At 51.2% G+C, this 141,030-nt stretch overlaps 2 protein-coding genes and 1 long non-coding RNA gene across 11 annotated transcripts; 1 reads left to right on the top strand and 2 right to left on the bottom strand.

The window, feature by feature from the left end:
- Window positions 1-1,886: 1,886 nt before the first annotated feature.
- On the bottom strand, window positions 1,887-67,041 carry Ahdc1 (AT-hook DNA binding motif containing 1). 7 transcript variants are annotated; one of them, XM_063235872.1, is made up of 8 exons: window positions 66,566-66,971; window positions 66,232-66,326; window positions 54,330-54,436; window positions 23,823-24,000; window positions 18,036-18,146; window positions 17,846-17,883; window positions 12,516-17,444; window positions 1,887-2,313 (listed from the first exon to the last, which is right to left on the bottom strand). In XM_063235872.1, exon 7 carries the CDS (start codon window positions 17,368-17,370, stop codon window positions 12,559-12,561), a length of 4,812 nt encoding a protein of 1,603 aa, XP_063091942.1. In that variant the 5' UTR covers window positions 17,371-17,444; window positions 17,846-17,883; window positions 18,036-18,146; window positions 23,823-24,000; window positions 54,330-54,436; window positions 66,232-66,326; window positions 66,566-66,971; the 3' UTR covers window positions 1,887-2,313; window positions 12,516-12,558. The 7 variants fall into 7 exon arrangements, with proteins under 7 accessions (XP_063091942.1, XP_063091941.1, XP_063091939.1 ...); XM_063235871.1 differs by having other exon boundaries at window positions 66,232-66,329; XM_063235869.1 differs by lacking the exons at window positions 54,330-54,436; window positions 66,566-66,971 and adding an exon at window positions 67,007-67,041 and having other exon boundaries at window positions 66,232-66,329.
- An 8,695-nt stretch (window positions 67,042-75,736) lies between these two features.
- Fgr (FGR proto-oncogene, Src family tyrosine kinase) lies at window positions 75,737-97,166 on the bottom strand. 3 transcript variants are annotated; one of them, XM_013154126.3, is made up of 13 exons: window positions 97,073-97,166; window positions 88,323-88,385; window positions 86,708-86,940; window positions 86,106-86,208; window positions 84,494-84,592; window positions 80,187-80,290; window positions 79,817-79,966; window positions 78,761-78,916; window positions 78,490-78,669; window positions 78,003-78,079; window positions 77,631-77,784; window positions 76,615-76,746; window positions 75,737-76,517 (listed from the first exon to the last, which is right to left on the bottom strand). In XM_013154126.3, exons 3-13 carry the CDS (start codon window positions 86,925-86,927, stop codon window positions 76,309-76,311), a joined length of 1,584 nt encoding a protein of 527 aa, XP_013009580.1. In that variant the 5' UTR covers window positions 86,928-86,940; window positions 88,323-88,385; window positions 97,073-97,166; the 3' UTR covers window positions 75,737-76,308. The 3 variants fall into 3 exon arrangements, with proteins under 3 accessions (XP_013009580.1, XP_013009581.1, XP_003471151.1); XM_013154127.2 differs by lacking the exon at window positions 97,073-97,166 and adding an exon at window positions 96,608-96,805 and having other exon boundaries at window positions 86,708-86,937; XM_003471103.4 differs by lacking the exon at window positions 97,073-97,166 and adding an exon at window positions 96,608-96,805.
- Window positions 97,167-119,971: 22,805 nt separating this feature from the next.
- LOC134472832 (uncharacterized) lies at window positions 119,972-121,763 on the top strand. The gene is made up of 3 exons (XR_010042808.1): window positions 119,972-120,701; window positions 120,853-121,204; window positions 121,412-121,763. It is a non-coding gene; the product is annotated as an uncharacterized LOC134472832 (long non-coding RNA).
- The last annotated feature ends 19,267 nt before the right edge of the window (window positions 121,764-141,030 follow it).

The following is a 141,030-nucleotide window of genomic DNA, read 5'->3' on the forward strand; positions in this document are numbered from 1 at the left end:
CTAATATCCTAGGCTACCTTCTCTGAAAGCTTTTTCCTCTGGGAAGCCACTCTTCTAGGCCCTCGGAGACATTATAGTTCCTGTCCCCACCTCTTGCTCCACAGGACACTGACAACTTGAGTGTGTTGTTGTCTCCCCCTCAGCAGACAGGAAGGGTAGGCATTTTATCTTAGGGAAGTGTGGAGGGGGCTGGGTGGGCAGATGGGCCTTTATTTGTTTGTTTTTTGGTATCAGGGATGAACTCATGACCTCTTGCTTGCCAGGCAGGCCCTTATGCCACTGAGCTAAATCCCCAGTCCCCTAGGTGGGCCTTTACATCTAGCACGGAAGCTACAGTTTTCTGGGACTGTGACCTGTGTCCTCCAACTTCACTAAGACAGTGGTATCCAGGAGATAGGGTGCATTTTTCCCTTAGACCAAGGGTCCCTCCAACTCTTCCAAGGCCTGGGCCTTGTTGGTTAGGTCAGTAAAAGTAGGCATGTGGAGCCATCTTTGGGTGTCTCCTGAGCTTCACTGGAGAGAGGTACAGAGAAGCCACACTCAGAGAACTTTAATATAAAATGGTGAGTCATAGGAAAAGCTGCTCCTAAAGACAAGGAGGCCAAAGGGACACTGACTGGGAAAGAACAGTCAAGAGCTCCCAATGACAGGCAGTGGGAACAGCTCAGCTCTTCCAGGCCCAGCAGAAAAAGGAGCTGGGTTAGAAGTTCTCCTTTTTCAGGTTACCAAAGCTGAAAGGAAACACACACCCAGCATTTGGGATTCAGCATGGAAAGGAGAATATGGAGAAACACTGGGCGACTAGCCTGGTCATACTTCGAGTTCTGTATAAGCGGTTACAGGTGTGTTTGAATAAATGGGAGCCTAGAGGTAGATGAAATCCAAGACCTGAGGCAAATGCGAGGCACGCAACAGGGCTTACTCCAGTCACGGGGTCAAGTGGATTAGCACATGGGTTCTTTGATTCAGGAATGAGTGTCTCAGATAATGTCCATGAACTGTGGGGCTTAATGGCCAGGGCGACAGAACAAATGAAGGAACTAGACAGGGACAGAGCCTTGGAACCTGGGATGGAATAGGGCAGTCCTGAAGAAGACCCGAGCCTAAGCCATAATGGAGACTTCTCAGGAAGAAGAAACTATTATTTTTGAACATAAAAAAGAGTCTAGAGAAAGGGAATTCTGGGGCTCGAGAAAGAATAGGTCTCAAGAGTCAAGGAGCTCCAAGACTTTAAGCAAAATGAAGGCCAGGAGGCAGAAGCCTTCAACCCGGGGCAGCAGGCATGGATAAGAGGCAAAGAAGTCCTAGGGTACAGAATGTGGGGTGCAGAGAAGGAAAGACCCAGGGCCTGGGGTGGAAGGAGGGGTCAGGAGCAGGCAAGGGAGATCTAGAGCCTGTAGAAAATCTGGATGTAGGGGGCTGGAGATTTAATTCAGCAGCATAAGCACTTGTCTGGCAAGTGCAAGGTTGTGAGTTCGATCCCCAGTACAGAAGAAAAAAAGAAAAAAAATCTGGATGCAAAGGTGACCCAGAATTCAGGCAGAAGGGAGAAATTAAGGGTAGGGAACACATGTAGGCAGTTAACTTTTCTGTGGAATCTAGCCCCAGCTGTGTCTCTTCCCCTTTGCCCTCCCTCCCTTAGCCCCTTTCACAAGACACAAAGGTTTTTTTTTTTTTTTTTTTTTTTTTTGCTTTTTTTCATTTCTTTTTAATACAAACTTGGATCTTTGGGTGTGTCCTGCCAACAGAAAACAACAACAATAACAGAAGAGAAACCCAAAAGAGTGAAAAATAAGAAAGAAAGAAAAAAAAAAAAGAGCTCCCGCAAGAGATTCTTCACCCTCCCCCCCACCATGCGAATTTGCACACCACGGGACCACAGCAGGTTTACAGAATGCAATATACAATCCACGATTTATAATAAAACAGTATATACAATAAATAGGATATTGTTCATTTTTGTCAAACAACCTGTAGATAAATTTCTCAGTGCATACTTGCGGGGACTCTGGACACCTGGAGGCCCCGCTCGCAACCTCTTGCACACGCTCGCTCTCTCGCTCTTTTTTTTTTTTTGTCTTTTTCTAAAACTGTGTTTTGTTTTTAAGTTTTGTACATTTTTAAAAAGTATTTACAGTTGCTGGTTTTGTGCAGAAAGGGCTCACCTTCGGCTTCTGCGTGGAGGAGATGGGTGGGTGGGTGGGTGGGGAGTGGGAGATGGGGCTGCAGGGGGTGTGGGAGGCAGAGGGGCAGGCGCTCCTGCCAGAGGACATGTGGATGCTGGGAGGGGTCTCGGCGTTGGTTTTCTGAAAGCTGCAAAGAAACACAAGAGAAGTGGCAGAATCAGTGGCAGGTATAGACACTGACTTGTATACCAACGAGGCTAAGTGTGGGGCCCATTCAGTTCCTAACTAGATTTTGGAAAAAAGCTGAGTGTATTATTTCTTTTCCCATAAACTCACTGACCATGTGACTTTGGGACCCCTTCCAGCCCACTAAGAGCTCAGTCTCCCCATCCGTGAAACAGCAGTGCCTAGGCCCCACATTAAGAGGTAAAAGACATGCTGGGTAAGGAGTCTGGGTCCCAAGCAGCAGCATTTGTTAGTTTGGGCTCTGGAGTTTGGCACAAGTTCAGACACTAGTAACTGACATTTAATAGCTCCATGGCCTTGGATAAGACCTACTTCTGTAAGCCTCAGTTTACCTATCAGTAAAAAGGGGATATTAAAACTACCCTCTAGATTTGTTGGCAAGATTCAGTAGTTTTAGGCAGAGGAAGCCGGGTACATAAGTGCATAATAAAGTAAACTAATTACTACTTATTATTTTTCTGAGGCCAGTTGGGTTCTTTAAACCTGTTTCCTAAAGTCCTCTAACCCTGGCTGTGCTGAGGAAGGACACAGAGGACAGGGTCTCAACACAGGATAGGTTTCAATTTCTTCTAAATCCAACCCTTTCGTGTGTTGGTGGTATAGTGGTGAGCATAGCTGTCTTCTAAATCCAACCCTCTTCCTAGTCCCAGCAAGGCCATTTTATTTCTTAAAGAGTTGAGGTGATGGGGAAGTCTCTCTGAAGGCAGAAAGAAACTGCCCAACACAATACAATCTGTGTTTGGCAAAATGCTGCTTTCCTGAAGCTCAGAAGTCTCCCAAGTCCTCAGAATCACTAAATGCTTTAGGTTGGGCATATACCCCTTTCCTAGGCAATCCGAAGGCCTGTAGTTCCAACTTCCCTATCTGGACCCTCTGGATTTCCAGCTCTGCTTAGGTGAGTAACAGGTGCCTAGGACAGGTCTCTGTTATTCTCAAGGCCTCTAGCCATTAGCCCGCCCTCTTCTCAGAGCCCTGAGCCTCATACTTCCCACCCCCAGTGTGTGACTATTCCCTCCAGAATTGAGGGCAGGGGTGGGGGTGCTAAAACTGTTTCCTAAGCCTCCTCCATGAGCCACCCAGCCTCCCCCACACCAGCAGGAGCCAGGCGGGCGACAGAAAGCCTCTCCTCCCTTGTACTTTCTTGGCTTCTCTTTCCAACAGGGCCACATTGACATTCTGCTCAGCCTCAGCTGCTGTCTGCTGGGCAGTCAGCCCCAGGGACAACTTTTGTCCTGAGGCTGGACTTGCCAGGATGCCCCCAAGGGCCAGGGGACCAGGTGGGCTCCTGCAGAGCAGGGGCAACAGCCATTCTGGTGATGAGACCAGGCTGTGAGTGGAGTCCTGAGGGAGGACAAGGGCTGTGTGTGGCAAGTGTGCAGGGGGGGGGGGAGCCATGTGATAGGGTGGCAGCTGTATTGCAATCAGGGTGGTAGGCAGAAAATCAGCTCTTGGGGATAGGAAGTGCTGTGGGGATGCATGTCAGCTCTTCACATTTAAGGTGACAAGAGGGACCAGCTGCAGAGATTAGGGGGCAGGACTGCAGTATCTGGGGTGCTAGCTTTAGCTGAGGGCTGGGGGCCTCTATCCAGAGGTTGGCTTTATTGCAGCTGAAGGACAGCTGCCAAGCTGAAGAACCTCTGTTGGGTGACAAGTGAGGGGAGACTTCAGGTGGCCTGTTCTAAACCACTTAGTATACCAGTAATGCTGAACCCTGATATTGCTGGCTCCCTGCAAGGGCCGGGGGCAAGCTGGGAGCCTTTGCACAAATCTCTACCGCCCCAGCCCCCACCAGTCCTTAGCCACTGCCAGTGACCCTCTCCAAGCCAGGTCTCCATGGTGATCTCAGCCCAGCAGGCAGCTTCTGCCAGAACCTTCCCGCGGTGCCCGAGGCCAGGCAGCAGGAAGCTTTCTCACCCTCTGCTAAGCCGCCCAACGCGTCTCACCTTCCTCCTCCCACCACCCTCCCAGCTTGCAGGACTTGGCCAGCAGAGATTCTGGCAGGATCTGGGGGGATGGGGAGGGAATCAAAGCCTGGGGTTCTTGGTGGAGAGGGAGAAAGCTGTGGCTGTGTAGGACCCAGAGCTCACTAGGCTCAATTCTCCACAAAACAGAACCAAATGCCAAGGTGCCAAGCAGCACAGGGCCAGGTACTGGGGACAAGGCAAAGAACAACACAGCTCTGCTCTTGTGTTTGGCAGGCTCACGGAACAGAGGCAGAACAAATAGGCCCTAAACCAAGCATTTTCCATGCAGGCAGATGCAGGAGGTGCAAAAGGAAACCCTGGGGGGTTCAGGGAGAAATGGGGGACACATCTAGAGCCTTAGTCTTGGCAGGAGGAACCGTGGCTCTCCACTCTGCTAATTACAGTGCCCAGCACATGCTGGGGTCACAAAATGTGTGTGGACTGAGTGACAGTTATGACTGATCTAAGGCTGGTCATTGTGTCAAGGTCCAGCTCAGTTCTTGCACACCTCCAGGGTGCCTCCTTAGGCCACCCTGTTACCATAGCTACCAGTGTACTTGTCATTTTCTACCCTGCTCCTCCAGGACAGAGACTTGTGTGGTAGCTCTTTACCCTCCGTGCCAGCATGCACCTGGCCCCAGGACACCAACCACTGTTCCTAAGACTTAACCTTTTACTGCCTCTGTAAGAAACCTCAGAGACATATTCTGCTGAGTTCTTATGCTCCAGCAGTTTTAGCATCTGAGGTGCCAGGGCATTAAGTGCTCTCTGCCTGGCAGTGGGGGAGGGCAGAAGCAACATTGAGGGGTAGCTGAATGGAAATGCAAAGTCCTGCAGATGATGTATAAATCAGGTTGTTCAGAGAGAGCAGCCTCCCCCCAAAGGGACACACATTTGTGCATTCACTGAAGCAATCAGGAAACATGAATTCACACTCCCATCAACTACCAGGTGTGGGTTAAGGGTTAGCCTCCAATCTCTGGTCTCTGCCCTCCAGAAGGAGGTAGAAGGGAGTCTCAATGTCAAAGACAGCAGGGTAAAAGGCAAAGATGGTGCATGAGAATTTGAAACTGATTTGTTGTGTGATTAGGGCAAGGCCTGTCTCTCCCTGGCCCTGTTTCTTTTCTGTAAAATAAGGGGGTCAAACAGGTAATGAGAGGTCTTTAGGCATTACAACTGGGATGTTACCCAGAAGACTGAGCCAGCTCCCCAGCATTTTCAAGCTATTAGGCTTGTGAGGCACCTAAGGTAGAGAGGATACTGCTTCAGGTGCTTGGAACACACCCGAGGGGCAGGATTATCATCAGGTAGGGCAAGTCTGGACTCCACTGAGGCATCACAAGGCTCCAAGCAGGGGACAGGCATACCTGGGCAGAGGGGTTGGATAGCTTTCTCCGTGCCCCAGGGTTTTTCAAAATCTGTGTCTACTACCCACTAGAGATGCTCCCCAACTCTGACTCTGCCTATCATGCTCCTTAGGGACCTGTGTCCCCCATTGCTTGGCATGGAAAAGCACTCATGGGGGGGGGGCGTTAAGTGGGGGTCATATCCATGGTCACTTACCAAACCTGTGTGCACCTCTCACCTCCCAGAACTTCACATTCCTGACCTGTCCTGACCTCGCCATTGGAGATGCTCTGTGTAACACAGGGGTCACTGATGGTACGTGCTAGACATGCAGCCAAAGCAGAGGCTGAGGAAAGATGAAAATGGTGGAACTGGACCATCTCAAGGGTGTCCCTAGCTCTACTGCTCAGTGCTTCATGATCTGGTGACTGAGGCCTCAGGAGTCCCTCTCCCTGTGCAAACTGGAAGGGGCTAGGCTTAGATACTTAGAAAAGCCCAGTCCGCTCTTACAGCTTGTATTTGTATAGCACTTCTCTGCTCCATTTAAGGAGTGTTTCCTGGCAGTGGGGCTGAAACTATCCCTTATCCATAGCCCAGTGGTCAGTCTTTCCTCTCAGTTCCCTATTCTTCATGTTCTTCTTTGGTTCAAGTTAAAACACACATACACACACCCCTGAAGTGTCCCAGGTACTATGAGACACTGGGGTGAGGGGAGGATGGTGTGCAGAGATGAGTAACCGAACTAAAGGAGGTGATGGCATGGTGAGGACATTTCTAGCAAGGGTTGTCATGGATGCATAAAGATTAATTGGATGCATAGAGATTAATTGTGCCTAGGAAGGATTCTGGAATGCTTCCTGGAGGAGGTGATATCTGAATGAAAGACAGAAACTGACAGCTGGGAGAGCACAATGGGTAGGAGAGGGTAGGCAGGGGAACAGGGAAAGGACAGGGCACATTTGGGAAAGCCCCGTGGGACAGATCCCTCCTGATTCTACATTCTCAGGCAGGTAAGTTAGAGCATGTGTGAGGAAGATAGGGCGCAAAAGGCAGGAGGCCAGGACAGAAGCCTTGAATACCATGCAGGGAAGTTGGGGCCTGTATTTTGTAGGCAAGGAGTCAGGAGAGGGAAGAATGCAATCAAAAGGTGTGAAGCAATGGAGTTGCAGGAGCAGATGTGCTTTAATCAATTCAACCAATAAATATTTTAGGGGCTCCAGACGCTGTGCATCTAAAAGTGCTGAACAACAAGCACTTTGGCGGCCGTAACGGAGAGAATGAACTCGGGTGGGGTTGTTGAGACCCAGGTGGTTGAGCTAGGGCTCAGCCTCTGAAGTCTCCAATTTGTCTAGACCCATTTCCTGCACCCAGAAGGCTCTTGCTGTATGCCTTGCTCACATTGTTGGGCAAGGTGGTCCCTGATGATCCTCCTGGGACAGCTCCAGTCCCTTCCCTGGTGGGTGATGCCTATGTGGAGGTTTTTATATTTTGGTGTGAGGAACTGAATTCAGTGCCTTGTGAATGCTAGCTAAGTGAGCTATCACTGAGCTATACACCCAGTGTTTTAAAATTTTTGTTTTGAGATAAGGTCTCAGGCTGGCCTTGAACTTGCAATCCTTCTGCCTCATAGTCCTGAGGAACTGGGATTACAGCCGTGCACTGGAAATTGGAAGGCTGTTAACATACCACTGTTCTGCCATGTTCAGTGGTATTTTTAGCACTGAATGCAACGCCTGGCTCAGAGCAGGTTGCTAGTTCATGTGTGCTCACACAGAATTAACCTACTTCCTCTACCCTTCGATGAACACAGAACTCTATGGCTGCAAAAGTTGTGATGACAAAGAAGGCAAATCTGCCAGAAGAAAAAATCATGATGTATTAGGAAGGAAATATTTTTCAGATTATTTGTGTTGGGAGAGAAGATGGGTGTGGATAACTAAGGACAGTTTTCCTAGACCCAGGTCAACTTAAGGCTGAGTCTTATTGCCCATTGAGGCTTCAGGTCCCTTGGGATGGACTTACCTTGTCCCTATGTCCTCCACCCCACCCTATCCCACCTCATTCCCCAGGAGGACTTGGTCCAGGTGCTAGGGCAAAGAACTCCTTGGTATTTTGAAGCCTCCCTCCAAAGTTCTCAAACCCACACAGGGCTCTGTGGGCCTAAACAAGAGTCCAGAAGCTAGGGTTGAAGTGTGTGACTCAGATTGGGTCACAGGCCCCAGAACTCAATCTGGGGAAAGGTATCTATCCACCCTCCTACCACCCACTGATTACGTGCTTGCTGTGGGCCAGGACTAGACTATGTGCTTCACATGTAATCTCATTTAATTCTCACAAGAGACGCAGAGAAGTGACGTGACTCACCAGGTGAATGACTCACCAGGTCACCTAGCTGGGAAGGGATGGAACCAGGTTGTGCGCAGAGGCTTGTCTGAAACCGCAGGTGGGCTCCTAGCCATCACCCTCCAGTTGCAGAGCTCTGCTCCGGGATGTGGGGAGCTGAGAGAGGAGGAGCGTGAGAGGGCGTGTTCACAGAGAGATGGCATTTCCAGGGAATGGAGCCTCAGCACAAAAGGGCCAGCCTAAACGTGGTTGCAGGAGTGCCAAGAGACAGGATCGGAGGGAGGATGGGTTCAGGGGAGGAAGAAGAGCTGGAGCCGATAACAGGCACAGCAGGACTAGCTGAGCCCTGACTGGAGGCCTCTTGCTCAAAGCCGGGGGCAAGATCAAGTGACCTTTCAAGGTTTCAAGACACAGAGAGACAAAGCCCAGAGCAGCCGGGCCTGGACATGCCTGCTGACCCCAGCTGGATGGTGGCCTTGGAAACTGCCTCCTGCTCCAGTCAGGCCCCAGCTGGTGTAACCTTGGAGGACCTGTGACATTTCTCTTGGCTTCAGTTCCAGGCCTGAGAGGGAGGAGGGAGGAGGGAAGAGAGAGGGGAGAGGGACTCGAGATTCCTGAACACCTTGGAGGCCCTTTCTACTCTCCCACTCTCATCTCCTGGTCTGCTAGGGCCAATCTTCAGCCCACAGGGTCCCAATGTGGAGCCAGTCTGTCTGGACCAGAGAAGATATCTGCATGGGCCCAACCCCCTCCCCATCTCTGTCCTGTCAGCCATGGCTCTCAGCCCAGTCGTGCCCCACATTCCCCACTCCCTCCTCAGACCTTTCATCTACTCACTCCGAGATGTAACCTGCCTTTGTGTACGGTTCCTACTGCCTGGAATACCCTTTCCTGTTTCCAAATTTTGCTTGTTCTTCAAGTTCAAACTCAAACGCAGTTTCTTCCATAGAACCTCAAAATCCACTTAAAATGTCAGACCCAAAAAGAATCCTAGTGCTCTTCCCCATCTAACTATCTTGCCCCTTATCCTTTTGGGCAGCAGCTTCAAGGTCTGGCCAGCTTGCAACTGAGGAACCAGGGTGTGGGGTAGAAAGGCACAGCTGTGTGGCAAGATTCCCAGGCTGTGGAGGGGCCGGGGTGTGTTCCAAATCCAGCTCCACCATGTACTGTCAGCTCCCTGGGCCAGGTTCCTAGCTGTACCTGTTCCCTCTGCTCTGATGGGGGCAGGAAGAACAGCCACTCCCAGACTGCTATGAAAGGCTCATGGGGACAGAATTACACAAAGGGCCCAGCACAAATGTGTGTCCCTTTTCTCACCAAGTGGGTGGAAGGATGATTTCTGACCATCACTCCCAGCTGCCTGGCATACAGTCTTCATCTGTTCCTGCCTCTGGACACCTGCCACTTCCTACCAGGTGTTTCTAGCTTCTTGCTGTACTTGTTTTAGCTTCCTGGGGTGGATGCTGAACTCAAGGACAGGGCCCATGTCTGCTTTGTCTCCCCGGTGCTTGGCAATGAAGGAGCATGGAGGAGCCCAAGATGTGTGGCCGAGCTGCATTACTGCTTCTCCAGGGCTTCTCCCAGGATCAGTGCTGCTCACTGCCTGTTGGTGAGTGAGCATGTCATTGTCTCCTCTGCTTAAGCCTTCAGTTGACAATGTGACTCCCTCTATTAATTCTCCTTTCTTGCCACTCTCCTCCTTATAACTTCAACCTTTTCTCACTCCAACCACACTTTTAACTGGCCCTGGAGGGTTGCTCTAGATGGAGGAGCTTGTATGCCGAGAAAGAAGGGAGACCTTGTCTGAGGCTACCACCATTGGTTGTCTGGACCAAACCCGATTCAAAGTCTGTGACCTGAGCACTCCAGCTGAGAAGACCCTCTTCTGCAGCTTCCCCCATCTGTCTGGGAATATCCAAGCCCGCCCAGTGCCCCAGTGGATCTGGCCCTACCTGCCTTACTTCCTTATTTAGTTTTCCAGCTTTTCCATTAGCTCCTCAGAGCACAGCCCCTTCTTGCCTCAAGGCTATTCATGCTATGTTCCTTCTGCTCAAAACGCTTTTCTGCATCTTGCTGTCTTGCCCCTTCATCCTTTGGGCAGGAGTTTCAAGGTCTAGGCAGTCTCTTACAGGCTCTCACAGTCTCCTAGTTTTGTTTCTTCTGAACCACTGTTCCCACAGTTGTTAACAATCAAATTCTCAATGTCATTCTGTTTACTGTCTTCCTTTCTAAAGTAGAAGACCCCTGAGGACCAAATGGTGCTGCAATACCTGGCACAGGGGGATTGCTGCACAGATGCCTCTAGAACAACTGCAGGCATTGGTTGGAGGACAGTGTTGTTAACTCCCAGTCCTGGGTGGGGAGCAGGGCCAGAATGTGGGGCTGGATGGTATCCCAGTTCCTTCTGTGTTCAGCCTCACTGGGTGGTTCCATTATGTATTTCACTGAGCTGTGACCTGCCCAAACACCCAGCCCCCACACCCGTTCATTTCCCCAACAAAAGCCTGGAAGAAACAGTTTTTGGATTATTTCACATTTCTGGATTATCCACAAGACATCTCCCTTCCAGAGAAAAGGATCAAGAGTTTGACATTTAAACCCTAAGCAGCTTCGCCCTGGCCTGCTTCAGATCTGTGGTTCTGCTAGTTACGATGAGACGCATGGGGAATGGAAGGCCATTTTAATCTTGGCCTGGCTTCCTTAGGAAGGAAAATATGCCGCCACACACACAAAAAAAGGTTGGTTCATTGTTTCTGCCACGCAGAGCTAAAAAGCCTAAGAGATTACTGAAGTTCCTTGAACAGATGGGGAAACAGAGGCCAGAGAAGAGTAAAAACTTGGTCAAGGGCACATTGCAAGTTGGTGGCCAATTGGAGACTAGTCCTCCCTCAGAGTTTCTGGTTCCCACAGGCTACCCTATGCTACTTTCAGGCATCAGGGCAGATGGGGCCAGGCAGAGAGCGGCTAATAAGATTCCACTGACATCAGTTTAGAATCCAGTCACCCTGGCCATGAATGGCCACCCAGGGGCCTTTGGGGCAGCAGAGGTTAAGAGTGAGGATCTCAGATATGCCAAAACCCACCAGGGCCAATTTTAACAAATCTGTGGCGGTATTCAGGAAGTCTGTTCCTCACAAAAATAGTTCCTTTAACCCTATTCCCTTTGATCATTTTGGGGCATTTTGTCTTTTTTAAAAAAAATCTGTACTGGGGATTACATTCACGGTCTTTGTGCTGGACTACAACTCCGGCTCTCAGCCCTTTTATTATTATTTTTTATTTTGAGACAGGGTCTTGCTAAGTCACTAAGTTCCTTAGGCTGTGCCTGAACTTGCAATTGTCCTGCCTCAGTCTCCTACAGTGCTGACATTACAGGTATGTGACCCCATGCCTACTCTCATTTTCTATTCTCTCTTCTTTTGCTTTCTTCTTCTTTTTTTCTCTTTTCCTCCTTTCTTTCTGGCATTGGGGACTGAACCCAGGGGCACTCTACCACAGAGCTTTTTATTTTGAGAAATGGTCTTAATAAATTGCCCAGTCTAGGCTCAAATCTGCAATGTTCCTGCCTCAGCTTCCTTAGTAGCTGGGAAATATCACAGGCTATGCTTGGCATTTCATTTTCAGTTTTAAAAACACCAAATCTTAAAAAAAAATACTAAATCTGACACCAACTGATGAGGTCACAGTGCCTGATCAAAACAGTATCTAATCTAAATATCTTGCAATATTTAACTAACTCTTAGAAAAGATCCTAGCTTGAGGAAAGGGGATTACTTTTCTAGGGCCAAATATTCCACCTGGGGACAGGTCCACTAGTTGTAGGTTCCCAGGGACAGTGAGATCATAGTGCCCCTTTTCTATGTTTGGATCCCTACCTCATATGCCCCTAAACGTCAGGCCAAAGATGCTGGAAACTGATTTAGGGGTGCTCTGGAAGCCTAAGAGAGGACAATTTAGACCATTTTGTAAAGCACTAGCCAATACTGTAGTCTTAGGCTACGTCATGGAGTCACCAAAGCTCCCAGGAAAATGAGGATGTTTAGCAGGGCTGGAACACTGGGCTGGCCCAGTAGATGGTTGTTTGACCTTTGTCTTCCTACACTGATCTCACGTGGAGTGATGCAAACACCCTCTCTCCTAAGAGCTCACATGGTACCTTCTGCCCAAGGCTTAGTATGAACAAGGGAAACAAACGCTTGATGAGCCAAAATAGATGGCTCTAGAGATTCAGTCTGGTTCTTCTGCTGCTCCAATTCTCAGGATGCCCTGAACATCCTGCTGGGTTCCCCACCCAAGCAATCTGACTCCTCCTGCAAGACTGTAACTTCTGAACTAAATCTCTCCTCCCTGCTCTCAGGTCCCGTCTTGGCTTTAAATCCTACATGCCCCCCATTCATCTCTATACCTTTTCCCTTGGCCCAAGCTTTAATGTCCTCGTTCTTCCCACCGCCCAGACTTCCACCCATTGCACCCACATGCCCAGACTCACCCAGGAACAAAACCTTGCGGTCCAGTCGGCACTTCAGTTGGCACTACAGGGAGGTGACGGTGAATGTGTCCTCAGGGTGAGGTTCCGCCATGGGCCCCAGGAAGCCACTCTTGGGGCCCCCACCCAGGCCAGGATGCGCCTGCGGTATAAAGCCTGGATACCTGTAGGCAGTGTCCTGCAGGGGCAGCAGCGAGTCCCTCGGCACGGGGGACAGGGTCAAGTCACTAAGGAGTGGGCAGCCATAGCCAGCAGCGACTGCAGCAGGGCCACGGGGTGGACCAGGCGGCCGTGCCATCTCTAGTGGCTCCTTGTCAGCCTTGGGCGTGGCCGGTGGGCTGGCCAGGTGTGGGGCACTGAGGCACGTGGCCTCCGTCCTGCCCAGGAAGTCAGCCAGCAGCCCCGTGCCCACCTTGCCTTCATAGGGTGGGCTACGGGCAGCAGAGCCCGGTGGATACCAATAGGCCGTGCCCTTGCAACTGGGGGAATCGTAGTGGGGCTGGCCCAGGGGCAGGTCCCGGCAGCTCAGATGGGCCTGGGCTGCAGCCACATGGCCCAGGCTGGCTCCCTGAAGCCCGTGTTTGAGGGGCTCACAAGCAGCTAGCTTTGTGGGTGGTGGCCGCAGCTCTTCCTTGAAGCCTAGTGTGGGTGAGCACGTGGGTGAGTATGCCTTCTGCAGGCCAGCATCAAACACTGTGGGCGGGTGGGCCAGTGGCGGGAAATGCTTGCCATCAAGGTCGGGAGCACCCAGGCTGGGTGAGTCGCAGTGAAAGCCTTGGCCGAAGGTGCCGTCAGAAGGTGTGGATGGATTCATGGAGTAGGGTCCCATGAAGTCACAGGGGTCTCGCTCTCCCACACTGAAGGCCCTTGACTGAGAGGGCAATGGTGACATGCTACTATCCCCACTGTAGTAGTCCAGGCCAAGGTCTGGGCTGTCCTGGAACAGTGGGTTGACTGGCTGTGGCTTAGGGATGAACTTGGCTTTGGCTGCTGCACCACCTCGCTCCTTCTTAGCTGAGCAGGCCCCACCGCCCCGACCACCCCGTGGCTGCCGGGGCCCAGTGCTCCGTTTGGATGGGTAGCCTGAGGCAGCAGCTGAGGCAGATGTTGAGAAGCCCAGATGTGAGGTCTCAAACAGGTCCACCTTCTTCCGCCGTCCACGGCCAGGCTTGGAACTGCTCTGGAAGAGGACACTCTGGTTCCAGTTGTAGCCGGGGGCAGATGATGCCTCGTTCCAGTCCATCATCAGTTTCTCTAGGCTGGATAGGCTTGACTGGCCCTCACTGCTTGAGGCCTCACTGTTGGCACGGCGAAAACCGCCACCACCGACTGGCTGATTGAATTGGGTGCTGTCAGAGGACGACTCGGAGAAGGTCTCGGACACAGCTGTCTGCTGCTTCACCTTCTGTGGCGTGTAGTTAGAGATGTCCAGGATCACATTGGGCTCGCTGACATGGCAGTCGAAACTGGGGTTATAGAGCTGACTAAAAGCCTCTGAGGCCCAGTCCAGGCCTCCATAGCCCTGCCGGAAAGGCCACTGAGAAGCCCCCGCAAACTGCCGACAGTTCTCAGGTGAGGGCTGAAAGGAAGAGGAGGAGGAGGAAGCGGCAGAGGCTGCAGAGGTGGCAGAAGCTGTGGTGCCCTTGGGTACCATGTAGCCGCCAGGCGAGACAGTGCTGGCCCGGCTATCACAGCGCAGGGGTGTGGGAGCTGAACCAGAGAAAGGGGCCCCCTCAGAGCTGCTGAAGAAAGAGGCCTTATTTGGTGGCAAGCAGGGACCCCCAGTAGGTGGGGGGGCATAGCCAGCACTGTGAGCGCTGCTGGGTGAGGCAGGAAGGCTGTTGCCGCTGCCATAGGCAAAGCTACAGTCCTTGCTGTTAGCACAGTCCTGGCCCGTAAAGGGCTTTGCTGGGGCAAATACACTTTGTCCAGCCCCATACCCACCATACTGGGGTGGGTAGGTGTTGGTGGGTGGGTGGGTAGTTGGAGATCGGGCCACAGCTGAAGGTGGGGGAGCCAGCTTTGGGAAGGTCTCGGCTGCCCGGCAGTCTGAAGTGGCTGGCGTTAGCCCATAGCTTCCTGCCCGTCCTGGTGGGAAGGTCTGGCGAGTGGGCAGAACAGGCTGGAAGGAAGGGTCTGCCCCAGTCCCACTGTTGCCCACTGCCACTGGGCTGGCCTTGGCTCCCCGGCTGGGGAAGGTGGCCAGGCCCCGCTGGGCAGGTAGGGCAGTAGTGGGTGGCCCTGTGTAGGTGCCTGATGCCTTCCGGGACTCTGCACGAGAGGCTGAGAGGGCAAAGTCCAAGAGGTCAGAGGAGTCATCCGAATCAAGCAGCGAGCGAAAATAGCCAGTGAAGAGGTTTTGGCGTTCCTGGCTGAGCTCGGTCTGGCCCGAGGGTGTGCCCGTGCTATAGTAGCTGCCACGGCCTGAAGCCCCACTCTCCAGCCCAGTGGAGGCAAAGGCCCGGGCCTCGGTCCCCTGGAAACCACAGTTTCGGCCAGCTTGCCCACCTGGGTGCCCATGGTGAGGTGCCCAGCCACCACCCTTGTCCCCAGCCCACTCAGCACCAGCCTCCCCAAAGCCGGGGCCACTGGGCACCTGCTCTGGAAACAGAGTTCCATTTTTTCGGGACCGCCTCTTCCGCTTGGGCTTTCCCGTCAAAGCATCCACCTCCCCCCGGCCCCGTTTGCGTGGGTGCCCCAACTCAGTGAGGCCGGGACCTCCAACTTCAGCAGCTGCCACTGCCACCACCTTTTTTTTCTTGCCAATGCCCTCAAAGAAGTCACTGAAGGAGCATCTGGCTGCCTTGGCTGCATGACCCCCACCCCGGCCACCAAAGCCACCAGTCTTGCCCCCACGCCGCCGGAAGCCCTGCACACGATGCAGGAAGTGGGAAATGCTCTGAGTGTCAGGGGCCTGATGCACTGACTCAGGCTCACTGGGTGTCCAGCAGCGGGGTGGTGAGCACCGCCCAGCACACTGGCTCTGGCGGTTCAGGAAGGCCAGTTTGGCGAGGACATCCGAGTACTCAGCCTTACTGTCATTGGCATCTGCTGCATAGGATGGCTGGGGAGATGCCAGTTTCTGCTTTCGCCGCCGTCGTTTCTTTACCTCTGGGATGGCCATGGTGGTTGCTGTTATCGTAGCCGCCTCAGTTGCCACCACTGTTGGCTCCTTGGGCTTGCCTGGACCCAGCAGTAAGTTCTTAGGAGGGCGGCCACGCTTACGCTTGAGAATAATTGGCATCTCACCTGGTGGGAACACTACCACCACATTTCGCCCATTGTTCTTCATTTTCAGCAGCGGGGTGGGTTCTGCTGATACTCGTAGGCCTAGCTCCTTGCCCTCCACGCTCAGGCTGCTGCTCAGAGATGACACTTTGTATGTGGTCTTATTCCGCCGCCCCAGTGATACAGGGATCTTTGCCATCTTCACCACCATGCGCCTCACACCTCGGCATTTGCCTTTGCGGGCAGGGGCCACTGGAGTCTGGGAAGATTCTGGTTCCAGTTCTGGGACTGGGACCGGGCCTGGGCCTGGCAGGGCAGGTGGCGGCGGAGGTGGCGGTGGCGGTGGCTCAGCCAGCACAGCTGCCAGCCCTGTGGGCATAGGCAGGGGTAGCAGGCGGCCCTCAGGTCCAGCATCTGCCTTACGCCCTCTACCAGCTTTCCTCCGGCGACACAGGATCTTTGGCCTATCAGTGCGCCGCAAGGCATACTTGGGGTGGCCCTCAGGCCCAGGGGGGCCGTGGGGTGAGCACAAGTCCAGGCGTAAGGGCTCGGCCAATGGACAGTGCCCCAGGGGCTGTTGGGACTCCAGACGACGACCTGGGACATCCAGCAACTTGGGTAAGGGGTCAAGTGCCTGGGGGTCAAGTAGCTGTGACTCCAAGGAGTCAGGCAAGGTATCCAAGGCCTGTAAAGCCAGGCTTGGCAGCCCCAAAGGGTCAGCAAGAGGTTGCAAGGGAGGCAACTCCAAAGCTTCCCCAAGTGGCTCTAGTGCCTGTGGGTCCAGAAAGCGGGGCTGGGGATCCAGGAGCTGAGGCTCTGGCTCAGGCGATGGTGGCTCGAGGGCCTGGGCCTCTAGCAGCTGGGCCTCAGGGCAAGTCAGGGAGGCTAGCTCACTGAGGATGTCAGCTTCCGCAAGTTCTGAGTAATCAGGGCCATCTGGCTCAGGCTCTGGGGGCAAGCCGGTGGCTGCAGCTGTGGCTCCAGGACTACGGCCTTGGCCAGGCTGGGGACTGTCCCTAGGCTCAGGCTCAGGCTCATAGAGGGGGTGGCTGGGTCTCTCTGACTTGGCATGAGGGGTGGCGCGCTCCTCAGGACTGCGGATGCTGTTGGCCAGGCTGGGTGAAGAGAAGAAGCTGTACTGAAGGTCACCAGGTGGTGGGGCAGGAGGGCGGCTCAACCGCAGCCCACCACAGTCCAGATGTACCCCACTGTGCTGCAGGTCCTGGGAGAGGCGTGTTAGGTCCTTCATGATGTCAATCAGCTGCACCACTGGACGCAGGTTCACCCGCCCGTTGTCCCAGAGGCGGCGGGAGCTGCTGCGGTCTCCGGCTGGTATAGGGCAGCGGGCCTGGGAGACGGGCCGGGCAGCCCTTGGGGGCAGCGGATCGTCCCCCTTAGGAAGGACTGGAGGGCGTCGGGTGCTGGGGTCCCGGCGTGGGGGTGGGCGTGGGTTCTCGGAGAAGGTGTGGGTGGAGAAGGCCTTGTCAGGTGGGCTGGCAGGGGGCCGGGTGGGAAGCAAGGGCCGGGGGGCAGGGGGGCCACCGGGGTAGTACTTGGGCTCCCGGAGGTAGTCAGGAGAGCTGCACACGGCACTGGAAGTCACCACCAGGCCCTGGGGCTTCACACGCATCCTGACCTTGTCCTCCGCGGGCCGCCGGGCGGGGCCGGGGCTGACATGAGGGTGCGAGAAGCCGGGACCAGGACCTGCTTGGCAGGATAGGGAGAAGGTCCCATACTGAGCACACAAGTCTTCTTCAGCTTCCCCCATCACAGGGAGCCCCTAGACTCCTCCCCTAGGTCTTACCACCCTTACCAAGCTCCAGCGTCTGCCCCATGCCTAATTCCTTGGGATTTTCCCCAAACACCCTGTGCACACTGAACCACTCCCAGGCCCCAGTCGCATGTGTGTACAGACAACTGATGCCTTCTACATCCTGGCTATGGGCTCAGGAACAACAGGACCCCTGTCTTGGAGAATGAAGACCATCAGCAGTCTGAGGTTTTCACTCCAGGTCAAACTTAGGAGAGGGCCAGAAAGTCCTATCCCAGATCCGGCCTCACTTCTTCCCCATCCCCAGGTCTCCAGGAGAACCCTGGCCACTCACCCTCGGCTCTGCCGCCTGGGCTGTCACACTGGAGATCTCTGTGGGCAACAAGACAGGCAACAGGAGATCTGAATTCTCCCCGTGATTTGGTGGCCACATTTAACCCTGCCCACCTGCCCATTGGCCCAGCCTCCTCCAGGTGCCACCCCAGCTCCCTCAGGGCTCCCTCCAGTGTGCACACCCGGCTGACCTGGGAGAGAGAGGGCCCCCGTGTCTGGGGGCTCTGCCAATCGCTGGCTGTCAGCTGGGGGGCTGTAGAGCAACTTCGGCCTGAGCCCAGGCCTTGGGGTGTGGACAGCGCCTGGAAAGGACCATTGCAGCTCAGGTTTAGTGAGCACCTACTGCACACAGGGTAATGGGCTGGAAGCTGTCCAGGCATCGCTTCCTTTAATTCTTCATACCAATCCTGTGAGGTAGGGGCTATTAATAACCCCATTTGGCAGATGAAGAAATGGAGGCTTAGAGACAAAATAACATCATTCATTCATACATTCATTATTTATGGAAGGCCTACTTTGCACAATGACTAGGTAGACAGATAATCATTAAGTGATTAGATATATATTACTGAGATAAGAGCTGTAAAATACAAGTGAAGTGTGCCTGAGGTCAGAGGTCTTATGAACCTATCTGTTGGGGACACATTCTGCTACCAAATACTTTATATAGATTATCTTATCCCCTGCAAACCTGAGATCAATATAATTATCCTCCCATTTTTATAGAACCCATCTACTGAGGATGTAAAGCACCATGTGGGCAATGATATCTGTCCTACGCGATGCAGATGTATCTATTTCTCAATACCCAGAACATGTGGCCCACTGGTTCAAAAATATGTTTGCTGGATGGACAGATGAATGAAGCACAGACAGCAATCGGTCCTGCCTTTCCCATGAGACTCTTATTCTCTTTTCTTTTTTTATGGGTACCGGGGATTGAACTCATGACCACGTGCTTGCAAGGCAGGTGCTTATGTCGCTGAGCTAAATCCCCAGCCCCAGAGGCTCTTATTCTCTAGACCCAAAGTGATCCAAGAAGAATGCCTGGACAGAGAAGGAAGGGATAGAGACAATAATGTGGAAAGGGACATTCCCTAACTGGCATTGCTCCCTTCCAACTTCACATTCATCAGAAAGACTCTTTGAGCCAGGTGTGAAGGTGGACAGCTGTAATTCCAGCACTCTGGGAGGTTGAGGCAGGAGGATCACAGGTTTGAGCCCAGCCTGGCCAACTTAGTGACTTGGTGAGATTGTGTCTCCAAATAAAAAATAAAAAGGATGGGAGATATAGTTCAGCATGAAAGCTCTGGGTTAAGTAACAAGTACTAGAAAAAAAGAGAAGAAGAAAAAAAAAAAAAAAAAAGGCAGGCAGAAAAGAAAAGCAAAAAGACTCTTTCTAATGCTCTATCCAGCCATGGTCTGGATTTTGCTATGTACTCTCAAAGCCTTATCTATTTCACCTTCATAGTATTTATCACAACTGTAATCAATTACTTGTGCGACTGTCTGTTTAGTGTGTGTCCCCTGAGAGTGTAGGTTCTTCAGGGGCAGGGATCACATCTGTCTTGTTTACCACTGTATCCTCTGACCCCAGGGCCTGGGCTATGGATGCTACATAAATATTTACCAACTGACTCCCTTAGCTGGTCAGGGCAGAGCTGGGATTTAGATCCCTGTCTGCCTCCCGAGGGAAACTGGGAGCTCAGAGCTGGACCAATCCCCAGGAGGAGGATCTCAGAGAGCTGAACGGGTCCCAGTTACTGGAAGGGTTTTAAAAGAGCAGCATGGGCTCAGTGTGGTGGCACACACCTATAATTCCAGCTACTTGGAAGGTTGAGGCAGAAGCATTGTAAGTCCAAGACCAACCTGGACAACTTACTGAGACCCTGTCTCAAAATAAAAAGGGCTCAGGGCATATAGCTCAGTGCTAGAGTAGCCCTGGAATCAATCCTCAGTACAAGAAAAATAGAAGAAAATGAAATTTAAAAAACAAAAAACAAAACACTGGTACTATCTCTGATTTACTGTTAAATCCCAGAGCCCACCCCTTATGGACATATGCAGACCCCTATCCCTGCCATAATGCCCAGTGTTGTCACCCTAGAAGACTGCAGAACTAAGTTGAGGATAACATGGCATGGAAAAGGACACCTCTGTGCTCCCTTTGGTGGGCAGTGATTTGCTATTTACATGATACCTTCACATATATGATATACTGGATCTTCACAGCAACCCAGGAGACATGCATGGCTTACTAGCCTCATATTACACAGGAAACAGACGCAGAGCCACTGTGAAACTTGCTTGAAGTCACACAGCTGCTCAGAGGTAGCTTTTCTAATTCTGCTCTTCAGGCCAAAGCCTCCTTTCACTCCCAGCTCTTACAACTCTCCTTCAGTCACTTCTGGAAATGCTTCTTGCAGAGCTGTGGTCTAATTTAAGGCTGGGAGGAACCTTAAAATTATCTAAGCCATTGGCTTCCAAACCCTGGGCCTGGGGAAAAGCATAACATTCCAGATACCCAGGCCCTAGTCCAGGGGAGTCTGAGTCACACATGTGAGGGTCAGCTGGGAATCTGTATTTTTAATCAGCTACCTCAGTGGATACTCTGTTCTAGTGCCATTTCATGTCCTCCTACTTCACAGATGAGGAAACAGAGCTGCGAAGAGGAAGAGACTGCTCAAAGCCACACAATGTCACATGAAGGGTGCTTCTGTCACTTTTCAAGGTGGACTGTCCCTTTGGCTACTGCCTTTCCCTCTTTGCAGGTCCCAGGCTTCAGAGCTGCTCCATATTGCCCCACTTCCTGGCTCACGCAGGACTCTGCTCTCTCTCTCCTGCCTGGCTGTGGACCTGGCCCCTCCCAGGTCAAGTTCTCCCTGCTCCTAGAATATGGAGTGTTGCTGCTGCTCTTGAATTGTGGGTAATACCTTCACATGGTGGGGAAGGGGCTCAGATTCTGGAATCCCCAAGCCCAATTTCTAACAGTATGGTTGACCCATGGCTCTTGATGTCCTCTTGAGATGCTTCCCGGAAGCCACTAGCCCTCCTTCATTGCAGGCCAGGATCACCAAGCCTCCCAGATCTGCAGACCTCCCACTTGGGGCCTTAGGGTGTGATCCTGGCAGAAGACACAAACCTCCAACCTCCTCTCTAGTGGTTGCTTCTGTTCCACCCACCCGTGAAGACCTTTGGCCACGTCCTCCTGACTGTCCACTGCTCTTTTCTAAAGCTTTCAGGATCCCAGGGAAGCAGCTGGCTCCCCTCCCCACCACACCCCAGCAGGCGGTCATTCCCCTGGCTCCCCTCCCAAGGGTACCACCTAGCCCTGGTTCATGAACAAAGTCAAAAGGGTCCTTCTGTCTGCCTGCCTGCTTCTGGGTCAGTGTGTCTGTGCTTGCCCACAGGGACACCAGCTGCCTGGGAGGGGGTTGGGGGCCCCAACCTGCTGCACACAGTGCCGGGAAGCACCAGCCCACATCCTTGAGTCCCCAGCTCCACCCTCCCCGCTGTAGCTGTGACCATCCCACCTCTTCCCCAGTCCTCCTCCCCTCCCCCACCCATAGCCTCCCCAGGGGAGCCAGGCTGCCAGCCTCAGCACTCACTTCCGGCCTCATGACCCTCTCTCCAGCCTGCAAGCACTCTCCCTCCCATTTCCCTCCCAGCAGGGTTGAAGACCCAGGGATGTCCTCCCTGCACTGGAAAGCACTGCTGCCCTGAGATTTTTCCTACTGCCTTGCAGGATGAGTCCTACCCTCAACTAAGCATCACCCCTCTCAGGCTCCTGGTCTTCAGTCTCCCACCTGTGCACCCAATTAGGGTGAAGATCATCCAACCTGATTTCAGCCAAAATCTTAACAAATGTCACAATGATGGAAATAATGGTACCTGTCACTTTAAATGTAGGCATGGAGAGGTTAACTCACACACTCTTAAGGACAATCATGTCATTCAATTTTTCTGGAGTGTGGGTTTCGTCTTTGTGGGGTTCTCTAAACCAAACTGCTTGGCTCCCTCCCAGCCTGCCTCTTCCAACTGTCCTAGTCCCTACCACCACTTCTAACAGCTGCCTTCTAGTCTAACCACCTACTAGCTTCCAGTCACCTCCTGCCACCTCGGTCATCCAGATGCACTACCTTCCCTTGCCACTAGGTGTCCCCTCAGAGCCACTGATGCCCCCAAGGGGAGCTGGCCCCGCCCCACCCTGAGGGGGCCATTAGGGCCCCCCCACAGCACAGCACACCCCACCCTACCCTATCCCCAGCCACACAGGGCTCCTTTGTGCAGTCCTCGCCCACCCCCTTCCTGTCCAGAGTGGGGCACCTGGCAAGTAGGTCTGCCCCTGAACCGCCCCTGCCAGCCCCCTGCCCTGAATGCCAGGTGTGTAGGCGCCACTGCCAGTTCTCACTGGACCTGAGGTTCACCCTGCCGGTGGCCCTCCCTTCCTCCCACCGAGGTCACCCAGGGACTGTATTTCCCTCCTGCCCCGCTCCGCCCCCATCCCCTCCTGCCCTTGGCCCTTCCAGACTTCTGTCCTTGTCTTTCCTTCGGTTGGTCTCCCGGAGGACACTCTCCTCCAGTCCCACCAGGCTCTCCCCACAACCTCTCACCCCCACCCACCTCCTTCCTCGGAGAGCAACCCTTTCGGCCCTGCCCCTCCCGCCCAGGTCTGAAGAACTCCTCCTCCTGAAAGTGGCTGCTGGAAAGGAAGTGACTTCAGCAATTTGGCCACAAGGCTGGGCACTGCTGAGCCCAGCTCAGCTAAGGCTTGCCCGGCCCACCTCCAAAGCACAAACAGAACCATGTGCACACATCACCCTCAGTGCACCCAAAACCCAGAGCACACACTAAACCAGCTCATTTGCACATCTTCCTAGTATACACTGTGGCACACACAACACTTCAGTATGCCCACACCTGCCCAGTACTAAGCCTGCATCCTGCACACTCACTACTCCAATGTACTGCACACAAAGCTCTAGAACATTTCGCCAGCCTTGTCCACTTACATAACTCTAGTATATACAAGCCTGTGTACCCGAGCAGTGTTTTACACACACCTGCTTATACACAGGCCCAAGTGCCAGTAAATTTACAGTTGTGTACACCCAGTTTTGTATCCTCCCTCAGCCTACCTCCCCACCCTTCGAATCCCAGGAGGCCCCACCCCAGACCTCAGGCCCCAGGAATGCTCCTCTGGAAATTGGGTGAGGTCCCCAGCAGGCAGGCTGGGCCCTAGGGAGCTTCCTGGAGCCTGAGGCTTCATGTGTCAGTTCAGGGAGTTGCCTCTCTAGGGCAAGACAGGCGCTTCTGACCTCTGTGCTCCAGAGCCGGGAGTGGGCTAACCTAGGCTAGGAAAAGGGAGGCGTGTCTTGTCGCTGCCCCAACACTCTGAGGGCATCCCAGTAAACTTGGACAGCCGAGGCCCACCTGGCAACTCACCAAGACCTCCCAGCTCTGTTTCCACAGACCCCCCTCAACAAATATCCTGGGGGTCAGCTGCACACATCAAACATACTTGTTTCCACTTCTTCCCTGTGTCTTGGTGTTACAATCCCTTTCTCCTCCCAGTTTTCTCAGGTGTAGAGAAGAGTTCTCAGGCTAAGAGGCAGGCCTGGGGGTGGTCACTGTATACCCATGTGCTTCAATTCCTCTTTCTGGTTAATGAGGATTTTGAGTAAGCTGGGTTAATATTGCTCAGTTCTTGATTGATTGATTGAATTTGTCTTTTTAAGGCAAGGTCTCCCCGTGAAATCCATGCTGGTCTTAAATTCACTTTGTGTGCCCAAGCTGGCCTCGAACTCAAGGCAATCCTCCTACTTCAGCTTTTTGAGTGCTGGAATTATAGGTATGCACTACCACATCCAGCTGCTTAGGTTCTTGATTTAAAGGGCACCTTTTTGGCTGAAGTGGGAGTAGATCCCTACTGGACTGGAGATGGCACAGGCGCAGGCTTGGCCTCCTCACACAGTTACCTGAGCAGGCTGTGCAGCAAGGCCAGGCTCAGCAGGAAAGGCCTGTCTCTGTCAGTGTCTCCAGGGTGGTCTCTGCAGAAGTCTGAGCAGTGCCCCTCACCTGCAGCCTTTTGCACACACTCAGCTGGGCAGGCTCTGGGGTCCAGGCTGATGAGTAGACCATCAGGCAAGCTCCCATCTGTGGAGGTAAACACAGCACACCAGGCGTAAACATGGAGCCAGAGGGCAGGGTGCAGAGGGACTTTGAACCAGGAGACTATCTTAGATGGAGCCCAATTCAGCTCCTGCCTCATCCCATCAGGGAGTTGTGAGTCTGTCTCTTAAGAGTTCAAACTCTTGCTAAACAACGTTTCTGTATGTTTAGGTGCTCATGTAAGTATGCATGCATATGCACAAGCACACATCCCACAGAAGAAGGAACCTGGCCTTGAGGAGTCAGATGGTCGTTGGTTCAATTCAAGCAAGTAACCTCCTAAAGTGGAGAGAGTCACATGCATGGAGAGGAACACTAGGGCAACGGCACATACTAAGCTTGTTTGCAATGCAGGTGTGAGGACTGCTGTTCAGTGACAGTGGCACACATTTCCATGAAGGTGCATCTGTAGCCTGTACTTACCAGACTCCATCAGCAACTGGTTATACCTTCTTTTTTCCCTAATAACTATCGCCTTCCTCACCACTCCCAGCCCCCACTGCTTCCTGCCCATTTGTTTGCCTCCTTGAGGTCTGTACTGGAGCCCAGAAGAGATCTGGAAATCAGGACTCATAGACTGCTTAGGTTCTGGTTGCCTGGGAATTTGTGTGCTAGATTCTGCTTGTATAAATGCACCCAGTGTTCAGTTGTCTGGGTGAATATACCTGTACAGGGGTTTCTGGGTCTACTCTATACTCTTCTGTATTTTTCTTTCTTTCCTTCTTTTTTTTGGTACCAGGAATCAAACTCAGGACCTTGTGCTTGCCAGGCAGGCACTTATGCCAACTGAGCTACATTCCTAGCCCCTGCTTGTCTGTATTTCTATACACCTGCATGGGCACACACATGCTGAAGAGGTTACATATGTGGGACTGTGTGTCTGCTCAGTTGTGGTCAACATGTTAACCAGGGTGTGCATGTGCCTGGGGTCAGTGTCTTCAGTTATACACGGGGTATGTGCACGAGTTGGATTTCTATTCTTTGCGTACCTGTGTTTGTATGCCTATGAAGACACAGGTGTAAGTGCCTGTACCTTTGTGTGACAGGTGTGCCCAGCTGCTGAGTATGCCCATATGTGCACATACTATGCCTGGCCCTCTCCATCTTTCTATGTCAGGAGCCAAAACAGCTCTTTCCTGTCTCAGGGCTCTCTGGATGTGTCTGGCAGGGGGCTGGGGGCACGCATAGCTGATCCTCTGCTGTCCCTGCAGGTTTCCAATCTTGAGGTCTGTGACTGGAGGCACAGGTATCACACAGGTCAGAACTGCCTCCCTCCTACTTCTGCTTTTCTCTGGGTTTTCAGGGTCATGATGTGACGGTGTAACTGGTCACGGTGTTCTCTTGAGTCGTTTTAGCATGGGTCACTATGTGCTTGTGGATGTCTCTGTGTGTGTGCATTTGTATGGTCCTATTATTATGTGTTTGTGCACCTATATGTATGTTGGCGGGACCCTGTGCTATGTCACTGTATGACTGTGCCAGATAGCTGTGTTTCAGTGTCAACATATATGAGTTAGTGTGCCACTGTGTGCCTGTCAGCACAATGATGCCTGCCTCAGTGTTTGCATGGTACCTTTGTGTAACTCATGTGCACGCCTGCATGGGAGAGACCCTTTGTGAGATAGTGTGTGTGTCTGTGTCACTGTGTTTGTATGTGCCTGCTTCCCTCCTCCCGCTCACCCTCCCTATCTCCTGCGTTCTTTCTCTCTCTCTCTCTCTCTGTAGGAGCCAGACAACTCCCCAAGCCTGGATTAGGGACAATTTATCCACAGGCAGAGAAGGAGAATTCCAACCTACCAGAGCCTCCCTCCTCTGATCTGTCCCCCCTTCCCTGTGGTTGGGTGGGCACAGAAATGCAGCCCAGCAGCTCCCAAGCCCTCGGGGAGCCCCTACCTCTGCAGCTCCCCAGAGGCCCAGGAAGGCGGAAAAGATGGAAATCTGTGTGGCCCCAGAGCCCTTCAGTGGAGGTGGACTGGCTGCCCCCATCCGGGCCCCCACAGCTAGGCTCATCTTGGCCTTGTTCTCCTACATATGGTGGTGGGGTGGGGGAGTCTGCATGGGGTCTGCCTGGCCCCGGGCTGTAGGGATCTAAGGAGTAGAGCTGTCCATAGCCTCTCCACAATCTGATACTCCCCAACTGATAAATGTCAGCTTCCCCCCATGTGAATGACTAGGGAACTTGCAACTGTGCCCACTCAAGACTGGGGGAGGCACAGGGCAGTGTGGTGGGGGGAATGCGGCAAGGGGGAGCAGGGCTGGGCTGGGACTAAGGCTCCCTTCACGGTGCTCCAGGCGCAAGGCAGAATCACATGTTTCCCATTAGCTGCTCTGGCCTCCTTGTTCAGGGGGTGTTGGCTGGGGGAGATTTGTTCTGGTTGCAGACACCAGCCGAGACCACACAAGAGAGAGAGAGCGCACAAGAGAGCGAGCAAGCAAGAGAGAGCCAGAGGGAGAGAGGAAGACAGAGAGACGCAGGCACAGAGGAGAGAACAGAACCAGAGACAGGAGAGACAGAGACAGAAGCTGTGCGAGACAGACACACACATTCGCAAAAAGAGGGACAGGGAGAGGGAGGTGGAGGTGAGCTGGACTGAGACCTAGAGAGAGGCTGAGGCACTGGGTGGGCCAGGCAGAGATGAAGCTGAGGCCCAGCACAACTGTCAGGGACAAGGAGAGGAGCACAGGGGTATCTCTGCCAATAGAGATGGCAGTGAAAATAAAGGGACAACTGGGGACCAGCTTATTCTTCACCAGGCTGAGAAAGAGATGGCAAGGCAGACAGGGTGGGCTTCAGGAAGGGCCGGGTGAGGACCATGTGGGTAGGGGAGTGGACATGCAGCGGGCGGGAGAAGCCAGCACTGAAGCCTCCTGAGCCTCCCGCCTGCTGACCCTCGAGCCTCAGAGATAACAGGCCCGAATAGTGCTGACTTGCGGTTCAGAAATCCAATATCCTCCGCGGCACACTAATCGACTACCTGAGCTCCTGGCCCGCGCCAAGCTGCCCCGATTAATCCTGCGGCTCCACAGCCTTAATTAGTTTAACAGTTTCAGGGGCAGAAGAGGCAGGGAATAGGGTCCCCAGGTCCATGGGGACACAGCTCCCCTTGCAAACCCTGCCTGGTGCCCCATCTCCACAGTCACACACCTGCCTCAGCCCCAGAGGCCCCTACCCACACTATCTGAAAAACACTGGGTCTTCTCCTCCTGGGGAACAGTCCCAAGGGCTGGCACCTGGGTCACAAGGTAGGTCATGCGGCACTGAAATCCCCCTTACCCCACACTTGTCCTATGCTCAAGGCCTCAAACACTTCCTCTGACCTGCCCTTTGGGGCCCTGTGGTCTGCATGGGGAGGCCCTGCCAACTGCCAGCCTCACACCACCAGGCAACATGTTGTCTCTTTAGGGTGAGACAAGCTCCCAAGTTACTGCCAACTTCCCAACAGCATGAGATAATCACACATGTCACTCCCCACAACAGCACGAGATGGGCACATGGTGACATCTCTCTCACACACACAACAGTCTGAAAGACAGGTGTACGAGTCAGTGACAACCCTCCTAACAGGATGAGCTAAGCATATAAACCTGTCGCTCCCTTGGAAGTGTGAGATGGTCACATCTGACACCCTCAGACAGTATGGGACAGGTATCCAGGTTGTCACCCCTCACCACAGTACAACTACCACATCCTCCTCCATGTCACCCACTCCTCCATGAAATAAGACTTTTTTCAGTGGGACAACTCCTCTGCTGCCCACAGTATGAGGCAGGAACACAATCGTGATCCTTCCCTGAGTTTTCTCTCCAGATGGTGGGACAGTACATGACATGTCACCTCCCTGACTACTTTGGACAGGTGACAGCCCACCCACACCCCTCCCCTCTGTCACCAGCCTAGGTGATGCTGTCCTCTGCCTGCAGAGGCGTCACAGCTCACAGGGCATGAATGTCACCCCGGCACTGCCAGAGCTGGGCACAGCCACACGTTGCCCCAGTGACAAACACCACTGGCCCCAAGAGGAGGTGGAGGCACACAGAGCTCTGGGTGTGACCTTGGTCCCTGGACACCAGGAGGGGAGGTGTTGTGGCCTCCTGGCTGGGTAACCCAGCAGCCAGACAGCCCTGGCTGGGGGAGAGGATTGCTAGAGACCCTCTAGGGAGGATCCTTGGAATGCAATGACCTGGAGAGGCCACTTCCCCAAGCCCCCAACCCACTCCATTTCTCCTGTAATATAGCCATGTGTCTAGGGGGAGCAGGGTAGAATGGTGGCGGAGGTAAGGCTATCACCAAGGCTGTTTCTGTGGGACTGTTTAGAGATCAGTGGGGAGTAGGGGCGTAGGGTTAGGTGTCACCATACAATTCACAGAGATTTTGGTTTGAGACCCCTTGCTGTGAGGGGTGCCTCTCTTCCTTATAAAGGCCCCCTCTCCAAACTGCAGGCCATAGAGCAGGCGACAAGGAGGCCAAAGTCCAGGGGGATGACTCACCCGGGGAACGAGCCCAGCCTGCTGGCCACAGTGTGAGGGAGGCTGGGAGCCAAGAGGCCTGGGTTCAAGTCTGAGCTCCTCCCAGGCCAAACTGGATGACCTTGGGGCAGTCGTTTAGCCTCTTTGGCTTTGGGGAAGGGGAAAGAGGACACTGCTAGGAAAGTGCCAGTGTCACAAAGAAGATGAAATTGTGGGACAGTGGGAAGAACAGGGGAGGACTGGAGCCTTCAGCCCTGGCTCCGAGCTCATGAAGGAGCTCATCTTTCTGTATGCCCCTCATCTGAAGACACAACACCACCACCTCTGTGAAAACATGTAGTATAAAGAGGGCAGGTGCTCAAGAAATGGGAAGCTCCTTACAAAAAGGAGAAAAACAGCCCAAGAGAGGGCAAGAGTGTCCAAGTCAAAGTAAAAGCCATGTCCACTGAACAATCTCTACCGCCTGGCTTCCCACCTGGAGTTGTGCCTTTAAGATTGCTTGGAGGTATGTGTGGGGGAGGAGGATGTGGATATAGTGCAGACCAAACTGCCCTAAGATCAAGGAACCTGACAGGAGTCTGTCATCTTCTCACCTTTACCCTAAACCTCACTTGGCCCACCTTCAAGTCTTGGAGTAGCAACTCAAAAGGGATGGGGGCAGCCCACACACCAACCCTCATGACCTGCCACAGCATCTGATGGTTGGAACGCTAGAGGATCTGGGATGTCAGTGTCCAGTGTTTGCTCTGAACGGGAGCCCAGAGAGGGACAGGCCTAGCCTAAGGTCACACAGCAGGAGAGCCACAGAACTCAAGAGTTCTGGTCAGGGACAGCTTCAGAGCAGAGTCCCTCTAGCCCCTGAGGGTGGCTGGAGCTGGGGGCCCTGGGGGACTGAGCAAAACGTGGCGACAGATGGCCTGCCGAGGCAGCGGCGATCTGGGCGGCTGGCAGGCATGCTCGCTCCCGCGCAGGGAAGCAGCTAATTTTAGCTGAGGCCTCGATGCCAGCTTTGTTCCCCCCACCCACCCGCAGAGGGGGCCCAGCATGCCTTGCGTGCAACCACCTCCCCCAGGCACCCTTACTCCCCTCTTGGTGAGTAGTACCCAGACCCCAGGGTCCTAGAACTGTCTGCAAGATCAGGCCTCACCACACCCGGAGACAAGAGCTGGCCCTAGAGGCCTGGATTCCTACCCCAGGCCTGTTTGCCCATGACTCCAAGCTCATTCCTTGACAAGGGAGGACAGGAGGAAGGCTGGAGGCCACTGCCCAGACTGGGAGGGGTAGACAGCAGGGGCTGCCAGTCTTGAGGGAAGGCGGGCACTGTCCTCCACCCAGCACTTAAGGAGACAGGACTCTTGATTCTACCAGGGCCCTGGTTCTTCTGGGCTGAGTCTTGGTATTGGTGAGCACAAGGGTAGAAGTTACTCAAGTCTTTTTTTGTTCCTCATAACTTTGACTTAGCTCCAGGAAATCCAAGTACTTTAAAGAACTCAGAAAGAGCAAGGGTATGTCACTGGGGGAAACTGAGGCAGAGTGTGAAACACCCATTATTGTAGCAAGGTGGAGGACAAATCTCAGAAATCAGCAAAGCCTAAATATGCTGTTCTCCCAGTCCTTATAGCTAAGGGGTTTCTTGGCGGGTTTAGTCTCTGGGACTACCTCTTACCCTTATGTGGCTGGTAGAAGGTAGACCAGGTGGACAGAGCTCCAACCGCCAAAATCCCACCGAGAGGCTCTTTAACCTTAAACTCTTTCCTATTTCAGCCTGAACAACGCATGGCCATTGGGAGTTTCAGGACATATGGCCCCTAGAAATTTCTGAAGGGCCCTTCTAAACTCCCTAGTCAGTGGTTAAAAGGGGAGTGGCAAACAGAAAGGGAGACCTGAAAGAAATCTTATTTATTTAGAGAGTCAAAGAACCAGAGGGAGAAATCAAGGCAAAGCATTAGGCAGAAAGAGGGAGATCATGGGGGCAAGAGAAACAGGGCAGAATGAGCCTTCAGGAGAAAGAGATGGAGGGAGGGGAAAGGAGAAAGAAGGAGCATGCCAGAGGAAGGATGATGGCAAGAAAAAGACTCAGGAAGAGAGAGAAGGAGGAAGAAAAGACAAAGAGGGAGACAAGCAGGATGATGCAGAGACAAAGACACACACACACATACACATGGAGACAGACACATGGAGGGCAAGAGATGGAGAAGGAGCTTGCTGCGCAGACAGGCCAACAGAACAGCAACCCAGGGAGCTTGAGACAGAGGGACTGACACACCCAGAGACCAACAGAGACAGCTGAGAGGAGAGACACACTCACAGAATGGGGCGGGAACAAGGGGGAGACACTAAGTGATAGATGGAGTGTGGGGGGAACAGCAGGAGTAGGCAGAGGCGAGGAGGGAGGGGGTGTGAGGAGGAGGAGGAGGGAAAGGAGGGGAGATGTCGTAGCCAGAACTATGGGGGACAGAGGACAGAAATGGAATGTGGGTCTGGGCATGAGGCTCACAGATGCATCGGCTCCGGTTTCAGTTGGGGCAGTTGGCTGTTAGGGTGGAGGGGAGGAAGAAACAGAGCTGGCAAGGGAGGGGGGCCCGTTGCCATGGTGGCGGGCACGGCAGGGGCACAGTCTGCTGGCACTTGGAGCTCTGGGCATGGTAGGGGGCTGGCTGAGGGGGAAGGGGGGGGCAATGAAGAAGTCTGGGCCCTGCCCTGGGAGATCTACCAGAAAGAAAGTTTCCAAAGGGTGGCTGGAAGATGCTGGGAGTGGAGGGAGCATGGTTGTGGGAGTTGCCTGATACCACGGAGGCCACCCGAGAGGTTCCCTTCTCCAAGTCACCTGTGCTAGCCCAGGTTCCCACTTGTGCCTCAGGCTGGCCCCTGGGAGACCTTCTCCTCTGTCCCCTCTAGTCTAGCTAAAGATCTGCATGCTACTGCTTTTGCCGTTTCTGCTTGCAGGGGAGCAGCAAGATTGTGAATTCAGGATCTGTAATCCTAACGCAGAGCCCAGGCCTACCGGGCTCCAGTTGCCAAGGCGACGGTGGGTCAGAGGGCAGCGCAGGGCGCCCGCTCCTCCAAGTCAGAATCCCAATTGTTAAAGCCCAAGAATAAACAGCTGAAGCGGCTGGGGGGGGGGGGACAGGCAAGAGGGGGGCTGAGGTCTGCATCGGCTCAGTGTGGTGTTGTCAAGCGAGATGTCACTAATTGTCTGAAGGAACGGGCTGAGGCAGCTCTTAACTGCTTCCATGCCACCGGAGACACCTTGGCTGCCTGGTCTCATCCCTGGGGCCTCCCAGCATTCCACTGGGCCAGCCTGTTGGTGAGGGAAACGCTGGCCCAGCATAATCTCTGGCTCCTTTGCACTGAACCCCCACATACTTTAAGCTCCCAATACTCTTCTTTGCCCAACTTGAAGCCTCCTACCTGCAAGCCAAATCCTTGCATTCTTAGAACCTGTAACCCCAATCACTGGGCACACAATACTCCTTATAGCACAGAACTGCCCTCTGTGGCTTGTAGGCACCCTTCCAGCTCTCCAACTGCCTCTGACCTTCTCTTCCCAAAAGTCAGAGGTTCTGTTACTAGACACGTGGATTGCAAAAGAAGATAAGACTTAGTGCTTTCTGGTCTTTGTGGGGGAGAAGAGACCCTCCAAAGGAAAAAGGGCAGGTCTCTAGCAATTCCCTGTGCAACCTTTTTTTTTTTTTGGTACTAGGAATGGAACTCACGACCTCGTGTTTGCCGAGGCAAACACTTATGCTGGCACTTATGCTGCTGAGCTAAATCCCTGGCCCTAACCACCTACTCTTAAGTCGCATACACTAGACATGGCTCTGAAGGGAACCAGAGACCCTAGTTTCTAGTTTTGATTGTTCTACCTATTTGCTGAGCGACTTTGGACAACCTAGTTTCCCTGTGGGCCTGTTTCCTCTATTACCTGTCCTAAACATTTAGTAGTGTTTTCTGAGCCAGGCCATGTCTGTAACCCCTTCCCAGAGGAACGTCCAGTCCAGTTGATGAGACAGGCGCAAGGTAGAAAGCCAACAAGGGTGCATCTGGTGAGATAGTCCACGAGAAACACAAACCTCTGCACAACCGCTGCCGCCAATGGATGGCAGCTGGTGTGAGCAGCAGTATGGCTACTGCTGTGATTACAGAGGGCCATTAAAAGGGGGAAGTTAAAAAAAAAAAAAGGAATTAAAAACAAAGATGGGGATGTCGATCCTGGGAAGGTTTCTGGCAAAAAGTTGTACTGGCGAAATTTGACAGATGGACAAGAAGGTAGGGCACTCCAGAGGAGAGATCTTGTGAGGTTCTTCAAGGGGAGCTTGATTGAACTGCAAAGTCCCAGCCTCGAGTATATTCCGCCTCTCTGGGAGCAGGAAGGGCGAGGCCTTCAACAGCTCCCCGCCCCACCACTGGCCCCGCCTCCTACTGCACCTCTTGCCGACCCCACCCATTAAACCATCAGAAACCAAGGGAGGGGTAGCTGTGAGGAGGCGGGCCACCTGCAGGCTGCGCTCCCGGGGATTGGCAGTACCTAGAGTGATGTCATGAGGGGTGGGGCAGGACTTGGACCCGCCCCTACCTCAGACTCCCCCCCACTCCCCTTCTCTCTCCAACCGCGCGTCTGGGGTGGGTGGGGGCCTGAGGCAGGCTGAGTTTGGGGCGCTGTCCGTGGGCGGGGAGCTAAGCCCAGAAACAGGGGATCCCCCAGAGAGGGCCCAGCCCAGCCTCGGGCTGGACGCGTACAAAAGGCGACTTGTTCTTTTCTCGGGATGCCTGCTCCTTCTCAAACATACCTACAGCCGCACGCTGCCAGGACAGCTACACCCACACAGCGGCACAAAGCCTGACAGAGTGGAGAGTGAGGGGCTCTCATGGGCCAAGCCTACAGGTCGACAGTAGTAACAACCTTTTGAACCACGCCATGCCCCATAAAACCACTTCACCCTATCCTATCCAAGTCACCTGAATACCGCCACAGCCTCATGGGCAGCCCAGTTCCATTCTCAAAACTTCCTTTCCCTCATATTGTCTATGGTTTATTATTTCCTGCTTAGGGGTTGTACTGCCGGCTGCAAGCCAGGCTCCACACTGTGTGCGACTTTGGCACCCAAAAAGGCTTATAGCGTTAAATTTCCTTTTTTTTTAGCATCACAAGGGTTGAACCCAGAGCCTTGGGCATGCTAGGCAAGTGCCTTACTTCTAGCCTAGCCACCATTATTTTTACTGAGCACCTATTCTGTACAATCTCATAATAATCTTGTAATTATCACAGTAGACCCACGGTGGGCACTACTGTCCTATTTCATGGATAGAGAGCCGATGCTTAGGTTTAACACTTGTCTAAGACACAGGCAAGGTTTTGAAACCCAGGTTAAGCTTGACTACAGAGTGCATGTTGCCAACTTTGCTGCCCAGCACCCGACCAAACTATCAGGCAGTAAAGTCATTTCAGAGTTAAGGTGTAACTTACCCCTAGACACCTTTCAGTGCCAATCTAGTACCAGGTAACTATTCTGACTAATCAGTGCATATGCTGGGAAAAAGCATCTCCTACCTCTGGTCCTCAGAGTCATTTACAAATGGGGCCCAGAACAGGCTATTTCTAAACTTTCCAGCAGGCTCACCTTCCACCTCCCCTGACCCCAAGATGACAAAGCACTGCCATATTGGTTGGGCCACATGGCCTGCAACTCTCCCTGACCCAGTGTGCAGGGACCCTCTTCTAGCCCATAACCCCTGCTGAGAACAAGTCCAAACAAACTCCTTCCTGGGGATGTCAAAGCACCTTTCCTGGGGAGGCAGTGCTGTGATCCCAAAAGCTTGGCTAGGGAGAGAGATCGGATTACTCTTTCCCCAGCTGTGCTCTGACTCCTTGGGGTTGACCTTTCACCTCACCCAGGCCAAGACCCAAAGGGGGCCAGAGTCCAGTCCTCACCTCCTGTTAACCTTCTGCATTCTTCATCTTTTCATTCCTGGGCCCCTGCCAGGGTCTGGCAGGTTTCAGGAAGCCCAGCCGGGCATGCCAACCTTTCCCTAGCCTCCCATCCTAGCGTCCGGTTTCCCAGAGAGCTTTACAGCTCCCTGCCCCCTGCCCATGCTGCCCTACCGGGATCAGATACCTCCGCCCAAGCAGCTGAAAATGACCTGGGCTATTTTCGCTGCAGGATCACATTGCAACTCCCCCTTGAGCTGGTAGCTTCCCACACCTCTCCACACCATCGTCCCCCCACTCGCACTTGGGAGCCACTAACAGGACAGGAGGGCTTTTAGACACCACTGGCCTACAGCCCTAAGACAGGGAGTCTGAGACCAATAAGGAACTAGGCACAGGGTTGGGCTGAAAACCAGGCTCCCTGGGTCCTGCATAGGTCTCTTTCTATTGTCTAGCACAGCTGTTCCATACCCTAGATCTCTGAGTCCGACCCAGTCAACCTTCCCCAAGCCCCAGAAAGTCACCCAGAAGGCTACCCATAAGTCCCTGTGCTGCCCTACATGTCAGAATCTGCCCAAGTCACACTCTTCTTTGTTTAGGATTGGAACCAGGTTTGTACCTGTGCCACAGACAATGTGGACCCCATCTGGAAGGGTTTTTTTTTTGGTCTTTTTCGTTTTTATCGGTACCAGGGATTGAACTCACGACTGCCTGCCTACAAGGCAGGCACTTATGCCGCTGAGCTAAATCCCCAGCTCCCACCTGGAAGGTTTTACAAGGTACAAACTGGGAGGAAAGATAAGGAGTCTGAGGACTTCCCGAGAGAAATGAGAGGTAGACTCAGGCTTTATTCCCAGCTGCCTCTTGCCCCAGCTTTTTGGTCATATCTATCCCCACTCCCACCCTGGGGCTTTCCATGCCTACAAACTCAGGCCCCTCCAGGCCTCTTGGCCCCTGCCTCTGCCCTCAAGCCCTAGCCCTCTTGGACAGGAATGTGACTGGTCAGGTCTGAACTGACCACATGAGTGGCTATAAGGTGACAGACCCCAATTCTCCCATCCCCCCAACCTCACATACCAAGAGGGGGGTAAGAACTACATTAACCCTTTACACCCTGGCTTTTGGGGAGAAAAGGAAGGGTACTCCCCAAAGCCAATCACCTGGGCCACCAGGTGAGGGAGAAGTACAGGCAGAATTTACTTCAGCAGGGGGGTAGGCAGGTCAGGGGTGTCTGCCTGAGTAGTCCCCATTAAGAGATTATCTTATACCACCCTAAATGTTTAAATCTCATCTCCCAGGACATTTGGAAAAACAGTCAGAAGCTGGTGCTGAGGGCAGAGAATGAAAAGTAGCATCATGAACCCCAACCTCTGGAGCCCCTGGTCTGATGGGAGAAACACAACCCTGCCCTAGGGAGTCTGAGGAGCAGGGCAGGCACAGAGGCTGGGACAAAGAGCTAAGAGCAGAGCATGGAGCTGCTACACAAGTGGGAGGAAGCCAGGGCAGGAGAACAAGCCAGGTGGGGTCAGGCCAGGCAGGCTTCCCGGAGGCCCCTGGGCCCACACCCCTCCCCCCAGGCTCTGGAATCTCGGGGGTCAGGGCTGAGGGACAACTCCACCCCCTGCTCCCCTCAGGCTCAGGAATTCCATGGGGTGGGGGGGGGTGCTGCTGCTTCGGACTCAGTCCAAGTTGGCTCCCACTGGACCGGGAACCACAGCTCCTCCTTGCCCCCCCACCCCCACCCAAACCCCTGGGCTGGCCCCCTACCCCCTTCCCTCCCCCTGCCTGGCACGGTGTGTGCCAGCCGTTGGCAGAAAACAAACCCGCCGGGGTGGGTTTGCAGGGAGCGGGGTAACCTTGACACAGTTGCGGCAGTCGCTAATGGCAGACACACACTCCGCCTGTTCTGGGGGGACTGTTGCCGTTGCTAGGAAACCAGCAGCCGCGTGAATGGAAATGGGTCAGTAAACCTGGGGAGAGATAGTGTGACACTCGAACCACTGCAGCTGCTCCAGCCCACACCGAAATCCCTCCTCTTCAATATTTATCACTCCTGCCTGGGCCCTCAGCTCCTGCCAGACCCTGCACCAGCCTGGCCCCCCAAGGGTCGGCCGGGTTGGAGGGAGAAAAGCAATGGAGGGGGTGGCTTATCCACAGTTAAAGGGGTGTCCCGGAGGATGGGACTGGTTCTGGAGGACATTGAACAGGAAACAGAGTCTAATCCCGTGGTGGGGAAGGGGTTAAAAGGTCAATTCACGCCTGTTCCTGATTTAGGCACCGTGGTAAAATTACTGTGAGAGTAAACCGGCTTGCTGCAGCCTGCCTACCTGAGGGACAGACAGGAGGCTTCCCTCCCTCCTCCCTTCATCCTGGGGCCTCCACTGGTGGAGGGAAAGAGGTACCCAAAACAGCCAGAGCTCACTCCCTGCCTCAAAATACCAACTGGCCTGGTGCAATCTGACAGCATCCCCAATGGCCAACATCGCCACACTATTCTTTCAGCACCACATACCCCAGCCACTCACTGTTCAGGAAACCTTGACAACACCCCTACACAGATACCCCCACAACAGAACGTGACAACTGCAATTCGGAACAGAGCTGTTCAGCTCAACCCATAAACAAGCTGACAAACCTAGGCACAGGCGAAACTCTTCCATCACGCCCTATGAGGCTGGAGCCTGCCCAGCAGCTTGCCCTGACCCAAAGCCGGGTTCCCTGGCTCAAGGATGGTTTTTCCTCCCTCCCACTGCCAACCTCCTTGTCTTGCACACACGCTGATACACTGCCTCTGTGATGGCCCTTCTGGACACACCATACCACAAGCTAGCTGCCTCCTGCCCAGCATGCACTCCCCGGAGGCTTCCTGGTCACTGACACACACATTCCCATCCCCTGGAAGCATGCAATCTCACAGCCCTGCCTGACACAAGCTCTTATTCTTAAGCTCAGGCCTCTTTCCAGACAACGGGGATCCTGGGAATCAGCAGTGCCACTCATGTGGGTGATATGCCCCCTCCACCCACCATGATCTCTGCCAGCATCCCTGAAGGGTGTGTCTCAACTCCAGCCTGGGAGGGGGGTACCTTGACAGGGATCTCCCAGCTGACTAGGTTCTCTGTGTCTCTTATCTCCTAGGATACATCAGTCAACACAGGCTTGGAGCCTGTCAGAGCTGGAAGGTGCCTTAGGGAGTCACTAATCTAGCCTCCTCCGCTTAGTAGGAAAAAACAGAGACCCATGGAGGCAAAGCAGCATGCCCAGTAACACAGCCCAAGTGCTGAATCCAGCTTATTTCTCCTTTACATTCCTTTTCTGGGAGTTATCTATCTATCAGTTGGAGAGAAGCTAGGAGTTGGGAAGAGGGAGAAGGTCAACCCAGAAAGGCCTCTGAGGAGTGGAGGTAGGCCACTGACTCAGTAGAGGGGAAGTCTAGTCCCAGAGCACAGATGACGGGAACTGCCCAGCAGTTCAGTCAGAGATGAGGACCTGGTACCCCTGCAATAAGCCATATAAATTTGATCAAATCTAGTTCCTGCCAAAATGATGTACTGGACAATCAACCCTACCCCTGTCCCTATCTCAGTGCAGGACAGCACTGCATCCCCAACCCAAAGGGAAAGTTACTGTTTCCCACACCTGGGTAGCCCTGCCTTCTATTATTTAAACAGATGTCAGCCAGTATGCCTCTGGGAGGCTACAGAGGTATTCTCCTGGGGGTTTGTATTTCATCTCCATTTTGCAGAAAAGCAAACTGAGGCTCACAGAGGCCCAGTAATTTGTTTACACAGATAACAAATGGAACCTTAAGCTCCTTCCAATACAACAGGGTCTTTCCCTGTGGACAGGGAAGGCCAATTAAACAGGAAATGGGGAGAACTAGGAGAGGTGGGGCAGGGAGAGGCTGGGGATAACACAGGCCCAGGCTGACCTCCTGGGCTGAGATGGAGCTTAGACAGAGGCATTTGAATTTGAATCTGGGTATCTGGCAGTGGTGGAGTGAAAGGTCAGCAAGGAGCTGGGAGGGAGAGGAAAGCAGAATTCCACCAGCCTCAAGCCTGCCTGGGCCATACCCCAGGGAGCTAGGCCAAGGCTCTCTGCCAGCCCTCGTGGAACAACAGTGGGAGCATTGTGAGGGGACTGGGCCCCCCTTCCTGGGCCTTGGTTTCCCCATCTGTACTAAGAGCCTGCCTGGCAGGAAGAACTTCCTAGGGCCCTACCAATTTTATTTATTTATTTATTTTGGCAGTGCTGAGGAGTGAATCCCAGTCCCTTGTGCATGCTAGGCAAGCGCTGAATTACTTGTCTTTTTATTTTTTAAGACAGGAACTCAGTGAGTTCTCCAGGCTAGTCTCAAAATTGTTTTCATCTTGCCTCAGCCTCCTATGTAGCTGAAATTACAGGTGTGTGACATGTATGTGCCTTGTCCTTCCTACGTTAGCATATTCTAATCAGTCCTAGTTCTCAACTCTCAGTACCAACTTAGAATTCTCTCTGCTGATGTGAAACTGCCAGTAACAACAGTAAATATGCATTTAATGAGGCACTACTACCTTGGGAAGTCACATTTCACAGGGCTTTGAGAGAAGGCTGTCTATTCCTCTAAGTGGACCAAGTGCTCTATGTACCATCCTTTTTGTGTGCAGACAGTATATTGGTTGTTTCAAACGTGCAACTTTAAGCTCTACAACAAGGCCAAGGCCCACTGTTATCTAGTTTTTCATAATGAAAGGGAAACAGGAGTGAAGGGACTTGCCCAAGGTCACATAGCCAATGAGCAACAAAGAAAGCATGCCAACTAGACCTATCTCCACTGCTTTTCTTTAAAGTGGTCAGGGGACCCTGAATGGGGGAAAGAAATGGAATTAACAGGGGCCATATGGAGGGAGATAAAGGGGCCACCCTAGGCATGGGAGATATACCTGCTGAGTTGCCAAAGGGTTCATCAGTCAGCAGAGTACCAAATGGTGCCCGAAGCAACTAAGTTGTGGGAAAGCATCCCTGACCCTCCCCCCACAAAGGGCGGAACAGGCCTCTTTCCCCTCCTACCCCACAGTGCCAGGTGCGAGCCCTGAGAGGTCACTTACCTATTACCCTGGGCCTCAGAGTTCCAGTAAAAGGAAGCCCCTGCCTCCAAGGGGTCCTTTTCTGGGATCCCCCACTTGCAAGGTGCAGCGCCGCCCCCAAAGAAAGTTGCCTCCGCCATCCGGAAAATTATCCGTATTTCTAGACAAGCACATCCACGCGCCCCTCGGTGGCCCGAAGGTTGTGGGGCAGAGGGGGATTGGAAGAAGGCTGCCTCATTCCCTCCTCTAGAAAGCCCCAGACAGCTTGATTCGAGCCAGAGGTGCCGGTCTACAGGTCCAGCCGGTCTCCAAGAGGTTACAACAGGCAGTCTGCGAGTTTGGTAGCCACCCCACCCCCCCTCCGGCTACCTGGCTGCCCCCTGATCCTTGTCACCCCGCCCCCTCCCAGAGGAGGCTGCAGGGCGTCTGACTCCTGAGGAGGTGACGGGTGAGAGGGAAACCAGGCGGCTGGGGGAGGGGCGTTGCCTGCACCTGGCCCCTCTCTGCCGCCCAGGCCGGGAGAGGCGGGACTGGACCCCCGCCAGACCCGAAAAGGGCGGCGGGTGGCGGGGCTCTTGCCTCGCCTGCAGGCTGGGTGTGGGCAGGGAGCTCTTCCCTAACACCCTTGTCGCGAAGGCGCCCCCTAGGGTCCGACGCCTGGCCGCCCCTTCCCGAGCCGCGCTCGGCCCGCCGCCCCGGCCGGCCGCGCTCCCCAGCTGCAGGAAATTCCAGAAGCTCTCCATCATCCCGGCGCAGCGCGCAGCCGGAGCTGCCAAGGCTCCCCGAAGGAGATTCACATGCCGGCCGGTAGGCCGCGCGGCCAGCCCTCGCCCCCCAACCGTCCAACACGGCCCGGCAGCCACGTCGGGTCGGGCGGGGGCCGGGTCAGCCGCCCCTTCCCGCGACCCGGGGCCAGCGGAATGCGTGGCAGCTCCGGCCGGGGACTATTTTGAGCGGGAGGGGAGCGGCCCAGCCGTGGTGTTTTCGGCTTTTTCCTGGCCCCCGGCCCGTCAGCCTGGGCCCTCGGCCGCCCGCGAAGGGGTGATCACGTGGCAGGGGCGGGGAGGGACTGCCGCGATCCGGCTCCGGCTCCGGCTCTGGCCCGGACCCCGGTCCGGCCCGAGAGGCCCCCAGCCGCGGTGCTGACCTGCGCGCTCAGCCGGGGCCGAGCGGCGGGATTATTAATAGCGCGCCTAGTGGCTGCAGCAGAGGCTCCAGGGTGCCCGCTACCTGCACGCCCCTCCTCTGCTGAGCGCAGACAGCAAAGGCACTCCCTCCCCAGCGGCGGACTCGGGCCTCACTGGATAGCGCCACTGTGCTCCAGTGGCCAATCACCGGCCTCGATTTCCTTACCTGTAAGTTGGGGTTGAGCTACCCGGCTTTACATGGTGGGTACCATATAAAGGCTTTTACTTGTTGCGAGCCTCTCTTTGGGCAAAACATTTTCACGTTTGGGAGCCTTGGTTTTCCCATTTATAAAATGAGAAGGTGCAAGTAGGATTGTTGGGAAGAGGAGGTCCCTTACATTTGAACAATGCATTTTCACTTATGACCCATTTGAGCCTGTTGACTGCCCAATGGTAATGGCCAATGCAGAGCATTTGGCCTGTATTATCAGCATGCATTAACTCACTTGATTAAGGGTCCCATAAAAAAAGTAATATCCCCTTTCTGCTGATGAGGAAACTGAAGCTCAGGAAAGCCCACCAAAGGTCATACAGCAGCATAGCCCAGAGTCAAACTGGTTTCAGAGTCTGGGTTAACCACTGAACTCCTGATACAAGCAGGACAAACATGCTTTTAAGAAAAAAAAAAAAAAAAAAGGTGGAAACTGAGGCTCAAAGTGTGATTTTCACAAAGCTGCCTTTGCCCAATTAGTGGCACAAGTAGGCATCTAACAAAAAAAAATTCAGCTGCTACTCTAGTTCCCCATTGCAGCCCTCTGAATTGTTCAATTCCTGCCAAAGGGTTCCCCAGGACAGAGTTCTAAAAGGTAGGTACCAAACTGTGTCAAGGGGCCTAGGGATCACCCTCTGCTCTTAAGTGTCAATCTGAGACTACCAGTTCTCCAGGATTCACTAGTCCATCAAATTCTAGAACCAACTCAGCCTCACAGCCAAAGGGGTGTAGGGGTAAGAGGAGACGATATACAGGGGGGAACAGCCTGGGATAGGGCCTGGAGCTGCTTCCTGTTCCCCCCACTCCACCCTTTAGCAAGGAAGCACAAAGGCTGGCAGGCCCCCCACTCCGCCCCGGAAACCTGTCGGTTTATTTCTGTCTCTGGGCCCCCTATTTCCACAAAGTCAGTCCAGGAAGGCTGGCAGCAGCTGGCTTGGAGGGGTGGAGCTCTTATTCCCTCAAGGGTCCAGCTGCCACCCTGCCCTCCCCCACCTGCCAGGCCAGACCAGACTCAGAGATGTCACGGGGTAAGGGAAGGAGGGAGGAGAAGGCCAATGCTCAGACACGAAGAAATTCCCCAAGGCCAGTCAGAACTCCAAGAGAGGGAACCACTGCCTAGCCCAGAGCCCAGGTACTCTCCCAAGTCCACCCAGTCTTCACCCAGGTCAAGTCTTAAGGGTGTAACCTCTGACATGTCCAACTCAATTTACTCCAGAACATTCTGTTTCATGACTCCTCTGGATCCCAAAGGAAAGACTGCTTCTAAACCTTGCTGTCTGTACAACAGTCACTAACCACATGTGGCTACTGAGCACTAAGACAGTGGCTAGCCTGAAACAGGATGTGCTTGCTGTAAGTATAAATACACACCAGATTCTGAAGCCTGACCATTAAAAAAAGGTGAAAGATGGCAATAATTTTTACTATTACATGTTGGAATAACAATATTTTTGATATATGGGGTAAGATAAGAAACAACTGAAATTTCACTTTTTAAAAATTTCACTTCTTTTCACAGTTTGTCTAATGTATGAAAAAATTTTAAATTACCTATGTATCTTCCATTGCACTTCTACTGGACAGTGCTAGTCTAGATCATGTGCTCCAGAAGTGGACTAACACTGCTCACTCTGGATCAGTCTGTGTGGCTTTCACTCACCCACTTCCCCATATCCAGACCACAGTCTTACGTGTGGGTCTAGATCTCACTACCCCAAACAACCCATCCCAACTTTCTGTGAGATTTCAACTATCAGCCAGAGATTATAACTGAGTCTGTTTTAAATCATTATCTACTACATTTCTTATTCATCAGTTCTCAATAGTTACATCCCCAGCAAGAGTGTAGCTCTAGATCAGTAGTGGCAAAACTATGGCACTTGTGCAGGCTGTTTGTATCACTGAAAGCTCTAAAAGGTTTGCCATCACTTTAAATCATCTTCCATGTTACCCTGCTATGGATCTAAATTCTAGTCTGACACCCTAAACTTGTTTGCTTGGATCACTGTTTAATAAGGTTTAAATATGCACGCACCCTCAGGAGGAATAAGGCTGTACCTTAGGAAATGGCAAACTATGGGCCAAATCTGACCTGTTGTCTGATTTTATAATTGAAGTCTGATTGGCATACAGCCTGGCTCATTTGTTTTTGCATTGTCTATGACTACTTTCAAGGTATCAGACAGAGCCTGAAGAACCTATAATGCCTAAATTTTTTACTAGGCGGCTCTCTACAGAAAAACCCTGTCAAATGACCAAGTCCAACCCACCATCAATCTGTGCTCTATCTCATCTGAGGTCTAGCTAGTCTAATCTAGATCGCTTTCTGCTGTGCTTGTAGATAGTGCTGCCCTGCCAACCAGAATCTAAGCCAGAGCCTAACATGGGTCTCCTGGTGCTGGGGTTCCAGATTCTATTCTGATCTCAGCAGATGGGACCCAGGATTCCTTTTTGAAATGGAAAGACTATTTCTACTTCTGAACTTCCTCAGAGAGATCAAGGCCCACTGACTCTTCTCAGTGGCCTTGAATGGGGAGGGAGGGTAAATTTTGGAGACAGCACTGGAGTTTGAGTCAAAGAGTCAAGGATAAACCCTTCTCTGTCAAAGGTGGAGCAAACATAATTAGGCCAAGAAGCTAGTATACTGGGCCTCTACATTCAACTCTTTTGCAGCAGGCCCCAGAGCAGGTCACTTAGCTGGGGTATCAGATACCATACCCTCTGGAAACCAGGCCAGGGGGCTCCAAATGCAATTTTTACTGGCCCTCACTTCTAGTTGCACCACATCTCACCTCAGAGCTAAGCTGGCACCTTTACCCTTTCTTTCTTTACCTCTAACTCTGCCTCTCTTTGGCTTTCTTTTAAAAATCCTCTCACATCTGCCTCCTTCCCTACCACTTCTCCCTCCTTGGTCCTAGAATCCTTGGCTGGCCTTAATGGTAAAGATCTTAAGCTTTGCAACTGACAAACCAGGCTTAAATTCTAGCTCTGGCTGAACGATCACTTCACCTCTCTAATCGCCTCAGTTTTCCTATCTGCAAAATGGAATAAATATAATGGTATTTATTTCATAGGGCTATGATACAACTTTTTAAAAAGTAGATCACTCTGCCTGGTAACTGCCCTAGGATGAATTTAATGCTATTAAAAAATACTATTGATTATCTAACTTGGCTCCATGAATGGATTTTGGCAGTTTTGTAATCCTCAAAAAAATGTTAACCAAAACTTTTGTATTTTTCTGGAGAGATGGCCCTGAACTCTCTCATCATCTCAAAAAGGACCCATAGCCTGAAATGTTTAAAAGAAAAAAAAAAAAAAAGATTGGTAACTTTAGTTCAATCCAAATGGGAAAACAGGAGAGGATAGGGAAGGGAGCAGATCCCATTCCCTCAAAATATCTGGGCAGACCCAGGCTAGAGCCCAGAAGCACCATAACCAGGCTTTGCTCCTTTTACCCTGGAAGCTGTCTCTCCATCTGACCTCGTCATTCTCACCTGCTCAACTGTGACAGCCTCCCAGTGGGTTCTCCACCTCCAGCCGCCTCCATGGAATCTCCTCCACCTGGCGCTAGATATGTATATCTACCTCAAATCCCATTCCCATGACACTGAGTCTCTGCCCTGAAACCTTTAATAGCTCTCTACTGCTAAGGACAACATCAAGGCCGAGGTTTCTGGCCTGACATTCAAGGGCCTTCACAGCCAGCTATGGCCCAGCCAACCTCCTTGCTGTTCCCTCTCATCTGGTCAATAGGCTGACTTCTTCCTCTCCTCTCTTTGCTCCCCTCAGTTTCAACACCACCCACACACTCACTCAGTTCTGGACAGACTGTGCCCCTCTGTTCAATCACACAGTGTCTCAGACCTAGCCTGCTGCCCCTGCTCTACCCTTGGGGTTGCTCCTGGCTCCAGCCACTCTCTGAGCTCACCCTGAGGAGAGGCCAGGCCGGGTATGCTGACGACAGCTCTGGTTCCAGGAAGCAGGTCTCTGTCCCTGGACCCTGACCTACCTTTTTTTTTTTGGTGTGTGTGTGTGTGTGTGTGTGTGTGTGTGTGTGTGTGTGTGTGTGTGTGTGTGAGAGAGAGAGAGAGAGAGAGAGAGAGAGGGACAGAGTCTCACTATGTCATTTGGGCTGGCGTTGAACTAAATAGCCCAGGCTGGTCTGGAACTTGCAGCAATCTTCCTGTCTCAGCCTCCCAAGTGCTGGATTACATGTACAACCATGCCCAGCAACACTGACCTACCTTAACACTGCTCCTATCTTCTACAACCCAGCCCCTAACTGTCCTCTACGCTTTTAGGACCTGTACTCTTTTTGTTACAGAGAATCACAGGGATTTGCCCAGGATAGCACTGTCTTCAAAGTTATGACTTGGGTTAGTCTTTTTTTTTTTTTGAGTTTGAGCATCTTGCTCTGTAGGTATGGGGACAGTAGTGTCTGTATCTCACATGATTCTCATGAAAGACAAATAATTGTCTTTTCTATTAAAACCTACAAATAACGCCAGGTGTGGTGGCTCATGCCTGTAATCCCAGCACTTTGGGAGGCTGAGGCAGGAGGATCATTGCAAGTTGGAGACCAGCCTGGGCTACAAAGTGAGCTCAAGGCCAACGTGAACTGCATAGAGAGACCCTGTGTCAAAAAAGGAAAAAAAAAAAAAAAAAAAAAAAACCTACAAATAACAACCATTGTCTCTATTTATATATTTGTTTAAAATCATGCCCCAGTGTTGGGCATGGTGGCACACAACTGTGGTCACAGCTATCTGGGAGCCTGAGGTGAGGGGGGTCACTTGAACTTACACATTTTAAGACCAACCTGGGTAACATAGTGAGATCTCATTTTTTAAAAATTACAAAAATAAATAAAGTTGGGATAACCCTGCAAATCTGATATTCTCTAAGCCCTTTAGTGTTTCATTTTCTTCCTTGGCACCTGTCACCAACTGGCAGGCCACATATTTTACTTGTTTTTGTATGAACTGTTTCACCCTCTAAACGTAAGCGCCTTGAGGGGAGGGATTTTCATCTATTTTGTTCATAGCTCTGTCTCCTAGCAAAGTGCCTGACACCAGGAATGCACTTGATAGCTGAGGAATGAATGAGTGAGTCAAGGGTGGCCTATGTGCAGGAGCTGTGCTAAGCACTTTCCCAGACCATCTTCTCTGAGGAGCCGGGAACTCTGATTACCTCTCATTTTGAAAATGAGACATTAAGTGACCCGCCTGATCAGTGGTGGGAAGCAGCCTGGCTAGGGTTTGTCTCTAGAGCCTGTCCTGTTGATCACTATGTTCTATTTCCTTTCCTGACCATTAGCTAAGTCTCTTGAATCTGTCACCCTCCCTATCTCCCTGAGGCCATCACACTCCCTCATGTCCCCGAGGCCACCAGCCCTCTCAGCTCTCATTCTGCTAGCCATTTTCCATTTCCTCCGTTTTGCAGCCCTAAAACCCTGTTGTTCATTCTCACCTCAGGGCCTTTGCTTGTGCCTTGCCTGGAATGCTCTGGCCTCTCTTTCCTCTCACTGTTTTCTTTCTGTTTCCTTTGCAAGACCAATGCCCCCACCCACATACCACATCTCTTAATCCAGTTTAAAGCTTTGCAATTAGAAACAGCTTTCCAAGTCAGGCATAATGGTACATTCCTATAATCCCAGCATTCTGGGAGGCTGAGGAAAGAGGCTATAGCAAGTGTGAGCCCAGCCTGGGCAATTTAAGAACATGTCTCCAAAAAAAAAAAAAAAAAAAAAAAAAAAGCCAGGGATGTTGCTCATTGCAGAAGCCCTGGGTTCAATTTCTACTACCAGTGGAAAACATAGTTAAATAAATAAATTAATTAACTTTCTAGTAGCAAATTGCAACTCTATTCCCTACCAGTTGGGTTTCTTTGGACTGCCACCATACCTCTCTGAACCTGTTTCTTATCTGTAAAATGGGGATAGTACAAAACCTACACCTCAGGAGTAAAAGTACCTAACACAAAATAAGCACTCAATAAACACCAGCCTGCTATTGTTTCTATGGCTTTTTATTGTGTTGCTCACCTCCACTCTAAGAGCCTCAGCCTCTCATTCCTCCTTCCCAACCAATATCTACCTCTTTCCACATTACAATAATAAATTGCTAATGTGCATTGAATTTTCACTATTTGCTATGATTGGTGGCTTGTTTAGCACTTAGGAGTTGCTTAATATTATTTTGGAACAGATTTAATCTTTACCACACTTTTTGGAATGGGAAGAACTACTATACACTCATTTTACAGATAAGGAAAGCAAGACTGAAAAAAGGAAACCATTTGCCTTGGTTGGGTTTTAAACCCAAGCAGTCTGACTCCAATGCCAGGCCTTTTACCCAGCCATACCGCCCCCACCCTCATCTGCTCAGATGGCAATCCCAAGGGTAGGACAATTCCTTCCTTCCAGGTGTTGCGTCTTAGCATATAGATGGACACTACTGAGCTTTTGCTTTGACATGCAAACCCTACATATTTTATCTCATTTGAGCCTCACAAAGCTGGATGACATCAGTTACTTTCTCTTCACAGATTAGGAGACTGAGGTTTAGAGGAGTCAAGCACCTAAGACACAGGAATGAAAACCTAAACTCTTCACCATTCCCAGACAGGCATACCTTGGTGCTTTGATTTGTTCCCTTTTCCCACTTTTTTTTTTTTTGCCCCTCTCACATAGGGTTAGTGAGGACAGAGCTGGGTCTAGATTGGAGGCTTCTATGTGTCCTGGAAATTCAGGTCTGGGTCTCTTATTTAGGAGAACAAGAGCAGGATAGTATGATGTTTCAGAAGAAAGATTCTGGATATCAGTGTTCTAAGTTCAAAGGAAGGCTCTGTGTGACCTTGGATAAGTCACCTAACTTTCCAAGGCTTCAGTTTGCTAATACAGTAGTCCCCGCTTCATCTGCAGGGGAACGTTCCAATGTCACTGCCTGAAACTGTGGATAATACCAAGCCCTGTAGATACTGGGTCTTTTCTTATACAGACATATCTATGAAAAAGTTTTAACTTATAAATTAGGTACAATAAGATAGTAACAGTAACAGTAATCAAATAGAACAATTACACTACATTAAATGTTATTTGAAACTTATGAACTGTTTATTTCCAAAATCTCCCAGTTAGTATTTCTGGACTGCGGTTGACCGCAGTCAGCTGAAACTGTGGAAAGTGAAACAGAGGACAGGGGGACAAGCATAAGTAAAGTAAGAATGAGGATGCTATGATGATTAAGTGTGTATAAAGTTAGAAAAGTGTCTGGGATGTGGTAAATGCTAAATAAATGTTCGTTAAATAAATAAAAATTGAAGCCAGAGATGGCTCTGTGGCAGAGTTTGTGCTTAGCATGAGTGAGACCCTGGGTTCAGCTCTTAGCACCAAGAAACAAAAATAAAAACTAAACTAAAAAAAAAAATTAATAAATAAAAGTAAGACTCCGCTGTAAGGTATAGAGCAAGTGACAAAGCAAACCCTAATTTCCACATAGATGACTGATGACACACAGGTGAATGAGAAAAAGGCGGCAGAGACTACACCTTTAGAAAGTCCCTTGTAGCAGGGACCCATTTCTCCATCCTCGCATCCTTCAGGGGGCCCCATTTCCTGTCTTCATCAGACTTCTGACATAATCCCCTCATGCTAATCTCTTCCAGGGCCACTTCCCCTGCTCCAAATGTGAACTCTGCATCTCTACATGCATTCAGAGAGGTTATAAGTAGAATCCAGGCAATGCTTCTCGAGCTGCTGTATGACTCTGGGCAAGTCACTTAGTTTCTCTCAGCCCCACCTTTATCTGGCCAAGGGGATACTCTTCCCCCTGCCAAGGTCTGTCTTAGGGATTAACAAGTAATGAATAACTGAAATCACATCCACAGATGTGACCACACTGCTGTGCCACAGGCCAGCCACACAGGTGGCTGTGCTGTTTTGAGCCCTGCAATAGGAAAAGGGGCTGCTAGGAAACACACACATACATACACACACACACACACACACACACACACACACACACGCACACAGATATCCATCTACTTTGACAATTTCCTCTACAGTCCTTAAGCCCCACTGAAGACAAAGGTTCCTGACATTAAAACATTCTTTTTTTGGTACCAGGAATTGAACTCACAATCTCGTGCTTGCCAGGCAGGTGCTATGCTGCTGAGCTATATGCCTGGCCCTAAAATAGTCTTTATTGGGAGCCCGACAGAGGCCTCATGCCAGGCCTCTGTTGGCCATAGAGAAAGCAGAGACAGTGGGGAAGACCTTGGGATTCGAGGGGCAGATGGGAGAGCAGTGTGCCCCAAGGTCCTCCTTCTTCCCATTAGCTAAACCAGCAATCGCCTGGCCTGGCCTTCCGCTCCTCTTAAAAGGAAGTCAGCAGCAGCAAGTTAGGATAGTCGATTACCTCTGTTAATTAATTAAAATAAACAGCAAATTAAATACAGTAAAATTAAAATAGCACAGGAAATTAATTCTCTCCAGCCCCACCTCGCAGGTGAGATGCTTAAAGGGCCCCTCTCAGCCGGCATTCAGGGCAGCTGGGAGGGTCACTAGAATTTGTCTTTCACTACAACCCCAAATGTCAATGGGAGAACCCAGCTACCCACAGACATTCACCTAGATCTGCCATCTATCTGGACCTGACTTCCTGGCTTCTTAACCCTAGGGGATTCCAAGTCCTGGGTCACTTTCCTAAATCCCAAGCCCTGCTTCCTGGTAGGTGGGCAGGGAGGGGCCTGACACCTGTTGGCCAGGGAATGGGCACTGTGTTCTTAGAGGCACACGGCCCACAACTAGTGCCACCTAGGGCAGGCAAGAGGGAAGAGAGATTGAGGCCATCTCTTCTGGGTTCCCTCAGGGCTTGGAGTCAGATCCCAGAAAGATTCTTCCTCTTCTGTGTGAGCTCTGGCCCCTTACTCAGGGTAGCCTCAATCTGCCCCTGGAGGTTCCTACTCTGTTCCTTCCTTTTACTCAGAAAGAAATCACTGCTGAGGCCAGAAACCCAAGCCAGAAGTGCCCCTCCAAGCTGCCCAGATCAAATCCTAGTACACAATGCCAGAGTTCCTTCATCACACAGACGGGGAAACTGAGGCCAGGGAGAGCAACTGGAGGGGCCTGAAGTTGAATCCAAATGGCATGTGCCATGCTACCACAAAACACTGGATTTTGATTTCAGCTCAGCTCTACATTGTCCCTCTTTAGCCTGGCCCTAAAGTCTTACTTCCACAATGCCAACCCCTAAAACTCTGTGGTTCTGTGCCCTACACACAGTAGATGAGACTCAGCCAGTTCTCAAGTCCTGCCCTCTGGCTGTTGATCACAGAGTCTGCTCCCCCTGAAGCACCTTCCCCAACCTGCCTGCCTGAATTCCCAAGACCAACTCAACACCAGCTCCTCTCCATGAACTACTCAGAGAGTCCTAGCAGGGTCTGCCTTCCAGGGGCTTCCTTTAAGTAGGGGCTTCCTTTAAGCTCCCAGATACTTTACGTCTTCTCCTACCCTCTACCCCTACCCTCGCTGCTGCCTCTGGGCCCCAGTACCTGACACAGGTGCTCATCTAATCGCCCCTCCCAGCCAACCCATAACTGATGATAACAGCTATCATGTACTGAGCATCTACTACAGCCCTGTACTGTCCCATCCTCACATGATGTGCCTCACTCTTTCCTGAGGCAACAGAGCACTGGAACTAGAGCTACAATGATCCTTGCCCCTAAATGAGTCTCCTCTCCGCCCTGCTCACCTCTTCCAACATTAGCTCACCATCATCTCCCATCCATTCAAACCTCCTAAGTACCCTTCCTGCCTCCAGTCTGTCCCTACTCTGGTCATGTCACAAAGAACTCCCATGATTCCTTGTGGCACACTGGACAAAACTCAAACCCGAGCATGGCATCCAATCTGTAATACCTATTTTTGCAGTGTATCCTCTGGTCTCTGAACAGCAGCACATCCTTTCAGCACACCACACTGATTGACTTCCAGGCTTTGCATGTGCTGTTCCTTCTTACTAGAACACTTCCTACTTTTTTTTTTGGTACCTGGGATCGAACTCAGGATTGCATGCTTGCAAAGCAGGATGCTGAGCTAAATCCTGACCCCTCCTACACTGTTCTTATGGTGAATTCCTACACATCCTTCAACAGCCAACACCAAGGGTTACCTTCCAGTCTAGTTAGAAGAGAGAAGCAAGCAGGTTGGTCACAAAACAGAGCTTTGTGAGGGAAGGGCTTATGTCTGTCTTGGCCACCAACAGTCTCCCTGGGGCTTATCTCATAAACAATGCCCAATCTCTATTTGTTGAATAAATGAATGTCCCATATATACTTGTTGACTAGATGGAGAAATGACAAAAGAATCCAAGGCCAAGAGGAGAGACTGAGGCTAGGGAGGCCAAGGACAGAGTGAAGCAAAGTGACAAATACCATCACGGCTATCTGCAGCAGAGCCATATTCCTTGGCAGAGTGTTTGTGAGCGACAGAGGAAGGAAAGTGTCAGGAGGCTCTGAGAGTACATGAGGATGTGTACATGAGAGAGGTGAGGCTGTGTGTGGGGGACTGTGTGTGTGTGTGTGTGTGTGTGTGTGTGTGTGTGTATGGTGCACTGTGAATTATCCTATGTGAGAAGGCACGGAAGTATGTGAGGGATTGTGTGTGCCATGAAGGCTATGAGTGTGCAAGTATGTGTGAGTGAGGAAGACTGTGAGTGTGAAGGAGGCTGAACATATCTGCTGGGCGGGTGGAGTGGCTGAGAAAGGCGAGGCAGGCACACAGGGTGTTTGAGTTGAGAGACTATGGGGGCTGCATTTCAAGGACAAACAAGGGAAGCTGGTGTGTCCCTGAGTGCAACCAATGGAAAAGGTAAGAGGTGTCAGGGCTCTATTGAGGGTGTGGTTGATCTGGCCTCGGCCATGGGCCTGGTGCCAGAAGTGGGAGCTGGCCCTGGGCCCAGGGGGGTGGGGGGCTCTCATACTGCAGAAGATTCCTCAGAGTCCTCTCTGGAGCCACAGGCGCCAGATTACCAATGTCCCCAGGCAGGGAGGTCGAGGAGGCGGCCCAGATGTGCATGTGCTTCTACATCTGTCCACAGCAAAACCTCTGGGCATTTATTTGTCTTTGTCTGTGTCCGGGTGTGCACGCCTGTGCTTGTGTGAGCCCCGCCGGCTGTGTGTCTGTGCCTGTCTTTGTCTCTGTATGTATTTGGGCCTTTGTCTCAGAGTGTGTGGCTGTTGGTCTATGCCTGTCTGCATGACTTTGTCTGGTTTTGTGTGTGTCTACGTGTGCCTGTGTCTTTGCGCACTATGTGTCTTTGACTCTGTGCATGTCTACTAAGTATCCAGTACCCCTGGACTGCTTGTTTGTATTGTGGATCTCTGTGGCCTCAGCACGAGTGAGGACACATTGTGCTTTGAGGCTTGGGTCTAGATCTAAGTATGTGTGCTTGTGTCTCTGTGTGAGGCCACGCCATGTGGTATGGTATGGAAATGCTTATCTGTGTGATACGTGTTTGTGACACCAAGTATATGTGTGTGTCTCTTTGCCTCTTGTGTATGTTGGGTGTGAGGGGTTTGTCACAGACTGGTGAGCAAGTTAATCTCAGACTCCGTGACACGTGGAATAAAATCACGCTCCCATAATGGGATCATTTGTCTTCCTGTCCAAGGAGAGAACCAACTCTTCACCCTCCGCCCTGAGGGAGTCAGAGGGGCCAGGGCCAGGCACCAGCCTCCGTCCAGACCCCTTTTGGGCCCCAGCACCCCAATCCAACCCCTCCTCTGCTACACAGGGTTCATTCTGCCTTCAGGGTGCCCCAGTGCCCACTGTGGCCTGGGCAGGGCTCCAGGACATGTGACTGGGCCTTAGAGGCCTGTCCTGGGCCCCCCAGCCCCACCCACAGCTGAGGAGGGCCCAGCCCCAGATGGGAAGGGGGGTACAGGAAGAAATCTTTGGGCCCCTCCTCCTCCCAGAGGGGAGGGATGAGCTGCAGGCCCAGCCGGGATTTTCCATCTCTCAGCAACAAGATTCCTGGTGAGCAGGCTGCGGGGTTTGGCAGGGCGCCTGCTGGAGACCCGCCCTCACCCGCCAGGACGCCTGGGTCCCCAGGGCCAGGCAGCAACCAGTTCCCTGGGGAGCTGGGAGGGCCCCAGAACTCCAGCCTACAGTTGTCTGGGCCTGTGGGAAAGCCAGAACCTTCTAGGCCCCCTGCCGCCCAACTAAAGATGGCTCCCCAGCCCCCCAGGCAAACCACCACCCTTCCTTTGGCCTCCTCTAAACCTCAGCCTTCGTTTTGAGAAAGCCTTCCCAGGCCAGCCACCCACCACCACCCCCGCCTGACCTCAGCACACACCCAGCTGGGTTCTAGACCTCACCTCCGGGCCTGAGGGCTCACAAGGGCAAAGCTGTTGCTTCTCTCAGACTTGAAGGTTCTCAGGACATGGTCCTGTGTCCTACATCTGCTAAAATTCTTGGTCCCAGCTCTCTTTCCTCTCCAGGCTGAGCACCAGGGAGGCACCAGAAAAAGATTTCAAACCAAAGCTGGGAAAACTGAGGTAGTGAAGCCCCTTGCCCTACCTACCATTATAATGAGTCAAGAGGCAAGATTCAGTTTTCTGGTGTTGTCTTAGTCCTGCCAGACAACAGTAGCTGCACCCCTTTCCCATGGTACAATTTCAGGAGCAGGGAGCCTCCATCAGAGGGAAGAGGGGGCTGGGGAAGTGGGCTCCCTCAACCCCAACACCTCAGATGAGCCACTGGAGAGCAAGTTTGATAAGGGATTAGGTTGAGGACAAACAAGATGCTCCAAGATTTATGAGCCTCATTCTTCTCCCTTAAATTTCCTTCCAAGTCCCCCAGCCCCAGACTGGTCCTTTCCAGGGCTATGCTGTGGCCCCTGGCCAATGTCAAGACCCTAACCCATCCATCAGCTGTTGCCAGGGAGTTTCCATCCCAGTGGGTTCCAAAAGGAGGGGCTCAACTGACACTAGGGCCCCAGATCGATGGGAGGGGGCATGGCCCTAAAAGAGTCAGCCAACAACCCTACACCCTAACAGGAGCTGGGGGCTCACAACCTCCAGGGAGAAAACTAGGCTGGTGGGTGAGCCCAGGAAGAGGAGGCCTCCCAACCCTGGCACCACACCCAGCCCCACCCTTTCAAGAGGCTAGGAGACCTGGGATCCCAAGAGGCTGTGCAACTCGCAGGGTGTGTGACCTTGGGCAGCTGCTGTTCTTTCTGAGCCTCAGCTCCCCACCGCACAATGCAGGAAGTGGCTCAGATATCCCAGGTGTCCCCTGCTCAGCTCGGCCCCTCAGCACTAGGCCCCACCCACTCTCAAGCACAGGGGTGTCACCAGAATCTGGGCCAGACAGGGTGAGGTTGCAGCAGCAAACTGGAGGAGTCCCTGAGGTCACCCAGTCAGAGCTGAAGCCCCGTGGAGATTACCTTCTACCACATATCCTTTGCCAGAAGAATGAAATGGAGGCTTTGAGATGGTCAGGGTCTGCACCCACACCCAAGTCTTACTGGTGGTGTAGCTGAGAGGACAAGACCTGGAGGGGAGGACAGATTTGGATTAAAATCCCAGCTGCAGCCTGGTGAAGCAGGGACACACTTGAATCCTAGTACTCGGAAGGCTGAGGCAAATGGATCACTGCAAAATTCAGGCCAGCCTGGACTACATAGTGAATTCAAGACCAGCCCAGACCACATAGTGAGACCGTATCTCAATAAAACAAAAATAAATAAATAAATAAAATAAAGTCTCAGTTGCACCATCCCTTCTCTCAGTCTGAGTTCTCATCTGTAAAATGGGGTAACAGTGCCTTCCTCCTAGAAGCATTGAGTTGAAATGAAAAAATTCACGTAAAGCACTTGGCATCATGCCTGACACACAGTAATAGCTTGAACAATAGTAGTTAGAGTGACTTGGTTAGTATTATATTAACATAAATCAAAGTGGCCAGAGGCAAAGGGAAGGAAGAATCCTGATCTGGCTGGAGGATGAGATCAGACTCGTCCCCCAGCCAGGTCGGGACCCCTAGGACCTCAGCCCAGGAAGGCCAGCCAAATTCCTTGAAGCCCCTCAGATGTCTCCCCTAGTCCTTAAAGGACTCTCATTAGTGAGCCTGGGCACCTGCCCCTCCATGCGTAATAAGCCTCATTAGTATCTTAGCCCCAAGCTCTGAGCCCAGAGTCTATGCGTATGCACATGCAAGAGGGTAGGGGGGCTGCAACAGGCCACCAGCCAGGAAACAGCATCCTCGCCAACCACACCCCCTGCCTGTCATCCGCAGAGCCCGTCACCACCCAGCTTGTCACCTGCCTGCCTCACACCCGCACCACCTGTCACCCACCCAGGCTCATCACCCACCCAGCCCATCACCTGCACCACCTGTCACCCACCCAGCCTGTCACTGGAGCCGCCTGACAGCCACATCTGGGTGGGGGACAGAAGATGGGGAGGAGAAGATCACAGGGGTATGGAGCTGGGGGCCCCAGAGACCCTGTGGGACCCCCACTTCAGCTCGGCATCCTGCAGTATCGCCATGGCAACCTCTCAGCCGCAACCACTTTCCCAAACATCCCCCGCCCCGCCCCCCCCAGGCCTTGCTCTTAGCTGAGCTGAGGTTGAGAAGAGCCTGAGTGACAGCAGAACGGGGCAGGAAGGAGAGGGTTCATCAGCAGGCTGGCCTTGACCATCCTTCCACCTTTGGACTTGGTTACTCCATCTGCAAAATGGAGGGGCCGGAACAGATGAGGCCCTTCCTTGTAGAACAGGCCATCCCAGCCTGGATTGGCTGAGCCAGCTGCCGGTTAACCTGTGAGGGCTGGTAGGTGGGACAAAAGGACAAGGGTTTCTGGGTTCTTCTACTTTTTCTGCCCCTAGCCTAGCTCAGAGAGGCTAAGCCTCTGGCCCAGGCTCACACAGCAGAAGAGGAAGACCAGGCTGGAAGGGAGAGTAACTCTGCCACAGGACTGCCAGCTGGAGGCACCACACTGGGTGACCCAAGATGACGGGGGCTGGCTTGGCCCCTACCTCTGAGATGTATTATTTATCAAACCCAGAGCTCAGAGCTGAGCAATAACTGTGGCACTGGCCCTCTAGGGGACACATGCTAAGGTGGAATGGCAAAGACATCCTCCTCAAGGGAGGTCTCAGAGGCCCTGGCTCCTTTGAGGACTGGATGGACAGGGGGTTGAGGTGGCAAAGGGGCAGCAGCTCTGTCCTCCCCACCCCCTTTCCTCTGCACTCCTCTAGGCAGGCAGAGATAGGATTACTTCTGCATGACTGCCCACTCCACAGGGTTCCAGAGACCCTCCTGCCTGCAGCAATCTTTAAAATTCCTCCAGCCCAACCTCTCTCCCTTTCTCCCCGCAGTGAATGCTCCAGAGTCTACTGCAGTGTGCCTGCTGCTGCCATCCTGCTGCTGCCACCACCACCAGGCAGGTGGGGGTCCAGGTCCTTGGTGCCCATGGGCAAAGACAGACCTGTCCTTGGGATGTAACCACATGTCCCTCAAACTCTCTGGTCCTTGGGGCTACTGACCCAGTCCCACAGACCCCAGCTGGGAGCACAGGGGCTTGAGGGGGCAGCTTTGAAACAGATGTCCAGCTTCACTGTCCAGGAATGAAAGCACGCCAGCTGTACCAAGGCAATGTATATTGTGCACAAACACACCTGACAGGACATGGCATGGTTGCCCATGTCCTCTGCTGCCAGGCCTGGCAGCCCTACCTCTGCTCTGTCCCCCTCTATATCTCACCAATCCTTCCTATACCCTGGGTGGGCAGACAGCTGGGCCAAGTCAGCGACTGTGGCTCCCCAGGGCTCAAAAGGCAGGCAGATCGATCCACTGAATTTTTTAAGGCCCTAATGGAGCCTGTATCCCAGGACTTGCACGGCTGGGACACAGGCAATGTCTTGGGAACCTCTCCTGCAGTACTGCAGTTGCTTCGGCTTTCAGGTCTTGGGGTCAGGGGGAACCTGGCTATGAGCCTTCTGTCAGCAAGAGAAGAGGCACCTGGGATGCTCAGGGAAGAGATGCTACTGGGGGGCTGTGAGCAATACTCAGAGGCCCCCCCTGCCCCCAATCTCCCCAGCTCTAATGCAAGCAGAAGCAGCTCAGCTTCTAAATCACTCCCCTCATGCTGCCCTCTGAGGCGGATTCTGTGCATCTGTAATTAGGGGGTGGAACAGATGGTGGAGATTCCGTTTAAAATCATGCATCTAGTAAAGTAACCTTCACTGTCGGAACTGACTCCCAGGGAGACCAAGCCCTGCAGCCTAGATGGGGTGGGGTGGGGGGCTGGGGGGGGGATTCAAGCCAGTACCTTTCCCATCCCTCTCTCTGAAGCCCCAGCTCATGTCCTTCTCAGGTGAGCCAGGGGGTGGGGTGGGGGTTGGCAAACACTTAAAAAGTACAGGCTCAGGGTTATTCCCCAGCCCCCACCCCATATATGCCAGAGCCTAGGCAGGGCTGGGTACTCAAGAGTTCTTGGCTGAGAGACCAGGATAACCAGGTTCCAAAGGGCTCTGTCCCACACCCAAGGAGGCTCCAAACCCCCAAACCCAGGCCAGAGTGTCCGGAGCACAGGGTCTTGAGGGGGGGAAGCTTTGAAACAGATGTCCAGCTTCACTGTCCAGGAATGAAAGCCTGGGGCAGTGAGGGGTGGAGATGGCTCCCCAGGCAGAGGCAGCTCTGGGAAGTGGGGGAGGCCTGGGCAGCAAAGAAAGGGAGAGCAATGTGTGTGAGGCTGTCTGGGGGGAATGACCAGTGGGGGTAGGGGTGTGCTGGAATGTGTGACTGGTGGGAGCGAGGCTGCAGAAGAACTGAGGAGGGGTATGTGACAGGGTGCTGTGGGGTGCAGGGAAAGTGAGAGAGCTGCTTGTGAGTTCAAAGGGGTAAACAGGTCCAGGCTGTGACTGATGGAGGCTATGCATGTGGTTGGTTAGGTGTGGTGTTACCTTAGGAGAGGTGTTACCTTTGGAGAGGCCCCAGGCCTCTACATGGCTGAACAAAGTCCTGGAGCCAGGGCTGAGCTACATCTGGGGAGTCGCTGGGACTCAGGCAGGACTGCCTATTGAGGTGTGGAGACCTATGGGGAGGGTCCATGCGTGCATGTGCATGTTGAAAAAGGTATTAGTGTCTGAGGGAACTGTTGGGAGATACAGGAGAACTGAAGCTGACTGTTTGAGGTAAATGTTGTGGCTACAGGGGGCGTTCTTGTCTGAGCGAATGCTGAAGCAGCATGTATGTGTGCGCGCGCCTGCTGCATGTGTTGTCTGGAGGGTGCCAGGCTGTAGCTGGGGGAAATGTGTGTACAGGGAGATGTTGGGGCTTTAGCGCCTGGGCATGTAGGAAAGTATTAAGGCTGTAGCTGAGTCCTGGATGTATCTGGTGAAGGGTTTTGGGGTTGGAGAAGGAGCTGATATGCTTGAGGATGTGGTAGAAGCTCTGTGTACAAAGTGTGTGTGTGTGTGTGTGTGTGTGTGTGTACGTACACGCGCACTAGAGTACTTAGGGATGAATCAGGGGCTTATGGCTGTAGACATGTTTGAAAAGGTGTAATTGCTGGGGGCTCCACTGTGTTTCCAAAGGAGTTGGGGTACTGTCTCTGGAAAGGGTACAGGGACTTCGGGAGGCTTGGGGAGTTATTGGGGCTAATGGGAAGCTGGGGGTTTGAGAGTGTAACAGGAGCTGCTTGTTCTGCTTGTTACACCTGGATGGGGAGCAAGACCCTGTGTTTGAGGAGGCACTGAACACCTTCAGGACCTCTGCGATGTGGGAAGGTAAAATGGCTCACTGATACCACAGCAATGCTGAGGGCTACAGGGTACGCGTGTGGAAGATATTTAGGGCTGTAACTGGGTTCCTGGTGTTAGTCTCTGGGGGTGTGCTAGGGTTGTGTGTATGCAAAGCAGCTGGATTATCAGGGAGATATTCATATCTAGTATTTGTATCTAGAGTAGCTTTGTGTTTGTGAAGTGTTGGGGCTGTGTGCTTACAGAGGTTCAACAGTTAGTTGTGTTTGGAGGTGTCAGCACTGTGTGTATACGGGACAACTGTACATTTTGGGGGTGTTGGCACTATAGTTGGGTATGTGCTCTGAGATGATGGGGCTGTAAGGTGAGGGTGGTTGCCCCTCGGGAGATGAAGAACAGAGTTCTGGCCTTTGCTCAGTGCCAACTTGGGGCTGTCCGCTAGAAGTCCTCTGCTGTGGGGTGCCTTGCAAGGACATGCGGTCCATCTGTCTTTGCCTATGCCTGGGCCTGAGGAGCAATGCCGCCTCTTCACTCCCTGGGGGGGTGGCAACGGCTCCCAGCCCACCCATCTGCTTTCAGAAGGTTGAGGCAGGAGCCACAAAGCCGCCTGGAGGCCATCACTGTGTTTGAAGAGCTGAGCCGGGGGTAGTGGGAACTGCACAGCAAACAGTCCTCATGGAGGCTCTCCTTTCAAAACCACTGACGCCAGGCGAGAGGAAGGAGGAGGACAGGGGCGGGCAAGTCTGTCCTTGTGTGTCTGTGTGGGTCAGTGCCCAAGTGTGAGTCCTGCACCCTTCTCATGTCTTTGTACTGATGGTCCCTGTTCTGGTAGCCACCAGGCCTTGAAAAACCGCCTCCAACCCAGACAAAATGCTCACCTCCTCACACCTGCAGCTACACCGACACTCCCTCTACTCACATACAACCCTCACGCCTCCACATACACCCTCACACATGCTGCTCACCCCCATACCCTGGACCTTCATAGACACATACCCCATCAGAGCCAATCACTCTGCAAAATCCTGTACGACCACACATGTACCTCACACACACACCCAACACATAAATGTACATCCACAGTATACCTGACCACAGCTATCATATACCCACCTGCAGAGTCACATCCATACACCAACTCACATGTGCTCAGTCTCTGTCACATACATAATAGACACACACGTAAATAAGTCTACACATGCGCACACACATACACACACACTCTTGGCTCTTTCCCACTACCTACCCCAGTATCTAGGTTTACCCTGCACCTTCCTAGAAGAGGATGCACTGATGGAGGGGGCCTCCTGCCTCCCCATCTTGCCAACTGGACCCTCTCTGTTCAGGTATGGCTGACAATGCATGTGTGTGACAGCATGTCCTCATGACAGGGCCTATGTACCACTACCTGAGTAAGTAAAAACAAACAAATAAATACGTATGTGCTCACCAGTTATGTGAAGTTGCAGAATGATTGTGAGGCTGGACAGCTACATTATCACAAAATGTTTATGTGTACCTGTGCATGTGTGTGTGTCTGTACATGTGTGGGGACAGGTGTGAGAGTAGGGAGTACATTTATACAAGGAGATAACCCCCCCCCAGTGATAGTGAGCTTGAGGGGGCATTTTCTGTAAATCTGTGCAGAGTCCCTTTCACAGAAAGGCAGAAAGGCAGGGGCTCTGCAAGGCTTCGCTCTTTCCCTCTTTCTCTCTGACCTCTTTAGCAGCTGGAAACTGAGCCGGGGGTGGAAGGAATGGAGACTTGGCTGGCCTGGGGGTTTGGGGAGGGAAGAGGCAGAAAACACCTTCCAGATTCTCATCAAATCCCTGTTTGTGGTTTGTAGCCTCCAGCTTCTCTCTCTCCCTCTCTCTCTCTCAGCTCTCCCCTTTATCTCTTCTTGTCTCTCACTTACTCTGTCTCCTTTTTTGTCTCCAAGTCTCTCTTCAGCTCTTACATTTTTTTGATTACTCTCTCTGCCAGTACCTCTGTGTGTCCGTGTCTCCCTGTCCAAGTCCATCTGTCCGTCTCTCTCAGTCTGTCTGTGCGTGGGCGTCTGTGTCCATCTGTTTCATCATCCATCTGTCTGGCTGTCTGTGTTCGTCCTTCTAAGGGTGCCCACTCGCTCCCCAAGACGCCCTCCCCCAGGTCAGCAAAGATCTCTCCTGGCTTAGGGGGCGGGGAGGGGGTGCAGAGCTGCAGCTTCTGGAAGCTTCAGTAGCAGCTGGACTGAATTGGGAGTTGGGGCCAGCCAGCTGCAGAAGCAGCCCCTCCCCTGGGCTTCCAGGCCAAGGACCCCAGAGCAGAGAGAAAGCAGGGCCTGGCTGCAGCTGAGTTCATGCATGGTGGGGCTAGGAGGGGTGCAGGAACCTCACTTTACCCTCACTTCACTATCCCCTCAAAACCAGGCCCTAAGGGGAGTGTCCCTCTGTGCCCACCTTCTCTAGCCAATGGGGAGATGCTGGGATTCAGGAGAGGGGGCAGGGGAGACCAGGCCATAGGGGAAGGAGGGGCTGGGAGCCAGGGCTTCCTGTCAGCTGGGCAGGAGGGAGGGCTCCTTCCCTCCTCCCTTCCAAGCAGTCCCTGGGGATCCCTCCTGCTCTGGTCCCAGTTCCAGGCAGGAGGGGCTGTACAGGCAGTTCTTGCCAGCTCCACAGACCCATTCCCAACCCCCAGCTACCCATAGCAACGTGGCAGATCATACCAGTGTCTCCCCAGCAACAGCAGAGGTTGGTTTTGGGCATGTAGGACCCTGGCTCAGTCTAGGCATTGGCCATCCTGAAAGGCCCCAGCTAGCCAGCCTACCCACCATTGCTGGACCCCGGCACACCTCTCTCTCTCTCCCTCTCATAAACACACACACACACACACACACACACACACACACACACAGAGGCGTCCCTCAGTACTCACTGTCCACCCCACCAGTTCCCATCATATGACATGTACTCTGAGCTCAACAGGAGCCCTGACCCAGAGGCCCGTACCCTATCCTGCACTGGTGCAGGCTCCAGCAGTGTCTCTAGCACACACACAGTCAGCAGCCTGAGCTACATCCTCAAACATTCCCCCAGGCTGCTCTGTCCCCCTACTTCCTCTCCAATAGCTCACAGTCCAAACCTCACAATGAATGGAGAAACCGAGCCTCAAGAGGAAGGGATGGGAAGCCAGGGTCACCCTCCTGATTATGAGACCCTGGGCTAGGATCAGAAAGGAAGAATGAAGAATAAGATGCTGCAGGGCCATAATCTGGCTCCTTCCTGACTGACCTCAAAGTCCATATTGGCTGCACCCTCCACACAGCCCTACCACTGGGCCAGGGCCAGGGCCAGAGCCAGGGCCTGGCTGTCTCCCTCCCAAGCTCTCCTTGCCCCTGGCTGGGCCCCCTCCCTCTCCTAGTCAGAGCAGCCCTCCCTGCCCTCTCCCTCCCAGCTCTGGCTCTCTCATCCTCAGCTCTTGGAAGCCTGACTCACTGTTTCCCCTCCTCTCTCTCCTCCCTCCCTCTCTCCCGGCAGTGGCGCCTCCCCCTCCCCTGGGGGGGCTCTGGCCACAAGGGTGCCTGGCTGCTTCCCTCCTCAGCCTCCAGCCCCGCTCTGCACCCAGGAGGCCCCCTGCAGCTGTTCCAATTCTCTAGCTACAGTTAGGTGAAGTGCAAGTGCCTGGGTCCCTGCCTGCCTATCTCAAAGCCTAGGTGAGTGGCTCCCTTCTCTAAACTTGGATGCTGCCTGTCCAATTGGGGGGTATGTGAGAGTCCAAATGGATGATGCCCCTGCCATCTCTGGGGCCCTAATGTTCCCCACTTTTATAACCCAAGTGCCTCCTGGCAGAAGGTACCTGACAACCTGTGGGTGCTGTCCCTGTCTCAGGTCCCACCCCTTAGGTCTGGAGAGCTCAGCTGTGTTTCCAGACATTTGGGGAGATACATGAGAAATATTCTGGGACTGCAGGGCACTAGTCAAGATCCCTGGAATTCCTCTTCTCCCTATTCTCCCTTTTATGGGATATCTCCCCCCCCACACACACACACCTGGCCTCCCTCTTCCCAGAGACCTTTGCTTATCTTTCCACCCTAAACAACCCAAGCACTTGATCATGGGTGAAAGGTCCTCAGCATCGCCTCCTTCTGGCTCCTGTGTAGGAGTGGGATATGCCTAGGTCCTCTAAGTCCTGAGGGCTGCAGAGCCAGCCCGTGGTCCCACTCTTCTTGCCTGTTTTTTCTATCTTATCAATGGCTTCAGGCTCTATCTTTCCCTCTGTTCAGCATACAGTCTTCTGGGTCTCCCTCCCCCTATTCTTTCTCCCTGGGGGGCCCATCTGCTGACAGCAGCAACAGCAATACCCTTACTCTCTCTTGTAGTCCCTAGTCCCACTCCATCCTGACTTTGCCCCTCTCCCTTAGGTCTCAAGAGATCCAGCCCCCCCCAACCCACCAGAGCTAAGCTCCATCCCATAATAGTGAGTCTGCTTGACCTCATCCAGGCACACCAGAAGGGCCTGGGCATCTGGTATGCAGGCATGGCACCCCGTGGTCTTGGGTGGCTGGCATGAAACACAGAGCTCTGTATTTTACAAACCAAAAAAAAAAAAAAAAAAAAGTTTACTTGGGGGTGGGACAGAGCAGGAAAGGAAGGGGGAAAAAAAGAGATCAGGTTGGCCTGGAGGAAGCCCCTGTCCAATGGGGTGCAGAGGCAGAAAGGGGCATGGTTCAAAGGCAGTGCTTCAGGCAGATTCAAGAAAAAGCAAAGGACCTCTGAGGCTCTACCGAGCAGCTCCCTACCCAAATATCTTCTGCCAGGGCCAGTCAGCTCCTCAACCTTCCAACCGGGGCCACAACAATCAGGTAGAAGCCCTATCCCCTTAATCTCCTTTAGAATCCAAGTCCAAGCTCCCCACAGCACCTCCACTTAGCTCAGCAGGGGGTTCAGAAACCTCCCTGCCAAGATCTAAACAAGTGGAACAGTGTGGGGGACAAAGCCCCCCGCAGTGCTCAAACCCCTTCACCAGAGGATGCATCAAGGGCTGAAGAGCAATGCAAAATAATGCCGGAACCTCATGCATTGAAACAGAGGCAGAGCTGTCCACAGCACCTGGGGGTGCTGGGGGTTCCCTGCCCCCACGACCTTGTTCCAGACCCCCCAGGCCAGCGACCACAATAAACAGCAAACTGTTTTTCTTTATGACACCAAATTTTTCCAAGCCCAACAGTTCCTTCCATCACTACCTCAGCCATAGATCACATTAAAAACTCACAGAGGGCAACTTAAACACATCACATTTGTTTCTCTCTATATTATTTCAAAAGTAACGGCATTAAAAATGGATTTTACTACAGAAAATAAATATCAGCACGTGGGCTGGGAGCCCAGGCCAGGGAAAGAGCCCACCAGGGGACTGTCCCTGAGGGATTGGATATAACTTAGGCACTGACCAGGGAGATGGCTGAGTGGCCAAACTGCACCCTGGGGAACAGCGGGGGTGGGGGGGTGGGGGGAGGGACCGGACGGGACAGGACGGGGACAGATGCCTGTCTACCTGGGCATTTGCCTCAAAACCAGACCAAGAGGGACAAGAATCACTGGTTTGGTCTGGTGCCTATTGCCCCTGGCTCATCTCATGCCCTCACTGGTCTTTACAATCTCTGCAGGGTGGGAACTCTGGGGCCAGAAGTTCACCCGTCTCTGGGGGTTACTCCAACTATTGACACAGCAGGAGAAAAAAATGAATTCAACTTACTATCCAGTTTGATTTTCCATTACTATAAAAATAAATATACATCTGCTCAAAGGAGGGAGATGGCAAGCAGCATGCACATGCCACCTGGGGGGTCCCCCCACAGCTCACCACCACAACCCAGCCTGCCTGCTCCCTCATGCTGGGTGGGGGGAAGACAGACTGGTAATCTTTCACTTACAGCCCCAGTTTACACAGGCACACACATCGGGCCACAGGGAACAGGAACAAGCCAACAATAGAAACACCCCAAATGCCCCTGGCAGGACTCTGCCCAGTCCTGGGCACATGCCCCCGCCCTGCCAGCGGCAACAGCAGCAGCGGACAAAATGTGGCCACCCTGACCCGGAGGCAAAGCTTGTCCTCACACCCTGAGCTCAGCCCAGGGAGCTGGGGCCAAGTCCCGCCTGACACCAACTGGTCCGGCGGGAAACGCCTGCCCAGCCAGACAGACACGGGCCCCCCAAGGGTCCCTCCTTGTGCTCAGGGACCAGGCTGGTGCAGCCCAGCCCTGCCTCCCAGGGTGACGCCTGGGCCCAAATTCAGCTGGCCCTGCCAGTCAGGCACTGGTGCAGAACCGAGGGCACCAGGCTTGGCCCCTCCCAGCCCAGCCCCAGGGCCCTTAAGCTGGAAGGGAGGGGAGACTCCCCACCCCTCCACATCTGGCCCTGGCCCCCAGGGTCTGCGGTAGAGAATTCCCGCCCCCGCTTCTCTCTCTCCCTCCTCCTGCTCAGTGCCCGCTGCCCGCCTCAGGGACAGCCCCAGCTCCCGCCTCCGGCCAGCAAGGCCCACATCCTTCCTCCCTCGGCTGGCCCCTTTGCCTGGCAGGAGGCTGGGGGGTCAGACTGCTGGGGAACCCTTCCCTCCCAAGCTCCCATCAGTCCTCATCCCCAGCCCCCAAACTCTGGGTTGCTGTCCCTTTTCCTGTAGAACAGGAAACAAGGTTATTTCCTAGACTCAGAGCCAGCCCCTTGCCCCTCTGGCTCTGCCGGGAGACCCAAACCCAACAGGGGAAGGCGCCCTCAGTCAGAAAGCAGAGAGATTCAGCAATTTACCCCCAGCTCCTGGCCCAGGGGGCTGACAGCTGTCACTCAGCACCCCACCCCCTGGGGAAGAAGGGGCCGATTCAATCAGAGCCCCAGAGGAAACGCATAGATAGGCGGTTATTTATTTATTTATTTATGCAAAAGTGAGCCGACTTTGTTCGCCAGGTAACCGGGCACGCGGCCCAACCCCTCTGGCCCCGGCCGCCCCCAAATCCCTCCTACGCCCCACACCCCCTCCAGGTCATTAGGTCCCCGCCCCTCAACTCCCAGAGCGCCAGCGGAACCTTGGGATTTAGGGGTTGGAGAGGAGGGGCTCCTCCCTCCGCAGTCTCCCCTTTTCCCAGCGCAGATCCTAAAATCCAGCCTTGTTCTCCGCTCCCACGGTCCCCCCTTCATCCCCCCCCCAACATTCTCAGCAAGCTAGAGAGCAAATTGCAGTTTTAAATCCAAAGGCGGAGGGAGGGGGAAAGAGGAGGGGGCGCGCGGCAGCGCTGGGCGCGCACCTCGCCCCCGAGCCGGGGGAGCCGCGGGGCGGCCAGGAAACCCGAGAACCCCCCCTCCCTGCCCCCCCTCCCTGTCCACCTCCCCCTCCCCCTTCCCGGCGCTGCCTGCCAGGCTTCGAGCCGAGCCCAGCCGAGCCGCGGGCCCCGGTGGAAACAAAGACCGATCGCACCGCGGGCACCGCAACCACAGGGTCCCGCGGACCGGACCGGGGGCGCGGGGCCCCCCCGGTGCGCTGCACAAAAGAGCCCGGCCGGCCGGGTCCCCAGCAGGGGTCTACGGTTAGGGAGGAGGCACCACTCACCGGAGTGCTGGGCTGCCGGCTCCGTGGGTCCGAGCCAGGCGAGGGGCTTTTGGGGGCGTCTGTCTTCCGGCGGCGGCAGCGACGCGGGCGCACGGCTGCTGGGGAGAGGAGTCGTGGAGGAGCCCTGAGCTGTCCGCCGTCGCTGACAGCATGGCTCGCGTCTCGGCTCACATTCTCCGCCGCTAACTCCGCTGGACACGGCCCCCCGCTCCCGCGGCGTCCCCCCCCCCACCTCGATCACTCCTTCGCTCTCTGTGCGCCCCCCTCACTCCTCCCTACGCGCACACACTCTCCCAGCCCTGGACACCCCCGCCCCACCCCCCCAAATGCAAACCTGGGAGGGAACGCGCCCCGCGTAGTCCTCCTGCTCCTCCTCCTCCGCCCTCCTCCCGCCTGCTCTGTCTGTCTGTCTGTCTGTCTGCCTGCCTGTCTCTATTTCTCGCTCTCTCTGCCTTTCTCTGCTCTCCGAGCTGGGTGGGAAAAGGAAATGAGGACAGAAAGCAGACGCTGGCTTTGGGTGGTGGTAGCTGGATTCCCTCTCCCTCCCTCCTCCCTCCTCCCCTCCCTCCTCCTTCCTTCTGCTCTCTCCGCTGCGCGGGGCTGAGCGCAGCCTGGCGGGTGGCTCGCTCTGCCTGCCCGCCCGCCCGCCTGCCTGTCTGTCTGTCTGGTCCGTCTCGCTCGCTCCCTCCCTCCGTCTCTCGCCCTCGCCCTGCCTGCCTGCCTGCCTCTCTCCGTCTCCGCCGCCGCCGCCGCTGCCTCTGCGAGCTTGCCTTACCTTCGCAGCTCACCATCCGGAACCCCAGGGGGGAGCTCGCGCGGAGCACGCCGGGACTTGTAGTCCCCTCCCCGGCCGCTCGGCGCACTGGGCGGGCGGGGCGGTGCCGGGAGCTACGACGGGGAGTACAGGAGTCCGCGAGGACACAGTATCTGCCCCATCGGCGAGGGCGCGTCCTGAATTACTGAGAAGATAGACCCTCCCAAGAGTTAGGGATGTGCCCCCACGTTCCTTTGGCCCTGCGAGGTGGCGCTGGCTCGAGCGGAGGTGGCGGGTGGGAGCGAAGGGGCGGGGCCTGAGGCTGGCATGGGAGTGGAATAGGGAAGCTGAGGACCGGCCCTAGGGGCTGAGACTTTATGGGGCATCCCAGTTACTTATGAGGGGAAGAAGATAATGGAGAGGACTGGCTCTATTTGAGGAGTTTCTCCCTTTCTGTGAAGGTTTCCCATTGCGTTAAAGCGCCAGGGACTCTGTGCAGCTCAGGAAACCTCAGTGCCCAGTCAGCGTTTCGTCCGCCCTCAGCGACCCCTCTCGGACTCTTACACCTTGGATTTGGCCCTCCCAACGCCTAGTTTCCGTAAGTGTCCAGCGGCAGCGAAGGTGCAAAAGTCCTGGATAATGCAGATAGCAGCGCTCTCTCGCATTTTACTGAGCAATCGTGATGTGTCTGGAAGCGGGATTCAGATTCAACTGTTCTGAGCTCCCGCTGCGGCTGGGGGCTGGGCTCAGGACTTTCACCTACCTCCTCTTTAGGTCACATCTGTTCTCCAGTCCCTGGCTCCAGGCCCCCTGCCTGGCCTATCCCACAGATGGAAATGTGCACTGCTTGCCGAGGGCTTCCTTACCCGGGGGAGGTGGTGGACAGCCCTGCAAGAACTAACACGGCCCCATGTACTGGGCACTCCAGGGCCCTGGAACTCTGCAACAATCCTGGAAGGTCACACTGCTATCATTTCTGTTTTAGAGATAAGGAAGCTGAGACCTAGGTTCCCCAATTAGGCAGTGATGGAGCTCAGCCTGCTTTGAGCCAAGGTCTGGCTGATTCGTAAACCCATGTATTTAATCCCTGGGGCTGTGGCAGGGAGTTGGGATCCCTCGTTTCCTTGTGTCTCTTTTCTTGTGACTTTTTCCAATTCCCGGCTTGCTGAGGACAGTTTGGTACTCAGCATCTACCAATCCCAACCTAGACCGATCCTGATCCTATGTTAGTCCCTACCTCATTGATGTATGTGCTGGCTGAGCCTACCTCATTCCATGTCTAGAGTTTCTCCAGCAATAACTTTGTGCTTAGCCCACCTGTTTCTAAATTCTCCTTTTCCCTGCAAGGTAAGGAATGTCAGCATGTGATATAGGCAGGTTATGATATTTTGCCAACTTTGGCTCCTTGTCACCATCTTCCCCACACCTCCCAAAACTCTCCTATAGGACAGTCTGCAATTCTTAAAGGACAAAAGAGGTGGGAATTATCTGTTAGCTCTTTGTGGGGGCAGATACGTCTGTAATAGGAGGCTCTAAACAGTACATTTATTAAATTGGCATCCACAGCTGGAGAAGCCTCTGCCTGGGAGTAGTTTCCCCATGAAAATAAGAGTCCTTTGGTTTAAAGATTTATTCATTGAGTGAGAAGTATTATAAAGTCAGATATTAATAAGTAGCAATGGTTAAAGTTTTTAGAGGCCTTTTATAGGTCCAAAGCCAAGTCTGAAGTTATCATAAGTAGATAAAGCTTTGGCAGCTTGTCCCTCACTGCCCCCACCCCTGGGACAGACTTTCACATTCGGAAGGAAGGGAGAAGCACAGCTTGCACTTTCTTCAACATTTCCCCCTGATCTTTACCCATAAGGCTCCATCTGAACCAAGGTTTGCCTGGGTAACTCTTTTTTTTTTTTTTTTTTTTTTTGGTCTTTTTCCTTTTTATCGGTACTGGGGATCGCACTCCCAACTGCCTGCTTGCAAGGCAGGTGCTTATGCCGCTGAGCTAAATCCCCAGCCCCTGACTGGGTAACTCTTGAGTTTGGTAACTCTTGAGTTTTGGGATACAAGGTGCCCAGATAAGTTGAGGCAAACATGGAGGGAGGGAGGCTAAATGATGAGGTGCAGAGCTAACGGTGACAGGGATCCTGGTTCTGAGAGTGAAAGAACTGAGCTAGGTAGAATTTTCCAAGCATGTCCCTCCCATCCAGGGCTGCTTCACCTGCCCCCTCTCCAGAAAGAGTGGGTGCAGTTGGCCCCAAGATGCTGATTATCACTGGATACTAAACAATGCAGCAGCTCCGTCTTTGGGGGCTGGCCTTTCTCATGGAGCCTTCCCAAGTTGCTGTTGGGGTCCCCCAAAGTGCAGGCGGAATCTTCCTGTGGGCGGTTGCTGCCACCTAGTGTCCAATCTCCAGCAGCGATAGACTAAAAGTGATTTGAGGGAGGGGTCCTAGGTTGTCTGAAAGCCCGCATTATGCCTTTCTGGGCTCCACTTGCTCCAAACACTCCCGTTTCAGGGTAAATAAGAAGTGATACAGCCAGATCCTGGGAAATTTCATTGAAACTTGAGACACAGAGTTTTGGGGCCTCAGGTTTTGGAGGCCACATGGACTGGGAACCTGACATATATGTTCTAATCCTACTTTCTGTTGTGTGTCCTTATCCTGTCTCATTTTTCCCATGTGTAGAATAGAGATAGAACTTTTGAGATTAATTGAGCGCACAGATGTGAAAACACTTTGAAAACTGGCCAAGGGATAGGAAAAGATCATTAAGCTGTAATGATGATGATGATGACCAACAGGTCACAGCAGCCTGGAACCAGGCCCCTGGAACTCGTGGAAAGATTAGAACAAAGGGCTGGGGATATAGATCAGTGGCATAAGCACCTGCCTGGCAAGTGCAAGGTCCTGAGTTGAATTTCTATACAAAAAAAAATTAAAACAAAGTAACTCTTGAGTAGGCACAAGTTTCCCTCCTGAATGTGGAGGCTGGCCCCACCTCAGGGCTGCTTTAAGGATATGTGGCTTGCTAGTGAGTGGCTTAGCCCAGTCCACAGAGAGGAAGGCTGAAGCTAGTGGTTGTGCGTGCCTTTCCTAAGCCACTGAGCTGCAGATCCAAGATCAAGAGGCCCATTGGACGAGAGCCATTACAGCCCTGGTTTTCCCCTCCTTTGGATAGGAACAGCTCACAGCTGGGGCCCAAGAGACCAGAAATCAGGAAGCTCCTATTGCAGTACAGTGGAGCCCAGGTCCCCAGGTCTCCATGAGCCCTCCTCCGGCTAGCCTCTCTCCCCTCCCTTGTCTAAGTCCTCCCACATTCCTCTAGGCAACAGGAAACCCAGCTGCAGCCCAGACTTCAAACAGCTCCTCCCTCTGGGGCAGGAGGTGTGGGAGGAGAGGCCAGAGGGCAGAGGGCAAAGGTCAGCTTTGTTCCTACCAGAGGTGGTGAGGGACCTGGGCAAGACAGAGGGGGGCAGGGTAGAATCCTTGCCAGCCAAGTTGCATGTGTGTGAATTCCCGAGTCCATCACAGTATGCATGGCCCTGGCTGTTTGCCTGTGTCCAAGGGTAAATGTGTCTCCTCCTTAGTTTCCCATTGTTGAACCTAACTTAGAGGTCTGACTGAAGGTGAATCTGTGCTTGTCTGTCTGCAGATGCTCATCCTGCGTCCCTGAGTACGTAACTGTAGGTGTCATCAAATACACTAATTTGCCTGGTTCACAGGGCTGGTCAAAACTATGTGTTCTATGAATGTGACCTAGTGTAAATTGCTGTGTCCAAGAGGGTGGATGTAGTCTCTTGCCTCTTCACTTATCCTTGCTTCATTTTAGTCACCGGAAGTTTCCTTCTGAAAAGTGAGTGTGACCTTGTTACTCGTCTGTTCAAACCCTACAGTGGCTTCCAGCTGTCCAAGGCTTAGCGTGGCAGCCAAGTGCACCACTAACCAGGCTCCTTTCCTCTATCACTAGCTTTATTCTTAGCCACTTCCCCTTCAGAGTTTTTGTTTTTGTTTTCGTCCTGGGGATTGAACCCAGGGCCTTTACATTGAGCTACATCCCCAGCTCTTTTTTATTTTATTTTGAGACAAGTTCTCTCACTTAGTTGTAAATTGCCCAAGCTAGGCTTGAACTGCCAATCCTCCTGCTTCAAACTCCCAGTGTGCTGGCATCACAGGTGTGAGCGACCATGCCTGAGGCTGTCCTCAAAAACTTTTAAATTTTTTATTTTTATTAGTACGTTACATGTTTGCAGTACATGATGTTTACATTCATCATGAGGAGTTGGCACATGTGCATAACGCATCTTAATTCTTTTTATTTCCCTTTCGCTGTCCCCTTGGATTTTATACTCCAGTCATATCTATCAAATTGTAACTCTCTATGGTCCCATTTCCTGCCTCTGAGCTCACTTAATTCTGTCTGATCTGGAATGTAGTTTTTCTCTTTCTTTCTGTCTCTCCATCTCTGTCTCTGTCTCTGACTCTCTCTCTCTCTCTGTCTCTCTGTCAGTACTGGGCATTGAACTCAGGGCTTCGTGTTGAACTACACCCTTTTCATTTTTAAATTTTGACAGAGGGTCTCACTAGTTGGCCCAGGATGTCCTTCAATTTATAATCCTCCTGCCTCAGCCTCTCAAAGAGCTGAGTGCTGGGATTACAAGTATGCACCACCAGGACCAGTTCTTTTTTTTCTACAAGGCATCATTAAATTGTTCAAGCTGACCTCAAAATAATGTTTTCTTTTTACTTTTGTTTTGTTTTGTTTTGTTTTGGTGTGTTTGTTTCTAGCAAATCAACCTCTTTTCAAAGTTCTCAGACTTACTCCTGCCCGCCCCTGCTCTCCCACATCCCCTGTATTATCATTTTTCTCACAGTGTCTGTCCCCTGAGTACCCATCTCATTAAACTCTCTCTCTGGGAGCAGGGAATTCGCTCTCTCTCATCCTGGGATGGGACTTGTCTTTCTCTTTCTGTCTTTTTGAGACAGGGTCTTGCTTTGCAGTTCAGGCTGGCCTTAAACTCACTTTGTAACCCTGGCTGGCCTTGAACTCGCTTCCCAGGCCTCAGTCTCCCAAGTGTTGGGATTAGAGGCATGCCCCATCACAACCAGGATTTGGTGCCCGGGTCTCAGGGGCAAGTTTTCTGCGCTTTTGGATGTACTGTCGAGAGCGTCCACTAGAGGGGGTGTTAACATCGCTGCAGGACTACCTTGTAGGTGATGAAGGTAATAGATGATAGGAGGGAAGAGAACGGGAGGGAGACTTCTATTCTGTACCTGGGAGACAGTCATGGAGGGGTAGAAGACCTATCCAGCTCAGCATAGAGCACTTATCCGGATTCACCCCATGTTGGACTCCCACACCACTCAATTTCTTCCTTCTGACTTTTCCTCACAACTCAGAGGCCACATACTCCCTTTTACTCTAGCTTCTCATCTTTGACCTTTTTTTTTTGGTACTGGGGATCGAACTCAGGACCTCACACTTGCCAGACAAGCACTTAAGCTACTGAGCTAAATCCCCAGCCCTCTTTTGACCTTCTTCATGCCTCATCTGTACCCTCAATCCTCTCGTACATGATTATTTACACTTTCCTGATTCTGCCTGCTGTACCGTCCAGTTGACCTTTGCACATCCTGTTCTCTGAGACAGAGATGGCCTTACTCTTGGGTTGCTTCATCAGGCAGACTTCTTTTGCATACTCCAAGAAACCGCCCTCAGCTCTCTGGCTGATATTACCCCTAAGTGTTGTAATTGCTTACTTTTTTTTCTTTTGGTACCGGAAATCAAACTCGTGACCTCATATTTACCAGGCAGGTGCTGTGCCGCTGAGCTATATCCCTGGCCCTGCTTACTGTATTGTTAGGCAGGTTCTCACTATGTCCTCTATGCTGATTTTGACCTCCATGTCGGCAATCCTCCTGCCTTAGTCTCCCAAATGCTTGGATTAGAGGCATGTGCCAACATGCTAAGCTCTTTGTTTGTTGTTTTGCCTCCTGGACAGGACCAGCCTATAGAATACATCAGTTAATGTGTTTGAAATTAATAAAAGATGTAGATTTTATGAGAATGATACTCAATGTATGTGCTACCTTGAGCTTCTACTTGTAATATGTCCTCCCTGGGCTTGGTTCCAGGTCAGTGTTATACTTTCTCATGCTGTTTTATCAAGTAAAGGAGTATGACAGTGTGTGACACATGAGTCTTCATGAGTTCAAACCCTGGCTCTATGAACCAGCTGTACGACCTTGGGCAAGTGGCAGAACCTCTCAGAGTCTTCATTTCCTTTTTTGTAAGATGCTGATAATTTCACTTCTGCATTGCCTCATGGTGAGGATCAAATTAGACCATGCATGTGAAATACCCAGCATTAGTCAATTAGATGTCCTCCTCCCCAAGCATGAACTTGGAAATCAAATTGCCCTCTGAGTCTTAAGCCAGTAAAATCCATGCATCAAGAAGGAGAAGAGCCAGGTGGGGGAGTGAATGAGGCGAGAGATGGTTTTGTAAACGACTGAAGAGTTTTGTGAACAGTGCAAACCTGCAAACCGCAATCAAGGTGACCCGCCTGTAATCTCAGGGAGGCAGGGCAAGGATGTGATTGAAATTGAGAAAGCGGAAGCCTAATCAATTGCATTGTGCTCTATCTGAAGGGAACAGAAGGCCACACTGAAATGGGGTGCAAGGGAAATTCATTCAGCTGTTCCAGAGGGAGAGATGGGGAGCCAGCAGACACAGAGAAGTGCTGGTCTTCTGAGGAGCAGTGAGGAGCCCACTGAACCCACATGATTTACTTCCATCTGCACTTCACTGAGACCACCTGGGCATCCACATAGCAGGCGGAGCCCGAGAAGGCAGACAAGAATGTTTTGCCTGGCCTGGGGTATAGCTCAGTGGCACAATCGCCTTCCTGGCAAGCACAGGTTCTGAGTTCGATTCCCAGTACCACACACACACACACACACACAATTCTGCTTCCAGGAAAAGGCTACAGTGATGAAGAGCACTGATTTGGGGGCTGAATTTGGTTTAAGCCCCTGTGCTGCCATGTATGCCCTGTAAACCTTGAAAATGTGCACTTATCTCACTGTGCCTCAGCTTTGTTATCAGCAAAATGAAGGCAGAACAGCTTTCTCTTTCAGTGGGTTCTGGGAGGGTGAAATGGCTCAAACGCTTTGTAAATAGCAGTGACAATAAGAGCTAACATGTACTGAGCATTTTATTGCTACTTCACAGATGAGCACATTGAGGCTTGGAGAGATTAATAACTAACAAAAATCTCACAGCCAGTGTATAGTAAAAATGGTATCCACACCAAGCACTATAAGAGCTGTGCTCTTTTCTACGAACTCCATGGCAGGTCTCTAAAGTATCCCACAGGCTCTTGTAAGTTTGCTTGATCAGAAACCATGGCTCCTGGGAAGCTTTGGCTCCTGAGAATTTGCAGGGCCAAGGCTCCCATCCTACAGTAACCAATCTGAGCAGCTCCTTGCAGTCTCCGTCTTTTGCTCCCATTTTAACAGCCTCCAGCACAAGGCTGGGCACAGGGAACCCTCAGCCTGTACTAACTGCCTTATTGCCTTTTCCAAAGACCTCTCAATCTGAGAGGATTCCCAGGGAATCTTTCTGCCAATACTTTCTGCCACTACTACAAAGATGAGGAACACAACACACACACATACGCGTGCGCGTGCATGTGCACACCACACATGCATGGTCACACACACACACACAGGTGCACGTGCGTATGCATGCTCACACATTTATACAGTAGATACACTCTCTTCTCAAAGCCTGGAGGGAATGAGGTTGAGTGGGGAGACGGTGGGCTCTGGCGTAAAGCCTGCTATGTTATGCACAGCACTGTTGCATCATATAACCCCTGAGCCTCAGTATTATTCCTCCCCAGCCCAACCGAACTCCTCCAAGGCAGGGACAGATCTTGTTCATGTCTGTGTTCTCAGCCTCCTGCTTAGCAAAGGGCCCACCGCACAATCGATGCGGAGGAACCATTTGCGGATGGCAACACTGATTCTGAGCTGCCAGGTTTCTTCTCTCTTCACTCCTCTTACAAGTCCCAGGGTCAACAAACACTTCCTGACAGAGGCGGGAATCCTTATTCTCTGCTCCCCTTGTTTCCACATGGAGGCATATGAGTTCCGGTTTCTTAAAGGAGGGTGGGAAATTACAGGTTGTTTAGAATACCTGACTGCAGCAAGTAGGAACCCCTGGTCATTGTAACAAAACCGCTTCCAGGCTGCTCCAGAAGCTCCCTGGGGGCAGAACTCCCTTAATGAGGTCCACTAAGCTTGACAAATCTACTCCCCTTCCTCCCTCCTCCTGTGTCCTCTTTTGGGGAACCTTATAGCTGCAGAGCCAGCTGTGATCTCTTCTGCCTCTGCTGAGGGAGCCCAAAGGTTGTCCCAACATGCCTGTGATGACTGGCAAATCTGCTGAAATCAGGTGAAGAATCAGCAAATCCATTGTGCACAGACTGAAAGCCACATCAGCAATGAAGGGGACATTTTGATTTATCTCTGCTTGCCTGTCTTTGGGCCCATCTTTCAAACCATCCTAAATTCACATGGAAACAGCCAGTAGGACTTTGGAGTGTCATCCTAAAACTCCATATTTTCTGTGTCCTGTGCTTAGTAGGCATTAGGCACTCTCTTACCTTTCTCTACTGTTCCCAATAACCAGACTTATCCTATTCACCTCCCACCAACCACCATCCCTCCCAAAGGAAGATTCAGGGAATTTTTCTGGTTCAAGGATTTATATTGTTATTTTCCTTATTTACATAATCAATAAACACACACACACACCACTATTCAGGAAGGTGCTGCACCCAAACCTGGGCCCCGACCACAGCTTCCAGCTAGCGGGAAAGGAGTCCAGCAAAGACTGCCCATCTTTGTAACTTACAGACACAGAGAACTGAAAGTCAGAGGTAAGTTCTTGTGTCCTGGACCACAGTAGGATGCCAGGAGGGCAGGAATGCAGCGAGATAGGTGAAGGAAGGCTATACAGTTTCATAAATAACTAGACATGGTATAAGCATTTGGGGGAAGCAGGGAGAAAGAGGCTAGAGGGATGGAGGGCCTGAGGCGAGAAGAGGAGAAGCGAGCCATGCTTAGGGGCAGAGTGGATGAGAGAGGCCCTATAAGCTTCCATTTCCTCCATGTGTAAAATGAGTGGGTTGCCCTAGCTGGGCTCAGAGAACTCAGTCTTCTCTGACATGTTCTATACCTGGGGACTTTGGTATCAGAGTCCTGGGGACTGGCAAAGGCTGGTGGGCACCCCCGAGAGGTGGCTGATGGCTGTTTGAGCTATGTGTCTTCCCCAGGCTGGTACTGTGGCTCTGAGGAGGTAAAGTAGTCTTCCAGGAAGGACTGCAGAAACTCAAAGGTGGGTCTTTCCTCTGGGTCCAGCCGCCAGGTCTGTTCCATGGCCTCATACAGGGATGCTGGACAGCCTGGCGGACATGGCATGTGGTAGCCACGTTCCACCTGTTCCAGCACTTCCCGGTTAATCATGCCTAAGGGATCAGGCTCCATCAGTCAGGGGACTGGCCCCTCACAAAGGGTACCCCAGAAAAATCCTTCCCCATGACCACTCCCCAGCCCTGCACACACCTGGGTACGGGACTCGGCCTTTGGTGATGATTTCAGTGAGCAGGATTCCAAAAGACCACACATCAGACTTGATGGTGAATCTGCCAAAGAGAGCGGCCTCTGGGGCTGTCCACTTGATGGGGAACTTGGTCCCTGAAGAGGTAAGGAGAAAGAAGGGAAAGTTAGTGGTGATGTGGTCGGTCCCTGGGAACCGCTGCATTGAAAGAATGGGGATTTAAGGATTGTGGAACTTGAGGCTCCTGGGCAGAGGTCTTTCGATACAACAGAAAAGACCTAGTGTACAGTTACCACTTGTTATATGTCTGATTTTTTTCTTTTGAAGCCTAAGGATTGGGCCACAAGCTTTGTATATGGTAGGCAAATGCTGTACCACTGAACTATATCCTTGGCCTCAGGCTCTGTTTTAGGTGCTATAACTCACTGAATCCCCACAAAATCAACCTGATGTAGACACTTTTAGACCTTTCATCTTACAGGTGAGGAAAAGCAAGCACCAAGTAAGGTAACATGCTTGGCTTACAAAACAAGTGGCTAGGAGTGATACAAGGAATCTGGCTACAGCATCCATACTATTCTGCCCTATGACCTCTAAGAATTATAGCAGAGTCAGACACAGTGATGCAGGCTTGTAATCCCAGCACTAGGAAGGTGAAGCAGGAGGACAGCAAAGTTTGAGTCTTGCCTGGGCAACTTACAACTTATCTTGAAACAAAAAATAAAAAGGCTGGAGCTGTGGCTCAGTGGTAGAATGTCCCCTCTTTGATCCCCAGGACTGCAAAAGTTTTAAAAAAGGAATCATACCAATAGCTGACACATAGTAGGTGCTTAATAAATACCTGTTGATATACTGAGTATCTTCATTTTACAGATTAGAAAAAGCAGCTTACCAAGGACAGCAAGTGGCAGAGCTGGGATGTGAACTTGGAATTGTCTCTTACACACATCAGTCTGGGGTCCAGGATGAGTAAGAGTGGGAAAGGAATCAAGCTCTGAGGAGGCGAGGTGAAGCCAGGTACCTTGCTGAGGGTTGTACTCATCATCCGTGATGAGGCGGGCCAGTCCGAAGTCAGCGACCTTGCACACCAGCTGCTCCCCCACCAGGATGTTGGCAGCCCTCAGGTCTCGGTGGATGTAATTCATGCGCTCCATGTAGGCCATGCCCGAAGCTACCTGCGGGGGGCCAAGGTGTGGAGAGCTGGGAGCTCACAGCACCACAGCCTGTGGGGATGCCGAAACTCACACACAGGCAGTACCCTGTATCAGGTGTCACAGCGGGTACAGGGGGAGGGACCGCACACCCGGGACAGGTTAGGTGATTCAAGCAGAGAGATTCTAGGAAGGATAACAGGAAGGAGGCCTGGGAGATAAAGGTTGCTGGTCCAATTTACCTGGGATGCCATGTCCACCAACTGGGGCAGCCTCAATTCCTGGCCCTCCCGGTTCTTAAGGAACTCCAGCAAGCTACCTGAGGAGAGGAAATCAGAAAATCAGCAAGATCCTACTGCCTGCTCCTGCCCCCTCCCCCGACTCAGGATCCCGCCAGATTGCCCCAATTCCTCACAATCTGGCCCATGCTCCGCCTTGGACGCCGACTCTGCCCACATCTCCTCACCCTCTGGATGCGTCCCACTTGAGATTCTGCTCCAGATCCCAGATTCTGCCTTGGTTTGCCCAAACCCAGCAGAGCGGCTAATTATCCGCCACACCGCCGGAGGCCCCGCCCCGACCCCTAACCAGGCCCCGCCCACACCGCGATCCAGTTCTTTTGCGCATCCTAGCGCTTTGTGAAGACTGCACCTAGTGTGTCTTCCACTCAACTAAACTTTGCTCGTAGCTCCACCCACCCACAGCTCACTCCCTGGCTCCGCTCCTCACCGTGGCACATGAATTCGGTCACGATGTAAATGGGCTCCTCCGACACCACTGCGTACAGCTGCACCAGCTTGTCGTGACGCAGCAGCTTCATGATCTGCGCCTCCTCCAGGAAGGCCGTTGGGGACATGGTGCCCGGTTTCAGGGTTTTCACTGCCACCTTCGTGGTGCCATTCCAGGTGCCTGCCAGGCAGTCGCCTTTCGTCAAAACCTGCTTCCCACCAGCCCAGTCCCTTGCCCCAGGGCTCCCCCCAACATCCTGGCACCTCCGTACCCAGCCACACATCCCCGAAGCAGCCAGTGCCCAGCCGGCGCTCCAAAGCGATGGAACTGCGGCTGATCTCCCAGGCATCCTTGGCCAGGCCCAGTGTCTGCGGCTTCATGGTGGTGCAGGCAGCGGTGAGCAGGTAGCACAGCCCATCATTCACCTCTGAGCGGTGGGCCGAGGGAGAAAGGTCACAGGTGGGTTAGGATACCCACACGCTCCTCATCCCAACAAGCCCAGGCCAGGCCTCAGGTCAGGTATAAGTTACTAGGCTCCAGGTGAAGTTACTGGCCAGCAGTAGGGAACATGCTGGTGCCCAGGAAAGGAGGTGGCACCCTGAAGGAGAGATGATTCCTACACATACTGTGGCCTTCTGATAAGAGGTGGCCTCTGGCTGGGTCTTTAAAGATAAGGCAGGATCCCAACAGGTGGAAATGGACCTGGGATTGCAGGCAATGTTGTAGATCTGAGGCCTACTGCATTTCATGGACTCTGTCCTTGGTTTAACCAATCAAGATGGAAGCCCGGTCATAGACTCTTACTTCTTCTTAATCCCTGCTTCATCAAGTTAGGTTCATGCTGCTCCTACTTAGCTTCAGAACGGCTACTTCTGTCTTTCTCAACTGCCATTGATTTAATCTGGCCACCATCATCTCAGCTGAACAATGGCCACTACCCCTTAATGGATCCCTCACTCATCCTTGCCGCCTGACATTCAAACTCCATGTAGCATCTGGAGTTCCTCACCAATGTGCCTCCATCAGCACCCTCCGGTGGTGGCCTCCCTGTCCTGGCCTTTTAGTGGAGCTTTCCAGATAGCTGCTACTCAACTTTCCAGATTCTGGTCAACTTTCTACTCACACGCTAGGGGGCGCTACTTGGCTGTGGGCTGCTTCCCGCCTCAGTTTCCTCTGGACTCTACAGAGCATGATCCAGGTTTGGGAACCTTCCTACTTGGTTCTGGCACCACCATTTTGGGGAACCTTTCCCTTCTTTGGGCCTCAGCCTCCCCAGTGGGGATCAACACATCAGTGAGTACACTCAGGGATCTGAAGCCTGCCTCACCCATGTAGTGCTGCACCAGCTCCTGCACCGAATCGAATTGGGCCCGTGTGGTGATGTAGAAGCCACCCGTGTCCAGCTTACGGATCTTGTAATGCTTTACATGATCGCCTCTTGTCTGGTCCCAATCACGGATGGACAGGGAGTAGGCACCTGTGGGGAAGAGTTGCTTTGAGTCCACTGTCCCCCTCTCTCATTGTGGTAGCTGGAAGAGACCCCTCTCACAAGCTGGAAGCTCTGAAGTCTGAAGGTCACATCTTTGGAATCCAGAACCAGACTGAGTTCTGTCCCTTCAGTTGATTCCAGTTTTGACCCTACTCAGTCAACCCCCTACCAACCTTAAGCCCACCCAGATGGCTGGGCCTGCCCCCACCTTTGGTGGTCTCACTCTCCCGGATGAGGAAGGCACCCTGGGGGTTGCCTGGTGAGAGCAGCTGCCTCTCTGCATCCTTCCTCCCGATCTTTCCAAAGTACCACCTGTTGGGAAGGGCAGGCAAGAATCAGGTACTCTTTCTTCAGTCCCCAACTCAGCCTCCTGGGCAGTCTCCTCACAAGCCAAGACTCAGTTTCCTCACCTGTAAAAACAGGCCCAAATACCTGCTTCACTGTCTGGGCTCCAGGAGCACAGAAAAGGGAGGGGGTTGCCTGGCATATAGTAGGTGCCCAGTAAAGGTTAGCTCTCAGTGCTTTGAGTATCTCAAAACAGCTGGAAGGCCACTAGTGACCTTGTCAGGGTGCCACAGGTCTCTTAGTCCATCTTACTAGAGTCTGCCATGGATTTGTTTTGCAGATAAGGGACTTGAGGTTCAAAGAGGGAAAGTGACCTGCCCAGGAGTTCTGTCTGAAATGCACCCCTAGAATCCTCTGTCACCCACTTTAGGTCTTTTTTTTTTTCTTTTTCCTTTTTTATCAGTACTGGGGATCAAACTCACGACTGCCTGCTTGCAAGGCAGGCACTTATGCCACTGAGCTAAATCCCCAGCCCCTCACTTTAGGTCTTTATCCACCACCCCAGGCCATCACTCTGCCCCTACACTACCCCTGGCCAATTTTTGTTCCTTCCCTGGGTACTAGAACAACATCTCTCTTGCTTCTGTTCCCCTTTCTGACTGCTTCTGCTTAGCTGAGTATTACTTTGTCTTCTCTCTTAAATCGAGGATGTTGTCCTAAGTCTCAAATTTAACCTTGGGCTTTTTTTTCATTTTCCTTTCTCCTGGGGATTCTTTCTGGGATTGAATTATAGCTCTGTATGAACTATGCAAGTACATGGGGTGGTCAAAAAATATGGTGACTGTTTAATTTTTTAAAAATGTTACAGTAAAAGACACAGTGCCAAGAACAAGGAGATGTGTATTCAAATCAAGAAGAAGTAGTTGGATGGGGATTAATGGCAATGTGTCTCTACTGTAATAAAAGTTTTAATTTAGCCATTCACTACATTTTTTAATCACCCTGATACAAGGGGAGGGTTGAAGCGATCACAGGTGCCATAGAAGACTCAGATGTCACCCGATCACTAAACTGGCCTGCGATTAGCAAGTGCTCACTTAAAGGGAGCATAGTTTTGAAATCCAGGGCTGCAGAAGTCTCAGGGGACTGTGGGATGGCAAGTCCACACCTGAGTACTAGGCACAATGTGGGAAACAGAAGAAAACATTGGCAAATGGTGTACGGAGGAGGAGGAAGGAGAAACTGTCGAAGGGCTGTCTAGACAGGACACAGTCCCAAGGTTTTTCAAATCTTTGCCTCCACCCACACTCATGACATTAGCTTCTTCCTTAATAATCAATGTAATAAAAGCAATAAGACAGGCTCTGCTTTATACAACATGCATTCATTTAATTCTCAGGTCAGTGCGGAGAGCTAGGTACTATTATTAACACCCATTAGACAGATGAGGAAATTGAGCTATCTAGTGGTTAAGTGACTTGCCTGAGGCTACAGTGAGATGCCAGAATAGGAACCTGAGCTGTCTGAGCTGTTTACCACAACACTGCCCCGAGCACCTCTCAGACATCCTGACCCTGCACCCGAGGAGCGGACACAACATGAACCCCCAAACCTCCAGCCCTTCCGCCATCACCTTCTTTTCCTTTGTGCCTCCTGCCATTTTCCCAGACTTAAGGCCACCTGTGCCCTGGGCCCACTTTCCTCTGGTCAGGGAAACCCCTGCCCCAGCACATGAGCAGATCCCACAAATGCACATTTCATCCCTTCCTTAAGGCAAGTGTCCTAAGTCCTTTCTTGCTGCCACCACTGTGCTCTGTCTTCTCACCTTGGCTGCACTTGAAATGGTGCCTCACACTTGGGGCTCCACTTCTTCACCTCCCACGCCCTCCCAGGCTCTGCTCTCTGGCCTCTGCCCCTACTCCACAGAGTGAGCTCGCTCGTTCGCATCAAGATCACCCCCATCGCCGAATCCAGTGGCAGCCCCTGCCTGACACTTCCGCTCCTGTTTTCTGAAACTTCTCACCATCTTGGCTCTTTGGTGTTGCCCTGGCCTTGTTTCTTTCATTTACCCAGCGCTCCTTTTCCTTCAAGGCAGATTTCCTCAATCTAGGGCCATAGGGCCAATCCCTTTCTCCAGCCCTGGGGCTGGGGATTTAGCTCAGCGGCATAAGCGCCTGCCTTGCAAGCAGGCAGTCGTGAGTTTGATCCCTGGTACTGATAAAAATGAAAAAGCCAAAAAAAAAAAAAAGAAAAGAAAATGAGCCCTTCCCCAGCTAATTCAGCAGCGTGGCTGCAGATGGGAAGCAGGGGCACTGGGCATAGTCCGAGCACCTTCCATATTGGGTACAATCTAATCTAATTGCAGGCAGCCTCCTCCACCGAGGGGTTCCTCTCAATCTAGCAAGTCCCCCTCCCAGAGTCTGTGTACCTCCCTCTTCCCCAGCTGTCCTCCATTTTAGCAGCTGGTACCATCCCCAGTCAGCTCAAGACTTCAAGTCATCCTTGATTCTTTCCACTGCAAATTGACACCAGCTCCTGGAGATTCCCAGTGCACAAAATCCTTTCCACTTTTTGTTTCCTCATAAGCATATAGCACAAATGAGGATAGATTATTTTTTCTGAGGTCCTGGGGATCAAACCCAGGACCCCGTGCATGCTAAGCAAGGGCTCTACCACTTGGCTGTATCCCCAATCCTAAGGATAGATCATAAAAGATTTTGATGAGCCTCAATCTCCTTATATGTAAAAAAAAAGGACACTAATAATGTCAATGATGTCAATGATGGTATATTGAGAGTTAATGAATTAAAATAGGTAAAGTATCTGTTACAGTGTCTCAAAGGTACCCTGTAAATGGTAATTCTCTACCTTTTTCTTTGGTGCTCTGCTATGATCTGCACCCCCAACCCTTCCTTAGTTTTGTAATAGAATTCATTTTTTTGTTGTTTTTTGAGACAGGGTCTCGCTATGCAGTTCAGGCTGGCCTTGAGTTCACTTTGTAGCCCAGATTGGTCTCAAACTTGCAACGATCCTCCTGCCTCAGCCTCTTGAGTGCTGAGATTGCAGCCGTGAGTCACCATACCCAGCATGTAATAGAATTAATTTTAAATAATGTTTCTTTACAATTATTTAACCTTGTGTATACCATAAGGCGTGGTCACGGAATACGGCAAATATTTAAATTTTAAAAATATATTACAGTGAAAGATTCATTGCCATTAATCTCCCTCAAAATACTCTTCACATCAAACACACTTATCCCATTGTTCTTGCCACTTGCTGAAGCATTTTTGGAAGTCCTCTGTCCTGAGCGTCTTTAGTTATGCTGTTATGACTGGCCTCCGTGTCCTGAATCCATTCAAAATGTTTGTCTTTCATGGTCATTTTGACTCTGGGGAAGAGCCAAAAGTCACATGGTGCCAGATCCAGTGAATAAGATGGATGAGTGCACACCATAGTATTTTTCTTTGACAAAAATTGCTGTAAATGTTTCGAATCAATTCAGGACATAGAGGCAGTCACAAAAAGACACTCACAAAAGACTTCCCGAACTGCTTCAGAAAGTGGCAAGAAGAATGGGGTGGGTGTGAAGCAGGGTGGTATTTTAAAGGGGATTAATTGCAATGTGTCTTTAACTGACATAAAATTTTATTTAAATGCAGTGTTTGATCTTACCTCATAAGCACATATTTTACTCCTGAGCCACATCCCCAACTTCCACTTTACAGTTTTGTTTTATAGTGCCGAGAGCCTCAGGCATGGCAGGCAAATGTTCTTCTACTGAGCTACACCTCCAGACCCAACTTTACAGTTTTTTAAAGTTCTTCCATTGTTGCTGTCACTGGGAGGTGAGGTGTCCAACGCCTAGCAAATGCAGCCAGAAAATCTGGGTTCATACCCTCCTCTGCCACTTACAACCATCTGAACTTAGGCGAGATATTTCCTTTCTCTGTGTCTCAGCTTCCTCATTTGCGAAACAGCACAATAATAGTTTCTAACTCTGTTGACACAGACAAAGCACTTTGTAGAGTGTCTGGAACTTAGCACCTGCTATGTAAATACTATGGATTGCTATTATCATTATTATCTTTGATCCCCACAATTGCCTTTAACAATTTTAGCTGAGGAGGCAGGCTCAGAAGAGAGCAATGACTTGTCTAAGAGATGGCCTCGGAGTCTGGACTCCAAGGTCCTGTCCACAGGGCCGGCCTTGTCCGGCTTCCCACTCACTCTTCAGCTTGGATGGAGTCCACAGGGGCCACGTAGTTGCTGGGAACATAGCCAGTTTGTCCAGAGCTGAGGGACCGAGCTTCCCACCAGTCACCTTCACTGTAGGCACAGAACAGGGGGGTGGTCAGTGGTAGCTCCAGTCCCTGGGACTCTCTGAGGTCGCACAGGGCCACACAGGGCCACACAGAGGATCCAGAGGATCAGTTAGAGACCTAGAGACTGGCCCTGCCAGCCCCTTTACCTTGGGTATTGCCTGCAGGGGGCTTCTGTTTGCTCAGCCCCCAGCCTCTGTGGCTGCCCCAGGAGGGCTTTGCTTTGAAGAAGGAATTAATGTGAGGACATCTGGACCTCCTGGCTGCTTCCTTTTGCTCCTCAGCTGAGCTGGGGTTTAGAGATATAGCAGAGCCTTGACTAGGTCACTTCTTCACTGAAAACCTCTCAAGAACTACATATTTTTTTCTGGATAAAATCCAGACTCCTCAACATGGTTTAAAAAGCTGTGCAGAATCCCCATCCACCTCTCCTCCACCTCTCCTGCTTCTACTCCCTCCATTTTGCAGTTCACATTCCCCTCCTTTGGTGCTGGGGACCAACTCCGGGGCCTTGCATATGCTAGGCAAGTGCTGTACCATTGAGCTACACCCCTAGGTCTGCATCTTCTTCTTTGTGATCCACCTAGACTGAATCACTTGGTGGATTCTAGAAGGCATTATTTATTCTCATTCTCTTGTCACTTTTTTCACATCTCTTCCTTTTTGTCCACTCATTTTTCTGTCTCAGATTAAAAACCACCTTCTCCAGGAAACCTTTGATCGCCATGTTTGCTGTTCTTTCTCTACCCATAATTCCTCACGTCCTTTTCCCCCACATAATGGCAATTCTCTAGGGTACTTTTCTCTCTCTCTCTCTCTCTTTTTTTTTTTTTTTTTTTTTTTTTGAGACAAGGTCTCACTGTGCAGTTCAGGCTGGCCTTGAATTCACTGTGCAGCCCAGGTGACCTCAAACTCATGGTGATCCTATTGCCTCAGCCTCCTGAGTGCTGGGATTACAGACATGAGCCACCCAGGATATTTTTCTTTTGTTTTGGTGTTTTTTTTTTTTTTTTTTTTTTTTTTTTTTTGGTACTGGGAATGAAACTCATGACCTTGCACTTGCCAGGTAGGCACTGTGCCACGGAGCTATGTCCCCAGTCCCTTTCCTTTGTTTTTGACAGTGCTGGGGATTGAACCCAGGACTCTCTACATGCTAGGTAAATGCTCTACCCCTGAGCTATCTCCCTATCCTCCCTCTGTTTTATTTTTTAAATTTTGAGACAGAATCTCACTAACTTGCCCAGCCTGGCCTTGAATTTTCAAGGAGCTGGCATTACAAGCATGTGCCACCATAGCTGGCTTCGTTTAGTCTTGTTTTATTTTATTTATTTATTTTTTTTGAGGTGCTGGGGATGGGTGCCAGCTAAGCACTCTACCATGGAACTAAACCTCTCATCCTGACTGAGGATTTTTGCCAACTAGGCTGGAGCTTTCTGCAGATAGGGACCAGATGGGACTGTTTTCTGAGTCCTGCTCCTGGCTCAAGACCATGCCCCGGGCTCGGTGGCCTGGTCACTTACGTATTGTTCAGGATGTGGAACTTCTCGCCCTTGGTGAAGGTAAGGTCATCCTCTGTCCGGGCCTCATAGTCATACAGGGCGATGAACAAGGTCACCCCAGTCCCTGCAGAGTCAAGGTTGCTCAGCAGAGTAGGGCACAAAATAGGGCACAAAAGGGTGGCACTCCCAGTCAGGCACTGAGCCTCCCCACTGCTGCAGCACCCTGGTGCCCAAAGACATTTGGAGTCCAGTGGATTTCTGATTTGGGCCTCACAGACTGATCTCCCCACAGGTCCAGGACACACAGCTTCATGCCTTTCTCCCCCTGGGAAGTCCCCAGGTTGCCCACTCTAACTCTTCCCCACCAAGACTTCCCACTTGGGCAGTGGCACCTGAAGAATCCTCTTTACCACTCATCTCTATCATCAGCACCCCCCTTTCAGCATTCAGCATACTGGGGTTCCAGAGTAGGGCTGTGCCCACTCCCTCAGCCTGCCTGAGTTCAAGAAGCAGGCTGTGTCTCCCGTATCAGTCTGGAGGCTTCTGGAGCTGAGTCCAGTTCTCCTCTTCCCCCGTGTCCTCCAGGACCCAGGGGGCACCTGGTTCCAGCCCTCCGGACTCACCTGTGATGCCCCTGATAGTGCCAGCATCGAGGAAGGCGGGGCTGGCGGGCTGAGCGGAGAAGTTGTTGTAGTTGGGGATCTGGGCAAAGGAGGATGCAGGCCAGGACCGAGTGGGGTCAGGGCCGTAGCGGTCTGCAGCCCCATGGCTCCTGAATTTCTCTTCCAGGTCAACATCCTCCTTGGGCCCTGGCTCCAACTTCTTGCAGAACACACAGCCCATGCCAGGCACCCTGCTGTAGAATGGGGACAGGCCTCACTCGGGAGCCCTGCCAGGTGCACCCACCAATGCACAAGTATGTGCACACACACACACGAATGCACACGCATGGATACACATGTGTGTTGGTGTGGGGGGGGTGAGTGTAAAAGTGGTGTGGGTGGACGGGTGAGGGCCTGGAGGGAGGTCTTCCCTAGTGAGGGACAAAGGTGGGCAAGGCCACCCTTTGCTTTATCTCTCAGCTGCCTCTGTTGCATGTTTGTAGAGAGTATGTGTCCTCCTGTCTTGTCTTCTTCTCTGTCTACATCTCTGGGGCTGGCTTTCCTTTCTTCACTTATCTTCTCCTATCTTTTCTTGGGGGGAGGGAGTACCAGGCATCAAACTCATGACCTTGCACTTGCCACCTCTCTTGTCTTGTTCTTCTCCAACTTCTCCTCCCTCTTATTTGTCTTTTCCTTCTTTTTTCTCCTCCTTCACCTCTTTGTCTTCCTTTTAGAGTCTCACTATGTAACCCAGGCTTGCCAAAAATTCCTGGTAATTCTCTTGCCTCAGCCTCCTGAGTTCTGGGATTACAGGTAGGTGCCTGGCTGGCTTTTTTTTTTTGAGACAGGGTATTGTTATGTTACATTGGCCTGGAACTCACAATCCTTCTGCCTCAGTTTCCCAAGGATGTGTGCCACCACACTCAGATTTCTGGGGCTAGTTTTCTACATCAGGATGTCACTATGTTGATTTATATATGTTTTGCTCCCACTGCTTTGATGTGTTGTATTTCTGTGACTCCTTTAGGATTCTTGTGCATGTGAGTCTTCATGCGTCTCTAAGTATGTTTGTTTGTGTGCGTGTGCATGTTCAGTTCTTCATAAATGTATGTGTGCAGGTTGATATAACTTGCTGCATATGTATTTGGTTATGTGTGTACATACCTTTATGAGTGTGCATGTGTGTTTCTGTTAGAGTGTGTCTGTGGACGTCCCTCTGTGCACACAGGTCTATATGAGTAGATGTCTCTGGTCTATGTGGCTATGCCTGTATATGTAGCTCTGTGTGGAAGCATTTGTGCCTGATCTCGGTGAACATGTATGAGTCTGTGCATATGTACATGACCCTCTGTGTGTGCACGCTTCTAAGTGTGTGTGTGTGTGTGTGTGTGCATGTGTGCTCTTGTACACTCTGCCTGCACCTGGAGATTCCCCGCAGAGGGGGATCAAGGCCATTTCCTGTTGTGGGTCCAGCCTCTGGCCTCTCAAGCTGCCTCATTCTGGCTCCCCCATCTGTTACCTAGCAACAGGGCCCTGGCAGGAGGAGGGGGCTGCTAGGCACTGTGGGGCCCAGGAAGGCCACCCCCACTCTGTTTCCTGACCCTGAAAGCCTTAGGACTCCCCAGCCCCCACTCACCCCTCAGGCCCCTACTCCTGTGTCAGCAGGGCTTCAGCATGGTCCTTGGGAGGGGCAGGAGACCTGAGGGTGAGACAGAAGGACATGAAAGATGAAGGCCCTGCCAGTGTTCCTGCCAGCCAGCTGCCTGGCTCCCGCCCTCTTCAGGAAGCCAGAAGGCCTGGGCTCTGCCCCAGCACAACTTCTGCCTTCATTTTCCTTCCTACTGCCCCTGGCACACTCACTCATCTACTCTCTCAAAGGACACGCCACCCACACCAGCTCCCTCATCCTCGCACACACATGTGACACACACTCACACAGCACACAGGCACACAACAGTCCCACCATTTGCTTGGATGAATACGCTTGCCACCACCAGCACAGCTCTGCAGTGAGCCCAAGCTCTGATGCATAATAGTAACACAGGCAAGGTGCTGTGGCACACGCCGGCTGTGGTCCCAGCAATTGTGAGGCTGAGGCAAGAGGATCACTTGGGAGTTCCACACCAGCTTGGGCAATATAGTGAGACCCTGTCCCCCCCCCCCAAAAAAAAAAAATATATATATATATATTTCAGAAGCACAAGTACCTGCTTGGTAAGTGCAAGGTCATGAGTTTTAATTCCTAGTACAAAAAAAAAATGCAAGAGGAGCCCAGTCAAGGGTGATGGTGCACACCTCCAATTCCAATTCTAGTACTTTGGGAGGCTTGGGCAGGAAGATTGCAAATTTGAGTTCCGTCTAGGTAATATAGCGACATAACCAGACCTTGTCTCAAAGTAAAAAATTTAAAAAGGGCTAAGGATGTAGCTTAGTGTAAAGGCCCTGGGGTTCAGTCCTCAGTATCAGAAAGAAAAAAAAATCCGTAGATACGTACGTAAGACTGCCTCTCAATTTAGCATACTTGTATAGTCAGACATGTACAGTTTTGAATTTAGACTCAACTTTATCGACCTGGATTTCTCTCAAGATCTGCTCAGCTCCCTCATTGCTCAGGTCCCAGTTCCTGCCTCCTAAAACCAAATGCTCCCCTGGAACCCCATCTCTGCTCCGAGTCTGGGTGGGCATGCCCTGCAGAGCCTGGGTCTCCTCTGGTGCCAGAATGAAAGTGGACAGCAGCCTCCAGAGCTCCCCTCCATCCCCACACCAGGAAAAGAAAGACCTAGGTCAGAAGCTGGGACCAACAAGGTCTTTGGTACCTCCCCGATTAAGCTGAGCCTTCACTGACATCTGTGTCCACTGAGCAACACAGCAGGCAAGTCATTGAGCAAGGGGTCCCCACCCTCCCCCAGCCAGAAACTCTTGCCATTGCAACACACAGAGAGGAACTTCCTGGGGACGAGACTTGGTTTCCTAAGACGCTGTAGGGTGGGGCCAACCTGATGAATCTGAATTCCCCTAGAGGGTTCTGAAGATCCTAGGGATAGGGCCCTCCAATTGCCTTTTTGGCCCCAGTCCATTTTCCCTTCTCAATATCCTCTTCCTCTTTCTCTAGGTCCTGCCCTTCCTACTTAGACCACTTATCTCTTCTGGGAAGCTTTCCTGGACCCAGCAGGTCCTGTTGCCAGTAAATGGTTCTGTCCTATCAGTGCTCTGACCTATAGCCCAGCCCCACCTACCTCTCACCCATCGATGACCCTGTGTCTCCTGTGATGGACAGGGTGACACCCATGCGGCAAACTGTGAGAGGCCTGCCATGAAATAGCCCCTGTTCACAAGGCCCTCACTGAAGCCTTTGTCCTGGGTAAGGAGCCTTTGTCTCCAGGTAAGGCCGCTGGGTGGGATGTCCCCCAGAATGCTGCAGGTTGATGAGGGGCAAGGCAGGGAGAACAAAGAGGGGATGTCCAGGGCCAAGCTGAAGTTTCAGGAAAGTAAAAGACAGAGTAATACGAAACCAAAGGTTACAGGGTGAGAATGAAGATCTTCTCAGCGGAAGAGGAACACACGCCTCAGACGGTGCATCGAGCTCACACCTAGACCCACGCAGGCCTCAGACATGTTGTCAAGTACACACGTTGGTTCTGCTGCCCACAGCAGAACATTCAGACTCCAAGCTCTTCTGCTGGCTTCCAGACACATCTGCTAGTTCACACACAAAGCTCCAGCCCTCGTCCCTCCATACACACACACACACACACACACACACACACACACACACACACAGAGCAAAGTTTATAGCATGTACTACGTGCCTGCCACTGCATTGAACATTTTACCCACCCACCTCATTTTACCCTCACAACCCTATGATGTTAAGTATTATTATAGATGAAGTAACTGAGGCACAGAGAGGCTGAGAAAGTTGTCCAGGGTCACGTGGGTGTTATCTCCTGCTTTTAACTCTTAGACCTGAGCGCCCAACCATCGCCAGGCATCTCTCCATCGCCTGTCAGACAAAGACAGTTGCAGCCAGTCCCAAAAGCACAAGCAAATGCAGAGCCCCCCGGGGACACACGGATATACATAGCCCTCCCCTTGAGACACAGCTTGGCACAGAGCTCCTCTGAGGAGGACAGGAATTTATGCAACTTTGGGATCCACACATAGGAACAATGTTGCCACCTCCAATAATACCCAAGCACACACTGCCACAATGCATCTGTGTCAGCCCAAGGGGAGCCCCAGATTCTGCATGCCTGGTATGGTTCAGGGTTCCTTTAACAGGGCTGACAGCCAGCAGGCTGTGGCCAGCAGGCAGAGGTGGGCTGATGTCAGGGTTTTATTACCCCAGGCTGGAGAGCACCAAGGCCTCAGCTGGGCCTGGCCTCTGGGACCGGTATGCTGAGGGACTCAGGGGATGTGGAACACTGAATCTGTCATCTGCATGGCCCAAGGCACTGAGGTGCCACACTGCATGTGACCATGCTCCTGTGGTTTCTTCTGAGGAAACAAGACTGGAACGAGACAGCAAAAGAGAGAGGGAGACACACACAGAGGCAGAGACTGACAGACAGACAAACAGACAGAGAAATGCAGAGAAACCTAAGGACCGAGAGACAGAAGAAGACAAAGACAAAGAGAAACAGTGTGGTGTGCTGGTAAACTGACTTTCAGAAAAACAAAATACCAAGCCCTGTTTTGTAACATTTGTTGATTTCTGTAAATAGCTCCACCATGGCTGATTTAAAGCTACCAAAGTGACTTCCTGAAGGACGGGCCAGGAGGGGATGCACGGAATCAGCTCCCCCTAGCCAGTGCCAGCTGGCTTCAGCCCATCATTTCCAGAAAGACAAAGAGACAAATGGAGACAGAAGCCCAAGGGAAAGAGGAAGAGCAACAGAAAGACAGAAACAGAAAAAGGGAAAGGCAGAGAGAAAAAAAGAGCGAGAGGTAGAGAACTAAGCAGACCAAGGGAAAACAAAGGGAAGGTGGTGGCCACAGGCTGGGTCCTCTCTGCTTAGGCATCTGATCCCAACCGCGTGCCTACAATTCTAAGGGGAGTAAGTGGACTTCCTAGAAGTCTGAGTGGCAATAGCTATTAGTAAAACTGTGCTAATTTATTAAACATTTATGCAATGGCTGGCACCGTGCCAAACAATTCCTATGCATGATCTCATTTTGTGACCTTATGAGGTAGGGTTTTTTTTTTTTTCCTTTGCATTGCTTATGATTGAACCCAGGGGCCTGCACATGTTATCCAAGTGTTCTGTCACTAAGCTACATCTCTAGCCCAAAGTAGGTTTTATTTTTAACCCTTCTTTTACAGATACGAATACCTGAGACACAAACATGTTACCCAAGGCACCTGCCCAAAATTACGTTTTGAGTCAAAAAAGCTAAAAAACAATGCCAATCAGTTTGGCTCCTAAAATCACCTTAACCACTCCTCTATTTGGTAGTCCTGGTAAAAGCAATAATACATGCCCCTTTATGAGTGCCCACTGCATTCCAGGCCCTATGCTTTGTGCTCTAAATCCTAGTTATGGCCTGGGAAGAGAAAGTAGTCTTTTTTTTTTGGAAGCACTGAACTGCTTCCAAAGGCTGGCTGCTAACACCAGGAAGAGGGCAACTTAAGAGTGACCAGGAGCATTCTGGGCACTGCAGGGGCTTGACTCAGTTTGTGAATACGTCTCTTTCTCTCCCCCTCTGCTTTAGTTCTGGGGACTGAACTTGCCCTTTGGGCATGCTGTGCACATACTCTATCACTTAGCCACACTCTTAGCTCTGAATATGTCTCTTGAACATCTGGCTGACAGAATTCAGCTCCCAGAGTCCCATTAGGGTCAAAATTAGATTATGGGTGTGTAGCTGGTGTAGCTGAGCTCCAGCTCTGGGCCACAATGTTCCTCCTCTCCAGCAGCTACTCTTGTGCAGCCCTGCCCAGCTTGGTTCGTGTGTGTGTGTGTGTGTGTGTGTGTGTGTCTTTTCGAGACAGGGCTTCACTATGCAGTTCAGACTAGCCTTGAACTCAATTTGTAGCTTAGACTGGCCTCCAACTCACAGCAATCCTCCTGCCTCAGCTTTCTGAGTGCTGGGATTACAGGCATGCACCACCACACCCGGCCTTCCAGCTCAATTCTTCAGGAGTGTTGTGGGTGAGTGCCTTGTCTGCATCTCCTGTGCAAAATAGCTGGGAGGGCTTGATAGGATGAGGTGCTTAGTCGGTATGCAGTGACTGAGTGAGGCTGAGAACCTCATGCCGCACAGTAGCACGGCCCCAGGGACATTTATCAGTCCATCTGCCTCGTGTGTGTGTGTGTGTGTGTGTGTGTGTGTGTGTGTGTGTGTGTGTGAAGGGGTGACTTGCCCATCATCACACAGCTAGGCAGGAGGTTCAATGATAGGACTATTAATTTGGATGCAGAGTTCTGTTCCTGGCATTGTCTGTGCTCTCTGCAGCTGAGGAGGATCATGCTGCATCTGACTGGTAAATGTCAATCTCACTGCTCTTATATGGCAGCTGGCGACCTGGCCGGGCACCTGTCTCACACCCAACCCTACTCCCGGACACAAGAGCCCCAGGCCCACACAGCTTTTCTTTCTTTTTTCTCTTTTCATTTTGTTTAATTTCTTTTCTTCTTTCTTTCTTTTTTGGGGGGAGGTTGCCAGGGATTGAGCCCATGAGCTACATCCCCACCCTTTTAAATTTTATTTTGAAACATGGTGTCCCTAACTTGTTCAGGCTGGTCTTGAACTTGTGATCTTCCTGCTTCTTGAGAAGCTGGAATTACAAGTGTATATCACAGTGCCTGGCCCACCCTTCTTTACTTGATAATCTCACTTCCTAAAGCCATGTCAAGGTTCTGATGTGGACACAGTATGTCCTGCACTGTCTAAACCCTGTCAAACATCTGAGGACCTGGAGACAGATTTAGGCTTAAATTCTACCCCCACTGACAACTAGCTTGAGACACTAGGCAGGACATCTCTCTGAGCTGCAATTTCTTTGCCTATAAAATAGGAATACAAGAGCCAGGTGTGGTGGTGCATACCTGTAACCCCAACACTCTGGGAGGCTGAGGCAGGAGCAAGTTAAAGCCCAGGCCAGGCAGCTCAGTGCTCAGTGAGACTCTTTCAAAATTAGAAAGAAAACAAAAGAAAAGAAAAAGAAAGAAAGAAAATATAAAGAGCTGGAGATGTTGTTCAGTGTGAAGACTCTGGTTCAATCCTCAGTACTGAAGGGAAAAAAAAAAAAAAAGAACACAGATGTCCAGCACATGAAATTGTTCCTGAGCACCGAATTAAAGGCCCAGAAAACACATACAGGCACACAGTAGGTGCTCAGTAAACCTTCGCTTCCCTCCTTTCCCTTTGAGGAAGGCCCTAACGGGGCCTTGAGGGGAGCAGGGGTGCCGGGTTGGCTACAGCAGAGAAGAAAGAGAAGTTCCCAGGCTAGGTAGAGAGCCAGGCCTGCCAGGGAGGCCCGGGGATTTCACCAAAAAGGAACTGGGACTTGAGGCAGAGCAGGAAACCACCATCATACAAGAGTTCCGGCTTCGCCCCCAGAGCTCAGTGTTGGGCAGTGGCTGGCCTGGGTTCTCATATCCTGCCCCCATTCCTCACCCACAGTCCTGTCACTGAGCCTCATGTTCCTCCCTGAGACTGCACCTCTCAGTAGCCCTGTTCTCAGGTTCTTGAAGCCTCAAGATCCACCCCACCCTGGACACCTGGGCTAGGCCAAGCCTTACCGGACTCTGATGGCCCTGGGGAAGCCAAAGGAAGGTGTGTGAGAGCCGGAGCCAGATCCCTCTGTGGCCCACTAGCTCTACCTTCCACGTGGTCCTGAGGGCAACAGTTCGGAGCATCTGAATAAAAAGGTGGTTTTCTAGCCATTGCTGAAAGCTACCTGCTTGCCTCTAAACCAGAGGTCTTTATGTGTACCTGGCCCGGGGTGAGGCTAAGAACATGAATGAACCACAAGGAGCAGAGGGGATAGTCTTCAGTGTTGCAAGAGCTTGAAGATGGGGTGGGGGACATCTTGCTTTCTCCCACCTCAAGTCCCTCCATCCAGTCCACTTGGTGTGGAAAGAGCTTTGGCTACTCTTTGCTTCCCCAGTTCTGGGGGTATTTCTACACAGGCTGCAAAGGTCTAGCCATTTCCTTTACTGCATCAGCCCCAAGAGACTGCAGAGGACACTGGGACACCCACACATACGGTCACAGGCTCCCCTCATTCACTCAAGTCTGAACAGAACTCACAAACACTCTCACACCCTCATTCACAGCTTCACACCCTCGGCCCTCTGGGGAGCAGAAGCTGGCTGGGAGGCCCCAGAAGCCCACCCATTCCTCCTCACCAACCTCTACTGAGGGCCACCTGAGCTTGGGCAATGATGAGCTGGGGACTCAGGCCTCTGCTTTGGGCTAACTCCTTTGCCACATCAAGATGAGAGGCCCGGATTGAGGGCCTGAGCCGCTGACCCCAAAACCTCTACCTTCCCATCTGTGATATGGGAACAAAACATCGCTCTCCCATTTCTGCTGCAATGGAAGGATGCTGAAGGCTCCCAGGTTCCTGAGAGACTACATGCCTCAAGGGTGACCAACCAAGGGTGGCACCATGGCGATCGATGGAGGACACATCTCAATCCTGTTTATCTCCCCAGGAAGGAGCCTCAACAGACATTTCCTTGATAGATGCCAACTTTGCACTGGTCCTTGGAGGCCCTATCAGTGAGATCCAGTCTTCCTGGTCCTCATTCCGCCATGTTTTGAGAAGGTGAAGGACAGATTTGCTGAATTAGTGATAAACCTTAACTCTTTCTGTGAAACTGCTCTCTGTAGTGATTCACATGTTGGGGGGTAATTTCAACGGACCAAAAGAAGCTTCCCTGCAGTCACACAGCAATTTAGGGACCAGTTTTGCTAGGGATCCAGGTCTCTGAGATTGCAGGTCCTCTCCCCCAAAATCCCTGAACTGAATATCACTGTCTCTGCTAACTGGTTCCTTGCCCCGTTGGGTATGGCATCCCCCAGACCCAGAATGGGGGCAAAGGCGGGGACCAAAGTGGGCGGCCAGCACTACTTAGTGACCCAGCAGGGCTGTCCTCTCCGCCCTCACGTTGCCATGGAGACGTCCCCTCCAGGCATTCGCGGTCAAAGGCAGGATTTCCGTCTGGGCAGCCAGCAATTCCCGGATCCCGAGGGGACATTGGACAAGACCTTGCCACCGCAGGCGGACGGGAGGGGGACCCAGGGAGGGCCATCCCTGCTGAGGGCGGGGACTTCCCTAGGAAGCTGGGACCCACGCCTCCAGCCCCTGGAAGGAGTCTCCCGGCGTCGGGAGCTCGCCCACCATTGCAGGGGCTGGGAGGTCTGGGGGGCAGGGGCCGCTGCCTCCTCTACCCTGCTGGCGCCGAGCATCTGCCCATTTGGGATAGGGAGACTCTGCAGACCCCTGGAATTGTGCCCCACCCCTCAAGACCCCCTTTCTGCAAACCCCCACACCTGATGGCCTCAGCACCCCTGCCTACCCCCTCTGCCAAGCCCCTCAGCTTCTCTCCATTTCTCCTCTCAGGTCCCCCCAACCTACTTCTCCCCCAGATCTCTTTGGAGGACCCGACAGTCCTTTCTCTCGACTCTCAAGCCCCTTCTCAATTCTCCCAGTCTCATTCTGGAGTTCCCTCAGTTTCCCCATCAGACCTTTCGGGGTCCTTTTAGACTGCTTGTCCCATGTACTCTCAGCCTTCTTTCCAACTTTAATCAGTCTCACTTGCCAGGTCTCCTCCGTTTTCCTCCCTAGCCCCTCTGGATGGGGTCCCCTGGCTGTAACCTTCCTCGGGTCCCCCTAAGTTCAAGCCTGCTCCCCGGCTGGCCAGGGCGAGTGCCCTCTGCCCTCCCAGCCCCACCTGCCCCGGCACCTACCTGGTCCGAGGGGAGCTCGTTTCTGGCCGAGCTGGGGCGAGTGAATGCGGGCTCCCCGCAGCCACAAGTGCGGACGACGTGGGGAGAACTGGGGTGCTGTCTACCTCTGCCTGCCACCCCCTCAGGGCAGGGAGAAGGAAGCCGCCTCGGACTTCTCTTCTTGCGGTGGCGGCGGCGGGAGAGTTCGCAGTCACGCCCCAGCCCCAAGCCAGCTGCCCGCAGCAGGGAGGGGCCCCCAGATCCCAGGCCCGCCCGCCCCCACTTCCCGCCCTCCCGGGGTTCTGCTCTCCCCACTCCTCTCCTGCGCCCCAGCCCCTTCCCCCAGCCCCTCGAAGGGGCGGGCTCCTCGCCCTAGAAGCACCTGCTCATTTTAGAACAGCCGCAGCGGAGGTGAGGATGGGCTTCCTCTATCACTGTGCAGCCCATCACCCCGCCCCTTGCCAGCTGGGGAAACCGAGGTCTTACCCAGAACAGGCCTGGTCTTACCCAGGTTCTCACAGCCAGCTGTCGCCAGCGCCACCGTGGATCCTCGCCTGCCTTTCCTCAGTGGCTGGGCACTGAGTGGACAGGAATATTTGAGGTGGGGACAGGGGGAGACCCTGACCTTAGGAAACTGCTTTTTGGAGCAATTTGACCTCAGGTCACAGCTACACACCCAACTTTTAGAAAAACTGAGTTTCACCCTTTACCACATCTCAGTGTTTCCTAGTAGGAATCCCTGACCTCTACCTGACCTGGGGTTCCATTTTGGCCCTCCCCTTTACTTCTTTAGCTTTAAACCAAAGACCAGGAAACTCCCTCTTCTAGGGAGGAAGAGGAATGTGTGGGAGGATTGGGTGGTGCAGGGGGGTGTGTGTGTGTTGAGATGCAGTGGGGAGACCGGCAGGTGTATAAACATCAAAGTGGGGGACAGCTGATTGCAGGCAATGACACTGATGGCCTTGGTGGTGGAATCAACAGCTGGGGCACATTCTGTAGGCAGGGGTGTTTCTGTACCTAGGCAGGGGTGTGTAGAGACGTGTGTGGGTATGTGTGTGCACCAGAGTCTCAGGTGTGTCCCAGAGCAACTGTGGTGGGACAGAGTGAAGGGATGCAGATGAGAATGCTACTGTCTGAGGAAAACAAGAGGCAGGATGAGGAGAGGGACAGAAGCAGCAGCAGAGGTGCAGGGACTTTGGAAGGTGGCCTCATCGTGACCTCCGCTGTTGCTGAGCAGCTCTCTGACTGGCCGCTGGTCCACACATTCAATTAACAGACAAACATTTATCATTGCCAGTCAGGTGCCAGCCCTGGGGAGCACAGAGATGAAAGAGACTTGTCCCTGCTCTTGGGGTTCCTCCAATCTATCAGGCTTGCCCAGTCACCCTTCAAGGTTGGATTCACAGGCATCTCCTCAAGAGGCCTTCCTCTATGGCCACCCCACTTCTACCAACCTGGGGTCCCCCTGACTCCCGGGGACAAGCATGAGAAGTGTTTTCTTCAAGGGCAAGGTCTGTTTCTGGCTTTTGTCCATGCTTCCGGTGCCCACCCTGGGCCTGGCATATAATAGCAGGCTCTCTGGGTACAGGAATGTGTGAATCAGCCTCTGTGGCGGCACATGCTTGTAGTTCTGACATTCTGGGAGGCTGAAACAGGATGATTGTCAATGCAAACCCAACCTAGGCAATTTAGAGAGATAGTGCCTAAAAAATAAACTATGGCTCAGGAGGCAAGAATCGAGAATTAACTAGAATGTCTCCCCCCATGTGTGGGCACAGCTTGTGGACGGTGATAGGACTGTGGAGGTTGTCAGCCACTTTGTTTGTGGGTGGGGCCCGGTGGGAAGAAGCAGGTCACCTGAGTGTGACCGAGAAGGGTATGGCTGCCTCCTTGTTCTCCCTGCTTCTGGCTATCATAAAAGGAGCAGCTCTTCCCCCACTGTGCACCTCTGCCCTGCTGTGGAGCCAGCAGACCATGGACTGAAATGTGAGTCAAATAAACCTCTTCTCCTGTAATTTGTGGATGGCAAGTATTTTGTCCCAGTGACAAGGAAAGTAACTAAGACAACAAATGAACAAATAAAAACCCAATGGAAAAACAAATTGAGTGTAAGAATAAGTGGAAGAATTCAAGAATCAGTGAATAATCAAATAATCAAATGAATGTAAGAACAAAATTGCTTTTTTTTTTCCCTGTTCCTGCAGGTCCTTTGCCCTGAGCTACATCTCTTAATCCTTTTCATTTCCAGACAGGGTCTCCCTAAATTGCTAATTGCCAAGGCTGGGCTTGAACTTACTGTCTTCCTGCTCCAGCCAGCTAGACTGCTGGGAGTATAGAGGTGCATGTCTGCTTATTAAACACACACTAGATTATATTACCCCTTGTTTGTATTCTCCTAATGCTTGCTTTTCATTTCACTTGAAAAAATAATACAGCACAATATTTATAAGGAACCATAAAATCCAAAGGCCTTGTCGTGGTCTCCCAGGTCCTGTGTGTCTGGCCTCTGCCACTTCTAGTCCCATCTTGGACCATCGTCCTCTTTTGCCACACGGGAACCCCTTGTCTGGTTTTGCCTCCTGGCCTTCTTGTGTACTGTCCCCTCTTCACAGGACGCTCTTCTCCTTGCTGTCACATTCCTGGCTCTGTTCCCTCCTTCACCTGAGGCGCCATCTCCCTAGGGAAACCTTCCAGGCCGCCTCATGGAAGACGGCCCCCATTCCTGCCCTTGGCACTCAGGTTTTTCTCTTCACAGGCACCATAGTCTGTAATTACATGTTTCTCTCCTCATTGTTCACTGTCTTGATGAGATCAGCGCTCTGATCTCGGGAGTCACCACTTAGGACAGGGACTTGTGAATTCTTAAGTTGTCATTTATCCATTCAGAATCACTGCGGTTAGGAACATAGATTTGGGGCCCAGATTGCCTGGTTTTAAAGCAACTCTGTATCTTCCTAGCTTCATGACCTTTTCTTCTGTTTTTGTACCTCAACTGACTCATCTGTAAAATGGGAATAATAGACTTCATTTTAAAGAAGTCTTAGGAGGAATCAGTGAGCCCTTAGGGTAGTCCTTGCCATAGTAAATGTCATATAAGTGTTTGCTTTATTTATATATTTATTTGTCTATTTATTTATTGTACTGGGGATCAAATCCAGGCCTTCACACATGCTAGGCCAACACTTGTACTGGGATATATCACTAGCCCCTTTTATTTTTTTTATTTTTTTGGTCTTTTTCATTTTTATCGGTACCAGGGATTGAACTCACGACTGCCTGTTTGTAAGGCAGGCGCTTATGCTGCTGAGCTAAATCCCCAGCCCCTACTAGCCCCTTTTAAAAATTAGGGGCTGGGGGTTTAGCTCAGCGGCATAAGCACCTGCCTTGCAAGCAGGCGGTTGTGAGTTCGATCCCCGGTACCGATAAAAATGAAAAAGACAAAAAAAAAAAAAAAAAAAAATTAAAGGTAGTGTCTTGTTAAGTTACCCAGGCTCGCCTTAAGTTCATGATTCTCCTGCTTCAGCCTCGTGAATAGCTGGGGTCACAGGTGTGCACCACTGCGTTCAGTGAAGTATTTGCTGTCATTCATTAATTCACTTATGCATCTGATCAACCTCAAACCTTTATCCCAGCACTCAGGAGGCTGAGGCAGGAGGATCATTGTGAATTTGAGACTAGCCTAGGCTACAAAGGGAGCTCAAGTCCAGCCTGAACTGCACAGTGAGACTCTGTCTCAAAAAGACAAAACAAAAAAACCCTCAAACCTTTGAGTCACTAGTCAGTGACGGCTGGTGTTCAGACAGGAAGCACGTCCAGCCTTATGTGGCACAGGGTTAATCACAGGGGCAAGAGGCAATGACAGGGGCCTATTGCAACTGCTCTGACCCATCTTTTTTCCTCCCAGAGCCTGTGCTCACGTGCTTCTTTCAAACAATGCCCAAAACTAGTACCAAAACCAAAAACAAAGCCAAGTATGATAGGGCATGCCTGTAATCCCAGCACTGAAGAGGCCGAGGAAGGAGGATTGCTGTGAATTCAAGGTCGGCCCAGGCTACATAGTGACTTCAGCACCAGCCTCAACTACTTAGCAAGATCTTGTCTCAAGCAAGCAAACAAACAAAGCGAGCCCAGTTCCCATCTAGTCATCTCTCTCCTGCTTTCAAACTAGCCTGGATTCTCTCGTTAGTCCTCACATTTTTGTAAAGGCCCTACCCTACCCTGTCCCAGTGTGTTTTCTGGGAAAGCCCAGGCCTGCAGGAATCCAAGAAGGAATCCTTCTCTGAGGGAGTAAGGGAAAGCTGCTTGCAGTGCACACAGGCCCATGACTCCCAGCCTCTGCAGAATACTAACCAGGCCCGGTCGGCTTCTGTTGGGTTTCTCAGTAAATGGGCTCTGTGTCTGGGCCCAGATGACCAGCGCACAGCTTTACTTCTTCGGCCCTCGACTCCCTCCTTTCATCCTTCCCCCCCAGTCTCTCACCTTTTAGGACTTCACACCTTCCACTGCCTGCTCCCCTGTGCCACCCATCTCTCTCCCTCATAGTCTTTTCCTCTTAGGAGAAAACACATTCCAGAATCCCATTTCCAAAGGAAAAATATCAAAAAGCTTCTCCTAGGGAATTAAGCATATATTCTGCTTCTTAGGCAGCACTGTGGCCCATTCCTAGTTGATGAGGGGAAGTTCTTTGGAGAGAAAGTGGGTTCGGTGGGTCCATGCAGCAAGAGAGTGGCAGCCTCTAGGCTGCGAGAGGAGGGTGAATAGCAAAATCTGCCTCGTCAGTTCTCAATCCGGGGCTTCCCAGTCTCCAGCCCTGTGAAACCAGACCTATCTGTTTTGAAAGAAAGAAAGAACATGAAAGGAACGTGAAAAGTGGAAAAACTCCATCTCGCAATCCCAATCCCTAGTAATTTAGACTGGGGATGTGGGATGATGGTAGAAAACTCATCCAGCAAGTGTGAGTTCTTGGGTTTGATCTCCAGCACCAGCACCACCACCAAAAAATAAAAAATAAATAAAATGAATCACTGACTTAAAGTTTCCAGTGATGATGTGACAATGCCATCTTTTTTAGTAATCTTGGGGGGCTATGACAAAGTAGAGAGACAACACCAATGCATTTTCTTACAGACATGGAAGCTGCAAGTCCCAGCAAGGTTACTTGCGGGTGAGGTTTCTCTTTCTGGCTTCCAAATGGCCACCTTTTCCCTCCGTCCTCATGGGACCGGGAGAGAGTGTGAGCAAGCTCTCTGGTGTCATGGTTTGGGGAGGATTGAGACTGCATCTCACTGTATGGTCCACGCTGGCCTTAAAGTCGCTGTGTAGCCCAGGCTGGCCTGGAACTCGTGATGACCCTCCTGCGTCAGTCTCGCCCCTCCCTGTGCACCACCATGCCTGGCTTCCAGTGTCTCTTTTTTTTTTTTTTTTTTTTTTGGTACTAGGGATTGAACTCATGATTTTGCGCCTTTCAGGCAGACTCTTACATCACTGAGCTAAATCTTTGGCTGGTGTCTCTTCTTTTAGATACCCTAATCCAACCAGCTCAAGGCTTGACTCTTATGCCTTTATTTAACCTTAGTTACTTCTGTAAAGGGAGTGTTTCCTAATATAATCATACTGGGGGTTAAGGCTGGAAGCTATGAGTGGGGGAAAGGCAAAATTTAGTTCACAAAGCTGGGGATTTAGCTGAGTGGCACAGGGACTATCTGGCAAACCTGAGGTTGTGAGTTCAATTCTTAGTACCCGAAATAAATAAATAGCTACATTTATCCTAAAAAAACTTTAGTTCACAAGTAAATTGAACACACATATATAAATACTGAATTGTTTCTCTGGTGTGAGAAGCCAAAAGTGTAAATAAGGAACAAAATGGGCCAGGGATTTAGTTCAGTGGTGTAAGCCCTAGCATGAGGTTGTGAGTTCAATCCCTGGTACCAAAAAAAAAGACCAAACTGCATAATAGGAATCATTTGGTTAGTTTTGTTTTTGCTTTTCTTTTTGTTTTATTTGTTTTGGTACAGGAAATTGAACTCAGGATCTCTGTGCTCAGCTGCTGAGCTATATCCCCAGCCCTGGGTACTGCGAGATAGGGAGAAAATAATAAAAAGAAGCGGGGGGGGGGGGAACTAGGGAGGGAGAGGAGAAGAGGAAAGAAGTGAAAAGTTTTAAAAATGAGGAAAGAAGAGAAAAAATGGAAACAAAGCTTTTGTAAATGGGGAGGGGAAAAGGGATTGAAGGGAGGGTAGGGGAATGGGAAAAAAGGATCAAATTATATTATATACAGGTACAAATTATGATGAATGTGATCATTAAGTGTATCTAAAATGTACTAATAAAATCTGATGGAAAGGAAAGCACAAAAAACAAAATTTAGTTCACAGCAGGTGCTAAAACCACTAAGTGAAAGATTGTAAAAAACAGCGTGTTGCAGGGCCTGAAGGTGACTCGGTGTCATGCAGAGGGGCCCTGCCTCTCCACAGGCAGGGCGGTGGTTCCCATAGCTCTGTCTGCTAGCCTTATACTAGCATGAGAGGGCATGGCTACCAAGCGGGCACCATCACTGGGAAGGAGTCTTCCTCCTCCCACATGTGTGACCTAAGTCCAGTCTGGGGCTCAGCAAACTCTGAGCCAATGATGGCCTTTCTGTGACCTAAAAACAGTTTTTAATTTTGGGGTTTGGTTTGGTTTGTTTTGTTTTGGGACTGGGGATCAAATATAGGGGTTTGCGTATACCACTAAGCATGCACTCTATCTCTGAGCTACAGCCCAGCCCTGGTTTTCACATTTTTAAACAGTTTTTTTTTTTAATCTAAGGAAGAATAATATTTCATGACATAAGAAAATTATGTTAAATCCAAACTTCAGTGTCCATAAACATAGCTGCATTGGAACACTGCCCGGCTCTGTATAGCGTGCGGCTGCCTGCGTGTTGCCATGACAGAGCTCAGTAGCTACAACCAAGACCGTATGGCCTGCAAAGCCAAAAATATTTACTTTCTGGTCCTTTACAAAGTTTGCCAAGCCCTGCTTTAGACCTAACTCTTAGTTACAGAGCAACAGATTTTAGTGGGATAAGATAAACAATGCTGAGAGGGAAACATCAGACCTACCCGCAGCGTGGAACATTTCTCTAAGATGACTGGCCTGGTCACTTGGTTTTTTTTGAGATAGGGTCATGCTATGTAGTTCAGGCTCCCCCTTGCACTCACCACGTAGCTTAAAGCAGGCCTCAAACTCACTATGCGTGGTCCAGGCCAGCCTCAAATTCAGGACAATTCTGCCTCACTCTCTTAAAAGCTAAACGCATGTGTCAACACACCTGGCCTGACCTGGCTACTTGAAAAGCTATAAAAAAATAAAATAAAAGACAGATGCGGAGTGACTATATAAGAAACTTCAGGACTGGATGTCGTAGAACAAGCCTGTAATCTCTGCAAACGGGAAGCTGAGGCAGGAGGACTGCCACGAGTTGAAGGCCAGCTTTAGGTTAAATAGTGAGTTCAAGGTCAGCCTGAATGGCATCATGAGACCCTGTCCAGAAAGAAAGAAAGAAAGAAAGAAAGAAAGAAAGAAAGAAAGAAAGAAAGAAAGAAAGAAAGAAAAGAAAGAAAGAAAGAAAAGAAAGAAAGAAAAAGAAAAGACCTCAAAGAGACATCACCACCTAATGTAATGTGTATACCTTGTTAGATTTTTTTGGGAAAAATACCCAACTGTCATTATATGTATTAGTTGATGTGTTTTCTTTTCATTTTAATACTGGGGGTTGCATCCAGAATGAACACTCTACCATTGAGCTACCATCCAGCCTCTGTTGATGTGGGCTTTTAGACTTTAATTTCCACTAAAGCAGAAACTTGAATTTATGTAGTCTTGCAAGACATAGTGTCTCATATCTCTAATCCTAGCACTCTGGGAGGCTGAGGTAGGAGGATCACCATGTTCACGTCTAGCCTATGCAATTTAGTAATTTAAGCGAGACTGCATCTCAAAATAAAACAACACAAAGAAAGAAATGAGGAGGTAGCTCAGTGTGAAGGCCCATAGGTTCAATTCCCACTGCTACAAATAGAACAAAACCAAAACCAAAATTTTATCATCTAACCAACATCTTCTGAGTCTGATATCTGCCAGGGTGCTTGATGAATGCTGGTTGAAAACACAAAAAAAGAAGAAAGAAAGAAAGAAAGAAAGAAAGAAAGAAAGAAAGAAAGAAAGAAAGAAAGAAAGAAAGAAAGAAAGAAAGAAAAAATTTTACTGCATTTGGGGAGTATCTTCCCAGAGGAGGGAGTATCTGTGAGGATTCTGAAGGGTAAATAGCATATTGTCCATGAGTAAGATCCTGCTCAGTGCCTTCTAATGCCAGGATGTCCTTCATCTTGCGGGCCTCAGACTACAGAGCTCAGATCATGGTGGCGGTCAAGGAAGGCAGATTTTCATCCTAGGAGCAGAATGGAAATTGACAGAACCTTTCAGCAGCAGCATGTTCGGGCTCAGGAGGTGCCCGAGTGAGTCTGCATAGGGCAGGGGCATGGACTGACCTCACATGTGGGCAAAGGGTGGGCAGGGAAGGGATTCTCAGCACAATTCTCAGTAACCATGCCTACTAGTTGACACAAGTCATCACAGTTTTGGGGGGCCAATGTCTGCTGTTGCCTCCAAGTCAGTGGCACCAAGGTACAGCCAGCTGCAGTGCACAACATTGCCCCTGAGCTCTGGGGTTTGCAGGTAAGGCTCGGGTGCCTTTGGCCATCCCTCTGCCTCTGGTAAGACTCCTTTCCCATCCCCAGCAGCCCTCTCCAAGCATGGGACTCCCAGTTCAGCAGGGAGCATTACTGGGTCTCCTTGCAGTCCCTGGGCAGCCTGCCGGCTTATTTTCTGAGTGCACCTTGACTCGATGCTGCCTGGGGCTTCCTGCAGCCTCTGAGGTCTGAGGCCTTGGGGACAGCAGGGTTCAGTGATAGAGTGGGTGGCAGGCGGAAGAGATGTGTGCTAGCGCCGAGGGTGTCAGGCCTACTGGGGACAGCTGCTCTCCATTACACCATTTGCAACTTCAGTGCCAGAGGGGCTCCCCTTTTGACCAGAGCCACCTAGATGATGCCAGCTTCTCCAATGCTGTCTACACTACCTCCTGCTCCCTTTCCCGGGGTAAGGCGACCCAGGGGCTCACTGGACTAGGACAGAGCCCAGACACCTCCCTCCGGAGGATCCACCCCTGTGTCCACACACCCTGTGCAATGAGGTGGCACAATGCTGTGGTTTGCAGGCGATGTCAAGAGTGGGGCCAGCATCTCCCTGTTTCAATTGGGCTGTGTCTCCATCAGACTGGACACCACTGTCCCTCACTCTCCAGCAGAGTCAAGAGACCCTAGTGTGTGTGTGTGGGGGACTCTCAGCAGTTCCCTAGGCCCAATCAGTGTGGGAGCAGGCAACACAATATTGTCCCTCGAGACACCAGGTCAGCTTGGCTTGGCACATGCCCAGGCCTGGAGCCCTGCAGAGGAGGAACACAAGGAAGGATAGAATGTCTCTACTGAGCATCTACAGTGTGCCAGCCCCTGACCTAGACATTACATACATTCTCTCCCTATGAGAGACAAGCACTCTTCCTGTTTTACTGATAGGGAAACCGAGGCCAGAGAGCACCAGAGACTTGCTGAAGGTCACACAGCAATAAATGAATGAAAAAGCTGGGGTTTGGCCCAAGCTTGTCTGAACATTGCCTCTTCACATGGTAATGGGCCTCTGGACAAACCCTCACTGCTCCATTAAGGGTCAGGGTGACCTTGAACAAGCCACAAAAACTCTTTAAGCCTCAGTCTCCTCATATGTAAAGCAGGCATTAAAACAAAACAAACAAATGGAAACAATTCCGTGTTATGAACAGAGATGATGTATGTGAAGTTCCTGAGAAGTGCAAAGTAACCGTTAGGTGAGACTGACATTCGGGGCTACTGTGTGTAGGTTGTGTGTGCCCTCTTCCTGCATCCTGCAGGCCCCCTATCACTTGGGCGCTGCTAACCACTCTTCAGAGGGGCAAACCGAGCTTCTAAGTGGGGAGGCCTCTGCTGCCAGCCGGCTCCAGCCCAGGCCCTTAGTTTCAGGCTTCCTTATTTTAAGCATCAGCCCCTGTTCTAATTCCTGTCTTCCCCTGGCAGGACCAAGCCTGTGCCTTCTCTCTGGTCACCCAGCAGGACAGCAGCCCGGTAGGTTCTCTGCCCTACCTTGTCTCCAATATTCTGTAACTTGGACTTTATTTTATAAACGCATCTCTCAGGGTTTGTGATTGAATTGATGATATTGAATATGTCCCCTGAGCCAAGTGTATGTTAAGGGGTCAGGTACAATAGCTCATTTAATTTTGACAATGGTCACAGAAGTGTGGTGCTGGTCATTCCTGTGTTCCAGCCAGGAAGGGTGACTCCAGGAGGAAAGCACTGGGTGCCAATGGTACCATGGTGGGTGCTTCTGTGTGACTGTGCACTGACTTCAGGAATGGATGGATGGGAAGGCCCGAGGTGGACAGTCAAGGTTACAAGGGTCAGCCTCTCCACTTGTCTGGGTGCCTCAACTCCTATGACCTTGCCCACCACATCATGTTCCCGCATTCCAGCCACTGATGGACCACTACCCAAGAAGCCAGCAGCCACAAGAGGCCCACTGAGATCCCCAAGCCAAATAAGGGAAACCTTTCCTGCCAACCAAGCCAGTGTGGCCCCACCTGACAGCTTGGACCAGAGACTCCACAGTGAGGGTCACCTCCCCAGCACCTGACAACCAACCAAAGATTACAGGGAAAACATAGTCTAGCTGCTCTTTGGAGCCCTCAGGAACTAAGAGGAAGCTCATTCTGCATTGTAGCAAGAATGATTCCAGGGGCAGTGGGTACAGCTCAGTGGCACAGGGCCTGCCTGGCAAGCACAAGGTCCTGAGTTCCATTCCTGTACCCCTCCCCCCAAAAAGAGAATGATTCCAGTTAGACTGCAGGGAGGATTTACTGACACAGAGGAGGAACTAGCTGGACAGGGAGTTCCTGCAGTGCCAGGAAATGACACAATGCTCCCTGTAGACAGCTCCAAAGGCTGAGCTCTTCGAAGGGAGGAAGCCAGAGTGAGATGGAGCCACAGCAGCCATTGTACAATGAAGGAGACAAGTCACACCCTCAAGTGAAAGGCAAAGGTCACTTGAAAAGGGACAGTAGAGATAGAAGAAAAAGGGAGAGTGGCCTGGAGGAGTCCGGTTGAGGACAGTGTGACAGTGTCCCAAGAAAGCCACACTGATGAAACCTCTACTGTGGGCTGCACACCCTGTGTGCCCCTCCGGGGACAGTGGCTCCACTCACCTGCTCATACCTGGTGTTTACTGACTGGGCCAGGCTCTGGGTCCGGGCTGATGATAGAGCCATGAGCAGGACAGGCGCAGCCCCGCCCTGCTTTTCTTTTCCCCCATCGCCAGCTTTTTATATTTTGACACACGTTCTTGCTAAGTTGCCCAGGCTGATTTTGAACTTGCTACCATTCTGCCTCAGCTCCCACAGTACTGGGATTATAGGCCTGCGCCGCCATGTCTGGCTCCTTAGGCTGGGACAATCCACAACGCACTGTCAGGGTTGATACCTGCTTTGAAGAGAGAGAAATCAAGGAAGGGCCAGGAAGTGTTGGCCATCAGGCTTTTTTTTTTTTTTTCCTTTTTTTTTTTTTTTTTTTTTTTTGAGATAGGGTCTTGCTAAGTTGCCAAATTGCCCAGGCCAGGCTCTAACTTTCAGTCCTCCTGCCTCAGTTTCCCAGAGTTCAGGGATTATAGGCTTGCACTACTATGTCTGAAGCTTTTTTGGGGGTAGCGGGGGTTTCAGGTGAAAGGCCTCCCTGCAGAGGTGGCATCTGGTAGAGATCCTAATGAAGTGAGGGAACCAGAGGCTGGAGGCAGGGTGACTCAGGCAGTGAGAAGGAAACCCGCTGAAGAGTCTGAGAGGGACCCACATCCAGGCAGGTCTTGGCCCTTGCAGGGAAGGAATGTGAGTTTGTTAAAAACATGACAAACAAGCACCTTCCTGACAAGCAGCAGGTGGTAGGCTTGATCCCTGGTACCAAGCAAAACAAAAAAACCCAAAAAACAAAAACCCTGACAGAAGCTAGGCCGGGAGGGGAAGCACAGCTGTAACCCTAGCACTCAGGAGGCTGAGGCAGGAGGATCTCTGTGAGTTCAAAGCCAATCCAGGCTACATAATGTGCTCAAGGCCAACCTAAACTGTGTAGGGAGACCCTGACTCAAAAAAATTAAATAAATAAATGGAAAATCACTGTAGAGTTTCTTAGCAGAATAATGTGATTTGTGTTTTAAAATAATTTTCAATTCAGTTTTCAAATAGTATATCCATATGGTTCACGGAAGAAAAAATACAAAAAGTCTACAAGAGGCAAAGTCTTGCTCCCATCTCATTTCCTCTCTTCTACCAGCCACATTTACTAGATGCTTCTTTGTCTCTGGGATTTCTCTATACAAATGCAAACATGTATTTAATTTAACAGCTATATAGTAATTACTATGTGTCAGATAGATGATAGACAGGTAGTTCCAGGATCTTCACACATTGAGCTACATTTCCAGCTTTTCTTATTTTGAGAATGAGCTCACTAAATTGCTAAGTTGCTTGGGTCAGGTTCAAACTTGTCAACCTCCTGCCTCAGCCTCCAAGAGTGCTGGGACTAGAGGCAGGTGGCACCACATCAGGCTTTAGATTCTGATTGATTGATTGATTTTTTTACAGACAGGGTCTCACTATGTAGTTCAAGCTGGGGTTGAACTCCATATGTTGCCCAGGCTGGCTTCAAACTCATGGCAATCCTCCTGCCTCCTGAGAACTGTTCTAAATCTTTAAAAGATTAAGTCTATAACCCCATCCTATGAAGTAAGTACTATTGTATCTATTTTACAGATGAGAAAACTGAGACACATAATAATAATTTGTCCAAAGTTTCTAGGTAGCTTATTAATTTCCTAGGGATGCTATAACACAAACTAGGTAACTTAATAGAACAGAAATTGGTCCATCATTGAGAAAATTAAAGTACAAAATCAAGGTGATATCTGGGTTCATTCCTCCTGGAGGCTCCAGGGAACACTGTTCCACGCTCTCTTGGTTTTCAGATGGCTGCGGGCATCCCTGGTGCTGCTTGGTGGCCACTTCTCTCCAATCTCTGCTGACAGAACTATGCTTGTCTGTGTCTGTTCCCAAATTATCTGCTTGGTATAACGACACATATTATATAGGATTTAGGGGTCACTCTAATCAGGTGTGGCCACATTTTAACTCCGTAAAGGGACCCTATTTCCAACTAGGTGATATGCACAGACTTCAGATAATCTGAACTGTGGTAGGATACACTCCAACCCAGCACAGTAGCAGGACTTGTATTTGAACTGCTTCTGAAAAAAAGCTGAACTATTTCTGAGTCGTGCTTCTTTGTCACTGTGTTCACCACCTGTGTGCCTTACTATCTGCAGGCGTGTGTGTGGTATTATGATATTGTGGATTGAACCCAGTTCCTTTGCACTGAGCTGCCTCCTGAGCTCTTTTTCCACTTTTTTTTTTAAATTTTGAGACTAGGTCGGGCTAAGTTGCTAAATTGCCCAGGTTAGGTTCAAATTTGCAGTCTACCTACCTTAGCCTCTCAGAGTGCTGCAATTATAGCTGTGTGCCACCACACCCATTTGTGCCTTGCTTTTTAAGTAATACATTTTTAAATGTGTTCCTTAAAGAACTTTCCCTGTTGGGAAACATTGATTTCCCTTATTTTTCTTTGCTGCATATCATCCCATTGTACGGCTGTTGCCTATGCTGTGCCTACTCTAACTCCCTTACTAATGGGCTGTTTCAAACAATGCTGTAGAAAATAACTATATATATATATATATATATATATATATATATATATATATACACACCTCATTTCTTACTCATGCAAGGCTATCTGATGGATAAATTCTCAGCAGTAAGACATCTGTATGCATTTATGATTTTGACAGATTTTGCCAAAATGCCCTTTTAGAAAGCTTTACTAATTCATATTCATAGATATGAGAGCAGTTTTTGAGAACAATGGTGAAAATACTTCTGCTTCCTTACAGAGATGTTCGCAAAAGATATGTATGAGCTGGGTGTCTCGGCACATGCCTATAATCTCAGCCATGCAGGAGGCTGAGTTAAAGCCTAGTCTGGGCTACTCAGGGAGATTAAAATTTTTCTTTCTTTCTTTCTTTTGGTCTTTTTGAGACAGGGTCTTGCTATACAGTTCAGGCTGGCCTTGGGCTCACTTTGTAGCGCAGGTTGGTCTTGAACTTCCAACGACCACCTCCACCCCGGCCTCAGCCTCCCAAGTGCTGGGATTATAGGAGTGTGCCACCATGCCTGGCAAAAATTTCTTTTCTTTCATTGTTTTTTTTTTTGAGACATGTTCTCACTATGTAGCCCAGGTTGGTCTTGTATTATCTTCCTGCCCCAATATCCCAAGTGTTGGGATTATAGGTGTGTGCCACCATACCTGACTCAAAATAAAATTAAAAATTAAAAGGACTAGCAATATAACTTATGGTCGGTTGGTTGCCTAGCATGTATGAGGCCCTGGATTCAATTCTTCAGTACTTCCAATGAAAAGATTCCTTATTAAACAGATTTTTTAATCAGACTAGTAAAAAAAAAAAAAAAAAAAAAAAGGACCCCTTTGGAGTTGTCTTGGTTTGAGGTTTCTTTTGAGTGAGTTTGAGCCTCTTTTCATATGTTTGAGACCATTTGTATTGTTGCTCTGGGAATTCTCAGTTCACACACAAAATCTCAATTAAAACAACTTGGAGGGGGTTCAGGAAGAAACAAACAGACCAACAGACTGAAAGAGGAAGTCCAAGAATAGACCTGAACGGGCTGGAGGTTTAGCTCAGCGGCATAAGCGCCTGCCCTGCAAGCAGGCCGTCGTGAGTTCAATCCCCGGTACCAATAAAAAGGAAAAAGACAAAAAAAAAAAAGTCACAAAAAAAGTCACAAAGAATAGACCTGAACGCAGCCAGGGAAGGCCCTGGATGAAGGGAGGCACCTGAATGGAGGAGGAGGACATCCTGGCAGGAGCCAGGTGAGGATCAAGGCCCGAGGTAGAAGCATGTTGAAAACAGCAACTGGAGTGGAGGATGGAGGGGAACAGAGGAGGCAGCTCATGAAAAGCTCTGTGGGTCATGGCAAGACCACTGGCTTTTCCTTGGACACCCGGAGACATGAGTGGGGGTCGGCAGAGGTGTGACATGTTCCACCCTCCGTGTTCACAGTTCGGTTCTGCTGCTGGCTGAGTACAGACTGCAGAGCAGGGGCAGGGAGGGAGGGCAAGGGATGGAGGAGTGAATTGTGCCTCAGTTGTCTGGTTCTTGCTGTGAGCTTCCCAAGGGCACCAGTGCCAGGCACACGGTGACAGGGATGATGGATACACCTGGGGATGGGGAGAAGAGAGGGAGGGCAGAGGAGAAAGGGAGGCAGGAGAGGCGGCACCCTGGGGAACAGCACCGCCAGAGCCACAGAAAACAGAGAGGCAGACTTTGCTGGTTCCCTGCACAAGCCGAGGAAGGCCAACATGGCTGAAGCTGGGGGCTGGGGACCACCCCCATACTGCACGACCTAGGAGCTGCGACCCCTATTGACGATTGGGAATATTAGCAGTTTGCTACCGCAGCTCCCCCTCCAAAGTCTTCTGTGTTTCAAGGTGACAGTTCCAGGGTGAGAGGCCGGCAGAGATTATGAGTACTGTCCCTGAGCGCTGGGACACAGAGCCCTTATGGCAGAATAATTTACTCCCTCTCCAGATGATAAACTAAGTCTGTCCCTCCAGATGCTGATCCTAGACAAAGGGGAAATGGGGTGTGGTAGTATCTCAAGTCCCAGGCCTATAGAGGAGCCCAGGCTGCAGGGCATCTGGCCAATGATGCCACCTACGAGTCCTACTAGGGTCAGGTGGGCTAGAGGAGTCCTCAGGACAGATGATCTGGCCCCAGCTTTGTACCAAGTAACAAAGTACCAACCCCCTCCTCTCCAGCCTCCCTCCATGGACTTTCTTGGGCAGTGGATGGTGTAGCAGGAGACCTTCCACCAAGCAAAGGAAGCAGGCTGCTTCAAAAACAGTGAACTCCTTGGCTCTGCAGGTATGCGAGGTGAGAATGGACAGATGCTGCATAGAGATGCAGTCATTAATTCAGTGAACTCCTAGGGAGCTAATTTTGGGCCAGACACTGTACCCCTCATTGTTATTGGGGGACACAGTCACAAGTAAGCTACTCTCTTGGAACTTATATTCTAATGGAGGAGAAAGACATAAAATACTCCCCAGGAAGTATGTGCTCCTTATGGTAGGATTTGACCCTGGAGCCCTTTCTCCCCATCTAGGAGAAGTGATTCTGTCTGTCTGCCTCTCCTCCTTCCCCTGGGGATTGAACCCCAGGCCTTTGCACTGAGCTACAGTCCCAGCTCTTTCTAATTTTTTATTTAGCGATAGGATCTCACTAAGACACTAAATTGTCCCAGTTGGGATTTATTTTCTCCCTGCCTCAGCCTCCTAGGGTTGGGACTGCAGACATGCTATACCATGCTCAGCTCAGGAAGTGTTTTTCTACACTAAAATTTGGAAGAACAATGCAAGTTAAGTAGGGGAAGGGTAGAGTGTTTAGGTCTGAGAGAACAGCAGGGGCAAAAGCCCAGAGGCAAGACAGAGCCAGGTAGTTTCAAAGCACTGAAAGTTCAGGCTGGTCAGAAGGAAGGAAGGAAGCAGAAGGGGAGAGGCCGCCTTGGGTGAGGTCAGGGGAGTGACTCACTGTGCTGGGCTGAATAGGGACCCATTTTAGGAGTCACCTTCTCCCCGATGATTGAGGATAAGGACTAGCCAGGTGAAAGGAATAGGGACCTGAAGCAGGGGTCCCAGTAGAGGGAATCATGCGTAGAAAAGACAGCTGAAAGCTGCCAGCCTGGCTAGAGGATTGAGCGACAGCAGGGGCTGAGAACAGAGCCCTGCATGGCCTGAGGATAACAGGGGACCATAGAAGAGTTTTATGCAAGAGTTTTCTATCAGCCTTCTAAGAACGAGCTGAAAAGTCCTAGGATCCTTTATAGGATCTCTGCAGACCCAAGACCTCAAAAGAACATCTGGGGAAGAATCTAGTTGTCCTAGGCACAACCTCCTCAGAGCCATTTCAGAAAGGATGAGGAAACTTATTTGGTCAAAGAAACCTTAGAGAAATCAAGTGACAAGGCCACAGGGCCCAGAGCTGGGGCTGGGAAATGTATGAAGAAAGAGGGCAATGGTTCATAAAAAGAGAAAGATCTGCTCCCAGCTCACCTCGGACTCGGACTCAAGGCCTTATCTCTCAGGATCTCTGGGATTGGAGGAGGGGAATGAGTCCCCAAAGGTTAAGTGAAATCGGTCCAGGCTACAGAGCGAGTTACGGGCAGAGCAGGGTCAGGGAGGAAACGTGTCTACAGAGCACCTCCTGTGGGCTGGTGCGAGCCTGGCACCTCTGCCCATCCGGCTTCGCTTCCTTGCACAGCGGAGCAGCCAGAGGTGCAGCTGCCTCAGGCCACACCGAGCTAGGGCTGAGAACCAGGTCCACAGGCGCTGCTCCCTGGCCCCTTGGTTCTGAGTTTGGGGTGGGGGGAGAGGCGGAGCGCGTCAGCGTGTCTGTGTGTGTGTGTGTGTGTGTGTGTGTGTGTGTGTGTGCATGCATGCGTAGGGGGGTGGGCTGTGCTTCTGGGACTTTCCTAGCTGAGGTCAGACACCTGAAATAGCCCCGCTCTGGAGGCGCGGGGAGGCCAGATCACACCTTTGCCCGCGCTCTGCGGGGAGTGGTTCCGCCGCACCGCGAGTCCCCCGTGCTGTCCCATTTCCTGCACAACCGCGTGAGCCCCGCGGCCCGCCTCGCGCCCACTCTCCGCCTCGCTGGCTCCTCGAACGCACCGACGCGCTGGCGCTAGCGCGCTGCTGCCCCGCCGCGTGGCCGTCGGCGTGGACGCCTCGCTGTCTCCTTCGCTCTCGCCGCAACCGCGGCAACCGCAGCGGCAGTGGGTGGGGTCGCCGCCGTTCCCTGCCCGCCAATCAGGAAGTTAGACACGCCCCCATCCATGACGCCACTCGAGCCGTCCCGGAAGCCCCGCCCCGTGGCCTTGCCTGGGAAAGGCTACGCGGACCTGTGGGTGCCGGCTCTTGAAGGTGAAAATAACTCCCACGTGAACCGCGCTGGTAACTGCGCTCAGAAATACAGACAGGGCTGAGAGGAGTCTAATTTTAAAGTGTGTTTGTTTATTCACTCAGTCACTCCTCATCCAAATAGCCACCTGTCCATCTATCTGTCCATCAACGCAGCTAAAGTTCTGGGGCGCCAAGCGCTGTGTTGGGCGCTGGCGATAAATGACAGTGGACCTGTGCTTGTCTTCAGGGATCTCACAGTCTAGCGAGGAGGCCTGACAGTAACAAAGGCTCGTACCAACCAGGCTTTTCTTACAGTTGTGCTCAGTCCTAGGAATGCAAGGTGCGGGGTGCTGCAGTAACAAGGTGTCTAACTTAGACAGGGCTCAGGTCCCCCAGGAGTAACACTGAGCAACTCTTGAAGCAACAAGTGTTACGGGCAAAGGAAGGAGCTTATGTGAAGGCATTGATGTTAGCAGGCACTGGGAGGGTTCTGGGAAGGAAAAAGAGGTTAGTAAAGAAAAGGAAGCAGGGCGTGAGATAAGGCTCTGGAGGTTTGGGAGAGATTATTTAGAATGTCGAAGGCCATAAGGAAGCAAGATTTTATTACAAGTGCGATGAGTACTGGTGGAGGCTATCAGGAGTGGATCCAGGGGAGCAAGAGCAGACACGGGGAGGCCTTTTAGGGTGACCTTGTGAGTGCCCTGGGGACTGAGGGTAGTGAGCAGGATGAGAGGGGAATCACATGAGTGGAGAGATGTGAACGAGTTATGGAAATAATTAGAAGATACAATCTACGGGCTGACTGGTGGATAGGTTGAATGGGGGGGGGGTGACGCCAAGAGGAGTTAATATTAAGTCATCGTTCATTGGGCAATTATTTATAGAGTCCCCTCTGGTTGCCAGGCACTGTTCAAGAAAGAGGCAGACTCTGGATCAAATCTTGGCTCTGTTATTGGTTAGCTGTTTGCTAACCAATCAGGACAGTTATTTAACCTGTCTTTATCAGTTAAATAGGAACCCTAAGAATGCTCAAGGGGTCGTGGCAGGGGTTAAATAAATTGATATATATAAAACCTTGGATCTGGGCATTTGGAGCTGGATTCCGAGGCTGGGGACTAGGGCTTGAGGACTTAGGACTGGATGCTTAGGCCTGCTTCATAGAGTAAGCAAGGCTCCTAGTTCTTGACTGCCTTATCCAGAAAGCTGGAGCAGGTTGATAGATTGGAACAGTGGTTCCTGCTCTTGTCTGCATATTAAAATCACTTGGAAGGTGTTTTTGTTGTTTTGTTTTGTTTTTTTAATTCCAAAGTTCTGGCAACATCCAAGATCAATTGCATCTCAATGTCTATGGATGAGACACAGACACAGATGTCACTATTTTTTTTTTTAAGCCCTTGGGTGATTCCAAAAGCCAAACATGTGGCACATACCTGCAACCCCAGTACTCAGGGGACAGAAGCAGGATGAAAACCTGAGGCCAGCCTGGGCTACATAGTTCATGGTCACCCTGAACTACATATTGAATCTGTGTCTGGAAAAAAAAATGATTCCAGAGGCAGCAAGTTTGGGAATCATAATAGTAAGAAATAAGGAGGCTACTTTATAATAGGAGGTCAGGGGGGGCTTCTCTGAGGAGGTGGTACTTGAATGGAGGACACCAAAGAGTGAAAAAGAAGCTGTCAATGAAAAATTGAGGGGGAAAAAGAGAGAAGAGAAATTCAGGGGGAAAAGCCTTCGGCAAACATCTGACTTGGAACTTTGCATGCTTGGAGGAACCTCTGCCAGGAGTGGGAAAGACTGGGGCAGAAATGGGCTGTGGCTGGTAAGTTCTAAGAGAAGGATGAGTAATCATGGCTGAATGGAGACTTTGTGTCCCTTCTACAGGCCACACCTGGGGCTCTTGGTAGCGCTTGGTGCTGGGAGTTGAGCCATCAAGAATTCATACGTGCTCTTGGGGCACCAGTCTGCCAAGAAGGACACCTGTGGCATCACTCCTACTGCCACCTTCCCCATCCTGCTGTGACTTGTAACTGAGACTCTTCTGCCCACCACTAACACTTCCTGTTCCTCACACCTGCCCCCATGAGAGAGGCAGGCCAGGGCTTTCTGCTGGCCAGACAGTGGCGAGGCAGAGACCCAGACAGGGTCACAGCCGGTCAGAGTAATGCAGTGATACTAAGAGCTGGAAGGTCCCATGCCAAGCCCTTGCTTTTCTGCTGCCTGGGCCTGCTTTGGGAGGGCTTTCTCTGTCCAACTTCTTGCTTCTGGCTCTGGGGGGATCTAGTTCTCCACTGGATGGGGTCTGGGTGGGTGGAGGTTAGCACCACCCTGCACTAGCTTGTGCAAATAAAACAAAAGCAGTTAAATGACCTCAACTGGGTTTTGTGGTTTTTTGCATGGCTGGACTGGCATTTCCCTTGGTGTTAGCTACAGAGGAAGAAGCAGTCCAGTTAATCCTCGGAGAATGACTTGCAACTAGCTAGGTCCTCCACTGGGAACTGGAAACTAGGGGTTGGGATATTCGAGGCCAAGGACTTGGGGCTGGCTTTCTGGCTCTGGGCTCTGAGGCTGGGTACTGGTACTTGGGTACATGGTGGGTTAAGTGCTTGGGCTTGCTTTTCAGAGCAACCAAGTCTCCATTTCTTTACTGATCTCTACCAAGGAGCCTGACCCCTACATTTCTCTCTTCTTTGTAGTGTCAAAACGCATCGCTTTTCTTACAAGGCCTGCCTGTCTCAGCTGTCTGCTCTGTGGAGATGCCAAGGTGAAAGGAAAGAGAACATTCTACTGAGTCTCTTCCCAGGACATTTCTGGGGCCCCATTTATTTTCTTTTTCTTTTTTTTTTGTACTAGGAATCGAATGCAGGACCTTGCGCTTGCCAGGCAGGCACTGTGCCTCTGAGCCTCCCATTTCTTGAGCCTTAATCTTCTACCTCCTCCCCTAGCCATCTGCTTAAAGGAAGTGGCTCCTCAGTTCTTCACAGGAAGCCACAGGCCTCCTCTGCTTCAGCAGTCTCCAGCTGCTGCCAGCCCTGGCCCCTGCTGATCTAGGCCCTTTTCCAGGCTGGGCTTAGGGATGTCCTGTTCCTAGCAATACCCTCAGTGCCCAGCCCAGGCCCTCTGTGCCTCTCATTTCTTTTAAATTCCAGTGGCTCTGGCTGAAAGCACAGGCTGGGGGCCTAGAAGTGAAATCTGATGACAGAGGGTCCTGCAAGCCAGGCTCAGGAGTGCAGAGATTCAGGAATTGTAGGACTGAGCTCTGAAAAGGGAGACGAGGGGGCAGCCATGCAGGAATCTTCTGGATGGATAGCTCAAGTGAGCTTCAGGAGCTCAAGCCATAGATCAGGGGAGGGGGATTATTCATTTCAGTGTCCCTAGACCCTGGGGGAGCCTACCCCAGGGAGGGGTGTTGGTAATTGTTGAGCTGCTCAAGGATAATGAGGTCTGGAAAGTCCAGGCTGGGGCTGCACTGCCACCTGGTGGTCTCCCTGGCACATAGCACTATGAAATTGTGCCCCCCCCCCCAATACCTTGAGAGGAAAAAAAAAAGGAGCCTGTTATCAAGTGTATGAGGGCTGGAAGGCCCTAAAAAATAAGAAAACTCCTTGATAAAGGGGTTATTATAATTAAAGACCAATGTGTCTCTAAGCAGGGCACAATGGTGTGCTAATGAGGCACAGACAGGATTATTTGAGTCCAGGAATTTGAGGCCAGCTGGAACAGCATGTTGAGATTCCATCTTGGAGAGGTGCACCTCAAAATCAACCACTTGGGAAAGATGTTCTGGTCCGAGATGAGAGGCAAACTCCTTCTGTCTCCTACTTCACAGACTAAGAAACTGAGGTCCAGAGAATTGATGAAGACAAAGAACCTCAACATTGTCTCTCAGCTATTTTATCTGCTTTGGCCCTGAGGAAGGCCTCTATCCCTGAGCTGCACTGCCAACGCCTGGGACTTATTTTTGGAGTCATCTTAAGGTTTGATCCTAGCATGAGGACCCCCTGTTAATTTCTAGTGACTGATTTGTGACCAAACATGGCATTTCTCAGCACTACCACCCACTTTAGTCACCAAGTTGGCACCACAAGGTGTCTCTCGGCTGTTTCTAAAAATAAAATCCACCCCGAGGGCCAGGATCTGAGAGAGCTGAGGGGATGCAGATGCATGCACTCCATCTCCAGCAGATGTGCAGAGCAGGAAGCCAGGGGCGATGGTATTCTGACCCTCTAGCTTTAAAGCTCGGAGCTGGGACCCTGAAACAGCAAGTAACTTGATTGAAGCCACCCATCCCTGAAGGGGGGTCCGTACTCAGTTGTGTCTCTCTGAAGGCCAATTTCACAGAGGAGTCTAAAATCATGAGGGCATCTCTTGACTTGCTGCTCTGGTTATTTCTAGCCTATGAAGCGTATGATGCACACCGATAATCCTGGCTACTCAGAAGGCTGAGGCAGGAGGATGGCAAGTTCAAGGCATCCTCCTTGAACTTATTGCCAAGGTCTCAGTAAGTTGCCTAGGCAACCTTGACTCTAAATAAATCAAAAGGGCTTTGATGTGATTTGGTGGTAAAGCCCTAGCCTGGCATGTGTAAGTCTCTGGGTCCATTCCCCAGCACTGTAAAAATAAAATAGATCTTGGTGGGTCTTTACCATATTGCTTCATCCTCTGGGGTGACTGTGGTCCATGAAGACTGACAAGGGAGGGGTTAGGCACAGGAGAAGGGCTGAGGGGTGGTGAGCAGGAGAAGAGGGGTGTTGGATGCACTGTGAACTCCAAGTAGGCAGGAACGCGTCTGTTCCACTGTGGTGTCCACAGCACTGGCATGGAACCTGGCATGGGACTGAGTGCCCAGGAAATGCCTGTGGGGTGCAGGCAAAGAGTTACACTGCATAGGCCCAGAGGGATCCCGGGCAGAATGGAGACTCCCCTGAAAGGACAGGTCATTTTCAGTGTCCTTCAACCCAAGGACTGCTGAGGCCTGAGATCTGAAGTCCCAGGGGCAGAGCTGTCCGTCTTTCTCTGGCCTTGATGCTCAGCCTGAGGGAGGGATGGAGGGTGTGTGTGTGTGTGTGTGTGTGTGTGTGTGTGTGTGTGCATGTGCACGTGCGTGCTGTGAGTATGTTGTATGCTTTTTTTTGTTTTTTTTATTTTGAGACAGAGTCTCAATCTATATTTCAGGCTGGCCTCAAATTTGCTGTCACTCAAGCTGCCCTGGAATTCATAATCCTCCTGCTTCAGCCTCCTGAGTGCTGGGACTACAGGAGTACACCTCATCTTTGTTTTATGCAAGTCCTTAATCATGATGGGAGCTGACATTTACCGAGTGCTTACTATGTGCCAGGGACCACGTTAACCCCTTTCTGTACAGCGCCTCTGCTACTTGTGCATCTCTGCCACAGGCAGTGTTGCTCTAGGGCCCAGAGATGCCAGCAGAGGCGGGCCATTGCCATCTGCAGAGGTGGCATGAGAAGTGGGGGCGGGAGAGGGCAGGATGGGATGAAGAAGCATTTCTGGGATAAGAAGGACATCAGGGGAGGCCTGCAGTACCTGATTCCTCGCTGCTTTCTCTCCATGGAGGGCTCCAGGCCTCTTGAGTTATAGCTCTTTGGAGACCAGGCCCTGGGGTTTCCAGGCAGCCCCCTCCCAGAGACACACATCTGCCGGCAGGCCAGGCTAGCATTGTGCCTGGCGTGCCCACTTACAGACCGGAACCACAGCATGCTGTCTCTCTCCCTGGTGCTGCATCAGCCCTCCTCCTATTGCTTTTTTTTCTTTCTTGCGTTCTTTTTTTTTTTTTTTTTTTTTTTGACAGGGTTTTGCTATGCAGTTCAGGCTGGCCTTGAATGTGCTATGCAGCCCAGGCTGGCTTTGACCAGCAATCCTCCTGCCTCACCTCCCGAGTGCTGGGATTACAGGTGTGTGCCACCATGCCCAGCTCCTTTTGCCTATTTGATTTCCCCAGCCTCCCTCCTTCCCCTGTCTTGTTCAGGGTACCAGGGTTCCCCTTGACAGGCCTCCCACACTTTAAATCTTTCCACCAGAGCTTGGGTTACTCTTCTTTTCCAGTTAAAAGGCCTACAGGTGCCACCTGTAAACTGGCCACCTGTCCTCCGAGTTGTGAGAGGAAGGAAGACCGTGCCCAGGCCTCCAGATCTGCTTATAGTCTCTGTCTGAGGGGTCTGTGCTTTGACAGAGAACCGACTCCTGGCTGCTCCATCCTGCCTAACCAGAGAGTAGCTGCGGGCTCCTCTCAGTGAGAACACCCTGAGTTTTCCTCCCGGCACCCAAAGCACCCTGGGAAACAAAGCCTGCACATTCCAGCCCTGACTGGGTGACAGGAGGTTCTGGCACAGAGAAATGTCAAGGAAAGGGATGTCTGCACTGTGCTCAGAAGGACAAAAGGCAGCTTTTCAAGCAGGTGAGCTTGGGAAGGGCATTCCAGCCAGGTAGCAGCCCTGCTGTGGCCCAGAAACAAAATCAGCTGGTTCTGTCCCTGGAGCTGTGGTTGACCTGACAGGAAAATGAGGGTGGGGCCTGCGGATGGGGCAGGCCAGAGCCAGGCTGTGTTGGCTTCTCATGGCAAGGGTGATTCACAGGACAAAGTGCTTTCTGTTTTCTCATCTAGGTCACTGGGGAGAGTGACAGAGAAGGTTCTGGACTCCAGCTGGAAGAGGGAGGGCAGCAGGAAAGAAAGGGCTCCTGGGAGTCACTGGCTGTTCCTCCCTACTGCTTTTTATGGTGCTCACAGACAGGATGCCGCTGCCACCCAAAGTGAGCTCAGACAGGTCACCAAGGCCAAGCTGTGGCCCCGGGAATCCGGATGTCTGGAAACCACGGGTGCAGTCCAATCCCCTGACTTCCACATGGAGAAGCAAAGACCCTGAGAGGGGAATCCAGTATCCCCTGTGCTACCATCCCAAATCAGAGACGAGCCTCAGATGTGAAAATAATATTAAAACAATAGTTTCTTTTCTTTATATCTGCAATACAAATGCCATGTTATTCATAATGCTAACATCAGCCATTTCTGTGGAGACTTCCTGTGTGGTACTGGGGGCACCATTTCACCCCATCACAGTCCTGTGGTATATAAGGACCTGGCTGATAGCAGAGGGCTGTCCCCAGACTTGCCCACTCTGTTCATCTCCCACTGCAGAGAGCCGTCTAAAATCGTGGGGACATTTTTTGACTTGCTGCATGGGTTTTTCTCTCCATTTTCTCTTCTTTTGGGCTGGATCTTTGAGATTTTCCCATCCAAAATGGAGACATGATGGAGGGTTCCGAAAGGAAAAAGGTCCAGCCATGATGGCACATGAGTCCCACTGAAAGGCTGAGGCAGGAGGATCACTTAAGCCTAGGAGTTTGGGACTATCCCAGGCAACACTGCAAAACTTTGTCTCAAAAAAAGGTGTAGGCAAAAGTGCAAGATCCTGAGTTTGATTCCTAGTACCACACACACACAAAGCCGGGTATGGTGGTGCATGCTTGTAATCCTAGCACTCAGGAGGCTGAGGCAGGAGGATTATTGCAAATTCAAGAAGAAGCCTGGGCTGGCTACAAAGTGAGCTCAAGGCCAGCAAGTCAAGGCCAGGGCTGCAGTGAGACTCCTTTAGGTTGTTCACCACATTTGTTTGCTGCTGTGGTTCTCTGGGGCCCAGCAGATTCAAACAATGTTAAACTCAGGCTGATTTCCCTATCAGCAAATTGAGGGGACTGAGGCTTGATATGACTTCCCCAAACCATCTGTGAGGTCTGGCTGGAGAGGCTAAAAGCAGGGCTTGTGATATGTTATCCACTGGGCTTGAGTCCTGCCTTTGGTTCTAATCCAGCTGGGAGAATTTAAATAACTTAATTTCTGAGTGCCTCAGTTTCTCCAGATGTATGATGAAGATAAGAAAGCCCACAGGTGGGCTGGGATTTAGCTCAGGGGCATAAGCACCTGCCTGGCAAGTGTGAGGTCATGAGTTTGATCCCAGGTACCCCCCCCAAAATACTTAGAGTTAGCCTGTGAAGGGGCTCAGAACAGTAAAGAGCCCCCACTCCACCCGCCCTCCCTGTACTCTGCAGAGCGCCCTCCAGCTCCCCAGCAGAAGGCTCCACCCATTCAGCAGCAGCTCATCAGAGAGAAAGCCAGGGTCGGACTGGGGAGCTGGAGCCTCAAAAGCCCAGGAACCCTGCTGGGCCGCCTCCTTCTGGAGGTCCCCACCCTGCACCCCTACCTCTACCAGGCATGGAAAGGGTGCCTGGGGCTCCAGAACCACATGCCTCTTTTAGTTTTTTTTTTTTTTTTTCCCTGCCTGTAAACAGTGTGGGTGGTGGGGAGACAGAGGTCCCCTACTTTGAATTTGACGCTCAGGAACATTCCCAGAGACTCGGGCCACCACTCTCCCATTTCACAGTGTTGTCACAAAGGGAAAGAGACTTTTCCCAGGCTCTGTGCCTAGCACCGAACTGGTTGAATACATTTAGGGATTCGAACCTGGGACCCTGACTATAGCAACGCCATGCTGTCCGTTGTGAGAGCGCCTCTAGTACAGAAGCATGCCTGGGCCCCTAAAGCGGGGATCCTGAGCCAGCTGAGTTCCATCTATCCCACAATCCACGCGTTCGCCAGGATCCTTACCTGCCCACGCAGGCGAGGAGTAGCAAGTGTCACAAGAGCGATACCCTCTTCGGCCGCATGGTGGCGCCACGCTCAGGCTTCGTCACTAAACCAGAGACAGAAAAGAATTCCGCCCCGCCCTGGCTTTTTGTTTCCATTTTGAAGATCCGTTTAAAAGGGCGGGAGATGGGGATACGCGAGCTAGCCCAGGACCTCTTTTGGGAGCTGCGGGTGTTCTGTGTGCTCTTGATCTTTATGGTAGTGATGGTCTGTTCCACTGAGTGTGGTGGTGCACTCCTGTATCCCAGCACTCCGGAGGCTGAGGCAAGAGGATTGCCGAGTTCTACGCCAGTTTAGGCTACGTAGTGAGACTCTATCTCAGAACACAATAAAGTTGTTTTAAACCTTTATTTTCTTAGTGCTGGGGATTGAACCAGGGGCTTGGAGAATGTGACATATAGGTTCTACTACGGAGCTACACTCCCACTCCAAATAAATTTACTACAGTGCCGTGAATGTTGGCAGGCACCAAACACTGGCCACACATCAACTCCATTTTCAGAAAGTACAGAGGGCTACAAAGGAGCTCACTCAAGGTCACACAGCAAATGGTGCCGCTTAGATACATATTCAAGATAAAGTTCAGGGCTGGGGATTTAGCACCTGCCTTGCAAGCCTGTGGTCATGAGTTTGATCCCTGGTACCCATTTAAAAAAAAAGATAAAGCTTAAAACCTATGCTTTTTGCACTGTACTATGAACTAGGAAAGTACAGGTGCTCCTCACTCATCTCCAGTGTAATCTTTGTCAGCTGGTGCTATTTCTTTTCTTTCTTTTTCACTATTAAATTTTGAGACAAAGTCTTGGTACATTGCCCAGGTTGGCCTTGAACTTGTGATCCTTCTGCCTCAGCCTCTGGAGTAGCTGAGATTGTACTGGCTCAGTGCTGTTTCATACAATTGAAAAAAAAAAAAAAAAAACCCGTCCATGTATTGAGCATTTACTTGGCACTTTATGCCTCAAGGACACTTACTATCAATTGTACATTATAGATAAGGAAACTGAGGCTCAGAAAGGTTAAGTAATATTCTCAAGGCTGCACAGCCAGGAAATGGCACTCAGGATTCAAACCCACAATGACTGATGCTGAGGTCTACACTTTTAGCAACCACTCTAGACAGCTTCACCTGTTCTTAAAGATGAACTCACAGTCACATTAGATTTCCAAAAGGGCTTCAGAAATCATCCAGGCCTTTGGGAAGGTGAGGTGACTTCATCTTCATTTCCTAAAGGAAGTGGCCAAGGGAAATGATAGGGTTAAGGCCAGAGCTAACTGATGTGGTCCCTGGTAGTCTAGGCCTTGTGCCTCTTGGGGTTTGTCTCCCAGCTCCCTAAAAGACCCTGCCCAGGAGCACCATCAGTGCTCTCCAGGGACCGCGGCAGCCCAGCTGTCAGGCGCCAGGCTCTCAGGCAGGCAGCCTGGCAGAGGGTGGCAGCGTGACACCCACACTCAGCTCCTGGGCTACCTTGGAGGAGGGAAGAGAAGTCGTCCCCCTGTCTGGAGCCTGCTGATAGATGGGCGCAGCAGCGAGGAAGCGGCTCTTTGGCTGCAGGCTGGCTTTTTATAATCACATTTGGATCCCCTCCACCCGGCCCCAGGCAGCCAATCCTTGTCAGAGTTTCCATTTCCTGCACTCTGCAGAGTTTTCTGGTCTCCTGTCTTCCAGCTCTGCTCGGTGGCAGCATCTGCGCGCTGCCTGCTGGCAGACAGCTCGAATTCAAGCTGGGGACTTTTGGAACAGCAAAGAGTATTCAAGCATGTCAGGCCACAGGGGGAGCCACAGCCACCTGACTGGGCTTGATGAAGCCGACCCCCAGCTTCCCTTGGGGTGCAATCCAGCTCAATCAGGGCTAATATCTCCCATTTATTGAGCACTTGCTGCGTGCCAGGGCCCGTGTACAGTGCTCTGTGTACAAGGCGAGCTCCTTCCCATGCCACAATGGTCTTGTGACGTATCGTGTGCTGTTTATAACCCCCCCAAGCTTTGGAAAGAAGGTTCATTCCATTCTGTTGTTCTCTCAGGCTGGCTGCTTCTGGGTGATAGGCACATGGTAAGAACTGGGAAGCCCACATTTGTGTGACCATCTTAATACTTTTTAAATTATTATTATTATTTTTAACATAAAAATAGGTTCCCTGGCCTTAGGTAATACATGTAGCATGTGGAGCATTCTTTAAAGTCTTTGGGGTGATGCTTGCACCAGCACTGTGGGTCAGCATATTGGGAGAATCACTATTCCAGCGAGGATGAATCATTGGCGTCTCCAAAGCAGAAGGGTCTGATCCATGTAACTGACCTTCCACCAGGTGCCTGGCTGCTCTCTCTAACTGATGCGGCTGTTCTGCTGCCTGCTGCTGCCAGGTTGGCTATTTGTTGGCAGTTGCTGCATCGGTCTTGATGAGAGGCAGTCTAGCTTGTTGGGTCCGTGTTGCCTTCATTGTCCCTTCCATGGATGCTCTTTGATAGGTTTATTGCAAGGCAACAGGGGGCAAAATTTAGAGGCTGGCTGACATCCTCAGACTGGGTCAGCCTGACCATCTGGCTCTAGAGCCTCCTCTGCAGATGATCTCCGGTCAGCATTAGTGTGAGACGCAGAGATCCACATGTCTTGTGCCCACTCCTGTGGGTCCATCCATCTGCCCCTTTCCCCTTCCAGCCTTGTTATTTCCATGTCCTTGACCAACCAGCAAAGCCATTTGCCACCTATTAGGCACTGGTGTATGTCAGAGCCTCTCTTCTCTGTCTCTCTGTCTGTCTCTGGTTCTCTGTCTCTCCATCTGTCTGTATCTCTTTCTCTCCTTCCCTTCCAAAGATGATAAAGTACACTGCTCATATTCCTGCCCTGGGGCAATTCCCCACTGTCCTTCAGAACTATCCCTGACTGTAAATTTCACCTGGTGCCAAAATACCATACTGATTTATCTGTGAACTGCTCTGTGAATTAGGCTCAATTCTTTATCTCCTTTATCAAAAGAAGGGGGTCAGGCCGGCAAGTGGTGGCTCCTGTGTATGATCCCAGCATGTGGGAGGCTGAGGCAGGAGATGAAGAGTTGGAGGCCAGGCTAGGCTACACAGTAACACTTCCTCTCAAAAAACAAAAGTAAACAACAAGAAAACAAACAGAAAGAGGCGTCAGGACAATAGGGGTGCCATGGAGTCTGAGCCCCTGTTCATTTCATTTGCTCATGTCCCCCTGGCCCAGCCATGAATATATATTGGATTGCTGCTATGCCTGTTTGATAATATCAAGCTTAAGGCACCTAGCCAGCTGGTATCCAATGGTCAGATGCCTCATTACTACCAGGGTCCAGCAACAGACACCTTAGGACCTTCTGGTCCAGATGGAGCATGACTAGTGTGGCCCAACTCCAGAACCCTAGGAGGCTTCATTATAGTTTCAGAGACAGCCCATGAAGCTTCCTCCTCACATACCTCCGGCAACACTGTACCTGCAGGATCCTCTAATCCCAAGCGACTTGTTTTGTGACCTAAACCTGCTGCTCCTTCTTGCTCTGGGCACCCGACCACAATTGGCAGCCTTCCAGGCCACCTAAGAAAGGGCTGGAGAAATGGTTCTCCATGTTCTCCATTTTGCCTCAGATGTCTAATGAGGCCCATCAAACACTGTAGCTCTTTCTGCATGCAGGACATGTGGTCCTTAAAGAATGTGGCCTTGGCCTGCCCCAAACCAGTGAACTGCTGAGAAAGTCAGCAATGTGGCGTGACCGTGAGTCTTCCTGTCATTTCTCTCCCATCCTCGGCTCAGTGCGGTGCTTACCATTTCCTGCTCCTGTCCAGTCAGCACAGTGGCATTCGTGGAGTGGACTCGCATGTTGTTCTGTAGCCTCGAGGTGATCAAGGGCCCTGAAGACTATATTCTAACCGAGGTCTGGAAAACCCTGTGGGAGAGAGCAGAGGTGCTGTCATGGCAACAGTGTAATGTAAAAGAAAGTTGCCTCTGGTCATCTCTTCTCCTGGATACTGAAAACAAAGCCTTCCACGACCCAATCACTGTACATTGCACTTAAGAGCATGCTGACTGCAGGACGGAGCCCACAGCTACCGCGCAGCTCTGGTGACCGGTTCTCACCTGATCATATCTGCTACTGCCCATCCACTTTCCCAGAGGCCAGGCAAGTGAATGGAGTGGACTCAGATGGAGAATAAACATAACCAAAACAGTAGGTGACAATGCTGTAGAAATAAATGGGGCAGGGTGGTGTCATGGTGAATTTCACGTGTGAACTTGACCAGGCCACGGTACCCAGATATTTAGTCAAACACTAGTCCAAGCAGGGTGTAGTAACACACACGTAACCAGTGTTTTGGGAGGCTGATGTGGGCAGATTGCAAATTTGAGTCTCACATGGGGAATTTACCAAACCCTGTCTCAGGTGCTAGGGACATAGCTCAGTGGCACAGTGCCTGCCTGGCAAGTGCAAGGTCCTGAGTTTGATTCCCAGTACCAAAAAACAAACTCTATCTCAAAATAAAAAATAACACCACAAGATCAAGGGCAGCCTGGACTGCATAGTGAGTTCAAGGCTAGCCTGAATTACAGAATGAGACCCTATCTCAAAAAATAAATAAATAAAAAGAGCTGGGGATGTTGCTCAGTGGTAAGACCCTGGGTCCGGTCCCTAGTACCACAAAACAAACAAATAAAACCCCCACTAGTCTAGATGTTACTGGTTTTGTTTGGTTTTTTGAAACAGGGTCTCACGCTGTAGCTAGGCTGTCCTCAAACTCACTGTGTAGCCTTAGCTGGCCTCAAACTCAAGGAGATCTCCCTGCCTTCACCACACTCAGCTTTGGGAAGATAATTTTTACTCATTATTTATTTGTGGTGCTGGGATGGATCCTAGGGCATATGGGTACTAAGCAAGCGCTCTACTACAGAGCTATGTCCCCAGGCCCAAATGTTGTTTTTGGGTAAGATTAACATTTAAATCAGTAGACTTTGTGTAAATCAGATTATCCTCCATGTGGGTGGGCCCCATGCAGTCAGCCGGCCTTAGAGAAAAAGACTTGCGTCTCCGTGGAAGAAAGCAGCTGCGGCGGGAGTCAAACTGCAGCATCAGCTCTGCACTGTCTGCAGCCTGCCAGCCTATGCAGCAAGCCTCAGACTCGCCAGCCTCCACAACTGCATGAGCCAATTCCTTAAAATCAATCCATCAATCAATCCATCTCTCTCTCCATATGCATGTGGGTTCACACATGCATACACATCCTACGGGTTCGCTCTCTTTGGAGAACACTGAGTAACACAGGCAGTTTCAGGAGACTTCACTGAGCTCTTCCTGTCAAACACCCTTTACTTTGAAGGTTGTGGAATCCATAAGAAATTCTCTCAGCTTCTGCGAGACCCACTGGACTTAGGCTAAATTCTATCATTCGGCCTATTCTGTTTCCTGCTCTAACCAGGGAACTAGGATGGTGCTTCACCTCCTACTTTCCATGCCAGCTCAGACCCGGTGTCTTCAACAGCCTTTGGAAAGTCGGGACGTGGTTCTGTCCCAGTGCAGCTACTGCGGCACACAGCAGTGCTCAGCCTTGGGGAAGAAGCGGAGGAATATTACTGTATACAGCTGTGGTGTCATTGCAGAGTTGTTCCTGCAGGGGGCATGATCTCCTCCGTAGTTCGGGGATTCTGAGGCTAGGAAAACAGATCTAAGGTAAGACCTGGATGAGGGGCCGTGTCTTTCCATTGTGGTAACTCCGGTCAGTCTTTTTTTGTTTGTTTGTTTGTTTTGTTTTTGTACTAGGAATCAAACTCAGAACCTCGTCCTTGCCAGGTAGGCACTTTGCTGCTGGGTTTTATCTCCAGCCTTAGATTTCTGCTAATCAGCTAATCGGCTGGTGAGCAGCCCTGGATTTTAATATTTTTCTTTATTTTTTTGTAGGTGTCATCAGCTACTCAGAGAGGCTGGTGCTCCTCTCCCTTCCTTTTGTGAACTCCTTATTGCTTTGGTGAAAAGAAACTTCTGCGCTCTCCTAGAGAACATAGTCAGGGCTGAGTTCTTGGGTCTCACATTCCTGCTTCTCTGAACTGTGTTATTTCTTCTTACTCTATTAGGAAACTTCTTGACCTCATCTTGCCCAGTCTTTTTTTTTTTTTTTCTTTTTATACTGGGAATTGAACCCAAGACTTTTGTACTGAGCTACATCCCCAGCTCTTTTTTAGTTTTTATTCTGAGATAGGGTCTTGTTAAATTGTCCCTATGGGGTTCAAATCTGAGATCCTCTTCCAGCCTCCTTGCTTCAGCCTGGGGTTATAGACGTGTGCCTCCATGCTTGGCTCTCCATTTCGATTTCTAACACAAGGTTTAAGAAACCATCCTTGTAAACTAGTAAGTTCATATTTCTTTCTTTCTTTTTTTTTTTTTTTTTTGTCTTTTTCTTTTTTACCGGTACCAGGGGTCGAACTCAATGACCGCACACTTGCAAGGCAGGCGCTTATGCCACTGAGCTAAATCCCCAGCCCCCGTAAGTTCATATTTCAATTATCTGTTGCTGAATAACAAATTGCCCATATTTAAAGGCTTAAGACAATAGCCATTTATCCTCTCTCACAATCTGAAATGCAGGGGAGGCTCGGTTAGTGTTTGAAGGAGCAGCAAAGTCCAGGATGACCTTCTCACATCCATGAATGGCACCTTGGCCGGGCAGATATAGTTCCTGGGGGTCACATCGTCTCCAACATCAGGTGTCTCTGTGCGGCTGGGTTTCTTTCACAGTGGATAGCATCCAAGAGGGAGAAAACAGAAACTGTCAATCTTCTCCTGGGCCAGTGTCACTTCTACCAGTCTAGACTCAAGAACAGGGGGAGCTGGATGTAGGGGTGCATATCTGTAACCCTAGCCTCAGTAGGCGAGGCAAGTACTGTACCACTTAGCTAACATCCCCAGCCTACTTTTTATTTTTTTATTTTTTTTGTTTAGCTGCTTTTTTTTTTTTTTTTTTTTTGAGGCATAGTCTCACTGTATAGCCTAGGATGACCTCAAATTCATGATTCTCCTGCCTCAGCCTCCTATGTACTGGGATTACAGGTGTGCACCATCATGACTGGCTACTTGATTTTCTTGAAACAGGGTGTTGCCCAGACTGAGTGTGCATTCCTGGAATCAAGCAGCCCCCCTGCCTCAGCCTCCTGTATAGCTGGGACTATAGGAGTGCACCATCACACCCAGCTACCAAGTCTTATGCTTTGTCCTGACTCCCCCACTCCTCACTGATTCTCCTAAAACTATTCCTACATATCAGCCTGGTCTTTCTAGTTCTCTAATATGCAGCTTATTTTCTCAGGTAAGGATTTCTGTCGCTTACCTCAGCATTTGCCAGGAACTGACCCCCTAGTTATTTGCAGTGCAGCAGAAACAGGTCTGAAGGAAGAACAAATGTCATTTTAGGAGGCACCTGCTTTGCACAAGATCATTGCATAATCTTAAGGAAGAGGAAACTGTTTTTGAGAGAGAGAGAGGAGGAGCTACTTCTGCCATCCAAGAGAACACGGGAGAATTTAGGAGACAAAGATTCTTAGGTTTGTTCACCTTCGTGTCACCATCCCAGGACTCAGGCCCCTATCAGGTGATGATTGGACCCGGGAACTATAGAAGCTGTTTACTTAGCATACTCTGGCACTCTGCTGCTTACAAGCTGGTGCTGGACTTGATTTCCAACATATCTTCCCCTCACCACAGGCACAAAATCTGATAATCACTATACCTACGGAGGGCCAGGGTTAGTGTCCCTCTATTTACCATCAGCCACGAGGTTCCTATTACCTTCACATAGGTGTGAGATCCATTTCCCAAATCATGCCCTGAAATCATTTTTGGTTTTCATTTTTCTTTTGCTGTTGTTTTGTAGTGCTGGGATCAAACCCAGGGCCCACGCTAAGTAAACGCTCTGCCTCCATCCTATACTCCCAGCCCTGAAGACCTCTTTTGATACTAAATGTCAGCCTATGTTACCTGGGCAACAGGCTCTGAATCAAAGTTCGTATAATAACGCTTCCTTGGGGCTTGCACTCCTAAGGCAGCAAAAACCTGGACTTTGGGATTGTGTTAACTCATTTCACTGGGCCGTTGCTGGGGAAACCAATCCTCAGAGGTCCAGTTGGGTCACACTCGAGTGTTGAAGCCGCTGCAGTCCCCACTATCACAGGCTTAATGGAGTTCACGCCACAGCCCAGCGCTTGCCTCCCAGCTGGGCGGCAGTGCCAGCAGTGCTTGCAGATGCGACAGTGGTGGCTGCTGGCACCTTCCAATGGGAAGCATCTAACCGAGCCTGGCACGGTCTGAGTGAGGACTTTGGCATTTACTTAGAATGAGCTAGGAAGCTTTGGAGGGGTTTGAACAGAGGGTGGCACATCTGACAAGTTTGAACAAGGTCACTCTCTGTCCAGGGCTGGGGGAGGGACAGAAAGATGGGACCAGTTAGGAGTCCATGGCAGGAATCCAGAAGCATGCATCAGGGTTCTGTCAGTGATGCAGGAGCCCCCTAGGGGTGATACAAAATCAGGGATTTATAGCTGGATGTGGTGGTGCATCTCTGCAATCTCAGCACTTGGAAGCTGGGGCAGGAGGACTGAGAGTTTGAGGCCAGCCTGAACTACATAGCAAGACTCTGTCTCAAAAACACAAATGAGTAGCTAATTAAAAATAAGGGATGTATTATGGAGATTTGACCTACTGCAGTTATGGGTGCTGGTTAAGCAGTTTACAGGCAAACCATCTCTTGTGCATCTGGTGTTGGGCTGGGAATGAACAGGAAGTTCTGGAAACAGAACAGGACATGAAGAGGAAGGGCAAGGGAAAGAGGAACCCCGGAAAATAAACTGGAATCTGAAAGGACAAACTAGGTTTTTGCATAGGTTTATCCACCTCTAAGCCTCCAGTATTTTAAAAAAATTTTGGCAGTGCTGGGGATCGAACCAGGGCCTTGTGCAAGCTGGGAAAGTGCTCGGCCATGCCACATTCCCGCCCTCCGAGTTTCCAGTCCTGATGATGACATGCAGAAGCTGCTGCCATCAACACACCGACCTCTGAGAGGCTGAAGCAGAGGTCCGGGGGCCGCTGGAGGGGCTGTGGGCCCTGCTGCTGCCTCACCCCAACCGGGGAAGCCCGAGGAGCAGTGAAAACACAGGCGAGCTGCAGCCACACCTTTCCCAGGCCAGCCTCCAAGTGCCACCACGGTACAGCCGCACTGCTGCTTTCCAGATCCTGCCCCGTCTCCCTCTCAGGCAAACTCTCACCCAGAACTGCACAGGAAAGAGAATGCTGGGAAACAGAGTTCCAGCTTAGCTAAACCCACAAAATCCTAAAGCCTCATCCCAGGTGAGAAAGGAAAGTGGCCTGGACGGGAGGATTGGCAACACGGGGTGAGAAGAGCTTGAATTCCGGAGCACCTTGAATGCTTTTCACTGCCTGTTTATCTCTCATCCCTGAGTCTGGCTGGTGCGTGCTGAGTTCACGTGAACTTGAGTTGGTTTCAGAAGTGAGCAGGCCTTTCCTTCTCATCTGTGGGACCCGGGACAAATGGACAAACCAAGGATCATATACCATATGTCTTAATATTTAATAACTATAAATTAAGCTAGAAAACTATTTTTTTTTTTTTTTGTCTTTTTCCTTTTTATCGGTACCGGGGATCGAACTCATGACTGCCTGCTTGCAAGGCAGGCGCTTATGCCGCTGAGCTAAATCCCCAACCCCTAGAAAACTATTAAACATAATATTTTCTATCTTTATACCTTTAAAAATATACTTTTATAATGATAAGATGACAAATATGTGTGGTCCTGTAGTTTTTATGTAGCTGCTGGTACTGAATGTTCACATCTTCTTCAGATTCATAAATTGAAACCGGCTGAGATTTTGTTCTAATTTGGTCTGGAGGGCTCAGGGTGACTGTCAACTTCTGGCCACACCCCTGATGGGAGGCAGGCGGTCACGGGTGTTTATGGTACGCTTTTCAATGGCTACTTTATCCTGGCAAACAGCCTGGTCCCTGAGTATGTCTGACTTGTGTCAGGAGTCCCTTCTTCTCACGGGAAACTGGTTTATACTGGCAGACACCCAGCGGTTCTTGTTTGGGTTCATTTTATTCCTACCAAGACAGTCACTGAGAGTTAGGTTCAGGTATGTGGGGAAGAGAAGACACGAAAGAGGCAGCAGGGCACAGCAAAAGTCATGAAATGAACACAGTCCTGCTGCTGACAGAGTCCAGAAAGAAGAGCACAGCATGCCTCACATGGCCTTGGGGTGGGGCATCTGGGATACTCCTGTTCAAGGGGCGGGGGGGGGGGGGAGAATGGGGCTGAGCGACTATTAGATCTCTGGGAATTAGCTCCCAGGCTTTCCTCAGGGATGCAGGTGAGGCTGATTTAAAGAAAGCACGAGGAAGCCAGGCATGGTGGTCACAGCTGCGTAGCCCCAGCTACTAGAGAGGGAGAGGTGAGAGGATCACTTGAGCCCAGGAGCTTGGTGCCAGTTTGGGCAACCTAAGGGGACGCCTGCTTTTTTTTTCTTCTTCTTCTTCTTTTTTTTTTTTTTTTTTTTTTGTCTTTTTCGTTTTTATCGGTACCAGGGATCGAACTGATGACTGCCTGCTTGCAAGGCAGGCGCTTATGCCGCTGAGCTAAATTCCCAGCCCCCCGGGGCGCCTGCTTTTAAAACAAACAAACCAAACCAACCAGCCAAATCCTATTACATGACTCTGAGGTTCATCAGTAGGTTTTTTGTTTATCATATTCAGCAACTGTGGGATGTGTTGTTTTGAATGAGGGGAATGAGGAAAAACTGGGCTATATCACAAATATCCGCACAGGAAGAGGACGTTTTTAACTAGGCCAAAGGTGATGGCTGTAAGACTCAGTTTCAGACAACTTAAGTCAAGTTTAAACATGGATGATGAGATGGCATCTGTATCTAACAGGTTCACAACTAAACCTGACCCCCAGAGGGAGAGAGTCATGTGTGGGGTCTTCGGGAGGTAAGTCATGAGGGTGGAGCCTCACAAGTGGGGCTAATGCTACTATAAAAGAGGTCTCAGAGACCCTTCACCACTTCCTCTGGTGAAGTCACAGAGAAGGCCTCAGTATAAGGAAATGAGCACTTGCTGGGCACCAAGCGTTCTGTGCCTTGATGGTAAACTTTTTGACCTCCAGACTTTGAGGGAGAAAATTTCTAGTTTATAAACTACACAGTTTGTGGTATTTTTGCTATAGCAACCTGACTGGACTAAACCGATGGCTAAAAATCTAACAAAGTGGATTTAATTATCATAGTCTATATGTGAGTGTTTTGCTAATAGGCCAGAAACATTTGACTGAAGAATAAAGACAGCATGTTAGAGCTTGGCATAGTGGCACAACGACTAATCTCCACTACACAGGAAGTTGAGGCAGGAGGATCGCTGCCTGTTTGAGGCCACACAGTGAGTTCAAGCCTGACCTGGACTATACAGCAAGACCCTGTGTAAAAATAAAGGATGCATGAGTGAATGACTTTGGATGTAGCTCAGCGATAGAGTACTGACCAAGCACGGTAGGCCCTGAGTTCAATCCCAATCACCAAAAAAATTATGTATGCTTAAGTTACTTTCTCATCGCTGAGACACAATACCTAACACCCACAACTCCAAGGAGGAAAGGTTTATTTTGGCTCTCGGTTTGCAGAGATTTCAGTCTATAGGCATAGCCACTGTCTCCAAGGCAGTGTGGCACGGGCAATGGGTGGGGTGCAGGAGAAATAGTTCCTGGCATGGTGGCAGGAAGCAGAGAGAGAGAGAAAGAAAGAGAGAGACAGAGAGAAAGATCAAGAGAGATAGACCCTTTTAGGCCAAGCACTAGTGACTCACCTTCTTGGACCAGGCCTCACCTCCCAAATCACAGGTAGCCAGAAACTTGTCACTGAGCTAAACCCTAATGAGTGTCACGGCCCTGTGATCCACTCACTTCCTGAAAGCCCCACCTATAGCACATGAGGTTCTGAGGGCACATCTAGACATAAACCATAACGATGTACACAAAGGATAAATGGCTGCGCATTTCCTATTTTAAAAAGAAAAAAAGCAGGGGCTGGGGATTTAGCTCAGCGGCATAAGCGCCTGCCTTGAAAGCAGGCAGTCGTGAGTTCGATCCCCGGTACCAACAAAAAGAAAAAAGACCAAAAAAAAAAAAAAAAAAGAAAAAAAGCAGCTCTGACTCTAGAAGGAGAGCCAACAGCAGGAAGTGAAAAAGGCACAGAAACCGTGGAGACCAGGATTCCAGTGAGCTCAGCTAAAAGGCTTTTCGGTTTTTTTTCTTTCTTCTCTCTCCCTGTCTCAAAGCCTCGAGCTTTCTGATATTAGTTATCAGGGAGAGGCAGGGAGCTGGGGAGTGGAGGAGGCTCAGGGGTCCCAGGAGAGGGAAACGTGGCTGCAGCCAGTGCTAAGGGCACCACTCCAGCCCTTCTCGGCTGTGTGCCACCACCTCCTGGGTCCTAGGGCTGCAGAGCTGCTCCCCAAGCACCGGAAGACACAGTCCTGGACGTGATGGCCGGATGGACCCTGTGAAGATAATCGAATCCCTGAGGCGAAGGAAACATGACTATGCAATGGCCAAATTCTTGTGTCAGAGTGCCAGGCACGCACGGGGGCTGGCTTTGCCTGAGAATCAGGATGTGGTGCCATCCCCACCTCCATGGATTCTGCTCCCTCATCTCTCCCCTCAAGTAGGCCAGAGCCTGTGCATCCACATTTCTTTCCACTCTGGGGTGAGGTCCAGAGGGCACCAGAAGCCCCTGACACCGTCCCCCCAGCACAGCTGCCAGCCTGGCCCTGAGGCATCCACTCATGCTCCAGCATGAGGCTGGACTGGAGGGCGGTGCAGGGGAGGACAACAGCCCATCTGCAGGCCCTGTGCTGCTGCAGCCCGGAAGAGACTGACCTGGATAAAAGTCAGGAAAGCAGGGGGTCCAGTGGTATGTCCTGTGTGTTCTCTGCATCCTGATGATGTCATTTGAAATTATCAGGTCTTAACTATAGGGAGGAGGACAGGGGACGGGTCGTTGTTGATCAAAGGTAACAGTTTCAGATAAAGATCGACAGTAGAGGAGGGTGAATGTGATTGTAGTCAAGAAAAATGTCTGGCATGTTTTAAAGTAAGCATCCATTTCCCATGTGTCCTTGCTTCTTTCTTTTCTTTTCTTTCTTTTTTTTTTTTGGTTTTTTGAGTCAGGGTCTCCCCATGCAGTTCAGGCTGGCCTTGAACTCCTAACAATCCTCCTGTCTCAGCCTCCCAGGGGGCTGGGATTCCAGGCATGTGCCACCGGGCCTTTGCCAGCTTCCTTGCATTTTAAGTGGCAATCCATGAGAACACACTTAGACCTCTGTGTGTGGATTTCCTGGTAACGGGCTCAGCCATGCATGGCTTCAGGAGGGAGCCGGGCTGCACATCCAGGCCCACCTGCCCCCACCCTGGCTCGGAGGCCGCCGTCCAGCACAGAAGAGATGTGTGCAGAGTGCCAAGGCTTCCCCACATAGGATTCCAGCCAGGAAGGCACCTGGAGTTCAGAAGTTCCTTCTGCCTGCCCCGGAGGAGGAAGCCAAAATGAGTCACCTTGCAGCCCTTTGTCTAGTGGAGCCGGAGGGGAAAGAAGGGAAGTTTCCTCCGCAGCTTAAGGGAACAGAGGTGGGAGAGCAGCCCGGGGAGGTGGATGGGGGTCAGAGGCTGAGATCAGTGGGAAGACAAGAGGAAGGAGGGGCGAGTGACCTGACTCGTGTTCCCTGGGGACAGGGAGGGCTGGGCACACGGAGCGCCAGGATCAGACAGACTCCCCAGTGGGTGCAAGTAGATGTGGCAGTTGGGTGAGCCCCATAATTTAAATTCTTGTATCCTCCCCTTTTGCTCTTGCCCACAATATAGTCAGTCCCAAGCCCGTAGCAGTCTGCTTCCAGGATGTGTCTTGAATTCAGCCTTTGTTTTCAGCATCTTAGAGAAGATTCATTCGTGTCATGCATGCTGGGAACACTCAGGACCAGGACATCCAGGCAGGCACTGGGGATGCACCAGCGGATCAGGGCTAATGCTGAGGGCTTCTGCGGATGAAAGAGGAGGTGACGGATACAGGATTGAAGAACATGCAAGACTGATGAAGGGATCAAACAAGCCTGCCTCTGTCCCTGGAGCAGGGGTTGAGGTCGGACTCGGTGACCATACACAAGAGAGCACTGCAGTGTGCCCGGCACGGCCACTCAGAGTTCAGCACGGTGACACATGGGTTCCTGACAGCGCCCTGAGACTGCTGCTGCCCCTCCTCTTACTATCATCACGGCCATCGTGATCTTCTATACAGGAGTGTGAATTATGGGGGTATTAAGTGAAGTCCCAAATTCCCACAGCCAGTACATGGTGGAGCTCGGATTTGAGTCGAGAGCTTATGTGCTTTGGCATCAGCTCCTGAACTCTCAGTTATGCTGTCCATGCACTGCAGAAGAGACTGAGGCCACTTGGATAGCAGGGACAGCGTTAGGCGCCACCATGGCTGTACCTAGCTTTCCGTACTGTGACAGAACACCTGGGGCAGCTTCAGCCCAGGGCTGCTTGTGGACTGTGGGGCTGAGCAGAGCTCATGGCAGTGGGAGGATCATGACCCAATGGCCTCATTTTCTCCCAGGAGCCCCCACACATAAAGGTCCCCCCACCTCCCAGTAGCCCTGCAGTCTGATCACATTTCAGTTTGGGGACCTTTGGGGAACATTTCAGAACTAACTAAACTAGAGGATGAGGGTACTGAGAGTGACTGGTGTTTCACAGCTAGCAGTGGGCTGGCTGTCACTCAGACAAAGGCATAGGACACTTTGGGAGCCCGAGCAGAATGAGTGGGGAGCACCCAGCACAGAGCCCCAGCAACTAGCAGACTTAAAGGAGCAGCTGGGGAAGAGGAGCACACAAAGGTGACCGAAGAGGATGCACCTAAAAAGCGGGATGTCAGTGAAAGCCAGCCAGACACCAAGACAGGAGTATGGCGCACCTGCCTTCACAGACAGGTGGGAGGCCAGGACTGATAAAGGGTCCAATCCTATCACCCTTGCACCTGAAAATCTTTTGAGTCTGGCTCCAAGTGACCCACATCCCTCTCATTCTCAGTTTTACTCCTGGTTACAAAAAATATTAAATAGTACATTCTAGAGACAAATAGTTCATAAGTCTCAATTCTCTCTCTCTCTCTCTCTCTCTTTCTTTTCTTTTCTTTTTTTTTTTTTTTTTTTTTTTTGTATCAGGGATTGAACTCACGACCTCACCCTTGCCAGGCAGGGGCTTATGCTGCTGAGTAAAATCCCCAGCAGATACTTCATAAGTCTTAAATTAACTTTTACTATGGAATCTTGCCACAGTCATTCTATTATTTGTTATTGTGCCTAATTTCCAAGTTAAACTTGATCACAGGTACGTGCTGGGGTACAGAGATACATAGACTTTAGTGTGCTATATATGTAGTGGGTACCATCTGGAATTTCAGGCATCCAAGTGGTGTCTTGGAACACATCCCCTGGGGATTAGGGGACTACTGTACCCTTATGTCTCCACTTTTCCAGAGCCCTGTGCTCAGATCACAACAAATCAGAGGGTTGTCGCTAGCATTTACAAAAAAGAAACAGACCAGCAAGTGCCACAGGGCGTGACACACAACAAGGTTCTGGCTGTGTGTGTGCTGAGCATTTATTGTATGTGTGTGGAAACGGGTGTGAGCCCAAAGGGTGAGATTTAACAAAAGTTAGAGACCACCATGCCAACCTGTTATCTGCATATATCTGAAATGCCTGTTGCCCTCTTTTCTTTCTTTCTTTCTTTTTTTTTTTTTTTTTTTTTTGTCTTTTTCCTTTTTATCAGTACTGGGGATCGACCTCACGACTGCCTGCTTGCAAGGCAGGCGCTTATGCTGCTGAGCTAAATCTCCAGCCCCCCTGTTGCCCTCTTTTCCATCTGTAAACTCCTACCTTATCCTCAAGGCCCACCCAAATCTCACCTCATCAGGAAAGCCTTTGTCCTGATGGTGTCCATCATGGGTTCACTCATCCACTGGTCACACATTCACGAGGACTGAAGTGTGCCAGGCCCCATGCCTGGCATGGGGACACAGTGAGTGACAAAATCCAGATCCTTCTTTGAAGAGGGCACATTTCCTCCTCATATGAGCCCTGAATAATGTCTGGGCTCCCCTCATCTTCTGTTAGGCCAAAAATCCCTTGGGAGAAGGCCTCTGTTGACCCCAGTCTGCTGAAGCACCTGCATGGGGTCCTTACCAACGATGACTGGAGAGACAGACAGTGCACTTTGGGGTCAGCTAGGCTTGGGTTAGACCCCAGCCCCCCACTTGTTAACTTTGCAATCTGAGATATTTGTGTCTGAACTTCTCTGACTTCCTCGGGCTAGTGATCTCCAAGTCGTTCAACCCTTGGGAGTCTGTGAGTTCCTCAGGAGGGAAGCTACCTGATTCATCCTAAAAGCCAGAAGAAAGTGTGAGTAACTATGCTGTGAGTGGATAAACTCATTTGAGAAGTTTTTTTTTTTTTTTTTTTTTTTTTGGCCGAACCGCGCTAACTCAGAATCTCTCTCCCCACCCACTTCCACCACTTAGATCCCTAGAACGAAAGGACCTCCTTATCCTGAGCAGGTTGGGGGTCCCTTAGAAGCCAGATCAAGGCTTCCTGAGGCAGGTGTTCAGCTGCGCCGGTGCTCTGGTGCCACCTGCTGGAGCTACGAGGAAACGCGGCCAAAAGCCTCGGAGCAGCCCTGAGCCCGCCATAAACTGACAGCTGCAAATGAAGGCTCTCAGGGATTACAGTTTGCTCTCCATTCGTTGTCACCATGACCTTGGGAAAGTCACTCACACCTCTTTATGCTTCCGTTCATCTGTAAACTGCCTCCTTGGGCTGTTGCAAAGTCTGAGCTGCTGCATACTGAGTGTTTAAGAGCACAGGAGCACAACAAGGGCCAGGTGCACATTTTTAAGATTCCTTTAAGGGGAGGCCACAGCCACCGATCAAGGAAAGACAGCCACCCTCCAGGCAGTCTTCGTGGAGGGTTCCCCTGGCGGGGGTTGCAGTTTTCCCACTGGCATTTGGACCTTTCGGTGTCCTTGTTTGTGTGCAGGAAGACACGAGCAGCAGGGGCCACAGATGACCCTTCTGTTCCTCAAGCGCGGGGAACTGCGAGAGCCCTTGCTGAGCCCATCACTGCCCATGAATGAATGGAGGAAGGGACGAATATTTCCTCAGAGAACAGAGCTCAGAAGAAATGACATGGGGAGCTGTGACTGAGTTTGGCTTGGGGGGAACTCAGGGATGTGGCCAGAGATGAGCTCTCTGAAGAAGAGAGCTGAAGAGTGGAAACCCTTATTGTACCTCCTCCTGTACCCTCCCCAGAGACCTCACCACCAGGAGGTCCACTAGCCACAGCAGTCACCCTGGGACATTGCCTTTGCCTGCAAGAATAGACTGCCCCTTTGCCTGGCGTGATCACCCAGAGGAGGGCTTGTGGCTGTGACACCAGGTCATACTCAAGGACCCCAAGGGACCAGCTCTTGGAGAGCGA

The sequence above is a fragment of the Cavia porcellus genome, unplaced genomic scaffold (genome assembly GCF_034190915.1).
Source record: "Cavia porcellus strain 051 isolate PalLab524CR breed Dunkin Hartley unplaced genomic scaffold, mCavPor4.1 scaffold_25, whole genome shotgun sequence".
Taxonomy (NCBI): Eukaryota; Metazoa; Chordata; class Mammalia; order Rodentia; family Caviidae; genus Cavia; species Cavia porcellus.

What these genes read in the sequence shown, in the direction of transcription:
- Ahdc1 (XM_063235869.1), bottom strand. Translation starts at nt 17,370, where the DNA reads ATGCGTGTGAAGCCCCAGGGCCTGGTGGTGACTTCCAGTGCCGTGTGC.
- Fgr (XM_013154126.3), bottom strand. Translation starts at nt 86,927, where the DNA reads ATGGGCTGTGTGTTCTGCAAGAAGTTGGAGCCAGGGCCCAAGGAGGAT. An exon ending in GACTCCATCCAAGCTGAAGA is followed by an intron (nt 80,291 to 84,493) that starts GTGAGTGGGAAG and finishes CCTTCCCAACAG; the next exon opens with GTGGTACTTTGGAAAGATCG. An exon ending in AGGCCGAGTCCCGTACCCAG is followed by an intron (nt 76,518 to 76,614) that starts GTGTGTGCAGGG and finishes CTGATCCCTTAG; the next exon opens with GCATGATTAACCGGGAAGTG.